The sequence below is a fragment of the Oncorhynchus tshawytscha genome, linkage group LG05, assembly GCF_018296145.1.
Source record: "Oncorhynchus tshawytscha isolate Ot180627B linkage group LG05, Otsh_v2.0, whole genome shotgun sequence".
NCBI lineage: Eukaryota > Metazoa > Chordata > Actinopteri > Salmoniformes > Salmonidae > Oncorhynchus > Oncorhynchus tshawytscha.
Window position 1 is genome coordinate 29,306,441 of NC_056433.1, and position 144,179 is coordinate 29,450,619.

At 42.2% G+C, this 144,179-nt stretch overlaps 5 protein-coding genes across 15 annotated transcripts in view; 3 read left to right on the forward strand and 2 right to left on the reverse strand.

Moving 5' to 3' along the window:
- Positions 1-17,490: 17,490 nt before the first annotated feature.
- sel1l (SEL1L adaptor subunit of ERAD E3 ubiquitin ligase) lies at positions 17,491-41,051 on the reverse strand. Of its 2 annotated transcripts, none has more exons than XM_024420604.2 (21): positions 40,544-41,051; positions 40,249-40,292; positions 39,744-39,939; positions 38,950-39,117; positions 38,089-38,194; positions 35,421-35,583; positions 33,550-33,603; positions 32,967-33,026; positions 32,770-32,851; positions 31,687-31,841; positions 30,767-30,823; positions 30,424-30,492; positions 30,192-30,269; positions 29,727-29,789; positions 27,188-27,275; positions 25,341-25,489; positions 22,883-23,048; positions 22,177-22,251; positions 21,062-21,234; positions 20,853-20,981; positions 17,491-20,594 (listed from the first exon to the last, which is right to left on the reverse strand). In XM_024420604.2, the coding sequence occupies exons 1-21, from the start codon at positions 40,596-40,598 to the stop codon at positions 20,355-20,357; spliced, it is 2,370 nt and encodes a 789-aa protein (XP_024276372.2). In that variant the 5' UTR covers positions 40,599-41,051; the 3' UTR covers positions 17,491-20,354. The 2 variants fall into 2 exon arrangements, with proteins under 2 accessions (XP_024276372.2, XP_024276371.2); XM_024420603.2 differs by having other exon boundaries at positions 22,177-22,254.
- A 7,512-nt stretch (positions 41,052-48,563) lies between these two features.
- Positions 48,564-59,783, reverse strand: ahsa1a (AHA1, activator of heat shock protein ATPase homolog 1a). Of its 2 annotated transcripts, XM_024420608.2 has the most exons (10): positions 58,600-58,724; positions 58,157-58,266; positions 53,728-53,918; positions 52,124-52,206; positions 51,857-51,974; positions 51,658-51,749; positions 51,058-51,183; positions 49,594-49,695; positions 49,451-49,502; positions 48,564-49,067 (listed from the first exon to the last, which is right to left on the reverse strand). In XM_024420608.2, exons 2-10 carry the CDS (start codon positions 58,234-58,236, stop codon positions 48,895-48,897), a joined length of 1,017 nt encoding a protein of 338 aa, XP_024276376.2. In that variant the 5' UTR covers positions 58,237-58,266; positions 58,600-58,724; the 3' UTR covers positions 48,564-48,894. The 2 variants fall into 2 exon arrangements, with proteins under 2 accessions (XP_024276376.2, XP_024276377.2); XM_024420609.2 differs by lacking the exons at positions 58,157-58,266; positions 58,600-58,724 and adding an exon at positions 59,622-59,783.
- On the forward strand, positions 59,142-82,608 carry vipas39 (VPS33B interacting protein, apical-basolateral polarity regulator, spe-39 homolog). 2 transcript variants are annotated; one of them, XM_024420605.2, is made up of 19 exons: positions 59,142-59,418; positions 64,969-65,061; positions 71,391-71,496; positions 72,191-72,331; positions 72,650-72,688; positions 72,792-72,856; positions 72,980-73,036; positions 73,299-73,391; positions 74,597-74,630; positions 74,957-75,059; positions 76,639-76,666; positions 77,029-77,102; positions 77,521-77,596; positions 78,012-78,146; positions 78,668-78,709; positions 79,061-79,237; positions 79,600-79,689; positions 80,162-80,266; positions 82,048-82,608. In XM_024420605.2, the coding sequence occupies exons 2-19, from the start codon at positions 64,969-64,971 to the stop codon at positions 82,066-82,068; spliced, it is 1,479 nt and encodes a 492-aa protein (XP_024276373.1). In that variant the 5' UTR covers positions 59,142-59,418; the 3' UTR covers positions 82,069-82,608. The 2 variants fall into 2 exon arrangements, with proteins under 2 accessions (XP_024276373.1, XP_024276374.1); XM_024420606.2 differs by lacking the exon at positions 59,142-59,418 and adding an exon at positions 59,905-59,990.
- A 10,586-nt stretch (positions 82,609-93,194) lies between these two features.
- On the forward strand, positions 93,195-123,956 carry gpr132b (G protein-coupled receptor 132b). Its single transcript, XM_024420610.2, has 2 exons — positions 93,195-93,339; positions 121,143-123,956. Exons 1-2 carry the CDS (start codon positions 93,297-93,299, stop codon positions 122,210-122,212), a joined length of 1,113 nt encoding a protein of 370 aa, XP_024276378.1. The 5' UTR covers positions 93,195-93,296; the 3' UTR covers positions 122,213-123,956.
- Positions 123,957-139,119: 15,163 nt separating this feature from the next.
- cdca4 (cell division cycle associated 4) overlaps positions 139,120-144,179 on the forward strand; it is a 9,156-nt gene continuing 4,096 nt past the window's right edge. For 4 of the 8 annotated variants that reach the window (XM_042321782.1, XM_024420613.2, XM_024420614.2 and 1 more), the window contains exon 1: positions 139,127-139,254. The gene's annotated coding sequence lies outside the window, so the exon portion shown is untranslated. Of the gene's footprint in view, positions 139,255-143,337 lie in introns of those variants that run through there. The other 4 variants (XM_024420619.2, XM_024420616.2, XM_024420618.2 and 1 more) reach the window with 3 other exon arrangements.

Sequence of the window (144,179 nt, forward strand, 5' to 3'; positions counted from 1 at the left end):
TGTTGATGTGAGCCATGACCAGCCTTTTAAAGCACTTCATGGCTACCAACATGAGTGCTATGGGGCGGTAGTCATTTTGGCAGGTTCTTAGCTTTCTTGGGCACAGGGACTATGGTGGTCTGCTTGAAACATGTTGGTATTACAGACTCGGTCAGGGAGAGGTTGAAAATGTCAGTGAAGACACTTGCCAGTTGGTCTGTGCATACTCTGAGTACACGTCCTGGTAATACGTCTCGTCTGGCCCCGCGGTCTTGTGAATGTTGACCTGTTTGAAGGTCTTGACCTCATATGGAGGATCTACTCCAGGGATCATCAACTAGATTAAGCTGTGGGTATGGATGTTGATTTGATGGATTTTCAAGGGGCCGGAACATGATTACAAATCATTTGTCAACTGCAAATTGACTGCAAGAAGCCCAAAGACATATAATCACATATCTCTCTCTATTATACATGGGAATACTTTGGAACAGATTTCCTCAAATAAAATCAGATTTACTAGTGGGAGGGTTTTTCTGAGAAAACATGGGGGGGGGGCAAATAAAGTCACCCGCTGGCTGAGGAACCCTGATCTACTCGTTGCTACCGAGTTTGTATACTAGCTTGGTAGCTAGCTCAAGTTGGCTAACAATAGCCATACCTCATGAACAAGGTAAAATTACTTTTATATTGGATATTTGGTGGATATTCTGTTTTCAATCTTCAATAGCTCTTACGCAAAGTGTGCCATGACTATGAAGACACTATACTCTGAGTTAGGGGAGGATGAACAAAATTCCACAACCTTCTTTTTTGTTATATATATATTTTGATGTTTTGTTGTTGCTTTAAATCTTCAACAGCTCTTACACAGAGTGCCATCACTATGAAAATTATATATTCAGGGGGGGCACTGGATTTTTGACCATACTTATCTAATCGGCATGTTCCTTTTGCAACAATGGCTGGCAACTGTCACGCTGGTATAAATGATTCGGGAGACAGGCGCAGGAAAACCATAATCGTTTTTTTTATTACGCCCAAAATTACGGCGTGCCGTGTAAAGGGGGACAAAGACCAAACAAACACAAAAACACAGGGTTGAAATCCAAACAAAATAGCGAGGAGAACCTTGAATAAATAACACGAGCACACAATGATTATCACACGGGAGGAGACCCGTAATCATCTGCGCAATCCACAAGGGTACGAAAGCCCAAAACACACAGCACAGGTACTCACACATACTAAAGGACATAGTAACAATAATCGACAGCACCATGGTGAACCAAGGGCACATATATACAAATACAATCATTGTGAATAGGGGCCAGGTGTGCGCAATGAACGTTCCTGAGGGATCCGTGCCAGCAACGTTCATGTCCCTTGCTACAGTCAGAATAACAAGTAGCTGCATTTGCATTTGTTTAAGTTGTTTTCTAGTGACATTTATTTGGATACATCCATAACAATGGTCTAATGAGGCGTGATTTCGCCTGGCATAGAACATGTGCTCACTTGTCAGGACACTGTTGTTCAGAGAAGCTAGTCAACAACACACTAACACAATCACTACAAACTGAAGCTGGAAGACGGCAAACTAGCTGCACTTCCTTTCGTTTGACCTTTTTTCAATGATGCCAGCTGATTCATGATTTCGACTGGCTGAGAAACGCTGCCTGTCTGTCTTGTCCCGACTACTGACACGTTCATTACGTCAGAGAGACACGTTCATTATGTCAGAGAGACAGGCAAGTTTATACAAATCTCCGCTGTTGAAAACTAAATGTTAGTCGAAAATAAATGTGAAATAATGTCTAGATGCTTTTTATAGTGGATATCACATGGAATAGAGTAAATAGGCATTTTAACGTCATGGATTTAGCCGGTGGTAATTTGTGGAAAAGACACCGGCTGGAATGCGGGTTTAACCATATTCTAGATTATCACACAATGTCTTGCAGACAAACTGCTTGCAATTCCGAAAAAAGTATTACATGTTTTCTGTGTTGCTGCAGTCCTATGTAAATACAGTGAAACAACGTAACATACATTACCATCCCCTGGGAAAGTCATTAAATTAGGTCATACAGCACCCAGTCATTTATTCAGTTATTAACAATATACAGTACAACTGAAAGCAAATAACAGTTCAAATACAATAGATTTTAAATATAACTCAAAGTAGTGTCTTTACAAATCCAAGCAGCTGCCAGTCTAAATTCTCGTTAACCCTTATTGTAGTTAGGCAAAACCACTCATGTAGGCAAAACAACTCATGTGGAGTCAGAGCAAAGACTAGTATGGCATTGTCACTCTTTTTTTAAAACATTTTTTTATTAACAACAAATCAATACATAAATCACATGAGGGAACACAAGCATACATAGATTACAAACAATAGACAATCGAGCTAGGGGCGGGGCTGGGGGCGGGGCTAGGGGGTACAATATCACATTACAATTACACAAGGACCTTAAGGGACATGCATATACTTACAATTCTAACAGCTTTTTTGTTAGTAGAGCATTAACCGTCTTAAAATACAGTTCAATTTCTTTTTGTAGGGTATGAAAATGTGGTTTTCAAATTTATATTTGTCTATATGAAATTTGGCCAAAAGAATAATGAAATTAATTACAGAAAAATGTTTCCGCTTATTTCTATTGTATGTAAAGAATCCAAACAGTACATCTCTCCACAATAGTGTAAAATCTTCATAAATGTGTTCAATTATAAACCTACTGATGTCTTGCCACAGTTTTCTTACATGCATACAATGCCAAAAAAGATGCAAAACTGTTTCTGGGTGGTCATTACAAAAGGAGCAATTTGAGTTGATGTTTTCCTTAAACTTCTTCATATAGTGCTTGGCAGGATAATATTTATGAATAATTTTAAAGGAAACTTCCTTAATTTTGTTAACAAGTAGGTATGTGTGTGGCAACATCCAAACTTTTTTCCAACATATATTATCAATAAATCCATTCCAATAAGGCATGACATAAGGTATAGATACAACATCCTGCTGAAAAAAGGATCGTATCGCTCTGTTGTTGAATGGACCAAAAGAGAAACAAATCTTTCCTACTGATGAGTCAACAGGGTCAATAGAAGGTAGGCTCTGAGGGTCAGGTCTTGACACATTCCTGAATAACATAGCAACACCTGAGGGAATGGCATCTAAAACAATTGCAAAATCTTTAGGTGTTGCAGGGACCTTGTAAAGTGATAAGAATTTTTTATAACTGAGTAAAAGATCCTCTGCATTTACCAGTTGGCTCACCAATAGGATATTATTTCAGAACCAATATTCTAAAAACAGAGAGGTATTTTTATACAATATATCCCGATTATTCCATATATAATATCTGTGTGGAGAAAAATTGTGTTTATAAATTAAGGATCATGACAAGAAAACCTGCCGATGAAAAGCAGAAAGTTTCACTGGAACTTTGTCAATATTAAAATTGCAAAACAACATGAAGTTAAGGCCACCAAAAGTAGAGAAGACATGATGAGGAATAAAATTCCAGATAGAAGTGGGTCTTCTTAGGAATTGTTTTATCCAATTGATCTTAAAGGAATTATTTAAAGTAGTAAAGTCCAGAAAATTCAGTCCACCATTCTCATAAGTGTTCATTACAACAGTTTTCCTAATGTAATGGGTACGGTTTCTCCAAAGAAAGTTGAAAAGCATCTGGTCTATCTCCTTGCTTATTTTACTGGCAAGATATAAAGATAGAGCACCATATGTTAGTCTAGAGATACCTTCAGCCTTGGTTATTAGGACTCTACCTTTTAAAGATAAGTCCCTCTGTAGCAATTGATTTAGTTTCTTCTGGGTTTTTTTTAATAAGAGGGTTAAAATTTTGTAAAATTTTGTTGATCCTTTGTAATGGTTATGCCTAAATATGTAAGTTCTTCTTTTACTGGAATACCATAATATGAAGGTGTCACACAATCTTTCACAGCTATGAGTTCACATTTATTAATGTTAAGATATAGACCAGACGCTTTGGAAAAGGATTGTATCACATTGATCGATATGGGAATTTGGTTAGCGTCTTTCAGAAAAAGTGTAGTATCGTCAGTCAGCTGGCTTATAATAATTTCTTTACCAGCTATGGAAATACCTTGTACAGGACTATTATTTAAAGAATTTGCAAGAAGTTGGGTGATTAATAAAAACAGGTACGGAGAGATAGGACAACCTTGCCTATTTCCTCTCTTTAACTCAAATCTAGGTGAGGTGCCATATTTCAATTTGATAGAGGTATGGCATTGTCACTCTTCATCAAGAGTTGAAGCTCACTGACGTCACTGGTACTCCATTTCCGGTCACAACTTGCAGACTTGTTTACGTGTTGCTGTGCGTTTTTTTGCCAACCTACTTTGCTACCTAACAACTTTACTTTTAATTACCGTTTATATTTTTGTTTTTTCCCTCAACTTTTTCACTCCGGACGCTTTATCTGGACATGGTTCGTCAGGACCTCCAACAGCCGAAGCTAAGTAGTAACATTAACATGATGCCTTCTAATTGCAGTCGCTGTACTCATAATACACAGGCGAACGATCGCCCTACGGCGAGGATAGCTGTGCTACAAGCCCAGCTTCAGACGCAATCGTTAGGCAAGGGTATTTCAGTGTAGGAAAGGATGAAACAGCATCTGTGCCACCAGTAAGTACAGATAGTAACGTTAGTATAAATCCCCTCACACTGTCCCCGCAGCCGGACAACTTTCTCACGATTTCTGGAAGGAAATGCTGTAGGAATGCTCAACCGGTGTCGCTCATTCAGCCGACAGAAACTTTCAACCGGTTTTCAGAGTCGGAGTCAGCGAGTCGGAGTCAGAGGCCGAGCCTTCTCTTGTCTCTACTCCTCCCGTTACGGGGTCTGAGACGCCGAAGCTTCCCACCATTAGCTCTGACAAAACTCTAGTCATTGGCGACTCCATTACCCGCAGTATTAGACTTCAAACGAATCATCCAGCGATCATACACTTACATACATTTACCAGGGGGCAGGGCTACCGACGTTAAGGCTAATCTGAAGATGGTGCTGGCTAAAGCTAAAACTGGCGAGTGTAGAGAGTATAGAGATATTGTTATCCACGTTGGCACCAACGATGTTAGGATGAAACAGTCAGAGATCACCAAGCGCAACATAGCTTGATGTGTCGGCATCGAGTAATTGTCTCTGGCCCCCTCCCAGTTAGGGGGAGTGATGAGCTCTACAGCAGTCTCACAACTCAATCGCTGGTTGAAAACTGTTTTCTACACCTCCCAAAAGATAGAATTTGTAGATAATTGGCCCTCATTCTGGGACTCACCCACAAACAGGACCAAGCCTGACCTGCTGAGGAGTGACGGACTCCATCCTAGCTGGAGGGGTGCTCTCATCTTATCTACCAACATAGACAGGGCTCTAACTCCTCTAGCTCCACAATGAAATAGGGTGCAGGCCAGGCAGCAGGCTGGCAAGCTTGCTCTCAAGCAAGCTTCCAGAAAATTGGAACGGAAATGGCGCCACACCTAACTGGAATTCTTCCGACTAGCTTGGAAAGACAGTACCGTGCAGTACCGAAGAGCCCTTACTGCTGCTCGATCATCCTATTTTTCCAACTTAATTGAGGAAAATAAGAACAATCCGAAATTCCTTTTTGATACTGTCGCAAAGCTAACTAAAAGCAGCATTCCCGAAGAGAGGATGGCTTTCACTTCAGCAGTGATAAATTCATGAACTTCTTTGAGGAAAAGATCATGATTATTAGAAAGCAAATTACGGACTCCTCTTTAAATCTGCGTATTCCTTCAAAGCTCAGTTGTCCTGAGTCTGCACAACTCTGCCAGGACCTAGGATCAAGAGAGACGCTCAAATGTTTTAGTACTATATCTCTTGACACAATGATGAAAATAACCATGGCCTCTAAACCGTCAAGCTGCATACTGGACCCTATTCCAATTAAACTACTGAAATAGCTGCTTCCTGTGCTTGGCCCTCCTATGTTGAACATAATAAATGGCTCTCTATCCACCGGATGTGTACCAAGCTCACTAAAAGTGGCAGTAATAAAGCCTCTCTTGAAAAAGCCAAACCTTGACCCAGAAAATATAAAAAACTATCGGCCTATATCGAATCTTCCATTCCTCTCAACATTTTTAGAAAAGGCTGTTGCGCAGCAACTCACTGCCTTCCTGAAGACAAACAATGTATACAAAATGCTTCCGTCTGGTTTTAGACCCCATCATAGCACTGAGACTGCACTTGTGAAGGTGGTAAATGACCTTTTAATGGCATCAGACCGAGGCTCTGCATCTGTCCTCGTGCTCCCAGTTACTCTGGACCCTGATCTCTCTTTTGAAGAACATATCAATGACAGCTTTTTTCCATCTACGTAACATTGCAAAAATCAGAAACTTTCTGCCCAAAAATGATGCAGAAATATTAATCCGTGCTTTTGTCACTTCTAGGTTAGACTACTGCAATGCTCTACTTTCCGGCTACCCGGATAAAGCACTAAATAAACTTCAGTTAGTGCTAAATATTACTGCTAGAATCCTTACCAAAAAATGTGATCATATTACTCCAGTGCTAGCCTCCCTACACTGGCTTCCTGTCAAGGCAAGGGCTGATTTCAATGTTTTACTGCTAACCTACAAAGCATTACATGGGCTTGCTCCTTACCTCTCTCTCTGATTTGGTCCTGCCGTACATACCTACACGTACGCTACGGTCACAAGACGCAGGCCTCCTAATTGTCCCTAGAATAAGCAAACAGCTGGAGGCAGGGCTTTCTCCTATAGAGCTCCATTTTTATGAAATGGTCTGCCTGCCCATGTAAGAGACCCAAACTAGGTCTCAACCTTTACGTCTTTACTGAAGACTCATCTCTTCAGTGGGTCATATGATTGAGTGTAGTCTGGCCCAGGAGTGGGAAGGTGAACGGAAAGGCTCTGGAGCAACAAACCACCCTTGCTGTCTCTGCCTGGCCGGTTCCCCTCTTTCCACTTGGATTCTCTGCCTCTTACCCTATTACAGGTGCTGAGTCACTGGCTTACTTGGGCTCTTTCATACCGTCCCTATCAGGGGTGCGTCACTTGAGTGGGTTGAGTCACTGATGTGATCTTCCTGTCTGGGTTGGCGCCCCCCCCCCTGGGTTGTGCCGTGGCGGAGATCTTTGTGGGCTATACTCGGCCTTGTCTCAGGATGGTAAGTTGGTGGTTGAAGATATCCCTCTAGTGGTGTGGGGGCTGTGCTTTGGCAAAGTGGGTGGGGTTATATCCTTCCTGTTTGGCCCTGTCCGGGGGTATCATCAGATGGGGCGACAGTGTCTCCTGACCCCTCCTGTCTCAGCCTCCAGTATTTATGCTGCAGTAGTTTATGTGTCGGGGGGCTAGGGTCAGTTTGTTATATCTGGAGTACTTCTCCTGTCCTATTCGGTGTCCTGTGTGAATTTAAGTGTGCTCTCTCTAATTCTCTCTTTCTCTCTTTCTTTCTCTCTCTCGGAGGACCTGAGCCCTAGGATCATGCCTCAGGACTACCTGGCATGATGACTCCTTGCTGTCCCCAGTCCACCTGGCCGTGCTGCTGCTCCAGTTTCAACTGTTCTGCCTTATTATTATTGGACCATGCTGGTCATTTATGAAGATTTGAACATCTTGGCCATGTTCTGTTATAATCTCCACCCGGCACAGCCAGAAGAGGACTGGCCACCCCACATAGCCTGGTTCCTCTCTAGGTTTCATCCTAGGTTTTGGCCTTTCTAGGGAGTTTTTCCTAGCCACTGTGCTTCTACACCTGCATTGCTTGCTGTTTGGGGTTTTAGGCTGGGTTTCTGTACAGCACTTTGAGATATCAGCTGATGTACGAAGGGCGATATAAATAAATTTGATTTGGCCATCTGAAAAAGTATTTTTTGCAATGCTCTGACGATAACTCTACTCCCTTCCAAGATTAAGAAAGTTCAGGAATGAGGCCTCCAAAACTGGGCCAACGAGGAGGAGGAGAGCAAGGCCAAGGGCGACTCTCCCACGCACCACAACTTTCTGTATTGGAATCATAGAGTCCAATGTGCAGAAGGGGTCATCAAGAAGAGGTAACTTTCCCTTAAAACAACACAGAACATGCCTACTGTCCTCGTACGACAATATTCTCCCAGGAAAACCTATTTTTTTAATCAATTCATTTCTGCCTCTTACTGGTTAACCATAATAAAGGTCATACCCACTGCACATATTTATATATATTTTTTATACAATTGTCAGATATTCTATTAGTTAATACACTTTTACAACATTTCTGAAAAGTTAGATTTTTGGCATTATGAGGCTACTCATACAATTGACGTCACATTGATATAAAATTTCTAGCGCTTGTAAGGATCTGTCCTTCAAAAGTGGGTAAATATTTTTTTATTGGACTGTTTACCGATCTGTACATACAAACACATTCTGTGATAGCAAATCTAGTCTCAAAATGATCAAATGGCCAGGTTCAGTTGTTTAGATGATTTCAAAACTATGTAGAGTTTCAAACAAAGCAAAGAAACGGAATGAAAATGTGATTAATATGACAACAGAATATTCCAGCTACAGTCCCAGAGGGTGGCTTGTCACTAAATCTGGACTGTCATGTGTGTGCCATGTACAATCACAACCTTTCTTTCACAGATCCCTTTTAATTCATTCCCATGCTTACTTTGCAACTTCTTTACTCCACATGTTTTACCTTATTATATAGTTTCCTTATGTCATTTCCTTATTTGTTGTTATTCATCTGTATTTCTATCATTTCAGATTCCTTTGGAGTACGTGACATGGTTGTTTTACTGTGCAACTTGGGGGAAGAGGATTTTATAAAAAATATAAAGAGAAACATTTCCACAAATACAGGGCAAGCCGTTCGAGCTTTGTCAGGCAGATTGCCATCACAGGGTGTATGCCCTGACATTACCACAGATGTGCCCACAGGCGATCAGAGACAGCCAGCAGCTGAATAGGTCAACGCTCTACGTCAGTGTGATGGTAAATGTAGTAGCATAACTTAACCTAACAAGAGACCATGTTTCTATAGACCCGGGGTTCTCAAATTAGGGTGTGAGGTACTGCAGGGGGTCTGAGGCCAGATCTCAAAATATATAGTATACCTTGTTTTTTGCACGTCATTTTTTTAAAGGAATATTACTGATTACAGATCAAACACATTTTTGCCAAGGGATCCGAGGAATAAGTTTAGAGGGTGTAATACAAAACAATGTAATATTACTAATCTACAATCTAATTGATGTGCTTAACCCTGGCCAACATGGGCCTGGGAGGCTCAAAGGGATATTGGATTCCTCAGTACTCCACTGATTATCAATTATTTCAACTCAACACAATTTAGTAAAAAAATAAAATCACTGTAATTTAAGCTTTAAAACTGCTCTCTCCCTCGTGGAACAATGTGCAGGAAATTAGCTTTAAAAAGCTACCCTTGAAATCTTTCAATGTATGCTCTTTTTATTTCAGTAGAGTTCTGTTCAGATTATGAGGGGGTCTCTCGTAACATACTTCATAAACAACAGGTGCTGACTAACAGCGAAATGCTTACGCGCTGGCCCTTCTCAACAATGCAGAGATAAATCAAATAAAGGAGACAATGGAACATTTAAAAAAGGAATGATTAAAGTAATAATAAATACACAATGGGTAACAATAACTTGGCTGTATACACATTGATGTGCAAATGAGGTAGATACAGTTTAAGTTGGAAGTGTTCATACACTTAGGTTGGAGTCATTAAAACTTGTTTTTCAAACACACCACAAATTCCTTGTTAACAAACTATAGTTTTGGCAAGTTGGTTAGGACATCTACTTTGTGCATGACACAAGTCATTTTTCTACCAATTGTTTACAGACAGATTATTTCACTTATAATTCACTGTATCACAATTCCAGTGGGTCAGAAGTTTACATACACTAAGTTGACTGTGCCTTTAAACAGCTTGGAAAATTCCAGAAAATGATGTCATGGCTTTAGAAGCTTCTGATAGGCTAATTGACATCATTTGAGTCAATTGGAGGTGTACCTGTGGATGTACAGTGCCTTGCGAAAGTATTCGGCCCCCTTGAACTTTGCGACCTTTTGCCACATTTCAGGCTTCAAACATAAAGATATAAAACTGTATTTTTTTTGTGAAGAATCAACAACAAGTGGGACACAATCATGAAGTGGATCGACATTTATTGGATATTTCAAACTTTTTTAACAAATCAAAAACTGAAAAATTGGGCATGCAAAATTATTCAGCCCCCTTAAGTTAATACTTTGTAGCGCCATGATGTTTATACTTGCCTACTATTGTTTATACAGATGAAGGTGGTACCTTCAGGCATTTGGAAATTGCTCCCAAGGATGAACCAGTCTACAATTGTTTTTCTGAGGTCTTGGCTGATTTCGTTTGATTTCCCCATGATGTCCTCCCCATGTCCATGGGGATCCTAGAGATGAACGTACTTTGGTGCAAAAAGTGCAAATCAATCCCAGAACAACAGCAAAGGACCTTGTGAAGATGCTGGAGGAAACAGATACAAAAGTATCTATATCCACAGTAAACCAAGTCCTATATCGACATAAACTGAAAGGCCGCTCAGCAAGGAAGAAGCCACTGCTCCAAAACCACCATAAAAAAGCCAGACTACGGTTTGCAACTGCACATGGGGAGAAAGATCGTACTTTTTGGAGAAATTCCATGCGATAGCAGAGAGAACAGTCTATGACTTGCGTGGCTCAATTCTTTGACAAAATTTACTACCTTCCTCTGACACCACCTTGTATAGAGGTCCTGGATGGCAGGGAGCCGTATGCACTACCCTATGTAGTGCCTTGTGTCAGATGCCAAGCAGTTGCCATACCAAGTGTTGTGTTCGATGGAGCAGCCTTCCGTTTCCTGTAGTCCACAATCAGCTCCTTTGTCTTGCTGATGTTGAGGGTGAGGTCGTTGTCCTGACAGTCTTGACCTCCTCCCTATAGGGCGTTTCATCATCGTCAGTGATCAGGCCTACCACCGTCGTGTCGTCTGCAAACTTAATAATGGTGTTGGAGTCATGCAGGGCCACGCAATTGAGGGGGAACGGGTTGAAAATGAAAACACTTGCCAGCTGGTCAGCACATGCTCTGAGTACACGTCCTGGTAATCTGGCTGGCATTCGGCCTTGTGAAGGTTAACCTGTTTAAAGGTCTTACTCACATCGGCTACGAAGTGAGTGATCACACAGTGTTGCTTGCCTCAAAGTAAGCATAGAGGACATTTAGCTTGTCTGGTAGGCTCGCATCACAGGGCAGCTTGCGGCTGGGTTTCCATTCGTAATCCGTGGTAGTTTGCAAACCCTGCCACATCCGATGAGCATCAGAGCTGGTGTAGTAGGATTTGATTTTAGTCCTGTATTGACACTATGCCTGTCTGATGTTTTGTCGGAGGGCTTAGTGTGATTTCTTATAAGCGTCGGGATTAGTGTCCCACTCATTTTGAGTGCTTTTGCCGGGACTAAGGAAATGGCCAGAAAGATGTTCTCCCTCCAGTGCCAATTTTTAAGCAACCTTGAGGAGCACGAAGGAGGGGAGCATAGCTCGAAATGGACTGACCCAAGCCTGCACTATATATGTGTTGTGGTCAGGGGGGGAAGTAGAGGTGAGTGAATGACACTTTCCATCATGTGTTTTCCATCCAGAGGTCATATACGGTCATGTTATTAACACAAACCTGTACTGTTGTCTTATGTGTTTCATGAAATTAGTGCATCTACTATGTCAGCTCCATCCCACAGACACTCTACAGCCCGCAGCATATCTCACTCAACGTGCAGTCACTCTCCCCCTGCCAGTAGGCCCTCTCCTCCAGCACCCAGTCGCCATCCGCCTGCCTGCAGGCCCTCTCCAGCACGCAGGCCCTCTCTCCCCTTGCCAGCAGGCCCTCTCCAGCACGCAGGCCCTCTCCCCCTGCCAGCAGGCCCTCTCCAGCACGCAGGCCCTCTCCAGCACCAAGGCCCTCTCCAGCACGCAGGCCCTCTCCCCCTACCAGCAGTCCCTCTCCCCTGCCAGCAGTCCCTCTCCAGCACCCAGTCGCCATCCGCCTGCCTGCAGGCCCGCTCTAGCACGCAGGCCCTCTCCCCCTGCCAGCAGGCCCTGCCAGCAGGCCCTCTCCCCTGCACAGCAGGCCCTCTCACGCCCCTCTCCCCTGCCAGCAGGCCCTCTCCAGCACACAGGCCCTCTCCCCTGCCAGCAGGCCCTCTCCAGCACGCAGGCCCTCTCCAGCCCCTCTCCAGCAGGCCCTCTCCAGCACGCAGGCCCTCTCCAGCACGCAGGCCCTCTCCCCCTGAGGAAGAGTATGTTTTGGGGGAATTTTTGTTACATTTAAATACAATACTAGGTTAGTCAGATGATAAATCACACTTATGGTGTAGCATGTATTTTTGTGCCCTCTTTAGCAAGTTGAAAAATAGCATTCAGCAGTCAGTTAGTCCTTGCATCCAGAGCTACGTAAATGGATTTGAGTGATACAATTTCTCAAAACCCAAGTTTTGGTACTATGTATGACGGGACTGGAGTTATTTAACGTTACGATTAAGGATTGTAACTTTATAAATATACAAAACCAGTCATCTTGTTGACAGAACTGTGATGCTTTTGTTTCAAACCAGACCTGAAGGATTTGCTGATGGCCCTGAGGTCAAAAGTAGATTTCAACAAAGAGGCACCTGTCAGCAATGTTGTCAATGTGGTCAGGGCAATGGTGCTGGAAAGTGCTAAACGGACTTTCAACTGGCGCACATTCGACCCCTGCAGGAAGCTAAATGTTATTCTTGTAGACACGTGTGGAAAGGGTGAAGGAGCAATGGAGGCTGGTGGGCCGTCCCGTAAATTCGTCAGGCTTCTTATTAAAGCCATTCTGAATCAATACGTTACAGTCCAGCACCGCCGCAATGAGGAAAGAAGAGGAGTTGGTGGTGGGCTTCTGGAAGGACTGGCTGATCGATGTCGAAGGTGAGTTTACCTAGAAGTAGTAGTAGTAGTAGGTTTAATTGGCAAATTCGCCGTCAGACATCATTCTACGCCAATTTACACTCATAGATAATAGCGAAATAGTAAAATTGTACACTAGCACAAATCTTGTAAAGAGATTCTATGGGAGTTTGGCGACTACCTAAGTATTTTTTTAAACTCCCGCTTTGGGTTGGATGTGCAAATGTGTAGTTCATACATGCATAATCTATGCGCATAATGACTGTTTTACCTCAGTTGGCCACAAAATCCCAAGTTTTAAAAGGAACTACTTTCTGAAAGATGTGCAGCGCAATTTTCAGTACATTTTCCCATTGTGGGCCAGGCCCCTAGCAATTCAAGTTCCTTCCAATGGGCTTCAGCCCCACGCCATTTGAGTGACAGTTAGTAAGTTGCACACACACCAGAGCAATGACGTCCTGCACATATCTGCACAGATATGGCGTAATACGCCATTTTCGGGGACTAATTTAGGCTCTTGGGCGCTACTTTCAGAACTACAGGCAAAAGAAGTATGCAAATCTGACAGAGAATCTCTTAATATAAATGTAGTTTAAAATAAGTAATATATACAAAACAAAGTTTGGAAAATGCAATAGTACTTGGGTAGACATTAACCTTACATTGTCATTTAGCAGACACTCTTATCCAGAGCGATTTACAGGAGTAATTAGGTTTAACTGCTTTGCTCAAGGGCACCAATTTGATTTTCCACCTTGTCGGCTCAGGGAATTGAACCGACAACCTTTCTGTTACTGGCCCAACGCTCGGTTACCTGTAAGGCTTAAGACCCTGTGGTAAATGGTGTGTGCATTGATTAGTTTAGTGATAGCAGCCTGTCCAGATACCTTGGCTGGTTGGAAGAAGCCAGTCTACAAACTGGGAGCTATGCAGGGACTTCGCTCACAAGGGACATGATTGGGTTTCGAGGGCTTCACGATAGCTAGTGTATGACACGCCTACGATTATTATTCTGGTCCCGTTGAGCAGTCAAGGTTTGAGTGAGGCCAGAGTACCAGGTAGGGATTATGTATATTTAATTAAAACACAAATCTGGCTCACATTATGGTTTGGAGTTGTCACAGCCATGAGGCATGTGATTATAATTGAGATACTGACGACAAGCAGAGTGTTTAAAAAAAAAAATACATCTCAGCACTTGGAAGTGTATGTTTTGTACCTCAAAAACACTTTGTACACAGACTGAATGGTGGCTTTAAAACAGTCGTGTTTAAGACATGTATAGGCATTCATCTAGGTTGTTTAGTTGGCGCATTTAAAAAGTAAAAATGGCTTCATTTCTAATGTTTTATTTCGTAGGGAGAGATGCATTCATCGAGCCAGAGGAGGGGGGAGAAACTATCCCTCTAATTCTTGAAGATGTACTGGTTTTTGCCACTGGGACATCAAAGATCCGACCATTTGGTTTTGATGACAAGCCAACCATTGAGTTCCTACACTAAAGTGCTGCAGGAACAAAAAAGGATCTTCCCAGAGGCCAACACATGTGCGTTAAAGTTGTGGCTCCCTGTGCATGCCACTTTTGAGTACTTTATGAAGTGGATAACCTCCAGTATCCAACAGTCACCAACCTTTGGAAAGGCCTGAAAGAGGCACAGACAATCTGGGCAGGAGTTGCTGTGTGTCTTTCAATATCTGGAAATGTTGTTCCAAAAACAGACAGCAGATGGAGTTATTTGCTTGTATCTACATCTGTTGTTTTGTTGATGGGAAAAATAGCAGAATGAATAATATGTGAATGCTTGGTCGAATAGAAACGTGAAGAAAAATGCACTAAGGAACATAATATACACTGTGTACAAAACAAGGACACCTTCCTATTATTGAGTTGCACACCCCTTTGCTCTCAGAACAGCCAAAACAGCATCATCACGGACAGCAGAAGTCTTCGCATCGACCATTCTGGAATCACGCACCGAGAAGACACTTGTTTTTCCTTATGTCTTGAAGATATGTTGTATCCTGTGATTACACTAACAGATGTGCCACTCTCAATGTCATTGTTGTGTCACTAAGATATCCTGGCATTTCCAACCTGTAGTGCGTGATCTTCTTTGAAATCTTAAAAAGAAACAGGATATAAAAAAATGAATTTGTTATTCCACAAAGAAATATGGGGTATGTTCAACCCATTATTTTACAATAATGAAGGAGTTCAGCACTGATTAGGTCAGTGTGGTTATGTTGACCCATATACCCACACTGCAGACAAGAATGTTTTTGCTTGGTCATTTGTCTGCTTGGAGGGGAATAGAGATGTCTGCCAAGTGAATGTTGCTAAAGTAAGAAATATTGATGACGTTTATCTTTAAGGAAGGGAGTCGATCAGTTTATCACCAGCCTCCTGTCCCTACACCCTTTACAGAACTGTTATGTAACGGTCTTAAATTGTTGTGTTTAGTCCTTGTTATTGCTAGAAGGGATACATTAGAAGTTTAATGAGATCAAATGGTACAATGTTTATAATGAATGTAAACCACTAAGGAATTTATGCATGTCCACAGAAGTGATATTTCCTTTTGCCTTAGCTTTTGTTGTTAAGCAGGACCATTTTTAGCTATGTTGTTGTATCTGTAAAGATAGTACAGATACAAGTTCTGTTTGAAGAGTTAAAGTTTGCAAAAGTAAAAAAAGTTTGAACAAACATTGAAGTATTATTACAAAAAGGTAACATGTATGCAATAAGATGTTTCCTTTGGTTTTTGTCAATACCACAAAAAAGGTCACTATTACAGTTGTAATGTTGTGAACATACTGTAATCCAGTCCTTGTATTTGTACAGAAATACTCAAATTGCATGTTTCACTAGGGACATATAAATTGTGCTTGGAAGCCCTGTGAACAACCATTGTAATGCCAGCATACCCAGAGTATTTCAACTAAAGTATGTCCGACCTCAGTTCTTATAAGCATAAGTAATCAAACATAAAGACGGATGTTACAACAGTGAGGAATGATATTCAATGCACAAATGTGAAGAGAGCTACATTTCTAGAACATAGCTGAGGGAAGCCAATTCTTTGTCAGATTGGTGCCAGAGCTGACATGTCCACTAATCCCGAGCAGGATCAATCTAATCCCAGAGAATGAGCTTGACAGAGCACTAGAAAACACACCAACCCTACTGAATTGTCACAGTACTGAACAAGGATGCTGTACTGTTATTTTACCACTGTTTCTGCCCCCCCACCTCTAGTTGTCTTTCTCTTCCCTCAGATTCCCTGTAGAGGGGAGGGAGAGAGGCAGCAGCTGGCAAATGTAAACCATTCCCACTGAGGGTAGCTACGTGTTCTACTGAATGCATCATCCTCCACCCAGGTCACCGCTACATTATCCACTGTATTGTGTTTTGGCACTTTACCTTTTCCACTTTGACAATCTATTTTATCTCTTTCTCTCCAACTGAAGTCTGATGAATTCTCTGGCTCTAAATGGTATTACATATTACCCAGGTGGGCGCTACGCATTGGTGGTGAAAGCGTTTATGAAAGTGTTTATGCTGCATGCGACGTAAAAGCCCTTTGAGCACTGGTGAAAGACCAGTATGTAAATCCAATCCATTATTGACGGAATGTTTAGGAAGTGTAACTCTAAGATGCACTACAACACCACCACTTGGCCTACCGGTATATTGAGCTAAATTACAGAAAAGAATTTATTTGAATAATTCAGTTTTATTTAGTGGCTATTATTAGACCATGCTTCTTGAATTTTTTTTTTAACAGAAAATTATTTCTGAAAGGAAACACTGGCTAAACCTTTTGCTGGTGAGAGAATTTCAAAATTGTTGATGAAGGCCTGTGTGTGACTGTCAGATTATTTATGGCAGGGTTACTCAAGTACTATTTAAGAAGGTCCGGTCACACAAATTTCCTAGGTTGCAAAAAGGTGTCAATTATCGGCATAGTAACAACCCCCCCCCACCTCACAATTCATGCGACCCGAAACTTCACACCCCTCGTTGGCGAATAAAACATTTTGCAGTTGTAAAGCTAATTTCCGGTAATCGACACATCCATGTCGTGTGTTGATTTGATACCAGGGGTCGAAGCTCTACCGAGTTCAATATTGACCCCGTTCTGGGTCCGCGCTCCGTATTGACCCCGTTCTGGGTCCAGACCACGGTCGGCCAGTTGAGTATGGGGGGGATTTATGGTAAATCTTATTTAGTTTATTATTTATTTGGAGGCCGCAAAACACTCCGAGGCCCATTCTTTGCCCTCTTTCACACAACCGAGCAATGCTTGTTTTTTTTTAAAGATCCAATACAAATGGATTTACTCCCTTCACAGCAGAAATAAGTGCCTCATTGAATTGTTTTCCAAACAAGGATACTGATTCCTCATCTCATAGAGCATCATTATTTTCATAGGAGCCTTGCTTGGGAGAGATAGTGGTGGAGTAGTTGTTGTGATGGCCAAATATCAACCGAACACGTGCTATGATTAGTACAAGTTTTAATAACTGGCTAGAATAATTTACCAAACTAAAAATTGTTAGCTGACATGGGTAATTGAGTGACTGACAAAATAAACTGCTGATGCACAACCACATTTTGAACTTGCACCTCGTGTACCATTCTAACTTAATGGTAAATTGAGACTGGTCGGGGCCCCCCATAGCATGACATAAAATAATTCTCATGTCCAATAGCTGACTTTACCATTGTCCTTAATAGGGTTGGGTGGATTGGAAATCAATCTAAAAATCCTTTTTGGAAAAAATAATAATAGATGTATCCCACCAAATCTGGTCATGTTCATTACACTTAAGTTGATGGCGAAGGAATACCAAAAGCAAACACATTTTCCTAAATTGGTTTCTGTAACAGCTGTATAGTCAGTTATCAATTGCCCAATGTGTTTATAACCAGTTGTCATTATTATGACTGAAAAGTAAAGAGTCACTATAACCATAACATACACTGAGTGTACAAACCATTAAGAACACCTTAATATTGAGTTGCACTCCCCCTTTTGCCCTCAGAACAGCCTCAATTCGCTTGGCCTCTAAAAAGGTGTCGAAAGCATGCCACATGGATACTGGCTCATGTTGACAACAACGCTTCAGTTGTGTCAAGTTGGCTGGATGTCCTCTCGGTGGTGGACCATTCTTGATACACACAGGAAACTGTTGAGCGTGAAAAACCCAGCACCGTTACAGTAACCAGTGTCTTGCCCATTGCATAAATACACAATCTGGCCGGTACTGGCAATCCTTCCGAGAATTGAGAAATATGTGTAAAACTTATTTGAAAATATAATAGAATCAGATTTCGCTTAACACTAGCTGACTGTACAGGATATCCATAGAAATGCTGGAAAACTGAAATCATTAAAAGGGTTGTACTTCCACTACTCTTCCCTTACAAATAAATGTGGAGTCTGGCCCTATTACTGATAACATTGATAGAATGAATTTAATCACCATTTTATTTCTGCAGGTTCTCTGTGTCTCCCTCACTGTGACAATGTACTAGATGTTAAATGGGGGAATTTTACAGAATCATTTTGGCAACTGACAGACAATGAAGTCCTTGATGTGCTGTTGACATAAGACATGAAGAAACATACAGGGGCCGACCATTTGGATCCAGGTCTGCTCAAGTGTACAGCGTCCCTCATTGTGGGCTCAATAACCCACATCTTTAATTTAACACTTATCAGGAAATCTTCCTAAAGTGTGGAAATCAGCTTATGTGATGCCACTACATAAGGGAGGCGATTGCTGTGATCTTGACAACTTAAAGCCTGAGCCGAGGGAACCAGAAGCTGGAGAAGCCAAGACCTGCTCCATAGGGGAGGGGGTCGGGCCAATAGTCACACCCCTGAGTGGAACCATGTATAACAAAGTCAAATAGTCAGTGCTTTCTCCTAATGAGTCTTGACAAAAAGGCTGTGCGTGAAATCTCTTCCTGTTGCAGTTCAACTTATCAAACCAAACCGTTTAAAAAGGATTAAAAATTAAACATGGTTCCACAAACTATCAATTACTAATAGATGGAACAAGCGTCAATGCATTCACTCAGGATTTTGGTGTAAGGGAGCATCTACGGTGGGGATCAGCATTCTACAATATTATCTCAAGGATATTCTCTGTATTAGGCTACATGGATAATATATCAAGAATCAAACCTTCTGAGACACAGAATCATGCGCTGCAATGAGGAAGGAAATGGGGTAGCTAGTGAAGGGGTAGCAAAGGATTCTCTATCCTTCATTCTGATCCTTGACCATACCATAGCAGAGCTGAAATGACTGACAACAATATCATTCATTACTTTCATTACTTGATCCACTCAAACAAGTAAGTTGACCAAAGTTCAGCAACGTCCTGAAAGATTTTGTACTGGATGTCAAATAAATGAGCACGTTTATGTTTACTTCATTAGTTCAACATTTGTGCTAACTAAGGATATTCGCTAACAAAATAAGTTGCTGAAGAAAACGTCTGCATTGAAACAACTCATGTTTGCTAAAGAAATATTTGCACACAAAAAGCTTTAACGCTTGCTAATCAAGCAAATGTGCTGACAAAAGCATGCTGGAAAAAAACTAGCTTGATAAAGAATCATTGTTTATGAACAGAACATGCTTACAAAATGTGTTCTTAACAAAACTTATTTGTGAAAAATATTTCACTAAAGACAAGGAGATGAAGATGACTTCACGTGCCCAGTTCTGATTGCTGCCACCTGACAAATATGTTGGTATTGCAAGGTTTATGTAGACATCTGGAATCTTATTTTCCGATAAGTAGAGTTGTAACCTTAAACTCGTACATCAAATCTGAAAAGGAAAAGCGGAAAAAAAATCTGGCCATTGTTTCCGAAGCCCAATCGCTACTAGAGCGCACAAAACAAGACCGTTTCATTCCCAGATCGGACGATAATTAAGAAGATGCCTTGATCGCCCCACCTGGCTAGTTCTGAGAAGTGATTCTGCTGCCGGTACCCTGAGTCACACACTAAGAGGTTTCGAGTCTATATTGTCTTTTCTACAGCCTCTGTTCCATGGCCTTGTCCATCAACCTACTCCACTCTCCCTCTCACCGATTCCTTTCTTCATTCTTCAACTTGGAAGGTCTGAGAGCATTGACAGAGACAGAGAGTTAAGTAGGGCGAGTCTGGCCTGTTCAGTAGCCTACAGTCTGTGGTCAACATGCCGGAGTCAGGAGGGAAAAGGTGGTGCCCAAGATGGGAGCATGTTAGTCTGCCTTTACCCACCCCACCAACCCCCCCAGAGTAGAGGGTATGGGTCAGGATATCACCTTCCCTTTCCCTCTTCCCACTCCATCTCTATCGCTCACTGCTGCGCCTCTTCGGCCTCAGGCTGGGCCTGGGCCTCAGGTTGGGCCTCCGGCTGGGCCTGCTCCTGAGCAGGCCTGGCTTGGGGAGGAGGGGGCTGTGGGGGCATTGCCTGGTGTTGTCTCTGGCGGTAGGCGATGACGGTGCCTAGCAGCAGGGCGATTACCGTCATTAGGTAGAGGTCCCACTCAGGGCCCAGGAGCTGGTCCAGGTCCACCTGACTGACCACCTCACTCATCTGGTGGAGGGGGGAGAGAGATGATACAGGGTGGGAGGGGAGAAAGAGAGAGGGTCGGTCGGAGGGAGCAGAAAGAGAGAGAGAGCACTGACTACACTGAACAAACATAGTACAATCCCATGAATCCTGTACAAATGTAATAAATTAAGTTAGCCTCAAACATTGAGCCTGGCCCCCATGAGTTGAAATGGAAACGACCAGGGAAATGAAATGCCCACAGGCACCGGGTCCAGGAAGTGCTCTGTACTGTACACTCACGTTGAGGTCGTGTAGGTATTGCAGGGTGTAGACCAGGCCCAGTTTACACAGAGCCAGGAAGACAGGCACCTGAGCTTCGGGACTAGCCTCAGCAGCCATGTCATAGAAACGCTTGGCCAGGTGAATATCCTAGAGGGGGGAAAGTAAGGGGTTAAACTTATAGGTTTGCATGTGTGTATGAATGAGTTTGTTTATGTGCGTGTGCCCACCTGTTTGATGCCCAGGCCTTTCTCGTGCATGTAGCCCAAGTTGAACATGGCCTGAGCGCTGTGCTGCTGCTCCGAGGCCAGCCTATAGTGGATGACAGCAGTCTCGTAGTCCACGTCAGTACCATAACCATAGAAGTGGTAGTCCCCCAGCTTTATCCTAGCCACTGTATAACCTGGGTAACAAAGTTGAACATACAGTACACACGTTAGTACCAGTGGTATAAAGTACTACTTAAGTATTTTTACTTATGTAGTTTTTTGTGGTATCTGTACTATTTATATTTTTTGACAACTTTTACTTTACTACATTCCTAAAGAAAATACTGTACTTTGTACTCCATAAATTTCCCCAGACAACCCAAAGTACTCGTTACTATTTGAATGCTTAGCAGAACAGGAAAATTGTGAAATTCACACACTTATCAAGAGAACACATGGTCATCCCTACTGCTTATGTTCTGGCAGACTCACTAAACACAAATGGATATTTTGTGAATCATGTCTGAGTGTGCACATGGCTATCCTTACATTTTTTAAAAGAAGGGCACTGTCTATATTAAACCCTTTGCTTAATATTAGGAATTTGAAAGTATTTGTAATTTTACTTTTGATACCGAAGTATATTTAAAACCAAATACTTAGACTTATCAAGTAGTATTTTACTGGGTGACTGTCACTTGAGTAACTTTCTATTAAAAAAGGTGTCAATAATTTTACTCAAGTATGACAATTGGGTACTTTTCCCACCACCATAACTGTAGAAGTGGTAGTCCCCAAGCTTTATCCTAGCCACTATATAAACCGGGCCCAGTTTTTCAAACCAAATATCATGGGCTCATATACCATGATCTTTGTTTTATCATGGGATCCTTCCATTTGGTCTTAAAACTGCATCTAAAAATGAGGGACCACATCTGAAGGGGAAGCAGAATTTAACAACTCAGGATCATTTTGATTAAATGTTTTGAAAAGCTTGGCCCTGGGCAACACAGTTGAAGATACAGTCTCCCCAAGCTTCATCCAACTGTCCTCCCCTACAATTACTGAAGGGTACAAAGACCAGCTCAGTACAGCAAAAATATGGAAGGGTGATTTATGAAGGAGGCTCAACCAACCCTGTGCTGCTGCTCTGGTCCAATGGAGGAGGGCTCGAGGGTATGTCTCGTTCTCGTTGAAGATCTGCGCCTCCTCTACTTAAAACGAAACACGCACGCACACACAGTTCAAATACAAAATGGCACCAACTGGTTTAACATCATCGTAAGTGCTTATTAAACGCATTCACAAAGGTCATGTCTGTAAATAGATATCAGAAGGGCTGCACAAAGAAATTGATTGTTTTGGCATGGTGTCGCAATTTCTTCATATCTAAACAACCACAGGGGATTCATTGCCTTCCGGTGATTAGCGTTCTGAACACATTACAACAGATGGCGGGCCACAGACAGTCCCCAGGCCATATGCTTGGTCCACATGTTACAGGGTCACAGTGCTCTCTGGAGACAGAGGTAAGTGGAAGCACTGGTGTCTTACCAATGTACATAGAAACAAATTTCCTCCCGGAGCGTGTAGTTGTTCCCCTCTCCTCATTCATTTAAAAAGGAAGGATCATGGCTCCCTTATGCCCATGCTTACCGCAATCCAAATGCTTTTGAAGCCTTGCAGGGGAGTGAACAAGTGCACAGTTCAGGGAGAAGGGGGAGAAATAGAACTGGGCTGAGGTTCTAAGATGGTTGCTGCTAAACAGAACGGAACTCAAAACTGTTCCCCTGTCAGCTATCTAGGGGATTCTTATGACAAACATTGTGTATTTGTTCTTACTCTGGTCCAGGATGAAGGCCACGTTGCTCTGCGCCACTTCGTAGCCCTGCTCGGCCAGCAGCAGGTACTGCACCAGCGCCCCATCCATGTCGCTGTCCTTGAAGTTGCCGTAGGCTGCCATCAGCCTGTCCGACCAGCGCCCACGCTCACACACATTCTTGAAGAGCTGCCCGCAGACAGACATATGAAGACACAGAGACAGATGCAGTTAGAAACACAGAGAGACAAGAACAAAAGGCAATTTGAGGTGGAAATTGCACATAATCACAGATCTAGGATCTGATTACACAACGCCTGATTTGAACTTTTACCATTGGGAGGATAAAAATTAACCCAAACCTGGTTGTGGATCAATGGCTAAAGAATGGGTAAGTAGGTTTTGGATAGACAACAATGACTGACACGGAGTAGCAAATGGCTAAATAATTAACTAATGGATGACGGCTAATGGAGGACAAATAGCTAAACAGGTGGCTAATTGGTTCATGCTTAGCTAGAGGACGGATTAATGCATTGATCTAATGGATAAAGGTTAACAGATGGCTTATTTAAGCAATAAGGCCCAAGGGGGTGTGGTATCTGGCCAATATACCACGGCAAAGGGCTGTTCTTAGGGACGACGCAATGCGGAGCGCCTGGATACAGCCCTTAGCTGTGATATATTGGCAATATACCACAAACCCTGGGATGCCTTATTGCTATTATAAACTGGTTACCAATGTATTTAGAGCAGTAAAAACAAATGTTGTCATACCCATGATATATGGTCTGATATACCATGGCTATCAGCATGCAGGGCTCGAAACACCCAGTTTATAATGACGATTAATACACAGCTAACGAAAAGCTAATTAACTGTGAAAGGCTAGCTAACGGCTAGCTCCAAGGTGGCTAGTGTAGCAGGGTTGCTTGATACTTATTGGCTAATTAACTGAAGCACTGGGAGTGTGAACTAGCTAGCTAATTGCTAATCCTACAGCTTTCCAATTATAGAGCGCTATCTAAATGGCTAGTTAATGTCTAATGCTGTAGCTAGCCAATTACAGTGCATTCTGAAAGTATTCAGACCCCTTGACTTTTTCCACATTTTGTGGTTACAACCTTATTCTAAAATTGATCAAATATTGTTTTCCTCAATATGTACAAATGTATTAAAAATAAAACAAATACCTTATTTACATAATTATTCAGACCCTTTCCTATGACACTCGAAATTGAGCTCAGGTGCATCCTGTTTCCATTGATCATCCTTGAGATGTTAATACAATTTGATTGGAGTCCTCCTGTGGTAAATTCAATTGATTGGACATGATTTGGAAAGGCACTCACTTGTCTAAATAAGGTCCCACAGTTGACAGTGCATGTCAGAGTAAAAACCAAGCCATGAGGACGAAGGAATTGTCCATAGAGCTCCGAGACAGGATTGTGTGGAGGCATAGGGTACCAAACAAACGGCATTGAAGGTCCACAAGAACACAGTGGCCTCCTTCACTCTTACATGGAAGAAGTTTGGAACCAGCTCTTCCTACAGCTGGCCGCCTGGCCAAACTGAGCAATCGGGGGAGAATGGCCTTGGTCAGGGAGGTGACAAAAAACCCGATGGCCACTCTTACAGAGCTCAAGAGTTTCTCTGTGGAGATGGGAGAACCTTCCAGAAAAACAACCATCTCTGCAGCACTCCACCAATCAGGCCTTTATGGTGACGGAAGCCACTCCTCAGTAAAAGGCACATGACAGCACCCTTGGAGTTTGCCAAAAGTCACCTAAAGACTCAGTGAGAAACAAGATTGAATGCCAAGCATCACATCTGGAGGAAATCTGGCACCATCCCTACGGTAAAGCATGGTGGTGGCAGCGTGGGGATGTTTTTCAGCGGCAGGGACTGGGAGACTAGTCAGCATCAAGGAAACGATGACCGGAGAGAGATCCTTGATGAAAAACTGTTCAGGACCTCAGACTGGAGCGAAGAATCACCTTCCAACAGGACAACGACCGTAAGCACACGGCCAAGACAACGCGGGAGTGGCTTCGGGACAAGTCTCAACATCCATGAGTGGCCCAGCCAGAGCCCGGACTTGAAACCGATCTAACATCTCTGGAGAGACCTGAAAATAGCTGTGCAGCAACACTCCCCATCCATCCTGACAGAGCTTGAGAGGATCTGCAGAGAAGAACGGGAAAAACTCCCCAAATACAGTGGTGACAAGCTTGTAGTGTCATACCCAAGAAGAATCAAGTCTGTAATTGGTTCTAAAAGGTGCTTCAACAAAGTACTGAGTAACGGGTCTGAATACTTATGTAAATGACATATTTCTGTTTATCAAATTTGCCAAAATGTTTAAAAAAAACTAATTTTTGCTTTGTCATTATGGGGTATTGTGTGTAGCTTGAAAAGGGGTCTGAATACTTTCTGAATGCACTGTTAGTACAGCAGCTAGCTAATGGCTAGCTAGCTCACCTCCACGGCGGTGTGGCAGGAACGCAACACGCCGGTGCCTGTGGCGTGCATCTGGGCCAGGTTGTAGAATGCCAGAATGTGCCCTGCCTGCGAGGCCAGATTGAAGAACTTGAAGGCCTGCTTGTAGTCACGCTTCACCCCGATGCCATCTGGGGAGGAAGAGGAGGAATGGATAGACAAAAGTGAGTGAGATACCCAACAAAGAAAAATGGTGTGCAAGAGGAGAAAAATAGCATTTCTAGGATTTTGTTTATGGGGTGGCCAAGGGGGGACCAAAACCAGTCATGGGTGGCCATGAGAAATCAGCTAATTGTATCACAAATAGCATTGAAAATTGGCTTAAACTACGATGCATTTTATTTAATAGTCTAGGTGCCTACTTTGTTTCATGTTTAACAAAAGGCTGCCCACCAAATTTAAGCTCACAGATCAACTACAGGGCAAAAGAAAACAATGTCAAATGGGGGTATTTACTGGTTAAAAAAAAGGACTTAGCTGTAATGTTGTTACTGTATGTCTCAACTCTCATTAGAAAAGGGAATAACACCCTGCTGAGACAGGAGCAAAACGGTGAACAGTGGTATTGACGAGAAAGGCATCCGTTTCAGTAGTGCGAGTCGCGGCTCATAATGGAGAACGCATGATTTATTTTAGAAAATGACCTCGCAACTCAAGTAGACAATTGACAATGACTGCATATCATCAGCAATAATTTCTGTAATCAGCTGTTAACGATAATGTGCGGAGCGCTTTATATCCGTAGAAAATCATTTATGCCTGTACTAGACTATGGGGATATTTTATATATGAATGCTTCCACTCAGTGTTTGAGATCAATTGACACCCTTTACCATGGCACTTTGAGATTTATTTTAAACTGCAAAACCCTTACGCACCACTGCAATTTGTATACCAGGGTTGGCTGGCCTTCTAAGTCACTCGTAGGCTCAGGCACTGGTATACTTTTATTTACAAAGCCATTTTGGGTTTACTACCTTTTTATTTGGGCATTTTTATTGTTCAGAAATGTGGTGAGTACTCTCTTCGTTCGCTGGACTTTATCCTGCTAACTGTTCCAAATGTCCGAACTGAATTTGGTAAAAGGGCTTTTATGTACTCTGCGCCATCGTCTTGGAACGCCTCACAAAATACTTTTAAACTGGAAGAACTTGTCCCGATTGGTATTTTTAAATCACTGATGAATGATGTTGAGACTGATTCCCTGACCTGTCAATGTTTTTTAAATTGGCTGTTATTGATTTTGTTATACTCTTGTGAATTCTATGGTTTTTATTAGATTACTTGTAGTTTTTCATGTTGTTTGTCTATAATTTTTGTAATGATTTGTTGCTGCCTATCTTGGCCAGGACACTCTTGAAAAAAAGATTTTAAATCTCAATGAGCCCTTCCTGGTTAAATAAAGATTAAATAAATATATTTGAAAAGGTGTATATCCCTTCTTACTAACTTTACAGCATTGTTGCGTTAGACAGGCGTATTTGTTCAAATGTTTTCCCTTTGATGATCAGGACCTGTTAGTGGTAGTTTTGTGAAGAGAAAAACAAGACATTGTTTTCCAGTGAGGGAATTTTTTCTGAACCAGATTGACAGCACTCTGACCCAATGAGAATGGGGTGGCACTAAGGGTGGCCAATCATATTTCATGAGTAGCCGTTGACACCCCGCTGATAACACCCCTGCTGCAAAGAGTGCAGAGTTGGGAGCAGAACATTGGTGGGCAACTAACATTGCACTTCCAGGAAACCAAAAGGGGTAAGGCTTCTTTAAACAACAACAGAAATAAAGGGGTGGTCTATACGCACACACACACATAGTCCCACACTCACTGTAGTACATGGTGCCCAGCTGAAGCTGTCCATCCACCCAGCCCTGCTCTGCTGCTTTCTGGAAGTACTTCAGTGCCAACTCGTAATTCTGGAGGATGGACACACATACAAGATTGTGTAAATCACACAGGAAATACCGACATACAGTGCATTCTGACCCCTTCACTTTTTCCACATTTTGTTACGTTACAACCTTATTCGAAAATGTATTAAATTGTCCCCCCCCCCTCATCAATCTATATACAAAATACCCCATAATGACAAAGCAAAAACGGGTTCAGAAATTTTAGCAAGTGTATATTAAAAAAAAAAGGAAATATCACATTTACATAAGTATTCAGACCATTTACTCAGGACTTTGTTGAAGCACCTTTGGCACCAATTACAGCCTCAAGTCTTCTTGGGTATGACGCTACAAGCTTGGCACACCTGTATTTGGGGATTTCTCCCATTCTTCTCTGCAGATCCTCTCAAGCTCTGTCAGGTTGGATGTGGAGCGTCGCTGCACAGCGATTTTCAGTTCTCTCCAGAGATGTCCGATCGGTTTCAAGTACGGGCTCTGGCTGGGCCACTCAAGGACATTCAGAGACTTGTCCCGAAGCCACTCCCGCGTTGTCTTGGCTGTGTGCCTACGGTCATTGTCCTGTTGGAAGGTGAACCCTCACCTCAGTCTGAGGTCCTGGAGCAGGTTTTCATCATGAGCTCGCTGTACTTTGCTCATCTTTTCCTCATCCTGACTCGTCTCCCAGTCCCTGAAAAACATTCCCACAGCATGATGCTGCCACCACCACGCTTCACCATAGGGATGGTATTAGCCAGGTGATGAGAGGTGCCAGGTTTCTTCCAGACGTAACGCTTGGCATTTAGCCAAATGAGTTCAATTTTGGTTTCATCAGACCAGAGAATCTTTTTTCTCATGGTCAGAGTCCTTTAGGTGCCTTTTCGCAAACTCCAAGCGGGCTGTCGTGTGCCTCTTACTGAGGAGTGGCTTCCGTCTGGCCAATCTACCATAAAGGCCTGATTGGTGGAGTGCTGTAGAGATGCTTGTCCTTCTGGAAGGTTTTCCCATCTCCACAGAGGAACTCTGGAGCTCTGTCAGTGCCCATTGGGTTCTTGGTCACCTGCCTGACCAAGGCCCTTCACCCCCAATTGCTCAGTTTAGCTGGGCAGCCAGCTCTAGGAAGAGTCTTGGTGGTTCCAAACGCCTTCCATTTAAGAATGATTGAGGCCAGTGTGTTCTTGTGGACCGTCAATGCTGCAGAAATCCCGTCTCGGCGCTCTACAAAAATTCCTTTGACCTCATGGCTTGGTTTTTGCTCTGACATTCACTGTCAACTGTGGGACCTTATATAGACAGGTGTGTTCCTTTCCAAATCATGTCCAATCAATTGAATTTACCACAGGTGGACTCCAATCAAGTTGTAGAAACATCTCAAGGATGATCAATGGAAACAGGATGCACCTGAGCTAAAATTTCAAGTCTCGTAGCAAAGGGTCTGAATACTTTCCAAATGCACTGTAAACCTAAAGTACACGGCTGCTGGATTCTATTGCCTATGCCTACAAAAGCTCAATTTAGGAATGTAACCACAGTGCAAAGCAGGGACAGGCAACTGGCGGATCGATCAATTCCACCCCCCCCAAAAAAATGTAAAATTAAAGTGGGGGTCTCAACTTACTGTTGAGAGTTACAATAGTAAAATCTAAAAAAAAAGTGCAAATTTGGTTGTGCATCAGCAGTTCTCTATGTCAGTCAGTAGGCAGGTTTCCATTGCTTTTGTCAAAATAAACCTGGGTCAATGTCACAAAAATAATAATTGCATCATGGTAACAGCAGACATAGGAGAAAGTTTGTAAAGATCAACATCATTTATATTCATTTGACAGGGGTGTACTTTTCTTTTGTTAAACTTGCGACAAATGGAAACTGTTTATCAAATAAATATTTGCTGAATACTTTAAGGTACGCAGCACGTGATATCATTTAACTGTAAGCTACACTCCACATTTCCTTACAAATGCCTACTGCTTGCAAAATAAAATGTAACTATAAAAATACTTTTTCTTTGCAGGACGAGGACTGTTCGGACTTTCAAGAATGCCTGAATTGCTTTGCTTTTCTGGTTGGCTGAATGAAAGTTTCACCATCCAATTATTACAGATCTACGATACGTTGCCACATGATAATTATTAGAATTTGGCAAATATTGGTCAATTATAGTATTCTATCCATGCTGGCTCTCAAAGGTTACCTGAGACATGAAAGATCGGTGGGAGGGCACACAGGCAGTCGCCAATTTATTAATACGCAATTTGACTAAACAGGTAATGGCAAACACTTCAACTATTCCATTTTTATTTGTTTTTGGGTGTGACGTTATTACATCCAGTTGTTTTTATCAACACAACATAGTTAAAATGGAAACGCACCCTAGCAGACAATTGTCGCCTACATTCTCTATGCCAACGTTCTAAGTGTCTACAAAAACAAATATTATAGCAAAATGTGTAGAATTACAGAGGGAGAGCTGTCACTCACCACTGGCACACCTCTCCCGTACAGGTACGCCATGCCCAGCCCACTCTGCCCAACAGGGTTACCCTGGGGGACAAGAACAGCGACATCAAAGAGACAGAAACCACCCAAGACACAACAATAAGTATTGAAAATAATAGTGCACTCTTGAAAAAAACACACATATATATATACCTGTTAAAATGCACTATTAATATAACAGATAGATTTTCAATGAACATGCTATTTCTGGATCAATGTACAGTATAGGAATGTTTCTGTCCAACAGTTTGACCACGATAAGTAGTGGATTGTTACATTCAGTACAGGCACTGTGAGCTATGTGCAAGATATCCATAGGAGTGAATGGTTTGATATTAGTAAAAAGGAACCAAACAGAGCTAGATAGATATTATTATGGATGCCTAACAATCCATGGTTGGACCACAGATATAGAATGTCAATTCTAGTCAAGGTTTAGTTACTCACCAGGTCAGAGGCCTTCTTGAAGTACTGCAGGGCCGTCTCATTGTTCTGAGACAAGTACTCACTGCCCTCCGAGTACATCTGAAAGATAGTGAGAGAAAAAGAGAGTGAAGAGAACAAATGAAAACAGAGTACGAGAAACCACTGAACGGTAGCACAGCCACAGAGTAAGGTAGAGCTACTTGCTTATTTCACCACAGTGCAACAGGCCTATAAGATCATGTAATAATCTTACCTTCCCAAGGAAGGCCATGGCGTGCGTGTTCCCAGCATTCGCGGCCTGGTTGAAGTAATCGTAGGCCCGCTGTCGACAAAAAAAAAACATCTCCACACATGAACTTCACACTAAATACAGGAGTCAGCATGACAGAGCTACAGATGTAGGAAAATAATTATGTTTTTTTAGGGTTGATACATTTTTTTGCTAGTCTGAAATTTCTAAGTGGATATGACAAACTTCAGAAGCCTTTTTAAACTTCAAATACACAAGTTTAAAATTTCCTGCACAGGGTGATCAAATTAAGATCCTACACCTGTAGTGTTTGAACAAGGTTGAAAATGGGTCAGGGAAAGGTTACCTGGTGGTTCTGCTCCACCCCCCGACCACCGTGCAGATGCAGCTGGCCCAGTCCCACCTGTTGGGAGCAAAGCATGGGGTCATAGCACAAAACACCACGGAGGAGAACCAAATGGCCCCCTAAACCCTACATGGTGTACCACTATTGACCAGGGCCCAGCTTTTCAATCATTACCCGCTAACTCATTATCATGCTACATTCATGCAATCACCAGAGAAACTTTAAAATGAGATAATTAGAATATTTCCATCAACTCCCACGAGGAACGGCATAATGCCTCGCTGCCAAATATACTCCTGAACTCATCATTTACGGAATTTTTCGTTCTCCCTGACTGTATAGCTCACATGTCAGACAAGGCCCACGGGCAATCTGGCTAGTGACATTTATATATCATTGCGCAGGCTGGATTTGGGTTGTCAATTCATTTTGGCCCACTTACATACAGCCACCAACACACTGTACTACAAGTTCCAGCAACACTGCCAACATGCTGCGCACCAAATGGAAGTGCATTGACACATACCCCTCCTCCCAGACCCACCCACCTACGAGCCAGCCAGTACACGTTCATATTGTACGTTTATAAGTGGACATTATGAAGAACCTTTTTTTTTTTTTTAAAGTCCAGTTTTGGTGGCATTTATATGCATGTTTTTTTCCCCACCAATATGGCCCGTGCTGCGATTGAATTCGACACCCCTGTCCTGGCTTTTATTTTATATAGTTAGTTCTTAAATATCACATCATAAGAAAAAAATATATATAGGTCCATTAACTTTTTCTACATACTTTATACTTAGTTTTAGTCATTCAAGTTGACAAGGAATGCCTTTTCCATCGCAAAGAATCCTAAAAAAGTTCCTATGCAGAAAAAGAAAAAAACTCATAAGAGCAGTGTGCCCCATCTGAACCCTAACCTGGGCCTGGACATCTCCCTTCTCAGCCAGGAACTGGTAGTATTGGATCAGGTCTTCCTCCAGCATGCCGCTGGTAGAGCCCGGGTTCTCCACCTCGTCCAGCAGACGCACCCTCTGCACCGCACTGCCCCCAGTCAGGGACACGTCACTGGCCACTGGAGGTTAAGGAGAGAAAGAATGAAAAAAACCTCACTGCTCTTTGCATAACGCCTAAGGAAAGCCTCAGGACTCAAATCTTGCTGCCATAAACTTGCTCTGTGAATCAAAAAGTTACTTTTTTGAATGCAGCCTTTCCTTTCCTTTCGTCAGTTTGCAGCACCTACAATGTAGGGCTTTTCAAATGCAGGTCTTCTCAATACAAAACACTAACCAGGTTTCCATCCAACCTTTTTATGCGAGTCAAATACATGTTGGATAAAACATTTCACGACAGGCCTGATGGAAACAGCAAATTTGTCAGTAAACACTCCAAATGTCGACAAAATGCTTTAGACAAGATGGGATCTTTTTTTGTGTCTGTAAAATGTATTATGCTAAGTAAACTTGGAGTCATGCGATGATATGCTGTGTGGTTCTCCCACGACAACTCTGGAAAGCATGTAGTTTATTAGGCAAACAGAGGAAATAAAATTACGAGAAAGTCACAGGGTGGTAAAAATGCACCGTGATGAGCTTGATGCTCCCAGACAATAAATAGGTTATTATTCTGGTGACATGATGATCAATGCTTGCCTGCAATTTGATAAAAATAATCTTGCTCTTTTTTTCATAATCTCATCATCTGCACTGTATCCATGAGCTGTTGGCTAGAGCACATGTGCCAAGACCATAGTGAGCACATTTGCTAAATTACACAACATTTTTGGTGGCAGAACCATCAGTAGAGTTGAAAATGAGATGGGAATTTAACAGTAAAAAAAATGTATGCACTTTGTTTTATCCGCAACAAGTCAATATGATGAAAATATTTAGAATATTCACATGAAAATCTTTCACCTATTGTATAGAAACCTAGCTACTGAGACAAACTCATCTGAGACAGTGAAAGACGTTCATTGGTTGAGAGGGGATGGGGCCTCCTACCGTGATTGGCCACCAGTCTGTAGTGCGTCAGTGCTGATTCGCAGCTCTGGGGTACGCCCACACCACCCCAGTATCGGTATCCCTAAAGAGAGAACGGTAGCATAGGACAGAAAGGTCAATCATTATATCCAGAAGGAAGAACAAGAGACATTATAAGGCTTCTCTACTCAAAGATACAAAGAGCAAAAGTAGCTCACCAGAATCATATGAGCCACCAGGTTTCCGCCCAAAGCCCCAAAGGTATAGTAAACCAACGCCTGAAACAGAGTTGGAGGGTTATGCTTTACATTCCAGGCTTAGCAGCCAACTTTGACATTATCTAGGAAATAGAGCTGGGACGATAAACCAAAGATAATCAACACCGACCAAACTGACAACTTATTGTGGACTTTCTGCTGATTTCGTTCATTACGATAAATAACCTATCGGGCCCTACTAGAGTAATATGAAGTAAGTTTGCTAATATCAGTAATTGTTAAATGGGACAATTGATAGCTACAACATTTAAAATAGTAGTAATAGTTAAGGGTTATATTGAAGTTATAGTTAAGGGTTATATAAAAAAAAGTACAAGAAATTGTGGTGCACTGTAATGTTATAAACTCATAGTTGTACCTAATTATAATTCAGTCAATTTATCGTAATATGGATGAGTGTCTATGTCGCCCTGCTCTACTACAAAAGCTACCTCTGAACAAACAGAGCTTTTGATCAGTATATAGGCTACGTGGAAAAAGGAGAGTTTTGGGGAGAGAAAGAGGAGAGGCTGGGTGTTGGTACCTTTGCTTGACTGGAGTTCACGCCTAACCCAGCAGCGTACAAGAAGCCAAGTGCCTATAGGAAGTATAGGGTGGAGCGTTAGGTTACCTACAACCACACAGACGCATGAACACGAATGACATCATATATGCATTCATCAATTGTCCGTTTTTGTCCGTCAAAAGTTCAATTCAAGTCTGTCGACTTCTTTTAAGCGAGTTGCATACGTAAAAGACTCATAGCCCATCAAATAATGCACAATCAACTCTGTTGTTCATCAACGAATGACTCCCATTGAAAAACCAAGGTCAAATCAGTAATTTTAACAAAATCTACATGCCGGTAGCCTTCAGCAGCTACAGAGAATGTGTAAATGGCCCAATAGGACTACAGTTGTAGGGATAGTGCGAGATTTCGGCAATTAATTAAAATGGTAGGAAGCATGAGATTTTACTCACCAAAGTAACAGTGTGGTCAAACACTCAGTAACTTAGTCGTAGTCACGATCTGGTTACCTATACCTTTTTATTTTTAAAATGTGTATATTTATTTCCGGACACCTTCTAAACTACCCATAATGCACTATTTCTCAACGTCATATGGAGAATCTACTCTGTATTAGCTAGCCATGCAGACCAATTGTTGGCAGTGGTGAGCTACAAGCGACCAAAATCACGTGGTGGTGGGATGTAAACAACAAATCAGATCCCCCACACGTGAGGGCCGCATGATCTAGCATTACACAATGACTGGAAGTCAATGGGATCAGCTAGCTGATTGCGTCAACGCTATCTTATCCCATAGACTTCCAGTCATTGTGCCAATGCTAGTTAGCAATCGCCACAGAAACTACCTTCAAACTGCATGAGACTAAAAATGTTATATTCAAGTGTTCATCTGACTGTGGATAAGTAGAAAAGAATTGCCCCAGTCTCGTACTATCCCTTAAAAAAAAGGGTCATGTTGACATCTTAGACAATTCCTGGAGACAACCTGAAACTCCATTGTCTCAATGACCACGTTTAAATGCAGACCAATATCCTCTTATTGTGATGATGTTTTCATCTTTGTCAAACAAATCACTAAAGAAAGTAGGCTACTTGCGCAGTTCGGTCCACCATAATTCCATAATATATTTTGCTCATGCTCCATACAGCCTACTTTCACCCCTAATTTAGACAACTTATGATTTCCGACATTTGGTAGGCCATATTATATTTTCTGGTATTTGGTAAGGCCATTTGTTTGTCAACTACAGTTAGATACGTGCAGCTTCTCTTCTGTCGTAACTTGTTGTCCTAGAAGACTAAATAAAGTAGTGCTCACCAGAATGTCTTACATTGATAGAATGAATGCATTAGTAACCTATTTAACACAGCTAAATTTGGCTTTTTCATTTAGGGACCAGGGAGTCCAAAACAATGGAAAGCTGGGTCCTGTGCAAAATGTCCAAATGTCATCAGTTGACGGTTAAGGAAATGAAAAGCTGAGAAAACTTTGAAACACGTTTCTGATAAGACTTCAGTTCATCTTGGGCGCAAATACTGTCTGCTTGCTTAACAGTGTCAAAGAAAACATATTACACAGGCATTTCTCAAGTGACGCTAAATGGGGGGGGGACGACATTTATCTTCTGTAGTATCATTTTACTGCAAGTAATATATAATTCTGCAGGAGTTAATATTATATAACGCAACATTTTTCAGTAACTATTCCATTTAACCCATATGAACATCAATTAGGAATATTCTGTTTATTCATGGATACTTGAACAGCTTATTCCCGAATAAGACATTAAGCGGGATATGAGTTATAACCCGGAATACGATGCACATGTAAAGTGGTCAATGAGACTACCCTGGATCCAAGTTTAAATAGGAATGTTCCATTACCATCTGAGCTTTGGGGGAGCCCTCCAGGGCCAGTTTCTCAAACAGCTCCTTGGCCTTAGGGATGTTCTGGGCCAAGTAGTCCCCAAACAGCATGGCGTAGGCCACCTTCTCCATGGCCTTGTGGTGGCCCTTGCCGGCAACCTTCAATAGCTTCTCATACAACCTGGTGAGGAATGAGATGAAGAATAGGAGGAAGGTTGTATTACAGTCTGAAATTAAAATATATTAAATTGGCATTTTGTGTCACTGGACAGATAGACACAACACCCCATAATGTTAGTGGAATTATGTTTTTAGACATTAAAAATGAAAAGCTGAAATGTCTAGAGTCAGTAAATATTCAACACGTTTATGGCAATCCTAAATATATTGAACAAAGATATAAACTAAACATGTAAAATGTTGGTCCCATGTTTCATGAGCTGAAATAAGAGATCCCAGAAATGTTTCACATGCACAAAGGTACCAATTCGCTTACATCCCTGTTGGTGAGCATTTCTCCTTTTTCAAGATAAATCCATCCACCTGACATGTGTGGGATATCAAGAAGCTGATTAAACAGCATGATCATTACACAGGTGCACCTTGTGCTAGGGACAATAAAAGGACACTAAAATGTGCAGTTGTCACCACACAATGGCCACAGATATCTCAAGCTGGGGGAGCTTGCAATTGGCATGCTGACTGCAGAGATGTCCAACAGAGCCGTTTTCAGAGAATTTAATGTTCATTTCTCTACCATAAGCTGCCTCCATCGTCATTTTGGAGTATTTGGCAGTATGTCCAACCGGCCTCACAACCGCAGACCATGTGTAACCACGCCATTTCAACTGTGCTGGGCAGACTGCGTGTAATGGTGTCGTGAGGGCGCGCGGTTTGCTGATGTCAACGTTGTAAACAGTGTTCCATGGTGGCAGTGGGGTTATGGTATGGGCAGGCATAAGCTATGGACAACGAACACAATTGCATTTTATTGATGGGAATTTGAATGCAAAGAGATACCGGGACGAGATCCTGAGGCCCATTGTCGTGCCATTCATCTGCCGCCATCACCTCATGTTTCAGCATGATAATCCACGGCCCCATCGTTGCTTGGATGGGTACACAATTCCTGGAAGCTGAAAATGTCCCAGTTCTTCCATGGCCTGCATACTCACCAGACATGTCACCCATTGAGCATGTTTGGGATGCTCTGGATCGACGTGTCCGACAGCGTGTTTCAGTTCCCGCCAATATCCAGCAACTTCACATAGTCACTGAAGAGCGGGACAACATTCCCATAGGCCACAACCAAAAGCCTGATCAACTCTTTGCGAAGGAGATGTGTCGCGTTGCATGAGGCAAATGGTGGTCACACCAGATACTTCTGATCCACAGCCCTTACCCTTTATTTTAAAAGGCATCTGTGACCAACAGTTGCATATCTGTATTCGCAGTCACGTGAAATCCATAGATTAGGACCTAATGACACTAACCTGCAAAAAAAAGAAAGTCATAGCTGTATTGAAGTGGGGTGTTTTTAGTGAATCTCTTAAGCAAGAGGAAGAACGATAAGACTCCCGTAATTTCTGGACTATAAGCCGCTACCTTATTCCCACACTTTGAACCTCACAGTTTATACAATGACGCGGCTAATTTATGGATTTTTCCCGCTTTCACAAGATTCATTCATCAAACTTCCCATCATTCTGATTACGGTAGTAATTTTGTCACCCTCATCATGGCAAAGACACAGAGAAATGCATATGATGCAGCTTTCAAGTTGAAGGCGATCGATCTGGCTGTTGGAAAAGGAAATAGAGCAGCTGCATGGGAGCTTGGCCTTAATGAGTTGATTATAAGACTTTGTAAACAGCAGCGTGAGGAACTGACTCAGTGCAAAAAGACAACAAACCTTTCAGAGGGAAGAAAAGCAGATGGCCCAAAGTATTTGCAGCCACTCGACATCAGTGTAAATCGTGCATTTAAGGTGGCGCTCCGTGTTCAGTGGGAGGCTTGGATGACAAGTGGGGAGAAATCCTTCACTAAAACGGGCCGCAGGAGAAGAGCAACTTATGGTCAAGTCTGCCAGTGGGTCCTGACAGCGTGGAGCATTGTCAAAAAAATCCACTATCATCAACTGGTTTCGAAAGGCTGGACTGCTGCGTGTTGAAGGGGCAGCATGAGCTCAGCGGGGTATTTGCCTCCGGATGAAAGTGACGAGAGCGACAATGAAAACGATCCAACACGGATGAAGCAATTCTGAGGCTATTCAACTCCAACACCGAAGGAGATGACTTCAGTGGTTTCAGTGCACAGGAGGAGGAAGATAGTGACCAATGACTTTCTTAGTAGGCTACTGTTTTAATTTTTGTTACAAGCCTTGTTTCGTTAAAGCCTATTTATTTTTGTTACAAGCCGTGTTTCGTTTAAAGGCTGTGTAAAGTTAATTTGTTTCAATATACCGGTAGGCACCCGCGGCTTATAGACATGTGCGGCTTATTTATGTACAAAATACATATTTTTTAATAATTCAGTGGGTGCGGTTTATATTCAGGTGCGCTTAATAGTCCAGCAATTACGGTATATGGGATTTCTAGAGTGTTCTTGCTGTCAGCAAGCACACTCATGAACATTAAAGGTGAACACTGTAGACGAGACAATGAAGAGGAGAAGAGGGAGAGCTCACTCTTTCTTCTGGCTCTTCCGGTTGGTTCCGTTGATCATGCGGAGGGCTGTCTGGTACTCCTTTTCGGTCTCCTCCGCTAGATGCCTCTGCTCCACCTGCTCTTCCGCTACAATATACAACACAACTAGAGTTGCAAAGAGGGTATATTTCTGGTAACTTCCAAAGTTTACCAGTAAATTACCAAATTTTTGTGTAACTTTCAAGGTTTTTGGGGGAATTTTATCAAATGGCATCTAGTGGCCTTTTTTGGTACTTCAAATTATCACAAGTATCTTATTTCCGGCCCTCTATGTGGCCTTATCACATGCAAAATATATAATAAAATGATTCTTAAAAAATAGAATGGCAAATCTGTAACACATCCTAAATATACCATTGGTGTTGAATATGAAGGTTTCATTATGAAATATCCCTTATAATTACACACTTATTTTACTATGTACAAATGTCTTTGTAAATGTTTTGGCGCCAAACTGGTGGCAGTTATGAAAATTTACAATAGCTGGAAGAGTTGCTTCATTGAAAAGTGAATAGAAAATAATTAGGCTATTTACTCTTTTAGAATAAGGTATTTCCACTAGAAACTCAAGACAATATGGACAAATATAAAAAATGAACACACAAATGCATCATTTTAAAATGGTATTCAACTATAAAATCACCAAACGTACAAAGATTCTAGTAACTTTGGTAAATTACAGGTATTTTTGCAACCCTATACACAAATCAACTTTATTCATCCGCCAAGAACAATTTGTTTCAGCCACGTAAGTAGTGTGTCCATGTCTGATTCCCTCTAAGGCAGAGAAACAGGAAAAACATAATTTATTTTTACACATGTATGCTTTAAGGGAGACTTACTCTCACAGAAGCCCCATCTCTTGTCCCTGTCGTAGTCGTAGGTGGTGGCGCACCACAGGCGGTCGTCCCCCCGGCCATCGGTGGTACAGTCCACATACTCCTTCCCCAGGAAGAGGAAGGGGAAGAGACAGGGCTTACCATTGGCTGTGCCGCCATTCACCACAGGAACTGCATCAACCAAAAATCACAGGGGTAGGGTGGTATGTTTAAGCAAAAACACTGACAGGAAGCAGATGGCTGGTGATTCACATGTGGCAAACATCAACAAATTGAAGCTCAAATCTGTTTTAAATTAAGCTAAAGACTGAACCAGTCTGGTTAAATTATGAAAGAAACCCTACAGTACTGTGGCCAAATGGTGCATATACCCTTCACCAGAGTACTTTCAGAGACGTCACAGGTGCAAGCGTGTTTTAATTTCCCATGAGGGCCAACCGTTTCACTGAGTGCAAGTTCAAAAAGACACCGCATTGTTGCCATGCTCAAGGCCAGGTGTCAGCAAAGCTTAGTTTGTCCCAGTTTCTCAAAATGCTTCCTCAATGTTCTCAGCCAAGATGTTGTCACTACAAACATGTTCCCAGTTCTAGAGGTATAAATGTGGGGTAGCTGAAATCTATGGAGTGAAACTGTCAGTGGATTGCAGACAAATATAATTAATTACTACATAGATATGAAACATCTCCATGTAACATTCCACAATTACTTTATTAGTCAAGACAGACATGTTATAGAAATCAAACTGCAATGGCCACTAGTGACACCTGGCCAATAAAGGCTATCTTACGGATCCTTACCCTCTTTAGGCCTTTCCTCAACGGGAGGAGGTTGAGTGGGCAAGTCCTCCTTCTCTTCCCCCTCCAGCCCACCTTCCTGGACCCCACCATCGAGTCTTCTCTCCCCCTCGGCCTCCCTGGGGGCAGTCACCATTCCTGCTACAATCCTGGCACCTACTGGGACCTCATCCTCTTCAGAGTTGGGCTCATGGTAAGACTAGAAGGGGAAAACAAGCAATATGAGAGGATTGAGGGGTTACATGATGTAATTACTTATTATATTGTCATAAGCTTGAAGGTTAGTGGATTTGAGTGAGTTTAAGGCTATACACATGTGTTTTCTTATGGTTGGTTCTTCGCAAAGCAAATCTGCTTTTGCCATTTATAAAGCTAACCTATACTTTTGCTTGCATGATACCAAACAGCTTCTCATATAAAATTTGAAAAACCTAGGTAGGCCTACTTTCACGTCTAAATGCAATAGAAAAGGGCACAGCAGGTTCATTTTTAAGTTACTGCTAGCTACCTTCAATTCAGGAGCATGATCATTATTCCCCTCTGGCTCTTCATCTGCAGAAAGACAACATCAAAGAAAAAATTGATTAGGTATTGTGCATCAGCTGACAAACAATATTCATCTAAAGAACAAGACTACGTAGAATAAAGCACTTTCCTGCTGACAGTAATGATAACTGACGTTAGTGCCTCAGAAAATGACAAGCTTGCTAGCTAATGCAATGCTAGCCAGCACTAGCGTTACACAATCTGTCAAATAGTTAATGTTGACATCTACCTGGCTGACTTTTTTTATTTTTACTTACCAGCTGTTGTTCCGTGTGAGAAAACTATTAGGAGAATCACCATAGGCAAAATCATCCTTGTAGTATTTAATGACCCTTTCGACAACAAGCTAACGATTGCTAGCCAGCTAATTAACCAAATTAGCTCCGTGGCTAATGTTAAACATTAAATTACAGGATTATTCTTCTCGTGCATACGCTTCTAACTAACATTCATTAGGACAAAGCCCACGAAATGAGGACAAAGCCCACAAAATAAATAATAATTGAAAGGAAGGTGCAGCTTAAAAAATATATATATAATGATTTCTAACAGCTAAAGTTAACATGCTAGCTAAACAAAAGCTATAACGTTAACGCCGGTAGGCTTCACTATGCTTTGATATAAATATTTCTTCAGCTAGTTATATGTACGTGTTCCTGGTCTTTGAAGCTTGTTAATAAATACCAACGATCAGCTGTACTTAGCTAATATCGTTCGCAGTTTAAGACAACAGCTAGCAACCCCTGACCTTTGAACACCACTTCCTAATCCCTCCGATAGACCAATCCTAGACCACGATGACTGACATTGACCAATCGTTGATGGTAGAGGACATGTCATCCAATCGGGTGTTCACACACACGTTTCTTGCTTGTACAGTAGACAGATTCGTCCACGACAGTCGAAACACCTTCTGACACATATCGGGATCTTCTCTCATGCAAATGTGTGTGGCAAGCAATACAATGTACTTGGGAGCCCCCAACGAGCAAATACTGAAGAACTACTAGCAAATTTTAGCATAATGGGTATAGTAAGCTACTGTTATCTGCCAAAATTAAGGAAACACTTAAGTAAATGAGGGATACAAAGTATATTTAAATATATTTACTTTGTTGCCTGTTGCAAGGTGCTATTGTCCTCCATCAGCACCGGCCTGTAACCTACCTGCCCTAAGCTCTCTCCTGGCCCCTTACACTAAGTCTGAATTTGTCCTGCTAGGTGACCTAAACTGGGACATGCTTAAGCCACCTGACCAAGTCCTAAAGCAATGGGACTCCCTAAATCTTTCTCAGATTATTACCAATCCCACAAGGTATGGCTCCAAACACCCAGAAAAGGTTACTCTTCTTGATGTTATCCTCACAAATAATCCTGATAGGAATCGGTCTGGTGTTTTCTGTAATGACCTTAGTGATCACTGTTTCACAGCCTGTGTTCGTAATGGCTGTTCAGTGAAACGACCTGTCCTGATTTGTCATAGACGCTTGCTAAAAAAACTTTTATGAGCTAGCCTTCCTTCATGAACTGGCCTCTGTAAAATGTTATAGAATCAGCTTGATCCCCTCTGTCAAAGACGATTGGACCTTTTTTGATACTTTCTGTGGTATGGTAAACAAACATGCCCCCATAAAGAAAATGAGAATTAAAAACAGGTTCAGCCCCTGGTTCTACCATGGTCTTGCAGAGTTACTCCACCTTAATAATTGCATTTGGCGAAAGGCTCGGCACGCGCATACTCAGACTGACTGGCTCTCGTTCAGGTAAATGAGAAATAAGTGCACTTAGGCTATCCGGAAGGCCAAAGTTAGTTACTTTAACTTGTTATGGCTGGGGGCAGTATTGTGTAGCTTGGATGAATAAGGTGCCCAGAGTAAACTACCTGCTACTCAGGCCCAGTTGCTAATATATGCATATTATTAGTATATTTGGATAGAAAACACTCTGAAGTGTCTAAAACTGTTTTAATGATGTCTGTGAGTATAACAGAACTCATGTGGCAGGCAAAAAACTGAGAAAAAATCCAACCAGGAAGTGGGAAATCTGAGTTTTGCAGTTTTTCAACTCTTTGCCTATCGAATATACAGTGTCTATGGGGTCAAATTGCACTTCCTAAGGCTTCCACTAGATGTCAACAGCCTTTAGAACCTTGTTTGATGCTTCTACTGTGAAGGAGTGGGGAATGAGAGGGGATTGAGTCAGAGGTCTGCCAGAGAGGCATGAGCTGACCATGCGCGTTCACGTGAGAGTTAGCTTGAGTTCCATTGCATTTCTGAAGACAAAGGAATTCTCCGGTTGGTACATTATTGAAGATTTATGATAAAAACATCCTAAAGATTGATTCTATACATCGTTTGACATGTTTCTACGAACTGTAATATAACATTTTTGACTTTTCGTCTGAACTAAGCGATCGCGCATTGAGCATTTGGATTACTGGGCTAAACGCGTGAACAAAAAGGAGGTATTTGGACATAAATTATGGACTTTACTGAACAAACCAAACATTTATTGTGGAACTGGGATTCCTGGGAGTGCATTCTGATGAAGATCATCAAAAGTAAGTGAATATTTATAATGTTATTTCTGACTTCTGTTGACTCCACAACATGGCGGATATCTGTATGGCTTGATTTGTTGTCTGAGCGCTGTACTCAGATTATTGCATGGTGTGCTTTTTCGGTAAAGCTTTTTTGAAATCTGACACAGCGTTTGCATTAAGGAGAAGTGTTTCTATAATTCCATGCATAATAGTTGTATCTTTTATAAATTTTTATTATGAGTATTTCTGTAAATTGATGTGGCTCTCTGCAAAATCACCGGATGTTTTGGAACTACCAAACAAAACGCGCCAAAGTAAACTCAGATATTTGTATATAAATATAAACTTTATCAAACATAACATACAGTGGGGAGAACAAGTATTTGATACACTGCCGATTTTGCAGTGGTTTTCCTACTTACAAAGCATGTAGAGGTCTGTAATTTTTATCATAGGTACACTTTAACTGTGAGAGACGAAATCTAAAACAAAAATCCAGAAAATCACATGATATGAATTTTAAGTAATTAATACATTTTTATTGCATGACATAAGTATTTGATCTCCTACCAACCAGTAAGAATTCCAGCTCTCACAGACCTGTTAGTTTTTCTTTAAGAAGCCCTCCTGTTCTCCACTCATTACCTGTATTAACTGCACCTGTTTGAACTCGTTACCTGTATTAAAGACACCTGTCCTCACACTCAATCAAACAGACTCCGACCTCCCCACAATGGCCAAGACCAGAGAGCTGTGTAAGGACATCAGGGATAGAATTGTAGACCTGCACAAGGTTGGAATGGGCTACAGGACAATAGACAAGCAGCTTGGTGAGAAGGCAACAACTGTTGGCGCAATTATTAGAAAATGGAAGAAGTTCAAGATGACGGTCAATCACCCTCGGTCTGGGGCTCCATGCAAGATCTCACCTCATGGGGCATCAATGATCATGAGGAAGGTGAGAGATCAGTGAAGATGGGTCCAGAGGAGGAATGGCTGGGTCTTCCAGCATGACAACCCCAAGAACCTGAAACACACAGCCAGGGCAACTAAGGAGGGGAGGATGGCTCCGTCCTTCCCTCAGTAAGAAAGATGGGTCATCTCAAGGTCCTGGAGTGGCCTAGCCAGTCTCCAGACCTGAACCCAATAGATAATCTTTGGAGGGAGCTGAAAGTCCGTATTGCCCAGCGATAGCCCCGAAACCTGAAGGATCTGGAGAAGGTCTGTATGGAGGAGTGGGCCAAAATCCCTGCTGCAGTGTGTGCAAACCTGGTCAAGAACTACAGGAAACATATGATCTCTGTAATTGCAAACAAAGGTTTCTGTACCAAATATTAAGTTCTGCTTTTCTGATGTATCAAATACTTATGTCATGCAATAAAATGCAAATACATTTCTTAAAAATCATAAAATGTGATTTTCTGGATTTTGTTTTAGATTCCATCTCTCACAGTTGAAGTGTGCCTATGATACAAATTACAGACCTCTACATGCTTTGTAAGTAGGAAAACCTGCAAAATCGGCAGTGTATCAAATACTTGTTCTCCCCACTGTACATGTATTGTGTAACATGAAGTCCTATGAGTGTCATCTGATGAAGATCACCAAAGGTTAGTGATTAATTTTATCTCTATTTCTGCTTTTTGTGACTCCTTACTTTGGCTGGAAAAATGGCAGTTTTTTCTGTGACTAGGTGCAGACCTAACATAATCGTTTGGTGTGCTTTCGTCGTAAAGCCTTTTTGAAATCGGACACTGTGGTGGGATTAACAACAAGTTTATCTTTAAAATGGTGTAAAATACTTCTATGTTTGATGAATTTTAATTATGAGATTTCTGTTTTGAATTTGGCGCCTTGCACTTTCACTGGCTGTTGTCATATCGATCCCGTTAGCGGGGATTCAAGCCATAAGAAGTTTTTAAGGAGCAGTTCTCTCTCTGTGGGTCTAATCCAAGAAGTTTAGGAAAACAGTTAAAGACTTGGAGAATAAACTCTCCTCCTCACAGCTGCCATTGTCCCTTAATGTTGATGATGTGGTTGTTACTGACAAGAAGCACATGGCTGTGCTCTTTAATCACCACTTCATTAAGTCAGGATTCTTATTAGACTCAGCCATGCCTCCTTGCCTGTCCAACATTTCCTCATCTCCCACACCTTCTAATGTGACTATCCCTGATGCTTCTCCCTCTTTTTCCCCTGCCCCGACACAAAGTTTCTCTGAGTCTGAGTCACTGAGGCCGAGGTGATGAAGGAGCCCCTAAAACTTGACCCCAAAAAAACATCTGGGTCAGATGTTTTAGACCCTTTCTTCTTTAGACCCTTTCTTCCAAGCCTATCTCTGTCCTTTTTAACCTGTCTCTCCTCTTTGGGGAGGTTCCCATTGCTTGGAAGGCAGCCACCGTTCATCCTTTAGTTAAAGGGGAGATCAAGCTGATCCTAACTGATATAGGCCTATTTCTATTTTGCCCTGTTTATCAAAAGTGTTGGAAAAACTTGTCAATAATCAACTGACTGGCTTTCTTGATATCTATAGTATTCTCTCTGGTATGCAATCTGGTATCCGCTTAGGTCATGGATGTGTCACTGCAACCTTAAAGGTCCTCAATGATGTCACCATTTCCCTTGATTCTAAGCAATGCTGTGCTGCTATTTTTATTGACTTGGCCAAAGCTTTTGATATGGTAGACCATTCCATTATTTTGGGCCGGCTAAGGACTATTGGTGTCTACGAGGGGTCTTTGGCCTGGTTTGCTATCTACCTCTCTCAAAGAGGGCAGTGTACAGTTGAAGGCGGAAGATTACATACACCTTAGCCAAATACATTTAAACTCCGTTTTTCACAATTCCTGACATTTAATCCTAGTAAGAATTCCCTGTCTTATGTCAGTTAGGATCACCACTTTATTTTATGAATGTGAAATGTCTGAATAGTAGTTGAGAGAATGATTTCTTTCAGCTTTTATTTCTTTCATCACATTCCCAGTGAGTCAGAAGTTTACTTACACTCAAATAGTATTTTGTAGCATTGCCGTTATATTGTTTAACTTGAATCAAACATTTTGGGTTTCCACAAGCTTCCCACAATAAGTTGGGTGAATTTTGGCCCATTCCTCCTGACAGAGCTGGTATAACTGAGTCAGGTTTGTAGGCCTCCTTGCTCGCACACGCTTTTTCAGTTCTGCCCACAAATTTTATATGGGATTGAGGTCAGGGCTTTGTGATGGCCACTCCAATACCTTGACTTTGATGTCCTTAAGCCATTTTGCCACAACTTTGGAAGTATGCTTGGGGTCATTGTTCATTTGGAAGACCCATTTGCGACCAAGCTTTAACTTCCTGACTGATGTCTTGAGATATTGCTTCAATATATCCACATAATGTCCTTCCTCACGCTGCCATCTATTTTGTGAAGTGCACCAGTCCCTCCTCCAGCAAAGCACCCCCACAACATGATGCTGCCACCCCATGCTTCATGGTTGGGATGGTGTTCTTGCAAGCCTCCCCCTTTTTCCTCCAAACATAATGATTGTCATTATGGCCAAACAGTTCTATTTTTGTTTCATCAGACCAGAGGACATTTATCCAAAAAGTACGATCTTTGTCCCCATGTGCAGTTGCAAACTGTAGACTGACTTTTTTATGGTGGTTTTGGAGCAGTGACTTCTTCCTTGCTGAGTGGCCTTTCAGGTTATGTCAATATAGGACTCGTTTTACAGTGGAAATAGATACTTTTGTTCCTGTTTCCTCCAGATTTTTCACAAGGTCCTTTGCTGTTGTTCTGGGATTGATTTGCACTTTTCGTATTAAAGTACGTTTGTCTCTAGGAGACAGAACGCATCTCCTTCATGAGCGGTATGATGGCTGAGTAGCCCCATGATGTTTATACTTGCCTACTATTGTTTGTACAGAGGAACGTGGTACCTTCAGGCATTTGGAAATTGCTCCCAAGGATGAACCAGACTTGTGAAGGTCTACAATTGTTTTTCTGAGGTCTTGGCTGATTACTTTTGATTTTCCCATGATGTCAAGCAAAGAGGCACTGAGTTTGAAGGTAGGCCTTGAAAAACATCCACAGGTACACCTCCAAATGACTCAAATTATGTCAATTAGCCTATCAGAAGCTTCTGAAGCCATGACATAATTTTCTGGAATTTTCCAAGCTGTTTAAAGGCACAGTGTTTGTAAACTTCTCACCCACTGGAATTGTGATACAGTGAAATAATCTGTCTGTAAACAACAGTTGGAAAAATTACTTGTGTCATGCACAAAGTCGATGTCCTAACCGAGTTGCCAAAACTATAGTTTAAGAAATTTGTTGAGGTTGAAAAACAAGTTTTAATGACTCCAACCTATGTAGACTTGCGACTTCAACTGTATAAAATCAGAAAATCTGCTGTCTCAGCTACTGCCTGTCACCAAGGGAGTATCCCAAGGCTCAATCCTAGGCTCCACGCTCTTCTCAATTAACATCAACAACATAGCTCAGGCAGTAGGAAGCTCTCTCATCCATTTATATGCAGATAAGTCTCAAACTCAGCTGGCCCCTCCCTGGATTTTGTGTTAAATGCTCTACAACAAAGCTTTCTTAGTGTTCAACAAGCTTTCTCTGCCCTTAACCTTGTTCTGAACACCTCCAAAACAAAAGTCATGTGGTTTGGTAAGAAGAATTACCCCTCTCCCCACAGGTGTCATTGCTACCTTTGAGGGTTTAGAGCTTGAGGTAATCACCTCATACAAGTACTTGGGAGTATGGCTAGATGGTACACTGTCCTTCTCTCAGCACATTTCAAAGCTGCAGGCAAAAGTTAAATCTAGACTTGGTTTAATCTATCGTAATCGCTCCTTTTTCACACCAGATGCCAATTAACCCCGATTCCGATGACCGTCCTACCCATGCTAGATTACCGAGACATAATTTATAGATCGGCAGGTAATGGTGCTCTTGAGAGGCTAGATGTTCTTTTCCATTCGGCCATCAGATTTGCCACCAATGCTCCTTATAGGATACAACACTGCATTGTGTGATGTATTGTTCTGTGCACTGTTTATCCCATGTTGCTGCCTTGCTATGTTGTCGTCTTATGTAGTGTTGTCTCTAGTCGTGATGTTTTTTGCCCTATATTTATATATTTCTTTAATCACAGCCACAGGAGGCCTTTTGGTAGTCCAGTGTTTTCCACCACCATCGACAAAACATCAATTTTTTAAATTTCTCATAGAAGAACGTTGTCGCATCCCTCCGATAAGAGTTCCAGACACTTGTAGAATCTAGGCATTGAAGCTGTTCTGGCTCGTGGCGGCCCAACACCCTATTAAGACGCTATATGTTGGAGTTTCCTTTATTTTGTCAGTTACTTGTATATCCAGTGGGATAATATATCCCCATCCATCCGTCTCTATCTTGTACGATCGTATCCAAAGGACTGTCTTCTGGATGTGTTAGCTGAACTATATTATTGATGCCAAAACCTTTTGTAATTAAATGTATCCCTTGCTGTCCATTTTTCATGTGTAATGCGAATTGTTTGACGCATATTTGAACAAAATTAAGACATGCTTTTTATTTATTCAGACTAATATCACTAAGATTATCAGGCTTGAGCAACCATGTTTCCATACAATTTTTTCCAGAGAAACATCACCGGACATAGGGTAGCCATCGAGCAACAGTATTAACAAGCATTCTTTTAATCATTTGTCTAGCAGTAAGTCGTCATTAAACTCCCAAAACATAATTCAGTAAAAATGTAATTTATTTCAGCATGACACACTTCAAATGTGCAGAATTAGAGATTGAGAATGCTAATAGTTAATTCCAAATATACTGTCGATCGAGTAATTGTTTCTACATCTCATTTTGCCTATAGACTCAGTAAAGTAAGCACAGACATCAAAGAAAGCCTTGAACCAATGACCCTTACACGGACTGCCAGTCTTCCAAGTGGAAAAGGCACCGTTTGTCTACACACGATGTAGGGCTGGTGCTACAAGAGACTGCACTAAAGAGAGTATTCATCCACATTAAATAATCAGGTTCTTTTTTTTCTCTTTTTTTTTTTACATTATTCAGTAGAGTCGGGCCCCGAATCCAAAAGTCTGTTTGATGGCTTCAAAGTAGTGTCTCTTCCAACCCTCCTTTGTCCGATCCTCCTCTACCGTCGGGACTCCTTTAAATTCTACCTTCAGCTCAGTCTCATTGCCTCGATCCTTCATGTTCAGGGTAATAGTTGCATAGTGCTCTGGAAAAGGGAAATCAGAGCCAGTTTTAGAATCACTTGTTGCTAAAACAATAATATATCCAAGCCAGTTATGTTACTATCCAAGGTTTCTCAAGTCCAGTTGTGGGCACCCAACATGGTATGCACGGTTTTGTTCCTGCCAAGTAGCAACACACTGGATCCAACTAATCATCATGCCTGTAATTAGTTGAGTCAGGTGTGTTCATCGTAGGATGGACCAAATCCTATATACCCTGAGGGTGCCCAGGAGCAGAGTGGAGAAAGCAGTTAAGAATTGTAGAAATTACCCGTATAAAAAAAAAGACCTAAGTAGAGAAATGCTGAAAGTTGCCCAGGAACACACACAAATCAAGGGCCCCACTGGGCAAGGTGGGGAAACCTACCACATGGCCAGGTCTTGAACCTCCATTTCATAACTATCTTTTCATCTGGGACCTAAGAAGTGGAAAACCAGTTAGATTTGGTATTTCTCCACCAATGGGTCATGATCAACAGAACATGAGCTCAAGCAGATGCATGTCCTCACCAGCTCCAGAAACTCTCCGTTGACGCTTCCCTCTAGCAGTTGAAACTTCCCTCCTTTGTCTCCGTCGACCACTGCTGCAGCATGGGTGAACGCCTGGACCATCTGCATTACGAGAAAGGAGACCATAGATTAGTCAAATCAGCACTGATTCTTATGCCCTCAGCCAATTGTAGTCATGATTCAAAAGAGTTATGGGACGACAATTTAAAAAGTAGGTAGGCGTTATATTATAATAGGCAACATTTTTAAAGCGGAAGTAATCCACTGAGTTAAAGTCTAGTCTATTGAGGTTGGTCTTCAATCCCCATTAAAAGCAACAGATGCAGTAAAATCCAACATAAGGGTATTGGAGTGAATAAAAAACATTTGCACTGAAAATTATTTGCACTATAGTGAAGTACAGGAGAAAAACGATAGCAAATCAATTCTATCAAAACCTTGGTAGAATACTTTCCATTGAAGGCAAACAAACACATGCACTCATATATACTTACTGGTTTTCTGTGCAAATTGTATTTATGCAAATTGTGTCAATTCAGCTTTGTTGCTATAGATACTTTAAGGTCAAATTTGTGAATTAAACCATTCTCTACTGACTAGGGAAAGTACTGGGGTGTATTCATTAGTGCACACCGTAGAAAAACTTTTCGCAACGGGAATGTTTTGCAATGAAAACCAAATTAAAAGTTTATTTCCAAAATGCTATTAAACTTGTGTTTTTCATCAGAAATGATTGCCTATGGGTACCTTCATGTGTGTTAAATATTACACATCTCATTTATAGATTTTAGATATTAATTAAACAATTGTTTTTGCAAAACGCTGTATTATGGTTAGCTGGAATGGAATGTTTGTATCCTGTATATTTGACTCTGATATGTGGTTGTCTCATCTAGCGATCGTAAAATGAAAGCACTAAGCTAAGTCGCTCTGGATAAAAGCATCTGCCAAATGACAAATGTGAAATGTAAATGTTTTAAATACAGATCTCATGACAGTATTTCATTATGTTTTATGTCACAAAGCTGTATTTGTTATGTTTGACTGTGTAAAACCTGAGGCAGATATACAGCGGCTTGCTAAAAATCCTGATTTGTCTCTCTGAAATGAAAACATTAAGTGGTAGATTTTAAACAAATAGATGTCTGTCATTACACAACCCAATGCCATGATTAGATTGTGAAAAAAAACTTGTACATTCTTGAAACAATAAATGTTAATTTACCAACATTTCTGAAAATGGATATATAGCTTTTTGAATGTAAACTCTTCCAAGTGTTTATTGGACAAGTTCAGGTTAGTCCCTCCAGTTTCTGCCCTTACGCGTTTGTTTGGTTCCTAGTGAATTCATCCCTGAATTGGTTTCCAAGCATATTACTTCAGCCTGTCATATCTGGCCTAATCAGTGATGTTGGAGGAAAGGACAAGGAAGGGAAGCTAGTATTTGACTACTTTACTACTCACGTCCTGGTTGATGAAGGTTCTGTACAGCTCGTCAGGTGAGGTGAGGAAGGTCTCCTTGAGACTAAACTTGCAGGTGGGGATCTTGACCCCTGTGCTAGGAGAGGGGGCTGATACGGAGGAGCCAATCTGGGGACATAGACAAGCGTGATCATCCTGTTATTCATAAATTCTGATTATGAATACTTGAAATTCAGTAGATGGATTACGTATTGGATTCATTATGTGGCGCTTTACATTAATAAGGGGGATGGGGAAATCACTTAATTCACTACCTATGTTGGAATTCTACTTGAATGGACACTTATCAGTTGAATTCTTGTCAATAAAAAAAGCATTCCAATTTATTTTTTCTTCAACATACAACATGTATGGAACATTTCCTACACAGTTTGTTATTGCTAGTAGGGTTTTAATCATGCTCATTAGCCCCCTGATACAGGGGTTCTTTGATTGTCTCAATTCTTCCCCCTTCTCCTTTTGTGTATGGGATTGAAGTAAATATTAGCTGGAGAGAGTTTCCACCATTGTTAAATCCATGACGGATGTGAAATAGAAAGGTAGATAATGGGGACATAAGGTGAGAAGGCAACTGCCACCCACCTGGGTTTTGTCCACTTTGACCTTTGTCTGCGTTGGCTGTGGCTTGCTCGCCACTCCATTCGCCGTTGGGAGGATCATGCCCTGAGTGAACTCTGCATTCATCGGAAAAGTTCAATTTCAATCAGTATCAAGCTCAACTATTAATATCTGTATAAACAGGCACAAGGGTTAAATTGACTTTAATAAATAAAGGCCTCACCGGATTTGAGGTGGTCCACATAGCTCCCCAGGGCAGCGCGCACTTTCTTCGCTCCCTCCTTCTTCATGAGTTCGGTGAGGGTTGTGTTGGGTTCATCTTTGCAAAGTGACACACTGATCTGTGCCCGGGGGGGGGGGGCAAAGATAATACCCAATGTTAGGTGTGGTCTTGTTCTTTTTACCATTACAAAAGTGACGCAAAGAAATATCATTACAACCAATAGCCATCAGCGGTCGATGTGCAAATTAGCATTCTGTCATAACCTACATCTAGGTCGTCCATGTCATTTTCATCGGAGAGGTTGGGAACTTCGATGTTCCCTTTGTACTTGATTCCGGTTTTTGATGTTCCTGGGACAGAGCGAGAGAGAAAGAGATGTCATGAAACCTACTTTGAAGAGACACTATGACAACCCACCCACTTCTCACTGAACCCCTGGGGCTGTGTGTGCTGGAGAATATAATTACAGTCTCATTGCCATGGAAACAAGGGCTATGCTGCTCTTTAGTAGGCAAAACCCTCTGCTTCAAACAAAATGTAGGATACATTTGGTAGAAAATACACTGGCAGAAAACCTATGTTCAACATGAGTTCCATATAGAGTGATGTGTGTGTGTGTGTGTGTGTCTGCTAGTGGTCACGAGGCCAAGCCTAGCCGTCCCCTTTGCCTTGTCCCCCGGATGCTTGTTCCTGTTTTCTTCATATTCTGAGCATGTGCTACGCAAAAACCTGTCAATTAAATTCACACTTCCACTCAATACAATTCACACTTCTACTTGTATAGAATACGGCATAGATCGTCTGATTTACTCATATTTGCAAAGGCCTACCTTTGTCTGCAGGAATATACGGGCGTGAGCTGCATGTCATTGTGGCAGGCTTCAGTTAACACACCTCCCTCCTTCACACGGTGTCCCCCAAACACACCACTCTCTCTCCCACAAACACTGCTCCCAACTTTCAAAACACTAAGCACCAAACAGAACTTAAGGAGCACCAGAAAGAGATCAGTTTTTGATGTATTTTAGGCTTCCGTTAGGCCTATATGAATCACATCTCATGAGTAGCAGACCCTTTTCCTTTCTTCCTGTGCCAATCAAATTTGCCTAAACCAACTTAAGGTTGTTAGCTAGCTAGGGTACATGACTGAACACTGTTATCAAACCAATAATTAGCGACCCGGGATTAGTTTAAAACGGCCTGCGACATGGTTTGTGAAACGATATAAAATGCATGCGAATACCGATAGAAAGAACAAAAGGCATCTCTGGTAATATGAGTCTTATTTGAACCGTTTAGGCTAGAGACAAGGCGTTTTCTTTGCTGTAAAGCTGCACACATGCTTGTCAATTTCTCCTCTCTGGCACTCATGAGGCTGCGTGATAGCGAACTGGCAGTCTACTCAGACTGGCCTGTGCTTATGGCTTGTAACAGCCGACTAAATGAAACAATGTATCAAATCTTGCGCGCTGCTCCAATTGAACAAATCTACAACCATAACAGAAGACTCATCAGGGCCTGTGCACCCCCACCACGTCTAAATCATATATTTTTTAAACTGATGGAGGAATAGATGTGGACGGAGAGAAGCGGTGAGTGAGGGCTGGAAGAGGATGTGGTTGGCTGATTACAGCTACCACAAGTGATATGCACAAGTGGATATTATTGAACCGGAGCTTACTTGTGGCCGTTGCTTAAATTCCACTGAATTTATTAACAAACTAGGCGCCAGCAGGTTCATTTGATCGGTAAGGCCGAAATATTCAGTAGTATTTTATGAAACGGTACTACGGTATTCTAAAAAGTTGGCATCAGTATCATGACGTTTTAGTGCCATTATACCGTTCAACACTAGCATCTGCTGCACTCACCAGTCCACGTCGCCTTGACGTTCCACTCGTAGAAGTAGATGAGCTTCCCCTTGCGGTTGTTGATGGATGCCTCACCATCCAGATTGGGGATGTCAGTGACCTCGCAGCTCCCCTCTGGGCCCTCCACGCGCAGCCCCAATAGAAGCTCCTTCAGCTTGTCTGTTGACCAGCCGGTCACATCTCGTTCGGTCCTGTAGGGACAAACAATGAACATATTCAACTGGGTCGCGTTCATTGGGAAACAGTCACTGTAACAAAGCATTCTGTAACAGAATCAAGCATTTGTTATTGGAGGATTTCCCCATTTCAAGGGCTTTTTCTAGAGTGACTCAAAAGTCAAGCTCCTTTAATAACATTCATACGCAAGTGAATTGTTTCCTGTAAAAATATAGTTTAGTTGTAGTTAAGGGGATTCATTGACAGCGTTTACTTAGCTCGCACCATGATCACAGTGAGGCAGACCATTATGTAATTTCCCCTGAATAAAAGTAATAATCAGGTAGAGAAAACATTTCACTCACACTCGTAGCTCTTTTCGGTTCAGAGGGTTGTGATCATTGCTACCGTTTGGTGTCAAGTGTTATAAATATCCCCCATCTGCACCACAGTTGTACCCTGTCCACGGTGCTCCAGAAATAGCTTTGCTTAAAACCCTTCAGTCAGTGCCACCAACTAGAACATTCCAGAGGCTTCGACAGACCATAGGGGAAGAAAACCAAAAAACCTGGGAGCCTAACACTCAAAACGTTTTGATAACCGTGTGAATCTCTGTGTGACTTATCAATATAGCGTGCTCTATTTACCCAGATTTGAAAATGATAATTACCATCAAAGTAGCTATCATGCAAGACTGCAAGTCCCTGCACATCATCTCTAGCTGACACCGTCACTGTCAACTTGCTAGCTACTTTAAAAAAGTGTATTTACTGTTCTATATCTTATTGAACTAATATTTGTTTATGCATTTGGTCTTGTATAGAACACTATCCTAGTAGCAGTCTAGTATTTATAACATGCCATGAATACTAAGATTATCTGCAAAAAAGAACTAGCTATCTAGTTGATATTAGCCTAATAACCTTACGTCAGCTAACCAGATCCTCTTCTCCTTCAGCCAGTGTCAGTCTTTCCTTAACTATATGACATCTATTTCAAGTCATGGTGTCAGAATGCACTGCTGTATGAAAGGAAATTCAGAACTAACTTGTTGACATGTTCTGTTGCAGATTCAAACACAGATCAACTCATTGCAGAATGTATCCATTATGGATAAGTGTATTTGACAATGCACCTCGTCACCCATCAAATGACGTCAAACACCTGAAGTCCAACAAGTACATTGTTTAAGAAATCAAAATAGTAAACAATGCATACATATAAACCTCTGAATTTAAGCCAACATTAAAATAATTTAGTCAATGTCACAAACCTGGAACGTCAAAGAGCACCATATGAACTATTATTATCATCATCATCCGAGAGCGCACAGATTCTGCTTTTCCATTTTAGGAATTAGACCGGCACAAATAAGTGTAAAACAGAATATTGTGATTTTGGTAGGCACGTTACAAATTGAAATAGTATTTTTTATCAAAGCTAGCCAACTCCAGGAGAAAGAGAAACACACATACTCAAAACAAGGAAGCAATGCCTAATCGCAGCTATATCAACACACTTCTTGTCAATTTAACAGGTCCATGTTGCTGCTGTCAATTGTGAGCAGATTATTTACCACTGCATTCAGTCTGAACCCCAGAATAAGCAGCAGGAGGACAACATTACACAGGTGAAAAAAAGGTAGCAAAAACAATACACCACAACACTTAAACATGTTACTGAGTCTAGATGTTATCAAATCAGGAGAAGAACAAGTGAAGGAAGCAGCATAGGGAAAATGGGTGAAGGTAGGGTGGGTTTATAGAGAAGATTTAAACTTGAAGTGTTGAAAGACCATAAAAAAGGTATAGTGTGGAGTAATGGTTAACTAGAGAGATGGTTGACCATGGAATAAACATAAAATGGGGTGCTTGTGTGCTTCTGCAGCACTTTTAGGCCCATGCCCAGTCATACTCTGGGTCTCAGTATGTGTCCCTTGATGTCATTCCGTCTCAGTTGCAGCATTCAATTCATGGTCATCATGTGCCTATGAATTACAACATTAAAGACAATGAGTGATCACAGCATTTCCACATATTGAGCCATAGACAATACAACTTCAGCATTGAGGACAGCATTTTGTTGACAACATGGTGGCTTACACTGTCTACTGTGTGTAAATGATGGAAGAATCTTACAATCAAATGGACCTACAGCTGGTGTATGTGCTTCCTTAGGCCTGCACATCAACCAGTACTGGGAACACTGTAGACTTGGAATGCTTGCTCTCAAAGTGCTGCTTGAACGTCTTCGGGTCTGCATCTATAAACATCAAGTACAAAAATGGAGAAAGTTAATCTGTGGCTTAGATTGAAATCAGAAATTGACGAATTATAAACTAAGCAATACGATGCAAAAAACAACTACCCATATGAAAAGACTGTACCACACAGGCCAGTACAATAGTCTACACATGGAGAGAAACCTAAAGGCACGCACGGTACTAACCAATACTACTCAACCGACAGACAGGGCAGGTGTGGACCTGGGCTGCAGTCTTCTGGTTCGCAGCTGCTGCCGTCTTAGCAGCCACCGCCATGGCATCAGTCAACAAGTTCAACTTGAGAGTGGAGCATGCGTTATATATCAATAAACCCATGCAACGTCTTCCTACAATGTCTGAAACAGACCAAAGCAGGAGAATAGTGTTCCAGGTTGAAACAGCTTACCTAGTTGAGAGGTGGCAAGACTCAGGCACACCCACTGGTTCTGGAATAGAGAAGGTGCAAATAAGGTTTGCAATTTGGCATCAATAACATGACAGTAATTGTACCTCAAATAAACATGCAAGTACCAATTACTTTAAAACCCACCATAGTAGGAAGGACTAAATAAGGTTACATAACATTGCATACTAGATATACTAATGATCTGTCCAGACGATAACAGCAAACAATGTTTTCCCACAGTAAATTAAGCACACTGTTGACTCAAGAGGATGCTAATCAGTCCATCTCTGAAACCTCCCAAAAAGCAAGACTAAAATAATACAGCTAGCTAGGGTAGCTATAAGTCAAGTAGGCTACCCAACCCTCACCCACAAACACACAAAGAATGCCTAGCCCTAGCTTCACCATCTAAGTTAAGTAGCAAGCTAGACTTTGGCTTTATAAACTAAGACAACTAAACTTGTTTTAATTAATTTATCATTAATTTAAATGGCTAGAGAAACAAACGGTTAAAATAGCCACCTAGCCAGGCTAATGTTGCTAGATAATAGGCTATTTCAATTTAAAACTTGCCCAAGACAGTTAACAATTGTCAATTTCTGATTGACTAAATGAGGCTAACATTAGATAGCTAATCAGGAGATTCTTACCTTTGCCTCAATTTGGCAGTATCGTCCAGATCTTCAAGGCCCTGGTGAGTGTCGTTAAGCTTGAGACAGGCATTTGTAGTTCTAGATGATATCCGCATTAGCAGCTAATTAGCATAGTTATCAAAAAGTACCGGCAGGTTAAACCTACATGAAAACACAGCCCTTAATTGAAGCGTTTCTAAAATCCACAATGGCTCAAACGAACGGTGGAAAAACGATTGGAACCATTTCTGTGTTTGACCGCTAGGTTTTATATGCATTACGACTAATACTGACGTAGACTATAAGTAAGTGGATCGTCCACCAAAGTCACAGAGTTACAGATCTTTCACTGTCATTGAAAGCAAGTCTAAAAAGCAGTAGATATGTTCTATATGCAGTATTTCTATTGCTTCCATTGCTTAGATTTCGTTTTTGTATCTTTTACTTTTGGTAACGTTATTGTACACCAGCTATATTTTTGGTCATGGGAAATATTTCATAGCGGTTTAGAAAGTACAATTATTCTCTACACTATACTTGCTTGTTTTGTCAGATTAACTGAAATGAGGCTAACGATTACAATTTTAGCAACCAAGAAATGGCGGAGCTGTTTCTGCATAGTGCATCTATAAAACGCAGAAATAGTCTAGGGTAGAGAGCTACGGAACGCTCAACTCCGATCTCATAAAAAAAAACGGAGTTGAACGTTTCGTTCTCATGGTGAGCGTTCCTCGGCTTATGGACAGTACAGCTCAGATGCTGCTGTAGCCTCTCTCAACCCCTCACTTGATAACGACCTGCCGACAAGCACCCTCATAAGAACAGAAATGGAGGTGCAGGTTATGCAATGTATACGACAGCATAATCGAATCCCACAAAACATGCGATATTTGAAAAAGGCCTTTTGCCGAGGTCTTCAACTGGATCTGAGACAGCCCATCTAGCTGAAGAAAGCACACTAACGTTACTCACCAATGCCAGTTATTGACGTTTGTTGCATCGGCTCTCTCCTCCACGATCCAGCGTGGATCCCCTTCTCCCCATTTCGCCATGATGACAGCGGTGTCTAGTTAATGGGTTAGCTACAGTAGCTAATGTTATTTTCTAGCTACTACAAAAAAAACTGTTCAAAATGATTTCCTAAAGCTGGCTAACGTCAGCTAACTAACTAGTTAAATTACAAATGCTTATAACCAAAAAGGATGAAACGTGACGAAAAGCTACGTTAGCTACACAGCTAGCCACAGGCTAACGTTGGTAATATCAACCTAGATGGCAAAGTGTAGCTACTATGTATGTATTTTTAACTGACAAATTCAATTAATCGCTAACCAAAACATTAACTTTAGCTAAACCGACTGTAAATCCTTTGTATTTCATCTATCTAAAACTGCGTTATGGCCGTAGAAATGTACCTGAGCGCCGGTGTGCTTGGTTTTAGGACCCTGGTTTTTCTCGAAAACTCGTTTTGAAATGCAAGGAGCTTGCGCACTCGCCGTAGAAATTACTAGAAGCGGACTAGAAATGACTGGAAGGGGAAAAGAAGCGGATGTAGCTACATGCGGAAGTTCCTGTCAAAAGGAAATGGTCGTCACTAGTCACCACACACCTTGCCTATTTCTACCATTTCTCTTCTTTAACATTATGCCTTACCTTCAATTAAGACAAAAATAATATTTCTTTTTTTTCATGAATTATTACGATATAGCGTCTTTGTGGCAACTAGTGGAAACCAAATAAAAGTCCCGATATTTATTTTTACATATAAAACCAAATAAAGCCTGTGTTACAGTACTAACAGTATTTGATATCAAGACACGTCTTAATACTAAACATATTGCTTTGTTTGGAAAATATGTGACAGGAAAGTGATTCCCCTCAGTCTCTCTACGATCCATTGGTTCCACAATAGGATGTTATTCAGAAATCATAACATTGTCCCTATTTGGACGTTTTAATTCAAATTAGTTATTGTGAATTATTAAAATGACAATATCAGGTTGGCAGTAAAAACAATATTACTCGTGAATAAAAACAACCAATTTAGGGGACACGGAAGTAAAACAATTGAGGATACATGAAGATATTACGTTTGTAGTCTTTTTGTGGTTGTCCTAAATTCTTTGACGCATATGGTAAATCACAAGCGCACTACATTTCCCATCAAAGGGTAAGGCAGATTGACCAAGAGACGTCTACTGCTACCGACCAGCTGTATAGCTACATTTCTGAAGGTAATTATTCGTTTATGATCTTTTAGATCCATCATTTACTAAGTATCCTTCACTCTTCCACAGCCCTGACATATGTCGATATTTCCTGACATGGTGATGTCATGATAGAACATTTTCCTTTCCCTCTCTGCCTCCCTCAAAAATACCTGCCATCAATTACCACAATCATAGCCTAGCTACAGGCTCACAAGAAGAATACTTACCTGTTGTCTAGCAATCGAAAACCCTTACTCTCCATAGGGTTTTTAGCGGTTAGCTTCCACACAGCTGGCCATCAAAAATCAATAATACTCGCTTGTGAAACGGTTTTTAGAAACATGTGGCCCCTGTCTTCCATATTAGCAAGACATAATCTCTCTTTTTTTTTAAACGACACACTTACTATAACTAGCAGATTTGCACAGATCCATACGCTGTGTCTGCCTCCAGTTAACAAACTACATTTCATCCCCAGTTAAGTTTACAGGAAACATACACAGAGGTGTTCGACGCAAGCTAGATAGCTAATTAGAACAGGTCTTCCGTAAACAAGCACTGAGACATGGCTCTGTGGGAACACTAACCCTAAAAAGGTGTGTAGTAATTTAACTTTAGTTTTTTGTTTTTATTATTTCTAGCTGAGATGAAAGATAAGTTCCTTATTTCCAAAACCAAACCGCAAACAACGCGTTTTAACGTTTAGAACAAGCTTCGAGGCTATTAACAAAACTTCCCGGACAGAATATACTATTATCAATAAGCGCTTAAGGTAGTTTGTGTCTGATTGGGCTATCTGTTGTCAGAATTGCTTGCAATATATATATATATATATATATATATATATATATATTATACCATGTTTGTCATGAGTGTGCAAATCTAACAATCGTGTCAGAAGCAAAAGTAGCAGGGGAAAACATATCCCAATATATTAGACCTCCGATTATTTAATGAATTAATAAGACAAGGTCTAAGGGAATTCCATAGCGACTGCGGTCGAAATAACTAATAGTCCAATGACTGTACCTGCTAGCAGCATGTGTCCAAAGCTACATACATAATCTATAGATGGTTCTGATTGTTTTTAGATGTACCCCCACCCACCCAAATCCAAATATACACCGAACAAAAATATTAACGCAACATGTTGCACACAAATATGATTTATTTCAAATTTTGTACACACATTTGTTTACATCTCTGTTAGTGAGCATTTCTCCTTTGTCAAGACAATCCATCCACCTAACAAGTGTGGAATATCAAGAAACTGATGATACAGCACGGTCTTTGCACAGGTGCACCTTGTGCTGTGGAAAGTAAAAGGCCACTCTAAAATGTGCAGATTTGTCACACAACGCAATGCCACAGATGTCTCAAGTTTTGAGGGTGCGTGGAATTGGTAAGCTGACCGCAGGAATGTCCACCAGAGCTGTTGCCAAATAATTGAATGTTAATTTCTCTACCATAAGCTGTCTCAAACATCGTTTTAGAGAATTTGTTTTCGAAAATTTGTCACTACGTCCAACCGGACTCACAACCGCAGACCATATGTATTGTGTCGTGTGGGCGAGCGATTTGCTGATGCCAAAGTTGTAAACCGAGTGCCCCATGGTGACAGTGGGTTTATGGTATGGGCAGGTATAAGCTACGGACAACGAACACAATTGCATTTTATTGATGGCAATTTGAATGCACAGAGATACCGTGACAAGATTCTGAGACCCATTGTCGTGCCATTAATTCATCGCTATCACCTCATGTTTCAGCATGATAATGCATGGCATAATGACACAAGGATCTGAACACAATTCCTGGAAGCTGAAAATGTCCCAGTTCTTCCATGGCCTGCATACTCAGACATGTCACCCATTGAGCATGTTTGGGATGCTTTGGATCAACGTGTACGACAGCGTGTTCCAGTTACCACCAATATCCAGCAACTTCACACAGCCATTGAAGAGGAGTGGAACAACATTCCACAGGCCACAATGAACAGCCTGATCAACTCTATGCAAAGGAGATTTGTCGCGCTGTATGAGGCAAATGGTGGTGACACCAGATACTGACTGGTTTTCTGGTCCACTCCTCTACCTTTTTTAAAGTGACCAACAGATTTATATTTGTATTCCCAGTCATGTGAAATCCATAGATTAGGGCCTAATGAATTTATTTCAATTGACTGATTTCCTTATATTAACTGTAACTCAGTCAAATCTTTCAAAATGTTGCATTTATATTTTTGTTTAGTACAATATGGATGCCAATGTTTTGTTTTTGCTTTGTGCGCACACCTGTCTGGTTCACACCTGTTTCTTGTTAGCTAATGAGTCCCCCAAAGCAGGCAGGTCCTGCCCCAGAAGGGTAGTAAAGGAAACGTGTGCGCATTGGTATTCATATTTGATTTTGATTTGCGGAGGGGGGTATCATCTAAAAACTGGACTTAAGTTTCTTGTTCACTGCTCGGCAACGTAAACATGGTTCTGATTGGAGAATCTATCTACCAATTATGGATGTGGCTTCAGACGCGGGACACAAGCAGCTAGCAAGTAGTCATTGGACCAAGGATAAAATTGAATGGAATTCTATAATGTGAATGGAATTCTACAGTTTTTCATTTAAATGTTTATAGGACAAAGTTACATGTATTTAAGTATGTTTTTGTTGTAATGGGGACAGTAACGTAAAAAAAGTACTTTGAAGTAAATATATTTGTATGTTTAGCTCACATAATATAATTTAAAAGTATGGACTAAGGTGTCTGTCTACATTTGTTTTTGGCAAATGTATTATATTACATTCATAAATGCATTTCTATAGCTTTTTTACAACGGTAGGGGAGTGCCAAGATGGAGGTACGGTGGCTTCAAAACAGTGTCCCCTGGTAGTCATCTAGTGTACATATAAATCATTGCATTAGACCATGAGTTATCTGGAACGCAGTCGCTATGAAATGCCCTTAGACCTTGTCTTATTAATTAATTAAATAATTCGTCAAGAGGTCTAATATATTGGGCTAGGGGAAACAAAGTGTACAGTACATGCTGACACTGACCAAGGGTGTCAGCTACAATCTCAAGAAGCATTTCAGTTAGGCCTCCAGCAGGGGGAGGCAACCCTGTTCCTGGAGTGCCATATATACTGCAGGATTTTGTTCCGACTAGGCACAACACTTGACCAACTGAGCTTTTGATCAGTTCAATGATTGTCTAAATTCAACACACCTGGTCTTCCAGGTTGGTAAAATCAAAAACACGAAGTACCTGTGGCACTCCAGGACCAGGGTTGTCTACCCCTGACCTACAGGCTAGTGAAAATACTATATTTGAATATTATATGACATTTTGTATACAGTAGTGAATTCTGGAGGAAGCCCGGCTGGGACTTGAACCAGCAAGCCTAGCTTCTGTCTGTCCTTATACAACATAGTCATCGACATGGCCACAGTGGAGAAAGTCAAATGCTTCAAGTTCCTTAAATGGTCCCTTCACACCAACATTGTGGCAAATAAGGAGAAGCAGCGCCTCTTCAACCTCAGAAGGCTGAAGGAATTTGTCTTGGCCCCTAAGACCCGCACAAACTTCATCAAAGCTGGAACCGAGAGACTGAAAAACAGCTTTTATGTCCATCACTAGCCGGCCTCCGCCCAGTACCCTGCCCTGCACCTTAGACACTGTCACTAGCCAGCTACCACCCGTTACCCTACCCTGTACCTTAGACTGCTGCCCTATGTACATAGTCATTGACTATTTTAGTGATGTTTTTTGTTCTGAAATCATTTCTGTAGTTAGAAACCGATAAGATTAGCATTCCTGCAGCATTATTTTGTATACATTTTAATTTGATCTCTGAGAAATTAAGCTAAATGTTTACTAATTTTATATATACATACTGTATTCTCGACATACAGTAGCTCATCCTATATAACTACTGCTGGGCATACCTTTTCCTACTTATACAGTGCATTTGGAAAGTATTCAGAACCCTTGACTTTTTCCATGTTTTGTTAAGTTACTACCTTATTCTAAAATATAAAAAATCCTCAGCCATCTACACACTACCACATAATGACAAGTGAAAACAGATTTTTAGAAATGTTTGTACTTATGGAAAAATCAAGCCATGAGGTTGAAGAAATTGTCCGTATAGCTCCGAGACAGGATTGTGTCGAGGCACAGATCTGAGGAAGGGTACCAAAACATTTCTGCAGCGTTGAAGGACCCCAAGAACACAGTAGATGCCATAATTTTTTAAATGGAAGAAGTTTGGAACCACGAAGACTCTTCCTAGAGCTGGCTGCCCGGCCACACTGCCCGGCCACTCAATCGGGGGAGAAGGGCCTTGGTCAGGGAGGTGACCAAGAACACAATGATCACTCTGACAGAGCTCCAGAGTTCCTCTGTGGATATGGGAGAACCGTCCTGAAGGACAACCATCTCTGCAGCACTCCACCAATTAGGCCTTTATGGTAGAGTGGGCAGACGGACACCACTCCTCAGTAAAAGGCACATGACAGCCTGCTTGGAGTTTGCCAAAAGGCACCTAAAGACTCTCAGACCATGAGATACAAGATTCTCTTGTCTGATGAAACCAAGAGTGAACTCTTTGGCCTGAATGCCAAGAGTCACGTCTGGAGGAAACCAGGCACCATCCCTACGGTGAAGCATGGTGGTGGCAGCATCATGCTGTGGAGATGCTTTTCAGTGGCAGGGACTGGGAGACTAGTCAGGATCGAGGGAAAGATGAACGGAGCAAAGTACAGCGAGATCCTTGATGAAAACCTGCTCCTTCCACCTCACCTTCCAATAGGACAACGACCTTAAGCACACAGCCAAGACAACACAGGAGTGGCTTCGGGACAAGTCTCTGAATGTCCTTGAGTGGCCCAGCCAGAGCCTGGTCTTGAACCCTATCGAACATCTCTGGAGAGACTTAAAAATAGCTGTGCAGCGATGCTCCCTATCCAACCTGACAAAGTTTGAGAGGATCTGCAGAGGAGAATGGGAGAAACTCCTCAAATACAGGTGTGCCAAGCTTGTAGCATCATACCCAAGAAGACTCAAGGCTGTAATTGCTGCCAAAGGTGCTTCAATAAAGTACTAAGTAAAGGGTCTGAATACTTATGTTAATGTGATATTTCATTTTTTTTTTAAATTAGACACTTATTGCACTGCTTAAGCTTGAAACATAAGCATTTCGTTGCACCTGCTTTAATGTCTGCTAATCTGTGTAATGCGACAAATGAACTTTGATTTGATAGCCATTAAGCTATGCCAAGAAGTCTCAACTTTCTGATTACATTCCTGGTGTTGTAAAAGCACGCCTCTATGTTTAACTACCTCATGGATCCAAAGGATGTTTCCACTGATCTCACTGTAGCACCATCCCACTTCTGAGACTAATGTAGCAAATTCTGGAGGACTCAAACCTGCAGCCTTATGTCTGAAACCGCTTGATGATGTTGCTGTTGTTGTACAAAGGACGTTGCCGCAATGGTTGTATAAACAATAGAGTTATGATATATCCTTCTGCGGTATAAACCATGTGCAGTAAATTTAACTAACTCTGTTCCAGATGATAAGGGGTAAACCAGATGAGGATGACTACTGGAACAGTTCGAAGTTCAAAGCTTTCACATTTGATGATGAAGATGATGACTTTACCAGGGTAAATAACTTGAAAGTCTTAGGGGTGTCCCAAATGGCACCCTATTCCATATTAAATGCCCTACAAGGTTTTTATAGTAAACTGAAACTAAAACCCATGAAATAAAATAATTCACAAACCGGTTTGAACTTTTAAGGTAGCTGACTTGATTTTTTTTACATTCTAAAGTTAACAATCGACCACAGCAGGGCCAATGTGTACAGCTGCCCCGATGCTCTGTCTAACTCTTAATAATCACTGTGCAATACAGTTATGGAACCTCAGAAATTATACTTTTATATCACCCCAAATAGATTTTACAACTACAAAAGATACATATACTCTGTGGAAATCTCTGGTAAAACCGCTAACAGTAAGTGTATCTTTTGTATTTGTCAAGTCATTTTTGTATGATAATTAAGTTGTGTTCAAGGTTTCCAATGGCAATCAAAGATCAATTGTTTCTAGATAGTGTTTCACACTTTACCAAATCACCTCAGCTAATCAAAAGGGATGTGGAATTAGTCATGAGAAGGGCTTTCCTAACCTATGACCTGGCCCACTGTTAAGGCACCATGAATTGATGAGGAATTGGAAAACTGTATGGTTGAAAGAGATGGGGTAAAAGGAGTGCCTAAAAAGTCTGGCTGCACATCTGACTGGCTGACCTACTTCAAATTGAGAAATGATGTGACTAAACTCAACAAAAATGTAACTATTATGAATCCAAGATCTATGATATAAGGAACTTTGGAGTACTTTAAATGAAATTATGGGCAGAAAGACAAATTCAACTCCCATCTTTCATCGAATAAAATTGTATTTGTCACATGCGCCGAATACTACAGGTGAAATGCTTACTTACAAACCCCTAACCAACAATGCAGTTTAAAATATACAAATAAAATTAACAAGTAATTAAAGAGCAGCAGTAAAATAACAATAGCGAGATTATATACAGGGGGTACCGGTACAGAGTCAATGTGCGGGGGCACCGGTTAGTCGAGGTAATATGTACATGTAGGTAGAGTTATTAAAGTGACTATGCATAGATAATAACAGAGAGTAGCAGAGGCGTAAAAGGAGGGAATTGCAAATAGTCTGGGTAGCCATTTGATTAGATGTTCAGGAGTCTTATGGCTTGGGGGTAGAAGCTGTCTTGGTGTGCTTGGACCATGTTAGTTTGTTGGTGATGTGGACACCAAGGAACTTGAAGCTCTCAACCTGCTCCATTACAGCCCCGTCAATGAGAATTGGGGTGTGCTCGGTCCTCCTTTTCATGTAGTCTACAATCATATCCTTTGTTTTGATCACGTTGAAGGAGAGGTTGTTGTCCTGGCACCACACAGCCAGGTCTTTAACCTCCTTCCTATAGGCTGTCTCGTTGTTGTCGGTGATTAGGCCTACCACTGCTGTGTCATTGGCAAACTTAATGATGGTGTTGAAGTCGTGCCTGGCCGTGCAGTCATGAGTTAACAGGGAGTACAGGAGGGGACTGAGCATGCACCCCTGAGGGGCCCTGTGTTGAGAATCAGGGTCGCGGATGTGTTGTTACCTACTCTTACCTCCTGGGGGCGGCCCGTCAGGAAGTCCAGGATCCAGTCGCAGAGGGAGGTGTTTAGTCCCAGGGTCCTTCGCTTATTGATGAGCTTTGAGGGCACTATGGTGTTGAACACTGAGCTGTAGTCAATGAATAGCATTCTCACATAGGTGTTCCTTTTGTCCAGGTGGGAAAGGGCAGTGGAGTACAATAGAGAGTGCATCATCTGTGGATCTGTTAGGGCGGTATGCAAATTGGAGTGGGTCTAGGGTTTCTGGGATAATGGTGTTGATATGAGCCATGACCAGCCTTTCAAAGCACTTCATGGCTACAGACGTGAGTGCTATGGATTGGTAGTCATTTAGGTGGGTTACCTTTGCGTTCTTGGGCACAGGGACTGCTTGAAACATGTTGGTATTACAGACTCGGACAGGGAGAGGTTGAAATTGTCAGTGAAGACACTTTCCAGTTGGTCAGTGCCTGCTCTGAGTACACTTCCTGGTAATCCGTCTGGCCCTGAATGTTGACCTGTTTAAAGGTCTTACTCACATCGGCTGCAGAGAGCGTGATCACATAGTTGTTCGGAACAGCTGGTGCTCTCATGCATGTTTCAGTGTTATTTGCCTCAAAGCGAGCATAGAAGTAGTTTAGCTAATCTGGTAGGCTTGTGTCACTGAGCAGCTCTCGGCTGTGGTTCCCTTTTGTAGTCTGTAATAGTTTGCAAGCCCTGCCACATCCGATGAGTGTCAGAACCGGTGTAGTACGATTCGATCTTAGTCCTGTATTGATGCTTTGCCTGTTTGATGGTTCGTCGAAGGGCATAGCGGTATTTCTTATAAGCTTCTGGGTTAGACTCCCACTCCTTGAAAACGGCAGCTCCGCCTTTAGCTCAGTGTGGATGTTGCCTGTAATCCATGGCTTCTGGTTGGGGTATGTACGTATGGTCACTGTGGGGACAACATCATTGATGCACTTGTTGATGAAGCCAATGACTTATGTGGTGTACTCTTTAATGCCATCGGAATAACCCCGGGACATATTTCAGTCTGTGATAGCAAAACAGTCCTGTAGCTTAGCATCTGCTTCATCTGACCACTTTTATATTGACTGAGTCACTGGTGCTTCCTGCTTTAATCTTTTGCTTGTAAGCATGAATCAGGAGGATAGAATTATGGTTAGATTTGCCAAATTGAGAGCAAGGGAGAGCTTTGTACGCATCTCTGTGTGTGGAGTAAAGGTGTTCTAGACCCCCCCCCTCCCCCCCCCGGTTGCACATTTAACATGCTTATAGAAATGTGGTAAAACGGATTAAACGCATTAAAGTCCCCGGTCACTAGGAGTGGCGCCTCTGGGTGAGCGTTTTCCTGTTTGCTTATGGCGGAATACAGCTCATTGAGTGCGGTCTTAGTGCCAGCCTCAGTCTGTGGTGTTATGTAGACAGCTACGAAAATACAGATGAGAACTTTCTAGGTAGATGGTGTGGTCTACAGCTTATCATGAGATACTCTACCTCAAGCGAGCAAAACCTAGAGACTTCCTTAGACATCGTGCACCAGCTGTTGTTTGCAAATATAGATAGTCCACCACCCCTTGTCTTACCAGATGCCGCTGTTCTATCCTGCCGATACAGTGTATAACCAGTGTATGTTGATGTCGTCGTTCAGCCACGACTCCGTGAAGCATAAGATATTACTGTTTTTAATGCCCCGTTGGTAGTTTAATCTTCCTCGTAGGTCATCAATTTTATTTTCCAATGATTGCAAGTTAGCTAGTAGATCGGAAGGCAGTGGGGGTTTATTCGATCACTTACATATTCTCAGAAGGCAGCCCAGCCTCCGCCCTATTTATCTCCATCTTTTTTTCACACGAATGACGGGGATTGGGCCTGTTCCCGAGAAAGCATTATGTCCTTCACGTCGGACTCATTAAAGGAAAACAAATCGTGCTGAGTAATCGCTGTTCTGATGTCCAGAAGTTCTTTTTGGTCATAAGAGACGGTAGCAGCAACATTATGTTCAAAATAAGTTACAAACAACGCCAAAAAAAAGCAAAAAAAACAGTTGGTTAGGAGCATCTTCTCGGGCACCATGCTATATCATCACAAAACCATTTGATGTTACCAATTATTTTAATAATTACTTCAAAGTGGGCAAACTTAGGCAGGAAATGCCAACAATGAACAGTAAGCCATCGTACTCTACATGAAAAAACAAATAATAAAAGAAAAGCATTGTCGTAAGTTTGAATTTTGTCAAGTTAGTGTGGGAGAGGTGAAAAAATAATTGTTATAGATCAACAGTATTGACAACTTAGATGGAAAGCTACTGAGGATGGTAGCTGACTATAGCCACTCCTATCTGTCATATCTTTAATCTGAGCCTAGAGGAAAGTATTTGTCCTCAGGCCTGGAGGGAAGCCAAAGTCATTCCGGTACCCAAGATTAGCAAAGCAGCCTTTACTAGTTCTAACAGCAGACCTATCAGCTTGCTGCCAGCTCTTAGCAAACTGTTAGCATTGTATTTGGTCAATACATTTTTTCTATTTCTCTGTAAACAAATGAATAACTGACTTTCAGTATGCTTTGAGAGAAGGGCACTCAACACGTACTGCACTGACACAAATGACTGACTGGTTGAAATAAATTGATAATAATAAGATTGTGGGAGCTGTACTGTTAGATTTCAATGCAGCCTTTGATATTATTGATCATAACCTGTTGTTGAGAACTTATGTGTTATGGCTTTTCAACCTCCACCATATCGTGGATTCAGAGCTATCTATCAAATAGAACTCTGAGGGTTTTCTCTGATGTAAAGTGGGGTGTGTAAAGCTGATATCAGCTGATGTACGAAGGGCTATATAAATAAATTTGATTTGATTTTGATTTTGATTTGATTTGGTGTGCCGCAGGGCAGTTTTCAATTTTTACCAATGACTTGCCACTGGCATTAAACAGCATGTGTGTCCATGTATGCTGATGATTAAACCATATACACATCAGCTAATGTAGTCACTGAAACCCTAACAAAGATTTGCAGTCAGTTTTGGAATGGGTGACCTGTAATAAACTGATTCTGAACATCTCTAAATCGAAGAGTATTGTATTTGGTACAAGTTCTAGACCTCAGCTGAATCTGGTAATGAATGGTGTGGCTGTTGAACAAGTTGAGGAGACTAAATTACTTGGTGTTACCTTAGATTGTAAACTGTCATGGTCAAAACATATAGATTCAATGTTTGTAAAGATGGGGATATATTAATACTATGCATGTCAGTCTCTCTTGGCGAAGAGTTGAGGAAAGACTGACTGCGTCACTAGTTTTTATTATAAACATTGTTGACATTCCAAATTGTTTGCATAGTCAACTTACACACAGCACTGACACACACACACTTACCTCAACAGACATGCCACCAGGGGTCTTTTCACAGTCCCCAGGTCCAGGAAAAATGTATGGAAACGTACAGTATTACACAGACATGATTGCGATGGAACTCCCTTCCATGTTATATAGCGCAAGTGAACAGCAAATCAGGTTTTACAAAATCGAATAAAGCAACACCTCACGGCACAAGGCCTCTTCCCCATGTGACCTACTTCACCATGTGACATTTGTACTGACATGTATGTGTAACTCTCTCACACACACACTACATGTTAATGTTTCTAAATGTATGTCAATTGTGAAGTCTTTTGTCAGTAATGCCTTTTTAGGTTTTGTGTCAGACCCCAGTAAGACTAGCTTTCTCCATTGGCATCGATCGGCTAATGGGGATCCTAATAAATCAAATCCATTACCTTATGTATTACTGGTCCCCAGTTACAAGAACTGTCATCCCTAAAAACCAAACGATATAACCCAAATGGCTCCTTGCCTCCCACGCACGCTTTAATACTATAATAAAATATATAAATAATATAACTACATTAAAAACAAAAATGCAAATCAGGTTTGAAAACTAACTGAATTGCATATTGTTTGTGTGGAAAAACTCATAGAAATAAAACACTAAACCATATAAACCTTGATGCACTACTTTTTACCAGGGCCCATAGGGGTGGTACTATGTAGGGCAGTGTTGCCCATCTCCGGTCCTCGAGTATCTCCAACAGTACATGTTTTTTTTAGTGGCCCCAGGCCGACAACAAAAATATGGGCTGTTGGGAGTACTCCAGGGCCTGATTTGGCAAACACTGATGTAGGGAAGGGCTCTCCAAATCTGTTTCTGGAGAGCTAACCTGTAGGGTTTCGCTCCAACCCTAGTTGTAACTAACCTGATTCAGCTGATCAACCAGCTAATTATTAGAATCGGGTGCGCTAGATTAGGGTTGGAGTGAACCTACAAGAACTTAGCTCTCCAGGAACAGGGTTGGAGGGCCCGATGTTGGGAATACGATGCCATTTGGGACGCAATACTTTTATGCCAGGCGGTTGGCCAATACTCTTCCTGTTAAACTACTGAGTATGCAGGCTTTTGCTCCAGCACACTTGATTCTATTAATCAGCTGCACATCAAACCGGTGTGTTTGACCAGGGCTTGAGCAGAAGCCTACATACCCTAAAGATCTTCAAGAGGAGGGTTGGCCACCTCTTATGTATGTTACATTTGTATACTTTAACTAGCTTACCCTATCACACAAGGGTAGGACACCAAAGAAAGACAATGGTGGAAACGTTTAGCAAATGTCAACAGCGGCTGGGTATGTGGCATCAGAAGTTTGGAAACATACTTGCTCACATTGGACTGTTAAGGTACAGAAATGTGGCGTGAACATAAACATGTTTTTTCTATTTCGAATGTATTTAAGCTAAAGGAATCAAAGCGGGCTGTGAACAGTATCCGCAGCCTGGTAGAGGAAGAGGATGAAGAAGATGATGTGGAGAAGGTCAGCTGGAGTGGAGAGCCTGTTGGAAGTAAGAGAACTGTCCATCATATGATGCAAAACGCATCATCATCAGTTTTTTTCTCTGTACTGAAAGTGCACTATAATGAAAACTTGACTACTGAGTGACATACATTTTGGGGGATTGTATTAACCATAGACTAATGAACAAAATATTAAAAGCTTTTTAAGTTGCGCTGACAATTAATGGGTTTTTGCAAGTGCCAAGATGAGAAGATGAGGTTGGTGCAGTCATTGGTGTAAACCGAACAACGAAAGGTGCTACAATAGAAATATACATTGAGTGTATACAAAACATTATGAACACCTACTCTTTCCATTATATAGTCTGACCTGGTGAATCCAGGTGAACGCTATGATCCATTATTAATGCACTTCAATCAGTATAAATGAATGGGGAGGAGACACGTTAAATAAGGATTTTTAAGCCTTGAGACAATTGAGACATGGATTGTGTCTGCAACTCAATGTTTTGAACTTAATGTATTTTCCTGAATGAAGCCACAGACACTATGTGTGTTTATAATTTAGGTTGATTCTTTGTAATTTGGATCGTTGCCACAAGGGAAACAGAAAACGTATGGTCTGTGCCTTTTTTAAGTTTTGTGATAAGTTCACTTAGGACCAGTACGTTTGCTAGTAACTTGAATGGTTTTGGGCCTAAATGTTGTAAGTTGTGGCCCTAAATGTTGGTGTTCCCTCAGGCATCTCGTGGTCGGTCAAGGAGACAGAATCCAGCATTCGCTCCACAGGAGAGGTGCGGGACCAGAGCTTCCCCAAAATCCACACTGCCCCTTCGTTGCCCAAGAATAGTTCTGGCTACTCCTTAAGCTCCTTATTCAAAGGTACAACTCAGTCCTCTTGACAGGTTTTTAAGGCCATTTTCATTGGGTGTATTTAGATTGGAAGTGTTGTGTTGTGGGTCGATTTTTGAGTTTGGGATAACCGATCTTGTGACCTTTGCATTCGACCCAATCAAAATGGGTTCGCTTCATTCTGTCAAACAGATTTGCCCTCGGTACAGTTTTGAATCTATAAGAAACACCAATGAGCTCTAGCTATACACTAACCATTGTCCGTAGTTTTGCACATTCTCAATGCGAATACTAATGTCAACATAAGTATTTCCTTGTCAATTAACACACACTCTCTCATTTCTTTAGGAAAGGCCAAAACTGGGAGCTTCCAGTCCTTCTCTGAGTGTGGGTAACATTTTAGCTAGAGATGTTACTCCATTTTTGCCATATGTGTGTGAAAATTGCTATTTTGATAAGTGCGGTTCTCAACTTCTCTACTATTTTATAGCTTTCGGAGATCCATCCATCCGAAATTATGCCCCGGAGCTTCGGAAGCCGAAATCTGAATACAAGGTAAGATGTGTTTTATGTTACACATAATCCGTAGAGCACTCTGAAAAGTTATTAACATCACTAATACTTTATTTACTGGACTGCCGTTGGTCTGTTCATGATGACGTCATCTTGTTGTGGCAGGACTACGTCAGTGACTGGACCCCTGAGGAGACTGTGAAGAGGATGCAGCAGGGAAAGGTAGGATCAATGGTGTAAAATCAACATTTATTTGTCTTCAAACTGACTGTAAATTGCAAGCTGACTGTTGTTATGCCTACTGTTAGTCACTTTGGATTAAAGTGTCTGCTAAATGGCATACAGCTTATTAGGTTGTTATTATCATCTGTTTTCTAATGCTCCAGCAATTACTCTGCTTTATGTATTTTACAATTCTATGGACTGTGATGTAATATTAATATTGTATTATTCTAACTCTGTCCATGATTGTATTTTCTCATAGGTCTACTCTTTGGAGAAGTTCCGCTCCTTACAGGACAAACTGCTGCTATTGGACGAGGCTGTGAATGCACATGATGGAAACGTCATCACTGCGGTACAATTTGATTTGACTCTAGTTGAAAGAAAACCATTTTTATTACAATGAACAAAAATATAAACGCAACATGCAACAATTTCAAAGATTTTACCGACTTACAGTTAATTTAAGGAAATCAGTCAATAGAAATACATTCATTAAGCCCTAATCTATGGATTTCACATGACTGGGAACACAGATATGCATCTGTTGGTCACAGATACTTTTTTTTTAAAGTTATGGGCATTGATCAGAAAACCAGTCCGTATCTGGAGTGACCACCTTTTGCCTCATGCAGCGCGACACATCTCCTTTGCATAGAGTTGATCAGGCTGTTGATTGTGGACTGTGAAATGTTGTCCCACTCCTCTTCAATGGCTGTGTGAAGTTGCTGGATGTTGGCGGGAACTGGAACACACTGTTGTACACGTCGATCCAGAGCATCCCAAACATGCTCAATGGGTGACATGTCTGGTGAGTATGTAGGCCATGGAAGAACTGGGACACTTTCAGCTTCAAGGAATTGTGTACAAATCCTTTCGACATGGGGTAGTGCATTATCATGCTAAAACATGAGGTGATGGCGGCAGATGAATTGCACGACAATGGGCCTCAGGATCTTTTCACGTTATCTCCGTGCATTCAAATTGCCATTGATAAAATGGTTTGTTGTCCGTAGCTTATGCCTGCCCATACCATAACCCCACCACCACCATGGGGCACTCTGATCACAACGTTGACATCAGCAAACTGCTCTCCCACGGACAGTTGTGAGGCCAGTTGGACATACTGCCATATTCTCTAAAATGATGTTGGAAATGGCTTATGGTAGAGGAATGAATATTCAATTCTCTGGCAACAGTTCTGATTGACATTCCTGCAGTCAGCATGCCAATTGCAAGCCCCCTCAACTTGAGACATATGTGACATTGTGTTGTGTGATAAAACTGCACATTTTAGAGTAGCCTTTTATTGTACCCAGCGCAAGGTGCACCTGTGTAATGATCATGCTGATTAAACAGCATGATCATTTTCTCGATATGCCACACCTGTCAGGTGGATTGATTATTTTGGCAAAAGAGAAATGCTCACTATCAGGGATGTAAATAAATTGGTGCACCACATTTTAGAGAAAGTTCATGAAACATGGGACCAACACTTTACATGTTGCGCTTAGATTTTTGTTCAGTATACTTATACTGTTCTGTAACCTCTCATTGCAGGTTTTAATATATTTAAAGAAGTCATTAAGTAAAGGTAAGGTTTTTAATCCGTTTTTTGTCCATTAGGTTGAACTTTTTTTTGGACCTTATTCTATTCTGGTTGAGTTACCAGGAATTTACACCAGTGCAAATGTTGCACCTTTTATTTTTCTATTTTCTTTGTCTTCTACATTTAGTTCTACCTTTTTCATTTATTATTCCCAGGTGTTGAAAATGTATGCATGCTGACAAAAGCATCTGCTAAATGGCATATATTATTCCTTTAGAACAATAACAGTTGCAAACTTTGGATGTTGCAAAAGTTAAGTGCACATGGCAAATATTCTGCAAATAATGACAGTTCACTGTGTTTCTGTGCAGAGATTCTCTTCCGGGAGTTGATAACAAGAGAAATAGCTCTTAGGCATTATATCCACTACCTGAAGGAAATAGGAGAACAGAAGCTTTTGGTGGAGCTTTTCAAGTGAGTAACAATTCACTAAAATACAGTACATTCGGGAAGTCTTCAAACCCCTTGACTTTTTCCACATTTTGTTACATTACAGCCTTATTCTAAAATGAATTCATTATTTTTTTCTCATCAATCTACACACAATACCCAACAATGAGAAAGTAATAATAATATACATTTTTGCAAATGTATTAAAAGCAAAAACAGAAATATCGAGACAGGATTGTGTCGAGGCACAGATCTGGGGAATGGTACCAAAAAATGTCTCCAACATTGAAGGTCCCCAAGAACACAGTGGCCACCATCATTCTTAAATGGAAGAAGTTTGGAACCACCAAGACTCTTCCTAGAGCTGGCCAGCCGGCCAAACTGAGCAATTGGGGGAGAAGGGCCTTGGTCAGGGAGGTGACCAAGAACCTGATGGTCAGTCTGACACAGCTCTAGAGTCCTTTCTGGTAGAGTGGTCAGACGGAAGCCACTCCTCAGTAAAAGGCACATGACAGCCCGCTTGGAGTTTGCCAAAAGGCACCTAAAGACTTTCAGACCATGAGAAACAAGATTCTCTGGTCTGATGAAACCAAGATTGATCTCTTTGGCCTGAATGCCAAGCGTCACATCTGGAGGAAACCTGGCACCATACCTACGGTGAAGCATGGGGGTAGCAGCATCATGCTGTGGGGATGTATTTCAGCGGCAGGGACTGGGAGACTAGTCAGGATCAAGGTAAAGATGAACGGAGCAAAGTATAGAGAGATTTTTCAAGAAAACCTGCTCCAGAGCGCCCCAAACGGTGGTGAAGGCCAAGACAACGCAGGAGTGGCTTCGGGACAAGTCTCTGAATGTCCTTGAGTGGCCCATTCAAAGCCCGGATTTGAACCCGATCGAACATCTCTGGAGAGAACTGAAAATAGCTGTGCAGTGACGCTCCTCATCCAACCTGACGGAGCTTGGGAGGATCTGCAGAGAAAAATGGGAGAAACTCCCCAAATACAGTTGTGACAAGTTTGTAGCGTCATACCCACGACTCAAGGCTGTAATCGCTGCCAAAGGTGCTTCAACAAAGTACTGAGTAAAGGGTCTGAATACTTATGTAAATGTGATATTGAAAAAAAAAAATATTATATATACATTTGCAAACATTTCTAAAAACCAAAAGGCAGTTTTTTCTTTGTCATTATGGGGTATTGTGTGTAGATTCATGAGTGGAAAAAAAAACTATTTGAATCCATTTTAGAATAAGGCTGTAATGGTAACAAAATGTGGAAAAAGTCAATGGGTGTGAATACTTTCCGAATGCACTGTATCCTTTAAGCCATAAGATTGTATCAATGGAGTTGTCATGTAACCTTGTTGGACAGGTTTTTACCGCTCCTGTTCAAGTGTAGCATCTGGGTTGTGTTTATAAGGCGCCAAAGGAAATACAACAGACTGAAACAGGGAGGGACTGTCAGGATTGGTCCATTTTAAGAATTATTTTGTAAAAGATTTTAAATATTTTCCATTTGTGTACCAAAATGATGGCACTGTCTGGTCAACTTGCTACTTGTATGCAGGCATCCTGATCAGTCTTCTTTTCTCTCGTGTCATCAAGGTCCATGGACAGAACAGAAGACATGGCGGTATGTACTTCCTATGAACTGCCAAGCCATTCTGGGGGGGACAGTTACCTCAAAAGTCTAATTCAGTTACATTTCAGTCCATCCTAAAATGTGTCAAACAAGTGCAGGGGCAGCACTTTTGAGTTGAAATAACCTAATGCAGCAGGTGTCAAATAAATGCATGAGCAGGGTCTCCACGTCTGGTTTTCAGGGGAAAAGGAAGCTCTGTTGAAGATACTGTATCCCTGAAAACTGTCTGTGACACCGCTGACGGTGGAGTTGAAATGAACATTACAGATTGTGCCTTTAATGCTCTGCACTCATTGGTTGTTGATGGTTTTAAATCTCAATGCACCTTCCTCTGTTTCCATGTCCATATTCAGCTCATGCAGTACAGAGATCACCTCAATGTCAGAGACGAGAACAAGAAGAGGGACTTTCTGAAGAACTGCCTCAGGTAAAGATCCACTCCACATTACCTCACGTCTCAGGGTCGTGTTCATTAGGCACAAAACGGAAGAAATCGTGCAGACACAGGAAGGCACCACATGAACGCGTCCAAAAAGAAGTGCTGATTTCCGTTTTCTGTTGCAAAATGTTTTCCGTTGCGTACCCTAAGGAACAGAACCAAGGTAAAGAATCCTAAGTTTTCTCTCGTGAACAGCATCTTTTTCTTTTCCCATTTTCCTGCCACATTTTTATATTGTTGACTGAGGTGTTTTTAAATCCTACAAGGTCGTACAAACCTTTTCCTGAAGTAAGGTCATTTAACACATTTGAATGTTACCTACTCCTGGAGTCAGAGATACTACATAGCAGTATTAGCTTTGGAGAACAGGACTAAGGACTAACTAGCACCATGGACTTTGTTGCAGTTTCCCCTTCTCACCAGACGATGCCACTCACGTTCAAGACCACTACACACTCCTGGAAAGGCAGATTATCATCGAGGTGAGAAACCGCTGCTATTTTTGAAACATACTCGACTGAAGAACACCAATGTCTGAATCTCGCTCATGGTACAGTAGTAACATTTTATTTTGAGCTTTAAATGAAATCTTGTTTGAAATCTGTTAAAAACCATGGCGCACTAACATGGTCTCCATAAGGTTTCGATGTGAAATTTGGGAGAACAGTTTTGCCACAGATAGCTACGCTATGACATATTTTGTCATAAGCTCGATCATTGCATAATATGTCAAATCCTATGTCATGTTTGACATGTTTATGTAGGCTTTAAAACCAAACATTCCAAACCTTCCCTTCTCTGTTTCTTCAGGCTGACCCTATGTCATATCAAGCCATAAGTCATGCTTATGACAGCCTTATGTAGGTTTAAAACCATAAAATTCCATCCCCCGTTCAGGCGAACGACAAACAGGTGGAGAGTAGCGGCCAGGCGGACATCTTTAAGAAATACCCGCGGAAAGCCTCCATCCTCAACATGCCCATCATCACTACTCTCTACTACTCCTGCTTCTACCATTATGGGGAGTCTGATGTGAGTTCTGGAACTGAAGTGGCCCTCAAACCTGGTCCTAGAGAACCACAGGGTGCGCAGGCTTTTGTTCCAGTATGAGCAAGTGCTCCAGATTTGGCATGATGATAAGTTGATCAGGTGAATGTGGTGTTAGTCCTGTTAGGGCTGGAGCCAGAGCCGGCACACCCTGTAGCTCTCAGGTTTGAGACCACTGTGCTACAGAGTTTTTTTCTAACTGTAATTCACTATTGCCACCACAAGATGGAGACAGAGATTGTCAGTTACCTGGCTGTAGTAGGGAACCTAGTGTTAATCAGTGTGATGTAAAAATGCATTAATCTGTGCATTAATCTATCAATCTTTTATATTATAAATACTGCCATTATATCCAAACATTTAATAATTAGTCTTGTTGTTAATTGAAATAACATTATGGTTGGAGTTGATTAAGGTCTGTTTGTGCGTGTTTGCCTGTATGTGTGTGTGTCTGTATCTGTAACTGTGTGCACAACATCAACTAACTAGCCCAGTCTCTCCCACAGGGCACGTTCAGCAGTCCCGCCAACATACGGAAGACCTTCAGGGTAAGAGAGAGAGAAGCTCGGACTACACATGAGTATTTGTTTGTCCATTTTGTTTTTGAATTAACTGGGCCTTGTCTTTATTACTAGGTAAATGTGTCTGGCTTGATTCACTGTTGTGAATCTTTTCGTTCAACAATATTCTGGCTCCGTTTGCAATGAGACCATATGTATATTTTCGTTATTCATGCCAATCCATCTGTCCAACTATTTTAAAAGCTTGAGCTGAAGTTGTCAGAAAGACATCGATTTGCCTTCAACCCTATTTCCCAACAGAGTTAAGGAAAAATGTGTGTTTCCAGGTTGAACAACATTCAATGATTGTAATAACTCCCAAGTTTTGTCATCATCCAGATTTCAGATAAACAGTTTCTCCTCACATGTTTGGGTGCGAGGGCGAAGCTGAAAGCCTGGTTCGATGTGGATGCTCTGTTCACCACCAAGAACTGGCTGGGCTACACCAAGAAGAGGTCTCCCATAGGCTTCCATAGAATAGTGGACATCCTTCAGAAAAACAACGCACCAGTACAGGTAGGTAGGACAACTCCAGCTGCATTTCCCCAGTCTGAACACCAGGTGGTACTGTGTTTTTAAAATCACCTGAAATAAGTGCTGGTCTCTTCCCATTGTTTTCAGTATTCTGCAGATGTATTGGGTGTGGCACATTACATGCAATGCAGTTGAATTGGACAATTCAAAATTCCATAAGCATAATAGCTCAAATTAAACCATAAAATGGCACTAAATAGAATTTTATTTCATAGTTAGATGCTGTGTGTTTTCATTTTTAGGGATTACACTGACTGTTATGCCACATCATGCAGATGTGTTGCCACATTTATTTTAGTTGCTCATCCCTCTCTTTCTGTCCCTCTTCTCCTTTCTACTCCTAGGTGTTGCAGGATTACGTCAACCTGGTTGAAGACGTGGAGCAGAAGATCAGTTTGGCGCAGAAGTATAAGTGTCACGACGTCATCATCAATGTGAGACATCTGACAGACACACATGTTATAGCTCAATGTAGGAGTCACCCCTAACCACAGATCTTGGATCAGATTATGCAATCCCAAATCCTAACCTTAACCCTTAGAGGCATGGATCAGTGGTTAGAGGTAACTTCTACCAACTTCCATGTTTTAAAGCACTATAATGAGTATTGATTATCTATTTAATTTTTATTTCAACCATTTTTTTAACCAGGCAAGTCAAATTCTTATGTAGAACTACGTCCTATGTCTCTAGCACTACTGTTACAGTATTTTGACATAACTTACATTGGTAACAGTACTGCAGTTTAATACTATGCCTACAATGCCTAGTGCGCAAGAACTCGAACAATTGTGGCAAATGATATCATTGACAGTACCGATAACATTTAATCTCTTATCCTGGCATCACATGCGATTTATCATTATGTGGCATGACGATTGATTGGCGGTTCTTTTGCCCAATCAGACGTACAGGGACCTGAAGGACCGGCAGCAGTTGATTGTGTACCGGGGGAAGGTGGAGAGAGGCTCATCCGAGTACAGGAAGATCGAGGAAATCCTCAGCAACTCGGTAAGGCTCTGGGGTGAAGTTTCCCCGAGGCTTCCCCTCCTCCAATCTTAACCTTAACCACTAGTGTGGGAAATGCACCCTACACTGTAAGATAGTGTCACCACAAGTCGGCTTCAGTGTGTGCAGGCTTTTGCTCCAGCCCATCACTAACACACTTGAGTTTACAAATCGATTACTCAAAAAAACTCAATGAGGTCAATCGGTGGTATAAGTATCCAAGTTTAAAGAAAAAGCCATACATCCTTTAGGTCTCCAGGGGTCAATGACCAATGAGTTAACCTGTACACTGGAGGACAGACGTGTGCCGGCTTTTGTTCCAGCCCTGCACTAACACCCCCGATTCGGCTAATTAAAGTCTTGATTAGCAGTTCGTATCAGGTGGTAGAGGGCGAAGCTGGAAAGTACAGCCTTTACGTATAGTGACCCTCCCAGGTCCAGAAGTGAATAACACTTATATGCGTTTTTACAACACAAATACAACACAATTTGGCCCTAAGGAGACAGACAATTTGATTGTAAAGCGCGAGGACATTAAGCAAAATGACGCTTTTCAACACCCAACAGTACAAGACTCCTTTGCATCAAAGGGTTTCTTGAGAACAATATTGTGCAGTAGATTGCCTAAGTATGTGCAACAGACTGCGTTTCCCATGTGAACTGGGTCATTTTCATTGTGGCGCACAACGGAAATGTTTTTTAAACGTTTTGCAATACAAAAATGTCCAGGTAGCCCCTCCCTGTTTCCGTCTGTTTTTCTTCAATTTGGTGCCTAATGACAACAAACCTGTCTGAAAGTGTCACGTTTCATCTAGCAAGACGGGAAGTCTTGCTTGTGTAAGGAAGTGGTGAGGATCAGATAAGGTGAACATTTAGTCTCTCGCCTGTTCCTCTTGTAATGATAAATATGACAATCATAAGAGGATGGCTCATAATAAGACATTGTGATGATGTCTCTACTTCACCTGAAGTGGCTGGTCATTGTCAGTTTTAAGTGGAAGGCTAAAATTGACAGCCCTATTTTCTTATGGGGCATGCGCTGTTGTGTTAACACAATCTGTTTTCTCAGTCTGGTTGTGTTTTTATGGAAAGACCGTAGTTCCTCTTCAACCTTGGTTCCTTTCTGTGTTGATACTCATGACCAGACAATGTATTTAACCTTCAAAAACACTTCCACTTCTCTTTTTGTACATCTCAACAGAACTACACTTGTGCATTGTAAAATCAGAGTTACGTAATCAGATTAGTCAAGTCGAAGGGACACACACCCATATTCTCCAGCCTATTCTAAACTGCATTATAGTCAAGACCAAACTTTAGACAGGCAGCCCAATTCTGATCTGTTTCCACTAATTGGTATTTTGACCAATCACATCAGATCTTTTCACATCAGATATTTTGCAGAGATGTATGTATGTATGTATTACGTAGTAATAATGTAACGATCTTCAAAGTGTTTTCATTTCTAAATGATAAAACCGATATGTATGAAATTACCCTCAAATGAAAGGTGACATTCTGTGGCAGGCAAACTTCGAAGACAAAAGAAGTTAAGAGTCACAGTATTTAGTCCCAGCTCTAGTCCAGAACAATTCATCCAAGGGTAATCAACTTAGAGGAAATCACATTTTTACTTCCCCATTAAATAATTAGATCTGCCTTTGGATTTATTCAATCAGATTCTGTGGAACAATTAGATAGTTGTTTTATATCAAATCATAATTCAACATGGTTAAAGTCAGAGTTGAATCATCACTAACAGGACTTTGGCTCTTTTCTTGCAGCAACTCCGATGGAAAAACTGACATCCATTTCTAGAAGACTATGACAACACTGCTTCAAATGGACATTTGTTTCAGATGAGACATGATGTGTGGGACAAATTATTTTAAAGTGACGGCTGCTGGAGCGAAGATGCAGTTGACGGTTTGACTGCAAGACGAAGTTCACCTTCCATACTATGTTAGCTCTGGTCCATGGCATTAGTTTGCATTCCTCCACTAACCGTTAGTAGAGGAACACACACTAATGCCCTGGACCAGAGCTAACTTTAAGTGTGACAGCAGAGGAGAGAGCAAGTGGCCATACGAATGAATGAGCCAAAACCTTCAATTTTCATGACTTTTTTTTTTTGGTTTGCAGTCTTGTGTAATGCTTGCTCGAGGTGCGTATCCATCTTTTCACCAACCCTGTTCGCTGTGCTCTTTACACAAGCCGAGGCAGAAGGTGTAACAGCGGTAGGAAAAGTCTGAACAACAGTATATAGACATGTATTCCTCTGACCCCCTGATCTAATTTATGTTTTTATAAACATGAAAATAAAACTTTAATAAGAACGGCTGAAACATGTTCTTGACTTGCATCTGTGGTGGTACCTACAATTTAGAGCTCATTTACCTTTTTGGTGTACCATTTTTTTAAATTAATTTTTTATGTAATTTGTTATTTTTCTTCAAAATTAGATATTTCAACAGATGGTTACCAAATGATTTACAAAATGGTGAGTTGCAGTCAGATTGTTGCAGTCAACATTAAATTCATCATCTCCAGCTCGACTGCTACAGTATGTCAACATATGTGAAAATGACAAGTTTCTAATATTGTAGTAAAAAAGCTAGAAGATAAGGGACAGTTGGAAATGTACTGGGGTGGGGGGGTAGAGAGGGTAGTGTTTTTTTTTACTGCTTTACTTTCAGTCTTTTGCAGGTTTTACTATATCATTTATTCCATCCTAGCCACATTTCCTCAGCTGCTTGCATGTGCACCCCTATATCAAGGTGTTTTGGTACTTCCCTTATGCACTACGCTTTGCCGCACGCTAACATGCTGACCAGACCAGACACGTCACGTGCGCGAGCGTTGCAAAATAAAATTAGAAACACATGTTATTCAATTATTGCACTCACACTGCTCGCGTGCGCCAACGAGCGTCTGCGTTGCCAAAGGCTAAATAGTCATGCCTATTTCTGACGCAGATCGTGCAGCAACTCCTGCCTCTCCCATCTTCTCATTGGTTTATAGAAGCAGGTACCCACGTGCCATCTCCTCATTGGTTAAATCCACGTGGGCGATTGAAAGACAAACTGTTTTGCCGGTCGTCCTGGTACTACTATGAAATTTTAGATGCCGTTCAAAGATGAAAAAGCCTGGAAGTAGGAGAGATGACTAGAAACGATTCGGTTGACCTTTTCATGTGTGGATTAATTGTCAGAGTAGAGGACCTTGTGTATTTCAGGTAAAATAACAACTCAATGTTTATATATATCAGGACAAATTAGCTAGCAACAGCAAGCTAGCTAAATAGGACAAATTAGCTAGCATGTGCAAGCTAGCTAGCTAAATTGTCATACATGTTTAATGCTTTTCGATCTGTCCCCAAATTAATGTAATTGGTTCAGAGTTTTGATATTTTGATATTTTGTTTTGATATTTTAACCTGCGTTGCACGATGGGGCACGCGCGCAGCCGGTTAGGGTTCTGTGTAACTATACCACAGGTCAATATAGTCTACCTGTCTGTCTATCCTGACCTCTATCCACCATTCATAGAGACAATAGTGATAGGTGGATCATTTGTCCACATCTGCAATAGGCTAACTAGCAATCATACCGCACATAAAATTATTCAAAGCTGCACCAATTTTCTACATAAGCGAAGAGGCCAGGTGCATCATTGTGCATGAAAGAACAGTGAAGACATGAGACACACAGCTCAAAAGCTCCCCTATTGATCTTGTTCAGGGACAATACAATTATCCTACCTAGGCCTACAACACCAGCATGCAATCAATAATTAATTGACGACGCGACGGTGATAGGCCTGATCACCGGCGACGATGTCAGTGACCTGGCAGTGTGGTGCCGAGACAGCAACCTCTCCCTCAATGTCAGTGAGACCAAGGAGCTTATTGTGGACTACAGGAAATTGGGGGGGGGGGCGAGGGCGAGTATGCCCCTATCCACATCAACGGGGCTACAGTGGAGCGGGTTGAGAGCTTCCTTGGTGTCCAAATCACTAAGGACTTAAAATGGTCCACTCATGCCCACAGTCATGAAGGCACGAAGGTGGCAACAGCACCGCCCTCGATCACAAGGCGCTACAGAGTGTGGTATGGACAACCCAGTACCATCCAGGACCTCTATATCATCCCGCAAAACACCAGTCTCAACGTCAACAGTGAAGAGGTGACTCCAGGATGCTGGCCTTCTAGGCATTGTTCCTCTGTCCAGTGTCTGTATTCTTTTGCCCATCTTAATCTTTCCTTTTTATTGGCCAGTCTGAGATATGGCTTTTTCTTTGCAACTCTGCCTAGAAGGCCAGCATCCCAGAGTCACCTCTTCACTGTTGCTGTTGAGACTGGTGTTTTGCGGGTACTATTTAATGAAGCTGCTATGTAAGGACTTGTGAGGCGTCTGTTTCTCAAACTAGACAATCTAATGTACTTGTCCTCTTGCTCAGTTGTGCACCACGGCCTCCCACTCCTCTTTCTATTCTGGTTAGGGCCCGTTTGCTCTGTACTGTGAAGGGAGTAGTACACAGCGTTGTACAAGATCTTCAGTTTCTTGGTAACTTCTCGCATGGAAAAACAACCATTTCTCAGAACAAGAATAGAGTGACGAATTTCAGAAGAAAGTAATTCTTTTCTGGCCATTTTGAGCTTGTAATCGAACCCACAAATGCTGATGCTCCAGATACTCAACTAGTCTAAAGAAGGCCCGTTTTATTGCTTCTTTAATCAGGACAACAGGTTGCAGCTGTGCTAAAATAATTGCAAAAGTGTTTTCTAATGATCAATTAGCCTTTTAAAATTATAAACTTAGATTAGCTAACACAACGTGCCATTGAAACACAGGAGTGATTGTTGCTGAAAATGGGCCTCTGTACACCTATGTAGATATTTCATTAAAAAATCTGCTGTTTCCAGCTACGATAGTCATTTACAACATCAACAATGTCTACACTGTATTTCTGATCAATTTAATGTTATTTTAATGGATACATTTATTTATTTATTTTTTCAAAAACAAGGTCATTTCTGACCCCAAACTTTTGAACGGTAGTGTATGTTTTTCCAGCAACAGACAATGGCAATAATGTCAAAAGCCACACTGGAGTCTAACAAAACAGCACCCACAATCTTTTTATCATCAATTTCTCTCAGCCAATCATTAGTCATTTGCATTTGTGTAAGTGCTGTGCTTGTTGAATGTCCTTCCCTATAAGCGTGCTGAAAGTCTGTTGTCAATTAGTTTACTGTAAAAAAGCATTGTATCTGGTCAAACACAATTTTTTCCAAAAGTTAGTAACAGGGTTGGTAACAGGCTGATTGGTCGCCTATTTGAGCCAGTAAAGGGGGCTTTACTGTTCTTAGGTAACGGAATAACTTTTGCTTCCCGCCAGGCCTGGGGGCACACACTTTCTAGCATATATTTTATTGAATTATAAATAATGCATAAAAATTATGAGAATCTGATTTCTACCTAGCTGAGCATTGTCTGCAGCCGGCTCTGATTTGTAATGTAGCCTAATGAAGCAGGCAGGGAGCGTTATCTTGTCTGTGGTGGTCGGCGAACTCTCAACCTTCTGGCCTGTAGCCCTGCTTGGCATCGACTGTGCCACAAAAGCATGCTGAAGTGGCAAAATCGATATCCACGTTTATAAACACAGTGTCGCTACAGTTATTGTTAATTGTGGTTGTAAACACTCATTTTGAGTCAATTCTATGAGTATGGGGGTGGAGCTTCTTTTTTTTTACCCCACCCCCACTGAAGTTGGAAGTTTTCATACACCTTAACCAAATACATTTAAAAATTCCCTGTCTTAGGTCAGTTAGGATCACCACTTTATTTTAAGAATGTGAAATGTCAGAATAATAGTGGAGAGAATGATTCATTACAGCTTTTAGATCTTTCATCACATTCCCAGTGGGTCAGAAGTTTACATACACTCAATTAGTATTTGGTAGCTTTGCCGTTAAATTGTTTAACTTGGGTCAAAAGTTTTGGGTAGCCTTCCACAAGCTTCCCACAATAAGTTGTGTGAATTTTGGCCCATTCCTCCTGACAGAGCTGGTGTATCTGAGTCAGGTTTGTAGGCCTCCGCTCGCACAAGCATTTTCAGTTGTGCCCACAAATGTTCTATAGGATTGCGGTCAGGGCTTTGTGATGGCCATTCCAATAACTTCACTTTGTTGTCCTTAAACCATTTTGCCATAACTTTGGAAGTATGCTTGGGGACATTGTCCATTTGGAAGACCCATTTGCGACCAAAATGTAACTTCTTGACTGATGTCTTGATGTTGCTTCAATAAATCCACATACATTTCCTCCCTCATGATGCCATCTATTTTGTGAAGTGCACCAGTCCCTCCTGCAGCAAAGCACCCCCACAACATGATGCTGCCACCCCCGTGCTTCACGGTTGGGATGGTGTTCTTTGGCTTGCAAGCATCCCCCTTTTTCCTCCAAACATAACAATTGTCATTATGGCCAAACAGTTCTATTTTTGTTTCATCAGCTCAGAGGACATTTCTCCAGAAAGTCTTTGTCCCCATGTACAGTTGCAAACCGTAGTCTGGCTTTTTTATGGTGGTTTTGGAGCAGTGGCTTCTTCCTCGCTGAGCGGCCTTTCAGGTTATGTCGATATAAGACTTGTTTTTACTGTGGATATAGATCCTTTCGATTTTCCCATGATGTCAAGCAAAGAGGCATTGAGTTTGAAGGTAGGCCTTGAAATACATTCACGGGTACACTTCCAGTAGGCTAATTGACATAATTTGAGTCAATCAGAAGCCTCTAAATCCATGACATACATTTTCTGGAATTTCCAAGCTGTTTAAAGGCACAGTCAACTCAGTGTATGTAAACTTCTGACCCACTGGAATTGTGATACAGTGAATTTTAAGTGCAATTATCTGTCTAAACAATTGTTGGAGAAAATTACTTGTGTCATGCACAAAGTAGATGTCCTAACCGACTTGCCAAAACAAAACTTTGTTAGCAATAAATTTGTGGAGTGGTTGAAAAAATATTTTTATTGACTCCAACCTAAGTGTATGTAAACTTCCGACTTCAACTGTACAATTATCTGTAAGATCCCTCAGTCGAGAAGTGAATTTCAAAAACAGATTCAACCACAAAGACCAGGGAGGTTACCCAATGCCTCGCAAAGAAGGGCACCTATTGGTAGATGGGTAAAATTTAATAAAACAGACATTGAATATCCCTTTGAGCATGGTGAAGTTATTAATTACACTTTGGAATGTGTATCAATACACCCAGTCACTATAAAGATAAAGTTGTCTTTCCTAACTCAGTTGCCGGAGAGGAAGGAAACCACTCAGGGATTTCACCATGAGGCCAATGGTGACTTTAAAACAGTTAGAGTTTAATAGCTGTGATAGGTTTGATCAATAACATTGTAGTCACCCCACAATACTAACCTAATTGGCAGAGTGAAAAGAAGGGAGCCTGTACAGTATAAAAATGATTCCAAAACATGCATCCTGTTTGCGATAAGGCACAAAAGTAATACTCCAAAGTAATTCACTTTTTGTCCTGAAAACAAAGTGTTATGTTTGGGGCAAATCCAATACATTACTGAGTACTACTGTCCATATCTTCAAGCATATGGTGGCTGCATCATGTTATGGAAATGCTTGTAATCGTTAAGGACTTTTTTCAGGATAAAAACATAACTGAAGGGAGCTAAGCACAATCAAAATCCTCAAGGAACACTTGGTTCAGTTTGCTTTCTACCAGACACTAGGATCTGAATTCACCTTTCAGCAGCACAATAACCTAAAACCCAAGGCCAAATCTACATTGGAGTTTCCTACCAAGAAGACAGTGAATGGCTGAACTTAAATCTGCTTGAAAATCTATGGCAAGATTTAAATGGTTGTCTAGCAATGATCAACAACCAACTTTGACAGAGCTTGAATCATTTTGAGAAGAATAATGGGCAAATATTGTACAAACCAGATGTGCAAAGCTCTTAGAGGCTTACCCAGAAAGACTCACACCTGTAATATCTACCATAGGTGATTCTAAATGTATTGACTCAGGGGTGTTAATACTTATGTAAATGAAATATCTGCATTTCAAAACTGTCTAAAAACATGTTTTCACTTTTTCATTATAGGTTATTGTGTGTAGATGGGTGAGAGAGAATTTAAACAAAATCCATTTTGAATTTGGGCCGTAGCATAACAAAATGTGGAATAAGTTTAAGGGTATGAATCTGGTGCCCGACAACACTGTCAATGTCATGGCATTGGTTGATGATGCAACGCAGGGGAACACAACCACTGATGACATCTAGTGTGCATCATGTGATTTTAAACAAAAAAGCTCATTTTAAACAAATCACATGATGCACACCAGATGATGTCATCAGAAACTTTTCTTCTTCCCTATAATCCTAGAGACGTGGTTTTGTTTATCTGATACTGTAGCTCAGGGTTTCCCAAACTCGGTCCACAGCTGATTCAAATGTAAATGTTTTAAATATGAACCTTTTATTTAACTAGGCAAGTCAGTTAAATTCTTATTTACAATGACAGCCTACCGGGGAACAGTGGGTTAACTGCCTTGTTCAGGGGCAGAACAAAAGATTTTTACCTTGTCAGCTCGGGGATTCAAACCTTTCAGTTACTGGCCCAATGCTCTAACCATTAGGATACCTGCTGCCTCATAATGAAAGCTTGATGATGAGTTGATTATTTTAATCATCTGTGTAGTGCTAGGGCAAAAAACTAAACGTGCACCCAGGGGGGGCCCCAGCACTGAGTTTGTGACACTGCTGTAGGTCACCAGAAAATTCTGAAGTAGCAACAGGTTTGAAACCACTGATGTACAGCCCTGTCAAGAACCCTTAGGCTCACCGCTTCCCCCTAGGCAATTGTGTTCAACTGAAAGAATTTGATAGGTATAGATAGGCAATTTCAATTTAGTACTAGCTCCATCTTTTCCCCAAATTAGTTAGAATTTTGTCATAGTTCCTCACATCTATCCAGTCATCTCAGATCTCCAAAATTTCCCAGGGAAGTTCCACACCCACAGTTTTGGGTCAACAAGGGCAAAGGGAAGCTGGGTCGTGTTCAGTAGGGCATGCAACAAAAACCTTTTTCAAACTTTTTGAAACGTAAAAAGTAAATTAGTATTTATTAGTGATCACCGTAGCAAACATTTTCCAATGAAAATGAGCTTATTTTTGGACATGTTTAGGCAGTCCCTCTCCATTTTGGTCAGTTATTTTCTATTGAATACAACTCAGGTCTCCCCTGTCCAGAGGGAAGATGAGAGAGAAGAAAGCTATGGTTCTAAAATATGACTACTACACCCCTGAAACTATCACCTCACCTGAAGTCCCCCTTTTTTTAGCGGGATTTGGATTCTGATATCCTCATGATTATATTGATATTTTTATTTATTTAACCTTTATTTAACTAGGCAAGTCAGTTAAGAACAAATTCTTATTTACAATGACTGCCTACCAAAAGGCAAAAGGCCTCCTGTGGGGACGGGGGCCTGGGATTAAAAAATTATAATAAATACAATATAAATATAGGACTTAACACACATCACAACAAGAGAGACAACACTACATAAAGAGAGACCTAAGACAACAACATAGCAAGGCAGCAACACATGACAACACAGCATGGTAGCAACACAACATGACAACAACATGGCAGCAACACAACATGGTAGCAACACAAAACAAACATTATTGGGCACAGACTACAGCACAAAGGGCAAGAAGGTAGGGACAACTATACATCACACAAAGCAGCCATAACTGTCAGTAAAAGTGTCAATGATTGAGTCTTTGAATGAAGAGATTGAGATAAAACTGTCCAGTTTGAGTGTTTGTTGCAGCTCGTTCTTGTCGCTAGCTGCAGCGAACTGAAAAGACGAGGGACACAGGGATGTGTGTGCTTTGGGGACTGACAGATTGTGACTGACAGAACGGGTGTTGTATGTGGAGGATGAGGGCTGCAGTAGATATCTCAGATAGGGGGGAGTAAGGCCTAAGAGGGTTTTATAAATAAGCATCAACCAGTGGGTCTTGTGACAGGTATAAAGAGATGACCAGTGATGTGTTAAGGAGCATTGGTGGCACATCTGATGGCTGAATGGTAAAGAATATCTAGCCGCTCGAGAGCACCCTTACCTGCCAATCTATAAGTTACGTCTCGGTAATCTAGCATGGGTAGGATGGTCATCTGAATCAGGATTAGTTTGCCAGCTGTTGTGAAACAGGAGCGATTACGATAGATAAAACCAAGTCTAGATTTAACTTTAGCTTGCAGCTTTGATATGTGCTGAGAGAAGGACAGTGCACCGTCTAGCCATACTCCCAAGTACTTGTATGAGGTGACTACCTCAAGCTCTAAACCCTCAAAAGGTAGCAATAACACCTGTGGGAAGAAGGGCATTCTTCTTACCAAACCACATTACCTTTGTTTTGGAGGTGTTCCGAACAAGGTTAAGCACAGAGAAAGCTTGTTGAACACTAAGAAAGCTTTGTTGTAGAGCATTTAACACAAATTCTGGGGAGGGGCCAGCTGAGTATAAGACTGTATAATCTGCATATAAAATGGATGAGAGAGCTTCCTACTGGCTGAGGTATGTTGTTGATGTAAATTGAGAAGAGTGACAGGCCTAGGATCGAGCCTTGGGGTGCTCCGTTGGTGACAGGCAGTGACTGAGACATCAGATATTCTGACTTTATACACTGCCTTCTTTGAGAGAGGTAGTTAGGAAACCAGGCCAAAGACCCCTCAGAGACACCAATATCCCTTAGCCGGCCCACAAGAATGGAATGGTCTACCGTATCAAAAGCTTTGGCCAAGTCAATAAAAATAGCAGCACAATAATGCTTAGAATCGAGGGCAATGGAGACATCAGTGAGGACCTTAAAGGTTGCAGTGACACATCCATAACCTGAGCAGAAACCAGATTGCATATCCGAGAGAATAATATAGACATCAAGAAAGCCAGTCAGTTGATTATTGACTAGTTTTTCCAACACTTTTGATAAACAGGATGATAAAGGATGAACTGTGGCTGCCTTCCAAGCAATGGGAACCTCCCCAGAAAGGAGAGACAGGTTAAAAAGGTTGAAGATAGGCTTGGCGATGATAGGGGCAGCAACCTTAAAGAAGAAAGGGTCTAAACCATCTGACCCAGATGTTTTTTGGGGGTCAAGTTTAAGGAGCTCCTTTAGCACCTCGGACTCAGTGACTGGCTGCAGGGAGAAACTTTGTATCGGGGCAGGGGAAAAAGAGGGAGAAGCATCAGGGATAGTCACATTAGAAGGGGTGGGAGATGAGGAAATGTTGGACGGGCAAGGAGGCATGGCTGAGTCAAATAGGAATCCTGACTTAATGAAGTGGTGATTAGAGCAGAGCTCAGCCATGTGCTTCTTGTCAGTAACAACCACATCATCAACATTAAGGGACAATGGCAACTGTGAGGAGGGTTTATTCTCCAGGTCTTTAACTGTTTTCCAGAACTTCTTGGGATTAGACCCACAGAGAGAGAACTGCTCCTTAAAGTAACTAACTTTGGCCTTCCGGATAGCCTGAGTGCACTTATTTCTCATTTGCCTGAACAATAGCCAGTCAGCCTGAGTATGCGTGTGCAGAGCCTTTCCCCAAATGCAATTCTTGAGGTGGAGTAACTCTGCAAGATCACGGTCAAACCAAGGGCTGAACCTGTTTTTAATTCTCATCTTCTTTATGGGGGTGTGTTTACAATACCACTGAAAATATCAAACATTTTACAGAGGCCAGTTCATGAAGGAAGGCTTGCTCATTCAAGTTTTTATCAAGCGTCTATGACAAATCAGGACAGGTTGTTTCACTGAACAGCCATTACAAACACAGGCTGTAAAACAGTGATCATTAAGGTCATTACAGAAAATACCAGACTGATACCTATCAGGATTATTTGTGAGGATAACATCAAGGAGAGTAAATTTTTCTGGGTGTTTGAAGTCATGCCTTGTGGAATTGGTAATAATCTGAGAAAGATTTAGGGAGTCCCATTGCTTTAGGACTTGGTCAGGTGGTTTAAGCATGTCCCAGTTTAGGTCGCCTAGCAGGACAAATTCAGACTTAGTGTAAGGGGCCAGGAGAGTGGTTAGGGCAGGTAGGGTACAGGCCGGTGCTGATGGAGGACGATAGCATCGAGCAACAGTCAACAAAGAGCTATTTGAAAGTTTAACGCTTACCAGAAAATCAAATTGTTTGGGGATAGACTTGGTGGAGACCCCCGAGCACTGAAGGTGATCCTTGGTAAAGATTGCCACCCCCAACTTTGGAAGGTCTGTCTTGCCGAAAAAGGTTATAACCAGGAAGGTTAACGTCAGAATTCAAAACACTCTTCCAGGTTAACCACATCTCAGTAATGACCAACACAGAAGTCTTTCTTTCGCCTTTTATCCTTTCAGTTTCTCTAGAGTTTAGGTTTTGAAAACATGGCTCAGGGTGGTCTTGTTTTTGGCCACGTTTTGTGCAATTCAGAACATCCCTAGCAGCTTTCCCACTAATCATTGCTATAGCATAAAGGCTATGGAATTACTCAATGTCATGGCCTTGGCTAAATGTTAACATTGTTGCCAATTATGACAGTGCTGGCTTACTCAATGTATTCCCTTCTGTTTTTACACAGAAGATTTAGTAAATTAATCATCAACAGATTACATTTTTTAAAAGTATTTTTAAAATGGTTTGTTTTTATATATATCTATATATATATATAATCTCCTGCTCATGTGTTTCTTTTTCAAGAAGTCAGTGCAATATATTTTTTAAGGTGGTAAGAGTACACTGGAGCAATACATCAATGATTTGTCACTTGTGGTATTACTATATTCTAACCACGTGACATTTCAGAGCGGGATCTTCCCCTGCGCACGTACTACTATCGTAGCGGATGTTTAAACAGCACTTTAACAGTATGCTTATGAATGTAGAATGAATGACAAAGGTGGAAGAAGCATGCTCTGTTTCAGGCAGTAATGAATGAAGACTGTTTACGGATTTCGAGAGATGTTACAGCAAAACGGTGAGTTTCTCTGACAAATGTTGAAATGTGTGATTGAGATAATTGTAACTTTTAAGAAATTATTGATTTAGCTAGCATTTAGCTCTGGTCCAGGTCCTTAGTGCGCCTTCCTCCGTAGTGAAAGGATACGCACTAACCGCCCTGATCCAGAGCTATCATGCAGCGTGCACTTCTGGATATTACGTTCTGACTGATATTATTATTTGCAACTTAGTTATCAGTTCAGTTTTATGGTATATCGTGCAGTGATTGGAAGTGTCGTTTTATATTTTGGTGATCGACTAATGAGAAAAACTCTAAAAATGTTATTTTTTATTTTTTTTGTCTTCGAGGATCATGCGGGGAAATGTAGGTACATTTATAGGTCACCTCAGTTACTGGTAGTTTGCTGTTATTGTAGCCTACATTTGCGTAAGGACATGAAATAAAATTGTGAGTTTATTGTTGGTTATTTGTTATTTATATTTTATTATAATAATATTTCAAAGCAACTGTGATTAATCATTCCAGACGGCTATGCATTATTAAGTGTTCAATAAGCAAAGTATAGCTGTTCACCTTGTTCGACTCGGTGGGTAGTTAAATGTTGTATACATTTTTTTTGTATAAACAACGAGATGATCAATATTTAATGAATAGTTTAAATGGTGAAAATTGTAAAATATTTTAAATCAGTCAGGTTGTTGTAGGAACCTTGCAGTGCATGTTGTTCATGTCAATTCATGTGATTAAATCTGTCGCATGAGCGCTCACGCACACTCAGCCGGTTATATCTCAACCTTATTCTCAGAATATTGTGTGTGCCATCAGGTAGGCTACGCTAGCCTAGACATAATAATAAGATAGTGTAGCACAACACGACCCACTTAGGTCTCCCATACAAACTGTCAAGTGAGTTGAAAGAGGCGCCTCCTCAAAAATCCCCTGAGCACCGAGATTAACGGTGGTGAAATGAATGTGCGCTACCGTCACTAATGGCAGGCGACACATAGGGCAAATGTTTCATTTTCTCGTAAAGTCATCGTGTTCATCCTTAACATAAATGTGTGTCAGGAAAGAGGGCATGTGACACAATGAAGACAAAGCCTTTACAGCAGGCGGAGGAGCCAGACCCTCTTCCAATATCGATCAAAAGTGTCTAGTCGGGTGGTAGATTCCCTTTCAGCACACAAACTCAGTTTCAGAGAAAATGGTCCAATATATGTAGTCTATGCACTTACTGAACCAGTGTGCTGGTCCATGGTTCTGTAGAAGCTACAGCTTCTGGGCTATGATTTATACATTCTGAATTGTAAATGCCATGCTAAATGCGTAGGTTACTTGTATTACTATGCATTAATGATTTAAATTTGCATTTGTTTTATATAGCCTATCTCCTAGTCTCGTTTGTCAGGCAGCAGTTCCCTGATGCCTATTTTCCCAACCTGGTTTCATAGTAGACGTAACATGGTAAATGTAAATCTGAGATACTCAAATTAGGGAGTTTCGAGTTCCAATCTAATGACTGACAATTTTAGCATTTTAGCTAATAAGCAACTTTTCCATTGCTTACTGTTTTTGGGCTACTTTGCAACTACTTAGCATGTTAGCTAACCCTTCTCCTAACCCTAATTTGTTACACTATAATACAGCATTTAATTTGTAACATATCATACCAAATGGGTGATGGACATCCAAAAAGTAATACATACCATACGAAACATAACATATCATATTAAATGGAGTGTCTTGGATTTACGTACAGAATAATACGGAATGCTCTGAGACCAGGTTGATTTTCCCAGTGCTCTAGTGATCCATTCATTCACCCCTCTCATCATAAATGTGACCAACCAGCATGATTCAGTCTTATGTAGCAAAATGTGAAATTGTGTTTTTCCATTGGATAAAAGTAGACTAGAAAATTGTATATCATACACTACAGTTAAGGAACAATGGGAAAGTAATTATGCTTTGAAAGTTGATGAACTTGTAACCCCACTTTTGAGAAAATGGCCCTTAAATATTTTGGCGCACCTACTGGAGTGCTCTTCTTTGTCTACTCAAAATCAAATCAAATTGTATTGGTCACATGCACCGAATACAACAGGTGTAGACCTTACAGTGAAATGCTTACTTACGAGCCCCTAACCAACAATGCAGTTTAAAAAAGTATGGATAAGAATAAGAAATAAAAGTGGCAAGTAATTAAAGAGCAGTAGTAAAATAACAATAGTGAGACTATATACATGGGGGGGTACCGGTACGGAGTCGATGTGTGGGGGCACTGGTTAGTTGAGGTAATATGTACATGAAGGTAGAGTTATTAAAGTGACTATGCATAGATAATAACAACAGAGTAGCAGCGGTGTAAAAGAGGGGGAGAGTGTGGGGGCCCAATGCAAATAGTCAGGGTAGCCATTTGATTAGGTGTTCAGGAGTCTTATGGCTTGGGGGTAGAAGCTGTTTACAAGCCTCTTGGACCTAGACTTGCCACTCCGGTACTGCTTGCAGACAGAGAGAACTTTGACAACTTTTAGGGCCTTCCTCTGACACCGCCTGGTATAGAGGTCCTGGATGGCAGGAAGCTTGGCCCCAGTGATGTACTGGGCCGTTCACACTACCCTCTGTAGTGCCTTGCGGTCGGAGGCTGAGCAGTTGCCATACCAGGCAGTGATGTAACCAGTCAGGATGCTCTCGATGGTGCAGCTGTAGAACCTTTTGAGGATCTGAGAACCAATGCGAAATATTTTCAGTCTCCTGAGGGGGAATAGATTTTGTTGTGCCCTCTTCACGACTGTCTTGATGTGCTTGGACCATGTTAGTTTGTTGGTGATGTGGACACCAAGGTACTTGAAGCTCTCAACCTGCTCCACTACAGCCCCGTCGATGAGAATGGGGGCGTGCTCAGTCCTCTTTTTCCTGTAGTCTACAATCATCTCCTTTGTTTTGATCACGTTGAGGGAGAGGTTGTTGTCCTGGCACCACAAGACCAGGTCTCTGACATCCTCCCTATAGGCTGCCTCGTCGTTGTCAATGATCAGGCCTACCACTGTTGTGTCATCGGCAAACTTAATGATGGTGTTGCAGTCATGAGTGAACAGTACAAGAGGGGACTGAGCACGCACCCCTGAGGGGCCCCAGTGTTGAGGATCAGCGCGGCGGATGTGTTGTTACCGACACTTACCACCTGGGGGCGGCCCGTCAGGAATTCCAGGATCCAGTCGCAGAGGGAGGTGTTTAGTCCCAGGGTCCTTAGCTTATTGATGAGCTTTGAGGGCACTATGGTGTTGAACGCTGAGCTGTAGTCAATCAACAGCATTCTCACATAGGTGTTCCTTTTGTCCAGGTGGGAAAGGGCAGTGTGGAGTGCAATTGCATCATCTGTGGATCTGTTGGGGCGGTATGCAAATTGAGGTGGGTCTAGGGTTTCTGGGAGAATGGTGTTGAGGTGAGCCATGACCAGCCTTTGAATACAGACATGAGTGCTACGGGTCGGTAGTCATTTAGGAAGGTTACCTTTGTGTTCTTGGGCACAGGCACTATGGTGGTCTGCTTGAAACATGTTGGTATTACAGACTCGGACAGGGAGAGGTTGAAAATGTCAGTGAAGACACCTGCCAGTTGTTCAGCGCATGCTCGCAGTACTCGTCCTGGTAATCCGTCTGGCCCTGCGGCTTTGTGAATGTTGACCTGTTTAAAGGTCTTACTCACATTGGTTGCGGAGAGCGTGATCACACAGTCTTCCAGAACAGCTGGTGCTCTCATGCATGTTTCAGTGTTATTTGCATCGAAGCGAGCATAGAAGTAGTTTAGCTCGTCTGGTAGGCTCGTGTCACTGGGCAGCTCTCGGCAATGCTTCCCTTTGTAGTCTGTAATGGTTTGCAAGCCCTGCCACATCCGACGAGCGTCAGAGCCGGTGTAGTATGATTCGATAATGCAAGAATGGCGCTGACAGAGATGGTTGCCTCGCTTCACGTTCTTAGGAAACTATGCAGTATTTTGTTTTTTTAATGTATTATTTCTTACATTGCTACCCCAGGAAATCTTAAGTCTTATTACATACAGCCGGGAAGAACTATTGGATATAAGAGCAACGTCAACTTACCAACATTACGACCAGGAATACGACTTTCCCAAAGTGGATCCTGTTTGGACCACCACCCAGGACAATGGATCGGATCCCAGTAGGCGACCCAAAACAACGACGCCGCAGAAGGGGCAGATGGAGCGGTCTTCTGGTCAGGCTCCGTAGACGGGCTCACCGCTCCAGAGTATACTACTTGCCAATATCCTGTCTCTTGACAACAAGGTAGACGAAATTCGAGCAAGGGTTGCCTTCCAGAGAGACATCAGAGATTGTAACATTCTCTGTTTCACAGAAATATGGCTCACTCTGGATATGTTATCAGAGTCGGTACAGCCACCCGGTTTCTTCATGCATTGCACCGACAGAAACAAACATCTCTATGCTAAGAAGAAAGGCGAGGGAGTATGCCGTATGATTAACGAGTCGTGGTGTGATCATGACAACATACAGGAACTCAAGTCCTTTTGTTCACCTGACCTAGAATTATTTACAATCAAATGCTGACTGCATTATCTACCAAGAGAATTATCTTCGATAATAAGTTGCTCGTTAACTTCATTGCACTCGATAATCGTTGCTACTCTAACTTCAGCTCCTAAATTTTACAGCATACACAGCCCTCCCTCACTCTCCTTTCGGCAAATCTGACCACGAATCCAATTTGTTGCTCCCAGCCTATAGACAGAAACTGTTCCAGATAGCCTCAGACAATAACATTGCGGTATATGCTGATTCGATGAGCGAGTTTATTAGCGAGTGCATCGGTGATGTTGTACCCACAGTGACTATTAAAACCTTCCCCAACCAGAAACCGTGGATTGACGGCAGCATTCGAGCAAAACTGAAGCGCGAACCACTGCTTTTAATCATGGCAAGGCAACCGGAAACATGACCAAATACAAACAGTGTAGCTATTCCCTTCGCAAGGCAATCAAACAAGCTAAGCATCAGTATGGAGACAAAGTAGAGTTGCAATTCAATGGCTCAGACATGAGACGTATGTGGCAGGGTCTATAGACAATCACGGATTACAGAAAGAAAACCAGCCCCATCGCAGACACCAACGTCTTGCTCCCAGACAAATTAAACAACTTCTTTGCTCAATTTGAGGACAATACAGTGCCACTGACACAGCCCGCTACCAAAGCCTGCGGGCTCTCCTTCACCGCGGCCAACATGAGTAAAATATTTAAACGTGTTAACCCTCGGAAGGCTGCCGGCCCAGACGGCATCCCTAGCCGCGTCCTCAGAGCATGCACAGACCAGCTGGCTGGTGTGTTTACGGACATATTCAATCAATCCCTATCCCAGTCTGCTGTTCCCACATGCTTCAAGAGGGCCAACAACATCTCCACCCCACTGATCCTCAACACTGGGGCCCCACAAGGGTGCGTTCTCAGCCCTCTCCTGTACTCCCTGTTCACCCATGACTGTGTGGCCATGCACACCTCCAACTCAGTCATCAAGTTTGCAGACGACACTACAGTGGTAGGCTTGATTACCAACAACGGCGAGACGGCCTACAGGGAGGAGGTGAGGGCCCTCGGAGTGTGGTGTCAGGAAAATAACCTCACACTCAATGTCAACAAAACAAATGAAATGATCGTGGACTTCAGGAAACAGCAGAGTGAGCACCCCCATATCCACATTGACGGGACAGTAGTGGAGAAGGTGGAAAGTTTTAAGTTCCTCGGCGTAAACATCACGGACAAACTGAAATGGTCCACCCACACAGACAGCGTGGTGAAGAAGGCGCAACAGTGCCCCTTCAACCTCAGGAGGCTGAGGAAATTTGGCTTGTCACCGAAAACACTCACAAACTTTTATAGATGAACAATTGAGAGCATCCTGTCGGGCTGTATCACCGCCTGATACAGGAACTGCTCCGGCCACAACTGTAAGGCTCTCCAGAGGGTAGTCAGGTCTGCACATCGCATCACCGGGGCAAACTACCTGCCCTCCTGACACCTACACCACCGATGTCACAGAAAGGCCAAAACGATAATCAAGGACAGCAACTACCTGTTCACCCCGCTATCATCCAGAAGGCAAGGTCATTACAGGTGCATCAAAGCTGGAACCGAGACTGAAAAACAGCTTCTATCTCAAGGACATCAGACTGTTAGACAGCCTTCACTAACATTGAGTGGCTGCTCCCAACATACTGACTCAAATCTCTAGCCACTTTAATAATTAAAAATTGGATGTAATAAATGTATCACTAGTCACTTTTAACAATGTCACTTTATATAATGTTTACATACCCTACATTACTCATCTCATATGTATATACTGTACTCTACACCATCTACTGCATCTTGCCTATGCCGCACAGCCATCGCTCATCCATATATTTATATATACATATTCTTTTTCATTCCTTTACACTTGTGTGTGTATAAGGTAGTTATTGTGAAATTGTTAGATTACTTGTTAGATATTACAGCACGGTTGGAACTAGAAGCACAAGCATTTCGCTACACTCGCATTAACATCTGCTAATCATGTGTATATGATCAATAACATTTTATTTTATTTAGTCCTGTATTGACGCTTTGCCTGTTTGATGGTTCGTCAAAGGGCATAGTGGGATTTCTTATAAGCTTCCGGGTTAGAGTTCCGCTCCTTGAAAGCTGCAGCTCTCGCCTTTAGCTAAGTGCGAATGTTTCCTGTAATCCATGGTGTCACGATTTACTAGGAGTGGTGGGTGGAATCAGGCGCAGAGAGCAGGGTTCAGTAGATTGTCAATTTATTCTCCGGCGCACAAAAAAGGTCACGCCAACACACAGGGCGCATACAATAGACCAGCCCAAACACAGGACCAAAATAGTCCGGAGAATAACCACACGAAAAAACCACCATACAACAGAGTAACAAAAACAATCCCGCACAAAACAAGGGCGGGAGAACCTACTATATATAAGGACACTAATTAAACTAAAATACACACAGGTGAAACTAATAAGACAAAACCAACAGTCAAACGAAAAAGGGATCGGTAGTGGCTAGTAGGACGGTGACGACGACCGCCGAGCACCACCCGAACAGGCAGGGGAGCCAACTTCGGCGGAAGTCGTGACAGTACCCCCCCCCCTGACACACGGCCACCGCAGTGCGCTGCCACCGGCCTCGAGGACGACCCGGAGGACGAGGTGCCGGGCAATCCGGGTGGAGGCGGTGGAAATCTCTCAGTAGAGAAGGGTCCAAAATGTCCCCCACCGGAACCCAGCATCTCTCCTCCGGACCGTACCCCTCCCAGTCCACGAGGTACTGTAGGCCCCCCACCCGGCGTCTCGAATCCAGAATGCCCCGAACCGTGTACGCCGGGGACCCCTCGATGTCCAGAGGGGGCGGAGGGACCTCAGGCACCTCACCTTCTTGCAGGGGACCAGCCACCACCGGCCTGAGGAGAGACACATGAAACAAGGGGTTAATACGGTAATACCTAGGAAGTTGTAACCTGTAACACACCTCGTTTATTCTCCTCAGGACTTTGAACGGCCCCACACACTGCGGCCCCAGCTTCCGACAGGGCAGGCGGAGGTGCAGGTTTCGGGTCGAGAGCCAGACCCTGTCCCCCGGTGCAAACACGGGGGCCTCACTGCGGTGCTGGTCAGCGCTCCTCTTCTGCCGTTCTCCCGCTAACCTTAGTGAATCCTGAACGGCTTTCCAGGTTTCCTTGGAGCGCTGTACCCATTCCTCCACCACAGGAGCCTCGGTCTGGCTCTGATGCCATGGGGCCAGGACCGGCTGGTAACCTAACACACACTCAAAAGGGGACAAGTTAGTTGAGGAGTGGCGTAGGGAGTTCTGAGCGAGTTCAGCCCAAGGAACATACCTTGCCCACTCACCAGGCCGGTCCCGGCAATAGGACCGCAGAAACCTGCCCACATCCTGGTTTACGCGCTCCACCTGCCCATTACTCTCGGGGTGAAAACCTGAGGTTAAACTGACAGAGACTCCCAGTCTCTCCATAAACGCCCTCCACACTCTGGACGTGAATTGGGGACCCCGATCAGAAACTATGTCCTCAGGCACCCCATAGTGCCGGAAGACATGGGTAAACAAGGCCTCCGCAGTCTGCAGGGCCGTAGGGAGACCGGGCAACGGGATGAGACGACAGGACTTAGAAAACCGATCCACAACGACCAGGATCGTAGTACTTCCCTGGGACGGGGGAAGGTCGGTAAGAAAGTCCACCGATAAGTGTGTCCATGGCCGTTGTGGAACGGGGAGGGGTTGTAATTTCCCTCTAGGCAGGTGCCGAGGAGCCTTGCTCTGAGCACACACTGAGCAGGAGGAGACATAAAATCTCACGTCTTTAGCCAGCGTGGGCCACCATTATCTCCTTCTAAGACTCCGCACTGTCCTCTCGATGCCAGGATGACCCGAGGAGGGGAGAGTATGAGCCCACCGGATCAGCTTATCCCGGACCCCCTCGGCACGTACTGAGTCCCCACTGGACACTTAGGGGGGGCCGGCTCTAACCGTGAGGCCTCCTCTATCTCAGCGTCCACCTCCCATACCACCGGTGCCACGAGACATGACGGTGGAATGATGGGAGTTGGCTCAACGGACCGCGTCTCGGTATCATAGAGGCGGGACAGCGCGTCGGCTTTGGTGTTTTGGGAGCCTGGCCGGTATGAGATGGTAAAACCTGATACCCGAAACCTGGTAAAAAACATGGCCCATCTAGCCTGACGTGGATTTAGTCTCCTCGCTGCCCGGATATACTCGAGATTACGATGGTCAGTCCAGATGAGAAAAGGGTGCTTAGCCCCCTCAAGCCAATGTCTCCACACCTTCAGAGCCTTGACTACAGCTAACAACTCCCGGTCCCCCACGTCATAGTTTCGCTCCACTGGACTGAGCTTGCTCGAAAAGAAAGCACACGGGCGGAGCTTGGGTGGCACGCCCGAGCGCTGGGACAGCACGGCCCCGACCCCTGCCTCGGACGTATCCACCTCCACTATGAACGCTAAAGAGGGGTCCGGATGCGCCAACACGGGCGCATTGGTGAACAGCTCTTTCAAATGACTGAAAGCTCTGCCCGCCTCTGCTGACCAACGCAAGCGCACCGGTCCTCCCTTCAGCAGTGAGGTGATGGGAGCAGCCACCTGACCAAAACCCTGGATAAACCTCCGGTAGTAATTGGCAAACCCTAAAAACCGCTGCACTTCTTTCACCGTGGTCGGAGTCGGCCAATTACGCACGGCTGTAACGCGGTCATCCTCCATCACCACCCCGGAGGTGGAAATACGATACCCCAGGAAGGAAACGGACTGTTTGAAAAACTCACATTTCTCCGCCTTGCAATACAGGTCATGCTCCAGCAGTCGCCCAAGTACCTTACGCACCAGAGACACATGCGCCGCACGGGTGGCAGAATAGATCAAGATGTCATCGATGTACACTACCACTCCCTGCCCGAGCAGGTCTCGGAGAATCTCATCTACGAAGTATTGGAAGACGGCTGGAACATTCTTCAACCCATATGGCATGACGCGGTACTCATAATGACCAGATGTAGTACTAAATGCGGTTTTCCACTCATCTCCTTCCCGGATACGCACCAGATTATACGCGCTCCTCAGGTGCAGTTTTGTGAAGAAGCGCGCCCCGTGAAATGATTCCACCGCCGTAGCGATGAGAGGTAGTGGGTAACTAAACCCCACTGTGATGGAATTTAGACCTCTATAATCAATGCACGGATGCAGACCTCCATCCTCCTTCTTCACAAAAAAGAAGCTTGAGGAGACGGGTGATGCGGAGGGCCGAATGTAGCCCTGTCCCAGCGATTCAGCAACATATGTTTCCATCGCTACCGTCTCCTCCTGGGACAATGGATACACGTGACTCCTAGGAAGTGCAGCGTTCTCCAGAAGGTTTATCGCGCAGTCCTCTTGACGATGGGGTGGTAATTGGGTCGCCCTCTTTTTACTGAAAGCGATAGCCAAATCGGCATATTCAGAGGGAATGCGCACGGTGGAAACCTGGTCTGGACTCTCCGCCGTAGTCGCACCAACGGCAACTCCTATACACCTACCTGAACACTCCTTTGACCACCCCTTAAGAGCCCCCTGTCGCCAGGAAATCACTGGGTTGGGTTGAGCTAGCCAGGGAATTCCCAAGACCACTGGAAACGCAGGTGAATCTATAAGGAACAGACTAATCTGCTCCATATGATCCCCCTGCGTTACCATGTCCAGCGGCACCGTAGCCTCCCTAACTACTCCTGACCCTAATGGTCGGCTATCTAAGGAGTGCACGGGGAAAGGTAGGTCTAACGACACCAGGGGAATCCCTAGTCTTAACGCGAGCCCACGATCCATGAAATTCCCAGCTGCGCCTGAATCGACTAGCGCCTTATGCTGTAGAGAGGAGGAAAAAAACAGGGAAAGAAGTCAACACATACATATGACCGACAGGAAGCTCTGGGTGAGTCTGGTGCTTACTCACCTGGGGTGATCGAGTAGTGCTCCGCCTGCCCTCCCGACTCCCAGACGAGTTTCTCCAGCACCGGTCGGCCGTGTGCCCTCGGCGACCACAACTGGTGCAGGAGGACACTCCTCCTCTGGTCCCCCTCGAAGCCGCCCCTCCTAATTCCATAGGGATAGGGGCAGGAGGGCTGGGAAGTGGAAACGACAGGACCTGATCCGAACGCACGCGGGCAGCCAGCAGGTTGTCGAGACGGATAGCCAAGTCAATGAGTTCATCCAGGGTGAAGGTGGTGTCCCGACATGCCAGCTCCCTGCAGACGTCCTCCCTGAGACTGCATCGGAAATGATCTATCAAGGCCCTGTCGTTCCACCCTGCTCCTGCGGCCAAGGTCCTGAACTCCAGAGCAAAGTCCTGTACGCTCCTCGTCTCCTGACGCAGGTGGAACAGCCGTTCACCCGCCGCCCGACCCTCTGGTGGATGGTCAAACACAGCTCAGAATCGGCGGGGGAACTCTGGGTAATTATCCCTCGCCGAGTCTGGACCATTCCACATTGCGTTGGCCCACTCGAGGGCTCGCCCAGTCAAGCAGGAGACGAGGGCGCTCACGCTCTCCTCTCCGGAGGGAGCAGGACGCACGGTAGCCAGGTATAGTTCCAGTTGGAGAAGGAAACCCTGGCACCCAGCCGCCGTTCCGTCATACTCCCATGGGAGCGTCAGCAGAAGAGCCCCGGAGCCAGATGTAGTTGCAGGAACAGGAGGTGCTGAAGGGGGGTGCTGGAGATGAGGTGGGAAGGCCACTCCTCTCCCATCGATCCATCCTCTCCATCATTTGGTCCATGGCCGAACCAATCCTGTGAAGCACGCTGGTGTGATGGAGGACCCTCTCCTCCATCGATGGGAGAGGAGACGCGACTGCTCCTGCTGATTCCATTGTTCAGGTGCGGGATTCTGTCACGATTTACAAGGAGTGGTGGGTGGAATCAGGCGCAGAGAGCAGGGTTCAGTAGATTGTCAATTTATTCTCCGGCGCACAAGAACGGTCACGCCAACACACAGGGCGCATACAATAGACCAGCCCAAGCACAGGACCAAAATAGTCCGGAGAATAACCACACGAAAAAAACACCATACAACAGAGTAACAAAAACAATCCTGCACAAAACAAGGGCGGGACAACCTACTATATATAAGGACACTAATTAAACTAAAATACACACAGGTGAAACTAATAAGACAAAACCAACAGACAAACGAAAAAGGGATCGGTAGTGGCTAGTAGGACGGTGACGACGACCACCGAGCACCACCCGAACAGGCAGGGGAGCCAACTTCGGCGGAAGTCGTGACACATGGCCTCTGGTTGGGGTATGTGCGTATGGTCACTGTGGGGACGACGTCATCGATGCACTTATTGATGAAGCCAATGACTGACGTGGTGTACTCCTCAATGCCATCGGAGGAATCCCGGAACATATCCCAGTCTGTGCTAGCAAAACAGTTCTGTAGCTTAGTATCTCTTTCATCTGACCACTTTTTTATTGATCTAGTAACTGGTGCTTCCTGCTTTAATTTTGGCTTGTAAGCAGGAATCAGGAGAATAGAATTATGATCAGATTTGCCAAATGGAGGGCGAGGGAGAGCTTTGTGTGTGTGTCTTTGTGTGTGGAGTAAAGGTGGTCCAGAGGTTTTTTTCCCCTCTGGTTGCACATGTAACATGCTGATAGAAATTTGGTGGAACAGATTTATCTTTCCCTGCATTAAAGTCCCCGGTGCCGCCTCTGGGTGAGTGTTTTCTTGTTTGCTTATGGTGGAATACAGTTCATTCAATGCTGTCTTAGTGCCAGCCTCTGACTGTGGTGGTATTTAAACAGCTACAAAAAAATACAGATGAAAACTCTCTAGGTAGATAGTGTGGTCTACAGCTTATCATGAGATACTCTACCTCAGGCGAGCAAACCCTCAAGACTTCCTTAGATATTGTGCACTAGCTGTTATTTACAAAAAGACATAGTCTGCTACTCCTTGTCTTACCAGACACCGCTGTTCTATCCTGCCGGTGCAGCGTATAACCAGTATGTTGATAGTGTCGTCGTTCAGCCACGGCTCTGTGAAGCATAAAATATTACAGTTTTGAATGTCCCGTTGTTAGTTTAATCTTCCGCGTAGATCGTCTATTTTATTGTCCAAAGATTGCACGTTTGCTAGCAGAATGGAAGGAAGTGGGGGTTTATTTGATCGCCTACGAATTCTCCGAAGGCAGCCCACCCTTTGGCCCCTTTTTTCTCCACCTCCTCTTCACTCAAATCACGGGGATCTGGGCCTTTTCCTAAGAAATCAGCATATTGTTTGCGTGCGTCGGGCTCGTCAAAGGAAAAAAAGGATTCTGACAGTCAGTGGTGAGTAATCGCGGTCCAGATATCCAGAAGTTATTTTCGGTCATTGGAGACGGTAGCGGCAACATTATGTACAAAATAAGTTAAAAAATAAGTTACAAACAAAAAACCAATCAGTTGGGAGCATGTGAAACGTCTGCCTTCTTTTCTGGTGCCATTTTAGTGAAGGTAGCTATGATATGGTCATTCAGCATTGTTCACACCCTCTTACACCTTAGCCCCAGCCATCTCTTTAAGGATTCACATGTGAGGCCATGTGCTAAACAGAGTGAATATGGTACTGTACTAAACAACCAACGATGTCAAGACTAAAGGCTGGTTTATACTACCTATCGACATGTCTGTAGAGGGTTGTCGCAGTGACATCATGAACATTCTATTGTCATCTGACATCAAACTTGTTGTTATGAAAAAGTATTAACACAAAATGACAGGCAGTCTGTTGGTTCAAAACAGCATAATTGGTGTATTTTAACACCAATAAACCTATCGTTTAAAATTGAGTTTAGTATATGTCAATCTAGCAAACCAGGCAACTAAAATAAACTTTCTAAACAAGGTTTTGGTTAGTTTCTAGTTTGTTAGCCAGTTCAAATAATGACCATATCATATCTGACAACGTCTTAACTATAACATATTTTTATTAATTATTACAGTAAAATAAACTCACAATAAGTTAATGGCGAGCTAATTATAGAAAATAACTTACGGCTGTGAGTGTGACGAAATAAAAGCAGGTCATTTTACTGGAGCATTTTAGAACTTGGACACTGTCTAGTTGTCCTAACATTATATCCCAATTTGACTTTGGTACAGATCATGATTTTCTTCACATTACTGTCTCTGGTAAGCACATACTATATCAAATAAAATACATGCTTATTTGTCACATGCACAGGATACAGAAGGTGTAAACGCTACAGTGAAATGGTTACTTGCATAGTGGAGCCTTTTGTTTAGACATGTAGGTAGGTAGCTAGCTAGCTATCCCAACTCATAACGTTACTTCCATGGATGAATCTGCAGGTAGCTAAAGCTAACCAACTATGTTCAATGTTAGCTAGCTGGCTAACATTGGGCTATAAACTAGTAATGCAAATGGCTTTCTGAGATACAAATAATATTACTAACATTAGCTAGTTAGCTAACAGTATTCTTTAACTTGCAATGTAAACATCTTTCTGAGAAAATTAGAAATGTATAATATCTGAAAATGTATGTAGCTAGACTCTCTTACCTGTGTGTATAGACAGTGAACACCTCCTTTTAAAAATGTTTTGTTGCCTTACAACCTGAAATGGAAACACATAAAATCAGACTATTTACACACGGATAACCTACAATGTCCAAGTGAAATTTTTTTCTTCAAAAAATCTCTCTAATAAACAGTAAAATAGCCTATTTGGATAGGTGAACACCCCCCAGAGTTAATACTTGGTGGAACCACCCTTTGCTTGAATTATAGCCACGAGTCTCTTTGAATACGTCTCTACTAACTTTGCAGACGTAGACTGTGCAATATTTGCCCATTCTTCTTTGCAGAATTGTTTAAGCTCAGTCAAATTGCATGGTGACCGCTCATGACTGCACCCTTCAAGTCCTTCCACAGATTCTCAATAGGATTTAGGTCGGGGCTCTGACTAGGTCACTCAAGGACTTTCACCTTATTTTCCTTCAGCCACTGTACAATTGCTTTGGCAGTGTGCTTTGTTTCATTGTCATGTTGAAACGTGAACCATCTTCCCATTTGTAACTTCCTGGCAGAGGGCTGCAGGTTCTCCTCAAGAATCTGTCGGTATTTTGCACTGTCCATTTTCCTTTCTATCCTGACAAGTGGTCCAGTCCCTGCTGAAGAGAACCACCCCCACAACAGGATGCTGCCACCACCGTGCTGTACTGTTGGCATGGTGTTCTTTGAGTGGGAATATTTATTGGGTTTTTGCCAGACATATCATTTTGCTTTCTGACCACAGCACCTTTTGCCACTTAGCCTCGGAATCTACAATGTGCATTTTGGCAAAGCTCAAACCAGACTTCGTGGCTTTTTTTGAGGACTGTTTTTTTTTTCTTGTCACCCTCCCATGGAGGCCAGATTAATGGAGCGCTTGTGATATTGTGGTCACATACACACATTGACCAGTCTTTGCCATAAAGGCCTGAAGCTCCTTCAAAGTCTCTATTGGCTTTTTGGTAGCCTCTGTGATCAGTCTCCTCCTTGCCGGTCATCCAGTTTGGAGGGACGGCCTGAACTATCCAGGGTCTGGGCGTCGCCATATGCCTTCCATTTCTTAATAATGGTCTTAACTGTGCTCCGAGGGATAGACAACGCCTTTTAAATCGTTTTATTTCCATCCCCTGACTTGTGCCTTTCCACAACTTTATCTCGTAGATCTTTTGAAAGTACCTTTCCGCCCGTAGTGGATTCTTTTCTTTGAATTGCACTACTAAGCAGTGGAGTCCTGTATGAACAACTGCTTTTATTCTGAACTAATCAAAGTCACTACAATTGATCACAGATGGAAGTAAATTAGCTTGATTTGTTATCTGGAAGGTTTTTGGTTATACCTCAGAAAATGTGAAATTGCAATTCTAATTCTTATTCAAGTAGGGTATTTTACTGTTTTACTTTTAATACATTTAAATATTTATTTTTCTCCGCTTGGATATTGTGGGTTACTGTGTGTAAATAAAGCCTGAAATGTCAAATGTTGTGTTTTCATTTCAGGCTCTAAGGCAACAAAACATTTTGAAAGGGGGTGGTGACTTTCTATACCCACTGTACATGGATGACCGCTTCTCCCTCTCTTTCACGGATGCCATGGTTGCCCTTCGTTTGAAGATGTATAAAACACCTGTCTCCGGATTACAACAGCCTTCTGTGTGTTCTATTTTCAACTCCTTCCGCATATTTGCAATCAAACGGCAGAATTTTCTCCATCTCTTTAGCTGTCATGCTCTGCTTCCACTGGGCAGAGCTAGCAGGAAGGTTCTTGTCTTTTTCTGTGGTCAAACCAACAAGGCTCATAATTGAACAATTTTATTCGTATTTACAGATGGCAATGAAAGTTCACATGTTCCAGAAGGCATTTCTGCCAAAAAACACATTTTAATAAAAATAAATTTATGTTAAAGTGAAATGCCTGTCCTGTGAAGTAGTGACGTGCAACATACACCTAATTTCCTGAAACGAGTCACAAATGTAACTGGGAAATTAACAATTTTATTATTTAAGCATCCATCTTGAACAGCCATAGGGTAAAAATTCTGCTCTGCCACACAGGAGAGTGTTGCTTTAGTGTTGCTCTTGTAAAAATGTAATTGGTTTAACAAGGCTTCTTGACCCACACTCATTTCAGAAGTATTTTTTGATCAAGTAAAGACTGAGCTGGTCCAATTTGTTAATTTCTCCTCTGCACATCACAGGGACTGAGTCAACTCTGTAGCTGCAGGGTTAAATCTTTTTCAGTTAAAAAGACAAAAGCAAGATGTAACACACTCTTTGGCTGCGTCTTTGCCTTAAAAGTGCAGTTTAACTGCTTAGAGTGCAGTTTAATTATATAACTGCTTTGACACAATCACTCAACAATTCCACTGTATAGAATAACACAAGTCACTCTCTAATATTAAGGAAGTCTCGGGTTCTGCTCACCTGAGTTAGAATACCTCATGATAAGCTGTAGACCACACTATTTACCAAGATCATTTTTATGTATATTTTTGTACTATTTACCACCACAAACTGATGCTGGCACTAAGACCGCACTCAACAGGCTTTATAGGGCCATAAGCAAAAAATAAATAAATGCTCACCAAGAGGCAACGCTCCTAGTGGCCGGTGTCTTTATGTGGTCTGATGAAGCGGATGCTAAACTACACGCCTGTTTCACTAGACCAGACAGGAAAATGTTCTGAGATTCATCCGATGGCATTGAAGAGTTTAGCACATCAGTCACTGGTTTCATTAATAAGTGCATCAACGACGTTGTCCCCACATTGACCAAATATACATATCCCAACCAGAAGCCATGGATTACAGGCAACATCCGCACTGAGCTAAGCTAACGCTGCCGCTTTCAATGAGTGGGACACTAATCTAGACCATTATAAGAAATCCTTCTACACCCTCCAACGAACCGTCAATACAGGACCAAGATCGAATCCTACTACACTGATGCTCGTCGGATGTGGCAGGGTTTGCAAACTATCACAGATTACAAAAGGAAAACCAGCCGCAAGCTATCCAATGGCACGAGCCTACCAGACAAGCAAAATATGTGTACCTTCTAAGCAGGCTTCAAAGGCTAGCAACACTGAACTATGCATGAGAGCACCAACTGTTCCGGAAGACTGTGTGATCACGCTCTCCGTAGCCAGTGTAAATAAGACCTTTAAACAGGTTAACATTCACAAGGCAGCAGGGCCAGACGGATTACCAGGACACATACTCAGAGCATACGCTGACCAGTTGGCAAGTGTCTTCACTGACATTTTCAACCTCTCCCTGACCCAGTCTGTAATACCTATATGTTTTAAGCAGACCACCATAGTCCCTGTGCCCAAGAAAGCCAAGGTAACTTATCTAAATGACTAGCAATAATAGCCATGAAATGTTTGAAAGTCTGGTCATGGCTCACATCAACACCATCATCCAAGACACCCTGGACCCACTCCAACTCGCATATCACCCCAACAGATCCACAGATAACGCAATCTATATTGCACTCCACACTGCCCTTTCCCACCTGGACAATAGGATCACCTATGTGAGAGTGCTGTTAATTGACTACAGCTCAGCGTTCAACACCATTGTGCGCCACAAGCTCATCATTGAGCTAAGGACCCTGGGATTAAACACCTCCCTCTACATTTGCATCTTGGACTTCCTGAAGGGCCGACACCGGGTGGTGAAGGTAGGCATCCACACATCCGCCACGCTGACCCTCAACACGGAGGCCCCTCAGGGGTGCATGCTTTGTCCCCTCCTGTACTCCCTGTTCACCCACGTCTGAATGGCTGCGCATGACTCCAACACATTAAGTTTGCAGACGACAAAACAGTGGTAGGCCTGATCACCAACAACGATGAGACAGCCTATAGGGAGGAGGTCAGAGACCTGGCAGTGTGGTGCCAGGACAACAACCTCTCCCTCAAATTCAGCAAGACAAAGGAGCTGATTGTGGACTACAGGTTTTCGGTTCTGTTCCCTGTACTGGTTTTAACCCCTGATCTAATCCAATATATTTGATGAGATTTTAGGCAACAACACAACAGGCACAATCTTACAGTTCACAGAATATCCTACTTTAACCTACCTCACATGCATGTGTAGCCTAGTTTAAATACAACCAATGAAGACATAGGAATACAACCTAGCAGTCTTACAGCATTTATCTGACACCCTGTGTTCATGGAGGGAGTCCGTACGAGGCCTGGCAGAAAATTATTAAAGTAGTTTGCGACGTCGTCACAGGAATCTTCTCCTAATTATGGCTAATTAAATGTTCATTAACAGTGTCATTTCTTATCCTTGCCATATGTATTGTCAATCAACTAACTAGTCCACGACTTTAGATGTCCTCTTCTTTCAGGACATTAACAGAAAGTCCAATTACTTCCACAGGAAACTTTTGTACGTCACTTCAACTCACAGCTCTCTTTTGATGTTGGCAACAACTGTTTGATCACTCCAGCGTGTAGCTAGCTAGCATCACTCTGGCTGGTAGCCAGCTTGTTCGATTGAACTTCACAGCAATCCAAATGGCGAAATGACAGTCAGTATGTGTGTGAGGTAGAACCTCCAGAATAAGAAAGCCTGTGGTTTTACTGACGCCTATCTCCCATTAGAAAGACAAGGCAACCTCCAGAGTATTCCAAACAGGACTTTATTGCCATATTATAGATGGGAATGGTCTAAAACGGAATGAAGGTATGAGAATACAATAAGTACAGTATAATGTAAGAAGACAATAGCAGTAGGCAGTAACAATAAAGAGGAGAGCAAAGGGACTGAATAAATACACTGCAACAGTGAATGGCAGGCTATTACATAGTAACAGGCAATAACAAAGGACAGTATGAAATGAATAACAAATAGATAATAGGAAATACTGGCTAATTGCTACTGACAATAATATAAGTAATAACACAATAGTAATAAGATGGAGAAACGAAGCAACACCAACTGTACTAGCACACAATGCAACAGTAACCACAATAAAGAACAAATAACAAACGTACATTCTTTCACACACCCCAAAGCCATCAATCCAACCAAGCTCTCTCTCAAGGAATTTACACTTGGAAGGAAAAAGGGATTTACTTATACCCTTGTGAGAGCATGGGCTGGGCTGGCTGTGCAATCACAATCCCAAAGGATGGGTGAGATCTAGACAACTCGGCACCAGCCAAGTGAGGTAAAAAAAAAATAGTAGTAATTTATCCTAACGTCCAACGGAATTCTTTACAATGAGGTATGAAACAATCCTCTTCCAGAACAAGCACGTCCTCTTTCTCCAACGATACTACTGAATTTGGCTCCTCTCCAGTCTTTGCCGCTCTCTCACTTTTTCCTCCTGTTGCATTCACACACACCTGCGCACTCACTCGAGCCCTCTCTCTTTGGTCCTCGCACCAGAGCCGTGGCGTCACTGCTAATAGAGTAAGTGAGTCACATCTCTCAACTCCACCACATTACCCTCTGCAAAACCCTGCCAAGTCTGAGTACCTAGGCAATGTACCCCTAGAGCTCCTCTGAGATCGCCAGGGACCCTCCCAATGCAGTCTCTTTATGCCTGCGGCCTTTCCCCTCTGGGCTAGTTGCCTTTTCCCCCCCCGACCTCAACAGATTTGTCTACTGCAGCTTGCAGCACTCTTGCTGGGCCATCCTGTTGACTGTCCGACTGCAAGACCCACATGGAATCATATTTTTTTGTGTACAGTCTTCTCATTCCACAGAGGGACGGTGACCTTCCTTCTTCCCACAACCTTTGTTGGACCCACATAACTGGTCTGCCTCCCAATGTTCGCCCTGACACGCTTCAGCGGGGCTTCCTCTCCAGTGTCGGTGGCGGTCCCACTTTGTCACAACTTCCTGGTTGGTGAAGAGTAGTCCTTGAAGGTCCTACATGACATTCATTCCCACAATGACGGGCAATTGTTATGTTTCCCTACTCTCTGATGGAGGATGCTTCAAGACGAAGACACATTTCCCATGTAGTTTTCTACCCATGCACTTAATGTCTGTCTCCAGACAGACAAAAACAGGAATATCCAGCCCTTTGGTGGCTGTGAAACGCACCCACCTTGTACATGACAGTTCTAGATCACCAGATAGCTAGATCAACTCCAAAGTGCTTTTTTTTTTCAATTTAAAGTTTTATTAAGTTTTCTTGTTTTTCAATCAACCAACAAAACACATTCCACATTCACAGATGTGACAGGCTTAAAAAAAAGAGAAAAAGGGGTCAAATTAAAAATAAAATAAAATAAATAGCTAATAAGAACCTTGATAGTGTTGCTGCAAGTTTTATGTTTTTACATTTTTAAAATGTATTTTATTCTTTGAGTACGTGTAGGTAGGTATGTAGGATATGTGTGTGTGTATATGTATGTATGTGTGTGTATACATACATACATAAATACATACATACATACATACATACATACATACATACATACATACATACATACAGTGGAGCAAAAAGGTATTTAGTCAGGCACCAATTGTGCAAGTTCTCCCACTTAAAAAGATGAGAGGCCTGTAATTGTCATCATAGGTACACTTCAACTATGACAGACAAAATGAGAAAAAAAATCCAGAAAATCACATTGTAGGATTTATAATGAATTTATTTGCAAATTATGGTGGAAAATAAGTGTTTGGTCAATAACAAAAGTTTCTCAATACTTTGTTATATACCCTTTGTTGGCAATGACAGAGGTCCAAACGTTTTCTGTAGGTCTTCACAAGGTTTTCACACACTGTTGCTGGTATTTTGGCCCATTCCTCCATGCAGATCTCCTCTAGAGCAGTGATGTTTTGGGGCTTCTATGGGGTTGAGATCTGGAGACTGGCTAGGCCACTCCAGGACCTTGAAATGCTTCTTACGAAGCCACTCCTTCGTTGCCCGGGCGGTGTGTTTGGGATCATTGTCATGCTGAAAGACCCAGCCACGTTTCATCTTCAATGCCCTTGCTGATGGAAGGAGGTTCTCACTCAAAATCTCACAATACATGGCCCCATTCACTCTTTCCTTTACACGGATCAGTCATCCTGGTCCCTTTGCATAAAAACAGCCCCAAAGCATGATGTTTCCACCCCCATGCTTCACAGTAGGTATGGTGTTCTTTGGATGCAACTCAGCATTCTTTGTCCTCCAAACACGACGAGTTGTGTTTTTACCAAAAAAGATATATTTTGGTTTCATCTGACCATATGACATTCTCCCAATCTTCTTCTGGATCATCCAAATGCTCTCTAGAAAACTTCAGACGGGCCTGGACATGTACTGGCTTAAGCAGGGGGTCACGTCTGGCACTGCAGGATTTGAGTCCCTGGCGGCGTAGTGTGTTACTGATGGTAGGCTTTGTTACTTTGGTCCCAGCTCTCTGCAGGTCATTCTCTAGGTCCCCCCGTGTGGTGAGATCTTGCGTGGAACCCCAGATCGAGGGAGATTATCAGTGGTCTTGTATGTCTTCCATTTCCTAATAATTGCTCCCACAGTTGATTTCTTCAAACCAAGCTGCTTACCTATTGCAGATTCAGTCTTCCCAGCCTGGTGCAGGTCTACAATTTTGTTTCTGGTGTCCTTTGACAGCTCTTTGGTCTTGGCCATAGTGGAGTTTGGAGTGTGACTGTTTGAGGTTGTGGACAGGTGTCTTTTATACTGATAACAAGTTCAAACATGTGCCATTAATACAGGTAACGAGTGGAGGACAGAGGAGCCTCTTAAAGAAGAAGTTACAGGTCTGTGAGAGCCAGAAATCTTGCTTGTTTGTAGGTGACCAAATACTTATTTTCCACCATAATTTGCAAATAAATTCATTAAAAATGCAACAATGTGATTTTCTGGATTTTTTTTCTCATTTTGTCTGTCATAGTTGAAGTGTACCTATGATGAAAATTACAGGCCTCTTTCATCTTTTTAAGTGGGAGAACTTAAACAATTGGTGGCTGACAAAATACTTTTTTGCCCCACTGTAGGTTCCACTTTCAGAGGTACATCTTTTACAGTTAGAAACCCAATCCTGTGGTTCATTGTCTCCTATCTGAATCCACGTTGACTCTTGTCTGTTTGTGATCCATGTTAGCATGTTGCGGATTTGGGCAGACCAGTAGTACAATTGAAGGGAGGGAAGGGCAAGACCACCCTTAGATTCAGGTTTCGATAGAGTGGAAAACTTGATCCTAGGTTTTTTATTGCTCCATATACATTTGGTGATGCTTTGGTTAGTTGTTTTGAAAAGGGAAACTGGGAGATAGCATGGGAGCATCTGAAATAAATAGTTCAGTCTAGGGAGGACGTTCATACGGATGACATTAATTCTTCCTACTAAGCTAATTGGGAGGGAGATCCAGGTTTGGAGATCGTTCTTGATTCGATCCAGGAGTGGAAGATCATTTTCAGATCTCGTGTTATGAAGATCCCGAGGTATTGAAACCCCTGTGTTTTCCATTGGAAAGGACAAAGTGTCTTCATAGAGCTGGTGAGTGTAATATTGAGAGGGCAGACAGTGGATTTGTTAAAATTGATCTTATAACCTGAAAACTTGCCATACTGAGCAAATGTGTCTAAAATGAGAGGGAGGGATTTCTCAGGGTTGGATATGTAAAGCAAGACATCATCCGCGTAAAGCGAAATCTTGTGCTGCAGGCCGCCTGCAGAAACATCCATAATACTTGGATTGCTCGTTATCAGCTCTGCCAGAGGCTCCGCCCCCAACAAGTAGAGCAGGGGGGACAGCGAGCGCCCTTATCTTGTGCCCCGTTCCAGAGGGAATCTGTCAGAGTTCAGTCCGTTAGTAGTCACCAAGGCATTTGGGTGAGAGTATAGTAATTTGATCCATTTAATAAAATTTGGGCCCATATTGAACTTTTCTAAGACTGAAAACAGAAAGCTCCACTCCATCCTGTCAAACCCCTTCTCAGCACCCATTGAAACCAGCAGGACAGGGGTCTTCTGTGTGTTTACTTGATCAATAATATCAAAAAGATGGCGAATGTTATCAGAAGAGTATCTGTCTCTAATAAATCCAGTTTGGTCCTCTTATTATTTTGGGAAGAAGAGTGTTTAGTCTTTTGGCGAGCAATTTGGGAATTATTTCGTAGTCGAAATCCAACAAGCTTATGGGCCGGAAGGACGAGCAGGATAGGGGGTCCTTGTCCTTTTTGAGCAACACTGTAATGCGAGCTGTGTGCATTGAGTCTGGGAGAACTCAGTTTTTGCAAAAATCCTCCAGCATTGGCATGAAGATAGGGCTGAGCTTTGTAGAACTCTCTGGGGAATCCATCTGGGCCTGAGGACTTATTAGGTGGCATGGAGGTAATTGCCTCCAGTATCTCCTCAGGAGTGAAGGGGGAGTTGAGATCTTCTTGGTCGGTCTCTGATAGTTTAGGTAGCGAGATTCCCTCTAGGAAAGAGTGGAGTTCTGCCTCCGTGTGTTTTCTCTCAGGTATATAGTTTGCAGTAAAAATCATGAAAAGTTAAATGGATTTTTTTTGTCAATTATGGAACATTCTTATGGATAAGTATGGCTGCACCTCTACTGTTTGATTTGAAAGATGAGAAATACACCTGTCCCACCCAAGCTCTGCGGAGTTTGGCATGTTCAGCATCACAGAGGTGTGTCTCTTGTAATAGCGCAATGTCTGCTTTTTCCTTTTTTAGAGCACATAGTATCTTTTTCCGTTTTATTGCATGGCCTAGACCATGGCAGTTCCATGTCAATAGATTTAAGGTACTAGTCAGCCTTAATTCGAACAGTAATCGAACTTTAGTGCAAGTCATCGCTGGGTAAAAGTGGATAGTAATTACAGCTGTGTTCACATAAAAGGAAAATAAATGGTGTACATAAAATAATCATCTCTGAACACCCCAGCCGAGTTTCCAAACAACTCGACACATCCCGTTGGATCTATTACCCCCCCCCCCAGCAGGGCGGGTGGGTCTTTGGATATCGGCCATATGTTGTCTTATCTCCTTTAGTAATAGCATTTAGTCATTGGTCCCTTTCTCATTGACCAGGATTGTCTTTCAAAAAACATTTTGCCTCTTTGGTAGTTTTGAAGTGTCGCAAGGCTCCTTGGTGAAGAATCCTGAGCTCGTTTGGGTATTTGAATCCCCTGAAGATGCCTCGGTCAATGGAGTATTTCTTCACTTCGTCAAACTCTCTGCACTTTCGGCGTATTCCAGCTGACAGGTCCTGGTGTAAAGTGAGTTTGGTGTTTCCCACTGTGATGGTGTTGTTTTTCGCCGCCTGTAGGACTCGTTCCTTATCAGTGAATCTCAGGAAACGTATGGTGACTGGGCGTGGTGGTTGTCTGGCTGCTGGTGGGGGCCTCAGTGCTCGGTGAGCTCTCTCGATTTCTATGGGCCTGTCGGTGGACAGGTGGAGCCACTCGGGAAGTTTGTCTTGCAGGTTTGTCTTGCGGATCAGTGGCATGTTTCCCTCTTCTTTTTCGCCCAGATTTAATAGAACACAATTATTCCTTCGCCCCCTGTTTTCCAGGTCCTCTGTTTTCTCTTCCAGATGATCTATTTTCTTTTTAGCATATGCTATTGTTTCCATGGCATCTGTCAATAAGTTTTCCATGGATAGGATTCGCCCCTCTGCCTCGTCCAGGCGCCCCGCGTTTATTGTTATCTTGTTGTTGATGTCAGGCAAAGCGTTTTCCAGGATTGTCACCTTGCCCCCTATCGCACTGAGCTGATAATTAATGGCATCTAATTTAGTGTTGAGTTCTGGTTTTTTTTTCAAATCATCATTAGTCACATCATGCAGCATGAGAATGAATTAAAAATCAAAACATATGGCCAAACATTTGTATCACAACTAAAGTTACATAAATAAGTCTAAATGATGCATTTAGGAGGACCTGTTTCTTTGTGAACCCCTCAACACAGAATAGAAACACGTGCTCAATCCGTCGGAAATCGTTTAGAGAAAATATCCTTTCTATTTTATTCAGCTATGTTCAATTGTATTTTTAATAATATAAAATAATTTAATATCTTACCTTTATTTAACTAGGCAAGTCAGTTAAGAACACATTCTTATTTACAATGACGGCCTACCCTGGCCCATTGTACACCGCCCTATGGGACTCCCAATCACGGCCAGATGTGATGCAGCCTGGATTCGAACCAGGGACAGCAGTAATGCCTCTTGCACTGAGATGCAATGCCTTAGACCACTGCACCACCTGGGGGCATCATCATGATCATAATAATAATAATAATGCCATGGAATTCTCCGAAAATGTTGTCTGCTAAATTAATTAGCATAGCCCACAGCCATATGGCATAGCCATAACAGGGCCTAACATAAGGACAACTCAGTATGCTATTCTGTTCTGAAATAGACTACATTTTCTTCATATCATGTTTCTTTAGACCTGTCTAAAATAAATAATGGATTCATTGTGATGGTGTAGGCTATATTACAGTGATATATTATCATTTTTAAATGCAGATGTTAGAAAGGTCTACATCAGTGGCTTGTAGGCGATGCGTGGAAGCCAGGAGATGCTAAATGTGTTTATGTTAATTAACGGTCAATTATCATGAGACCAGCAGTTATTTGCTTGACAATCACCGGCTGACAAAATTTCATGACCCCCACACATCCATCTCCATCTTAGACTGGGACCCCTTTTTAGTTTAGTTTATCTAAAATGGGTCACAGAATAGTTCACAAAATAGCATACTGTAACCCACCTCACGTGCACGTGTAGCCTAGTTTAAAGCCAACCAATGAAAACGTACCAATACAACCTAGAAGTCTTAGAGCATTTATATCAGATAGCTCAATATTAAAACAAACAAGTTCTAGGGAAAGCCACATCTCTCAACTCCGCCACAAATATCTATAGACGCCTTTACAGGGTGGTTCCAATGTGTTTTCCCATTGAGAGACTTCGGAGTTGTTGCAGGTACATTATATTCATTACTCACAAATAATTGTCTGGGTTGTCACAGTTCCAGGCTGATAAATGGAAAAACAAAACAATATAGTCCGGGTGTTCTAACAGGTTCCAAAATGGTAATGATGTCAAAAAAAAGGTAAACCCATGAATGTCAGAAAATAATGCAAGATAAATTCAATTGGTTTACACTGTTGAAAGCGGTTTCTCTTTGGCATCTTACATACAGGCCTCCTACACTTCTTCCAATTATACTGAGGCCATCTTTACCCATAATCCTTTTATGCTGTCCAACAGGCCATTAGGTGTCACAATAGTCATAAAGTTGGGTTTCTGTACATACAATAAACAGTTGTCATACAATTCTATATTCAATAACAAATCAACCAAAATATAGTTTATACTGTACATTTTCTTTATGTACCAAAATGGGTCTAACAATGACCAAGGTTGATGACTAGATGAGTCGTCAAGGTTAGTCAACAGAGAGTCGTTTTCAGTTGAGATGCACCAACTAGGAGTTGTGGTATTACTTGTCTATCGTGAGGTTTTTGGTTGCTTGCAAATTGATTCTCAGCAAAGAAGCACTTTAACCTGTAAATGACTGAACATGCTCAGTGTCACGTTCGTTGTATGGATGAGACCAAGGCGCAGCGTGATCTGAATACATCTTCTTTAATGAAGGAAGAACACTGAACGAACTATAAAGAAACAACAAAAACGACCGTGAAGCTATATAGAATAAGTGCAGACACAGGCAACTAATACATAGATAATCAACCACAAATTACCCAAGGAATATGGCTGCCTAAATATGGTTCCCAATTAGAGACGCCGATAAACAGCTGCCTCTAATTGAGAACCAATCTAGGCAACCAAAGACATACAAAACACCTAGACTAGTTAACAACCCCATAAACATACAAAAACCCTAGACAGGACAAAAACACAACAAACCACCCCTTGACACACCCTGACCAAACCAAAATAATAAAGAAAACAAAGATAGATAACTAAGGTCAGGGCTAAGGTCAGGGCGTGACACTAAGGGCCTTGACAAATCAGATGTACATTTCCATAAAGCTGCACATAGCCGCACATAGTCATGTATGTGTGACTCACTATGCACATAACTCAGCATCTGTGTCCTTCCAGCAACTCACTCACTCATTCTTCCTTTAGTGGCCCCTAAGGGTTTTTCTGTGAATTATGTAATTCTGTTTCTGTCTCTGTATGTGTGTGTCAGTAAGGTAAAGTATCACATTAGACTACAGTGGCTGTAGAGTAGACAAACCACGAGAAGGAATGGATGTGGCTTACATATTAGGGGGCTACTGTAGGTCTAGAATTTTGTAAAACAGAAAACTGTGAAACAAGCCAGAAAAACGCCTTTTGCGACATGGGGAGGCAGGGTAGCCTAGTGGTTAGAGTGTTGGACTAGTAACCGGAAGGCTGCAAGTTAAAACCCCCGAGCTGACAAGGTACAAATCTATCATTCTGCCTCTATCATTCTATCATTCTAGGCCGTCATTGAAAATAAGAATTTGTTCTTAACTGACTTGCCTAGTTAAGGTAAAAAAAACATGTAAATGTCTGTGGACAAATGCTCTGCAAATAGAGTCATTTAGAGTTAATCTTGTGATTTCTTCAGTTGTGTTTGCATACATTCAAAGGTTTTATATATCACCACAACCACACAACAAAATAGGAAATGTGACCTCGCTTGTTCTCTCTTTCCCTCTCTCTCTCTACCCTCCAGATACTATGCATGAGACGACCATGACTCAGATCAGCGTGGCGGCCACCAACTGCAACCTGACCTACTTTGATGACCGCGTGCCCCTGGTTGTGCTTTACAGTGTGGTACTGATTATCGGGCTGCCCGCCAATATCATTACTGTCTACCTGACCTTCCTCCAGGTGCGCCGCAAAAACGTCCTGGGCATCTATCTGTTGAGCCTGTCCGTGTGCGACCTCATCTACCTCTGCACCCTGCCCATGTGGGCCGACTACGTGAACATGGGCCACCAGTGGCGCTGGAGCTCCATGGCTTGCAAGGTGACGGGCTACTTCTTCTTCAACAACATGTACATCAGCATCTTCCTGCTGTGCTGTGTCTCCAGCGACCGATATGTGGCCGTGGTCTACGCCGTGGAGTCGCGCGGCCTTCGCCAGCAGAGGCTGGCAGTTGCGGTTACCGTGGTAATCGTCTTGGTGGTGTTCATGGGCCACGTGCCAGTTTTTACCATGATGGAGGGCAACGTGGTAGAGAAGAAATGCTTCGAGCCGGGCCAGAGCACACTCACAGTGACGGGCTTCAACTACGCACGCTTCATCATTGGCTTCTTGGCCCCGCTGGTCGTGCTGGTGGTCACCAACCGTGCCATCCTGGCCAGCGTGCAGGCCAGCACGGGGCTGCAGCCGTGCCAGAAGGAGCGGGTGCGCTACTTGGCGATTGCCGTGGTCATCCTCTTCCTGGTGTGCTTCGCGCCGTACCACATCATCCTGCTGCTGCGCGCAGTCACCTTCCACATCCCCAAGCTGCAGAAGACATGCGACTTCGAGGAAAGAATCTACACCCCTTACACTCTCTCTTTGGGGCTGTCCACCTTAAACAGCGCCATCAACCCCATCCTCTACGTGCTCTCCAGCGACAACATTCGCAAGGAGCTGCGTCGCGGCCTGAAATACCTCCGGGGGCGGGCCACCCTGCAGCCGCGTTCCACCGACAGTAGCCAGCACAAGATGCACAACTCCAAGAACTCGTCAGAAGTGGCGGCCGCCATACTGGATGTGGCGAAGCATGACAGAGGAAGGGTAGGGGTTTGATATGTGAGCCAGAGTGGAATGCAGATATGACTGCTGAAGGAACTCTGGGATTTTGACTTGCAGGTACTCTGGAATATTAAACAAACTCAGCAAGGAGCCAGGTGGAACCCCAAACATAGCAAGAGCAATGGGAGACAATGTATTCCAGCCATCCCAGAAACTGACTGGAATGTATATGATTGAAATGTGTCAAGCAGGACTTCAACCCCGCTTTAAGTTAATTTCTGCCTAATTTTTTGCTGTTAGTCTCCGGTTGAAGAAATTGGGTCATTCCTGCTATGCGGTACCTTCTGGACCTCATAACTTTTGTATTCTATTTTTAGTATTCTATTTTTAGTGTACTATCAGAAAAAGGGAAACATATTGGTCAAGCTCAGGCACTTACATTTTTTTTAGGTGCATAATCATAACAGGGTGGAACATAACAAGGTGGACATGTGGAGCCTATATTAGTCATAGCGCTGGGAGTGAGCAAGATTGAGCTAGCATAATGGTGAACCATTGAACAGGATTTTAAATTCTCTTATCAAACATATTTTAACATTTGTAAATGTTTTGATTTGCTCTAATTTAGCCTAACCGGGTGGAAATGTATGAGTGGGACATGCAGACTATGAATATTTATTTAGCCGTGCACCATTGTTTTCCCACCAAAGAAATGATGACTCTTCCTAAATATGGTGTCATTGTAGGGAGGGGTTGTTTTCTTAAGTGGAGAATTACGACAAACTAACAGGATGGAAAGTGATATCAGGGACACACAGAAATAAATAAAATGATAATAAATAAAGTAATAATGAAAAAAACGTTATTTTATGAGAGAATTTAACCAGGAATAAAATAATTTAAACATTTTTTAAATAGTGTATTTTATGGCTAATATTTCTCACGGAAGTTGATGAATAACAACTGGGGACAAAAAAATACCTACATCTACTGAAGAAAAGTGTTGAAAATGCATAGAATTCCCTTTCAATATCCTTATGTTTGTGTTTTTAAGGTAAAGGACACCTGACTTTATATTTAAAGCCTTTTAGAATCCACATTTTACACTGAATAAGAAGTAATATACTGAATCCTGGGGACAGAAAATGCACCACATACGGATGTAGGAATTACCCAATTGTCAATGTTTGCCAAATTCAGCATTTATTTGTGTCCATGTGAAAAAAGTTTGAAACTTGACTGCTCTGGTGCTAATGTAGAAGTGAGAAACAGATTTTCTATTAATGGAAAAATTGTGTTTTCCTTTGGACAAACAGTAGTTGTTAAAGAAATTGTGCAAAATGTGATACGCTGCAATACATATTATACATATATTGTGTTTGTCTCTAGAAACATAGGTGATTTCACAGTAGATGAGACATAGATCAACAGCATGCTCTTAGTTTATTTTATTTTGAAAACTAAAATGTTTAGTGTTCGTGTTTTTGGTGTTGTGTTTTGCAACATGAAGATATAACCTTTTATATACGTTTAGTGTTTTTCATCCTGTTGCAGACCTTTTTAAAAGTTTGTAAAAAGCAAAGGCTTGTTCTTGTTATTGAAACTTCATCTCGATGAGTATTATTTATACAGTTTTACTGTACATTTTTAAATAAACATTTGAAGTCAAATGTGACATTTCAGTTTCATTATTGAAGTGGAAGTCTGTCCAGATGTATCTTGCTCCTACAGGTGAGATGTGAGTTTCACACTATAACGGGAACAAACAAAGAGTGAGAATGCATAGGCACTTCGAAGTATTGACACAAAAAAAAGCATAATAAAAGCTTTATTTCACTAAATACACTGTCAGCTTTGTTTGTTTGCACGCATAGCCTATATTACGTGTGGTTCCAGCGTTGTGACATAGGAAAAAAAAACAGCATTTGATGTTAAAAGAATCTGAACATGCAGATGAAGGTGTGCTCAGGAACGGTCTCAATAGAAAGAGCATCCGGTAAGCTTGTGGTTTGGAACATTGTTTTTCGCCGCCAAAAACATGCATAAAAGTGTCACGTCTAGCTGTTCTTGGGCATTGGTTGACACGGTCATGGGTGAAAAGTGCATGAGGTGGAGAGATTGCACAGAAACATGAGAGATGTGGGCCATAAAGTTGCAGGAATTCTTACCATTCTTAACCCATTGAATGTTTTCTTTTGTGATGCTCGTGTGTATGAACATGGTTGCTATTTGACATGCGGGGGTAGCGACACCTGCAAAAACATCTGCTAAATATGTGTATGTATGACCAATACAATTTGATTTGATTTAGTTCACCAAAGGCAAATGCACACAAAGTGGTGACTACCATTGAAGAAATCCCAGCATAGATGATTCCACATGTAGTCTAAACCAGAGCAAGTTATTATCAATCAATCACATTTATTTATAAAGCCCTTTTTACATCAGTCGATGTCACAAAGTGCTGTACAGAAACCCAGACTAAAACCCCAAACAGCAAGCTATGCAGATGTAGAAGCACAGTGGCTAGGAAAAACTCCCTAGAAAGGCCGGATCTTAGGAAGAAACCTAGAGAGGAACCAGGCTCTGAGAGGTGGCCAGTCCTCTTCTGGCTGTGCCGGGTGGAGATTATAACAGAACATGGCCAAGATCTTCAAATGTTCATAGATGACCAGCAGGGTCAGATAATAATAATCACAGTGGTTGTAGAGGGTGCAACAGGTCAGCACCTCAGGAGTAAATGTCAGTTGGCTTTTCATAGCCGATCATTCAGAGTTAGAGACAGCAGGTACGGTAGAGAGAGAGTCCAAAAACAGCAGGTCTGGGACATGTAGCACGTTCTGTAGCCACAGGCAGAACAGTTGAAACTGGAGCAGCAGCATGATCAGGTGGACTGGGGACAGCAAGGAGTCATCATGACAGGTAGTCCTAATACAGCGTTGTATATCAATCAATTTCTTTTTTACCTTGATATATGTATAGGGACATGAAAGCTGTTATGAAAACAGACTGCTATATTCAAACAGAGACAGGATGTAGGTGTCTGATGGTGCTGTATACTGTGGCTCTATATAGTCTGTTGCAAATACAAAAAAGTAATTTGCTAATGTTTTTTATACAAAAACAATTTAATAGAGTAATATAATATAGAGTAATATAATAGAACAGCTAACAACAGGGTCTGTTTCCTGTACGTCTACGACATGCCAGGGTAAGATTTTATGTCACACGAGTTCACACTTTGCTGACGTGGAAGAGACAAGCTCGGTGAATACATGGTGTGTGTGTGTGTGTGTGTGTGTGTGTGTGTGTAACTAGAGCTTGTAATCTCAGTTTTTACAAGTAGCTATCTAGTCAGTATGCAGGATGTAAGAAAGTACCTGATTTGCATTGAAGACAACTTCCTGACATCTAAAGTTTTTTTTTCTAAAGTCTTAAAATACATTTGGGAGGAACTTCAAATTAAATAATTTTAGGCTACTTTACATGAAATATCAAGAGAGAAAAAATACATCTACAGAGGAAATAGCAACAACAACAAAAATCTATCTTTTCATTTTGTCAACCAACTGCAACTGCATTTCTCATGGGAAACATGTCTATATTAAATAAGTGTGAAATAAACTTCCATTGTGAAAGAAAACTATGCAGCTCTGTGTACTATCCTCCAAAAAGGATAAGCACACGCATCAAAATGAAATAAATATATCTGTTTAAGAGACATCTTTCTCACTTGCATCCTTGTGCCCTGCTTGTGTTGTTGAGCATACATAACACAAGCGCAGTCACTCTGTGAGATTTCAGACCCTCGCCACGTCAATAAAACATGCCTCACCTCTTTCACTAGCATAACACCCGTTTATACCAGTTATAGCTCAGCCCTGTTGATATAACAGCCAATCCATCCAGGCTAAAAATACATCATTTGTATATGATATGATTTTGACTGACGTTTTTTTTTCAGTTTGCTGATGTTGTTTTATGACCGACAGTTTATTTGTTAGACTGACTGCTATTCTCTGTGGTTTAGTAGATGCACATTAGTGTGAACTTGTGAGCTGTGTTTTTCGGCATTTTCTATTTGTGCCCATTTCCTACCACAGAAACACAAACACTGTCCAAGCAGCATTAACATAACATTTAAAGTTATTTTGCTGCAAGGTTGATGGACTGACTACTCTCACCAAACAGCCTTTCCACCTCGTCAGGCTGATTCCAGTAATAAGCCCTGAATATACTGTACAGTGCTCATGAATAATAGCTTTTAAAATGGAAACCTTGGGGATTCGTTTTTACTGTTCAAACACAATAGGACAAGGAGGCAAAAGGGCAACTTATGTATAGCATCTTGCCAACAGGTAAGATCACACAAATGGCTTCGGGTAATTAGAAAAGCAGTCGGTAATGCCATGACACGTAGTCTGGAGAGAGTATTACATAAAAAGATGGATATGACAATAACGATATTCAGAGGGTTGATATCTTTATTTCATGAAGACACATAGTAATCACTGATAGAGCGTGGTCACATATCAGACGATAGAGAATGGCCAAAGGGATACAAAAGACCATACCCACCATCACATAAGGGCATATTCAACCTCCCTGTCCCAGTCTGTAATCCCCTCATGCTTCAAGATGTCCACCATTGTCCCTGTACCCAAGCAAGCAAAGGTAACCTGCCTAAATGACTATCGCCCTCCATGTCATCAAATCAAATGTAATTTGTCACATGCGCCGAATACAACAGGTGTATCCTTACTGTGAAATGCTTACTTACAAGCCCTTAATTAACCATCAGTTTTAAAAAATAGAGTCAAGAAAATATATACTAAATAAAAAAGTAACAATTAAATAACAATAATGAGGCTATGTTCAGGGGGTACAGGTTAGAGGTAATTTGTACATGTAGGTAGGGGTAAAGTGACTGCATATATAATAACAGAGAGTAGCAGCAGTGTAAAAACAAAGGAGGAGGGGGGGGGTCAATGTAATATAGTCCGGGTGGCCATTTGATACATTTTTCAGTAGTCTTATGGCTTGAGGGTATAAGCTGTTAAGGAGCCTTTTGGACCTAGACTTGGTGCTCCGGTACCGCTTGCCGTACGGTATCAGAGAGAACAGTCTATGACTTAGGTGACTGGAGTCATTGACAATTTTTTGGGCCTTCCTCTGACACCGCCTAGTAAATACGCTACCGTTCAAAAGTTTGGGGTCACTTAGAAATGTCTTGTTTTTGAAAGAAAAACACATTTTTTGTCCATTAAAATAAAATAGTGTAGAAATTGTTAATGTTGTAAATGACTATTGTAGCTGGAAACGGTTGAATTTTAATGGTATATCTACATAGGCGTACAGAGGCCCATTATCAGAAACCATCACTCCTGTGTTCCAATGGCACGTTGTGTTAGCTAATCCAAGTTTATAATTTTAAAAGGCTAATTAATAGAAAACCCTTTTGCAATTATGTTACCACAGCTGCAACCTGTTGTCCTGATTAAAGAAGCAATTAAACTGGCCTTCTTTAGACTAGTTGAGTATCTGGAGCATCAGCATTTGTGTGTTTGATTACAGGCTCAAAATGGCCAGAAACAAAGAACTTTCTTCTAAAACTCATCAGTCCATTATTGTTCTGAGAAATTAAGGCTATTCCATGCGAGAAATTGACAAGAAAGTGAAAATCTCATACAATGCTGTGTACTACTCCCTTCACAGAATAGCGCAAACTGGCCCTAACCAGAATAGAAAGAGGAGTGGGAGGCCCGGGTGCACAACTGAGCAAGAGGACAAGTACATTAGAGTGTCTAGTTTGAGAAACAGACGCCTCACAAGTCCTGAACTGGCAGCTTCATTAAAAAGTACCCGCAAAACACCAGTCTCAACGTCAACAGTGAAGAGGCGACTCCGGGATGCTGGCCTTCTAGGCAGAGTGCCTCTGTCCAGTGTCTGTGTTCTTTTGCCCATCTTAATTGTTTATTTTTATTGGCCAGCGTGAGATATTTCTTTCTTTGCAACTCTGCCTAGAAGGCCAGCATCCCGGAGTCGCCTCTTCACTGTTGACGTTGAGACTGGTGTTTTGTGGGTACTATTTAATGAAGTTGCGTGGCAGATGTGTTGTTGCCTACCCTTACCACCTGGGGGCGGCCCATCAGGAAATCCAGGATTCAGTTGCAGAGGGAGGTGTTTAGTCCGAGGTGTCCTTAGCTTAGTGCTTTGAGAGGCTGATTAAGCTCCACCTTACCTGACATCCTGGACCCATTACAATTTGCATACCAACCCAACAGATCCACAGTCGACACAATCGCCATTGCTCTGCACACTGCTCTATCCCACCTGGACAAGAGATATACCTATATGAGAATGCTGTTCACTGACTACAGATAAGCTTTCAACACCATAGTCCCTTCCAAGCTCATCATTAAGCTTCGAGGCCTGAGTATGAATATTTCCCTCTGCAACTGGATCCTGGACTTCCTGAAGGGCAGACCACAGGCAGTGGGGGTAGGCAACAACATCTCTGCCACGCTGACTGTCAACACGGGATCCCCCCAGGGGTGTGTGTTCAGCCCCCTCCTGTACTCCCTGTACAATCACGAATCTGTGGCCACTCATGACTTCAACACCATTATTAAGTTGGCCAAAGAAACGACGGTGGTGGGCCTTATCGCCGACAGCGACAAGACAGCCTACCGGGAGGAGGTTAGAGCCCTGGCAGAGTGATGCCAGGAAAACACAACGTCAGCAAAAACAAGGAGCTGATCGTGGACTACAGGAAATGGGGGTGAGCATGCCTCCATCTGCATCGACAGGGCTGTAGTGGAGAGGGTCAAAATCTTCATGTTCCTCAGCGTGCACGTACATGTAGGAGGATCTGACATGGACCAATCACACCAACACTGTAGTGAAGAATGAGCAACAGCGCATCTCCAACCACAGGCAACTGAAGAAATTGATCCTCAAGAAATTCTACAGCTGCACAATCGAGAGCATCTTGTCCGGCTATATCAACACCTGGTATGGCAACTGCACGGCCCTCAACTGCAAGACTCTACAGAGGGTGGTGTGGACTGCCTAATACATCACTGGGGTTGAGCTCCCTGCCCTCCAGGACATTTATGCCAGGCGGTGTCTGAGGAAGGCCCGGAAGATTGACAAGGACTCCAGTCACCTGAACTACGGGCCTACAAGCCCCCAAGATGGCTTCTCCCACCAGGCCATCAGACTGCTGAACAGCAAAAGCATTCTACCTGCGCAGACCTGCACCGTAAAAACTATTTGCACCTTAAAGACTATCTGCACCTAGAGACATATCCAAACCTTACATAAAAGCACACACATACATTACACAAACACACATACAAATATGCACACACACACGCATACTCACACAAACACACACAGTCAATGCTGCTGTTCTATTATATACTATTTAGTTAAATGTGCGGCCAAGTCACTATTCGCTTTACATTTGTAAATACAATCATACTTGACATAGCACATTCATAATCTATACTGTATATCCTACTGTGTACATATCTGTTTATTACTTTGCATACTTCCATGGCTTCTTCTAATTACTTCATATTTTTTATTTGACTTTTCATTATTGATATTGATTATTGTACTGCGATGTTGAGGGAGCTACCACGCAAGCATTTCACTGCACCTTTCATACATGCTGTAAACTGTGTACGTTTTATTTAATTTGACCACCACAGCACCCTAATAAATTGCAGCAAGATGGGATCCATTTTGGAATAACGACTGAGGTCATATGGCGTGACAGGGACAGTGAGACGTCATCTGGTGCATCGGCCCTCTCCTTCCACCACACTCTCCTCATTAAAAATGAATCCACTCAATGACCAAGGCAGCCTGCTTAATTGGACCTTGATGAATCATTAAGTACCTAGCACCTGGCAAGAGCCAATAGGGCCCTCCTCTGCCCAAGGGGGAGGGGGCACCACAGCCCCTCCCCTTTGCCACCATTGTCCTTGGCCTGGTTGGTGTTTGTTAATGTACCCGTCTGTCTGAGTCTGAGAGCTGGGTGTCGGCAGCAGTGGCACGGAAAACTATCGGGACAGCCTAACGGCCTACGGGGCTTTGGGGGTCCTGTCTGTCTGTGGGGCTGATAGGTGACCAGGGCCTCAATCTCAGAAGGTGGCCATTTACGCATCATTCCCCTGACTACACCGTTCAGCCCTGCCCCTCTCTGAACCCTTGTCAGCAGGTGAGATAAAGAGAGAGTGAGATAAACAGAGCGGGCTGGAAAAGGTGGTGGCGTGTGGGTGGGTTGGAGAAGAGTGGGGAGGGAGCAGTTGTTGACAAGGTTCGCCTGTCCTGTTTCTAATTTGTTTTAAGGGCTTGTCTGGGTCACGTTCAGTGAGGGTACAACATTATAGAGTTCAGAAGGGTCAGTATGGGCCCTGGTAAAAAGTAGTACACTAAAACTAGTGCACTCTATAGGGAATAGGGTGCCATTTAGGACACAGACAGCATCTCATCAGACAGTATATGATTCCAAGTATCCCAATCTGAAAGTTGGCCCCATGCCATTGTCTGATCACTTACACCCAATCACAAATCAATCCCAAATCCACTACCTGGAGCCAGGTTCATAAACCTTGTCCTAGGGATCCACAGGGGTTCACATTTGAGCCTTTTCCCAGCAATAACTCACCTGATTCAGCTAATCAAATGCTTGAGGAGACTTGTGTAGATCTTAAATGATTTGATAGGTATAGGCAATACTGTCAGAGTGTCAAGGATTTCCTCCTCTTCTTCCGAAGAGGAGAGGCGAGAAGGATCAGAGGACCAATATGCGGCGTGGTAAGTGTCCATGGTTCTTTTAATATGTAAATGTACACATGAACACTACAAAACAATAAACATGTAAAACCCTAAACAGTCCTATCTGGTACAAAGACAGAGACAGGAACAAACACCCACAAACACACAGTGAAACCCAGGCTACCTAAGTATGATTCTCAATCAGAGACAACTAATGACACCTGCCTCTGATTGAGAACCATACTAGGCCGAAACATACAAATACCCAAATTATAGAAAAACAAACATAGACTGCCCACCCAACTCACGCCCTGACCATACTAAATAAATACAAAACAAAGGAAATAAAGGTCAGAACGTGACACAGAGGCCCTCTAGTTATCTATCAAATTTGTTCAGATGTACACAACAGCCCAGGGTGTGGCTAGGGGTTGTTTCTGGAAAGGACCATAGACACATTCCATTCTGTCTGCTACTGATTTGGCATTACAGCTCTATGCTTAATAAAACAGGGAATCTATGTAACTCATTTCTGAGGTCTGTGTTGTGAAATATTCTGGCTGTGCCAGTGAGAAAAATATCAGTGGGAGTTCTAGGTAAAAAAGAAAAGAAAAAAGAATAAATGAATTGAGGCAGAACAAGTTATTTTGATTCATTGTGTGGAATTGTTACCGAATAGACAGAAGCAAACCAATACTTCAGAACTTGGTTCTGGAAATTCAAAGTAAAACAAAACTTGTTAATTAGAGGAAGAAGTCTCAACCTGACCGCATGTGAGATACTTAACACCAGACATGTCTCTTCATTGGTTAACCATAAATATTCAGCCTCACACCCTTGCATGCCAATGTCTTATAACGGGGCCCAGTAATGTCAATCATGACCACATTTCCATTTTAGTGATTCAGCAGACATTATTTTCCAGAGCGATTTACAGTAGTGAGTGAATACATTTTCATCCATACTGGTCCCATGTGGGAATCAAACTCACAACCCTGGTATTGCAAGTGCCATGCTCTACCAACGGATCCACACTGGACCACTTGTGAGTGAATTGTCACCAAACACGTCATTTTGTTGCATTTAGGGTCTCACACATTATGCAAAGGTCCGCACGTCATTCACCATGTCCCGACATGGGGGAAAACACAGAGTTATCATAAACCGCCAATAAAATAAAAAAACATTCATTTACATGTTCAGGCTTGTATGAATGTCTTGCTTAATATAATGTTTTGTGTCGCTGTCACAAATCAACTGCATTATACTTAAAAAAAAAAACACTTACATTTCAACCAGTAACATGGCTCTTTGGCTAGCTTTGCTTCGAGCCTATGTCAATGAGCGTTAGCATTCTACCTATCAACTGCTGCATCCAAAATAGGTATTTTGGAACTATCACAACCAAATAAGCTTAGTGACTTTTGAAGCAATAATCAAAACAACATTGTAAACATATGAGAACCCCTAAATAGTTTTCTGTTTCGAAGTAATAACTATGTAAATCTAAGCTATGTTTACTGGGCAGTTGTTTTCCCCCACGGTGACCGTTGTACTTGTTTATGATGTGAATAGTGACTCAAAATATTGGTACATCCAACCTGAAACAACAGTGGCAGGTTGACTGTTTTGTTGTTGTCTGAACTGCAGATTGCCCATTTAAAGTCAATTCTGGAAGACTCCAAGCCAAACCGGGAGGATTAGCAACCCTAGTTCCCTGTTCAGAAGGAATATCCTATAGATCACATAGGGCCATACATTTCCCATGAAGAACTACAGGTCAAACTGTATAACCTGGCTTCTTATTTTGAGACTTGTAATTCAAAGGGAACAATTTTCTTTCAACTTCTTTTCTTTCAACTTCTCACATAACAGTCCATGATGAAGAGTCCAATCTTGGCTTGATCATATTATAATGCATAAATGGTGGAATTCTTAAAGCTGGGTTTCTCTATAGGGACCCACGGGAATGCACGTCTTCCAATACAGCACTTCGACTGGTCAAGGGCTTGCTTGATGATGGTTCAATAGAATGAAAGTTCATAGACTGATCTGTATGATACAGATGGAAAATGTTCAAAAACTCCAAAAATAACCAGTTTCTAAAATAGCTATGTACAGTATGTGGTGTGTTGGGAGGGGTCTTTTTAAGGACCTACCTTGGCATGAAACTCTCTTTAACTCTTCCTCTTCCCACAGAAGGCATATGCTTGCTTTGCATAGTGGTGACATCTCTCACACAGACCCACTTCTCTGCTGTTTGAGGTCAAGTTTGTTAGTTTACCAAGGTGTTTGTTTTACACACTCTCTCTTCCCTACTCCTACTGATCTCTCTTGTCTCTGAGGCTCTTTTGTTCTTTCTGCTGCTTCTCTCTCTCTTTCACGGCACCCTCCATTATGTCTTCCTTTTTCCTGAAAGGCATGCATTTTTAATGCACAAACAAGCGTGGGCTCCGACTGACTTTAGCCCCGGGAAACACAATCTCACTCTCGGATCCTCTGTTATTCCTTGGAAAAAGCTTCCTCCTTTCACAAAGGATGATTCCCCAAATGCACAGGATCTCAGGCAAGCATGAACAACTGTGAAATGAGCATGCAAATGCTACAGATACTATCTGTATGTAAAGATTATGCTTCAGGTACAGTATATCATAGACTATTCAGTCATTGCATAAGGAAACAAGATATTTCAATAATGTCTTTATACTTCTGCTGTTTAACATAAAATAAATAGCTAAAAAAAGGTCACAAAAACAGGTGTGCTCGATAGAAAGTTTAATATTATAGGTGAAGGAAGGATAGATTGTCAATTGGGGACCGCCGGGACCAACTTGATGTTCTTACTCAGTTTTGCATTTTACGTCCAAGATGTTACAGCAAACATCTGCCAACCCAACCCAAATCCCAGATGTGTGCTTATGGGTAAACCTTTCTGTATTGGCTGCATTGTAATGAGAAACAAAGATCACAATAGTCTTTAGGAAGAGAAAATTGGGTCAAACATATTTCTACATTTTGCTATCTTATGGACCTGTTTCTCCCCCTACTGGCTAACCGAGGTACAAGCAGTACCAGCATGTGTTGACAATGACATGTGGTGGTGATAGTCCATCGTTCTTCAGCCTGAACCTGGGGAACAATAACAAGGTGTGCAGGTTTTTGTTGCAACCAAGTACTAACACACCTGATTAAACAAATGGACTAATCATCAACCCCTTAATTAGCTGGTGTGTTAATACTTCTTGACTGGAACAAAAGCGCGCACAACCTACGGGTGACAGGGATGAGGTTGGAGACAGTTACCTCATGGGTGGGTAGATGGACAGATGGATGAGTGGACTGATGGAAAATGGGTAAATTAATAGGTATATATTGTAATTGTATTTATTATCACAGACCTATCATTAGAAAGTACATAAAATACAAACCAATACCTCTGTCCAGCTAGGGTAACGGTTTGTCCTTCATCTGTTCTGAGATGTTTTGGCTAACAGTATCTGAGTTGAAGAATGTACATGAAGTTGTTATCATGCCAATAGATGGAGACAGAAAACTAATTGGTAACTCATAACTAAGTGGCTTGCCCTCATTTCAGGGCTGGTGTGGTCACTCTTAATTTGTTCTCCTAGTCCAATACAGGTATAGACAGAATATATGAGAACAATGAAGTTGGGCTCCTCAAAACATTATCTATTCAACATTGTCTACCTCAAATAGGCTTAGTTCCTGCTCAAAACTCACATTTTCCCTAATGTTTCAAACCCGATAAGGAGTGAGCAGGCCGTTTGGTGCCATTCAGACATTCCATAGAGTCTAATCATTGGGCTACTAAAGTGGTACTAAAAGAGAGATATAGCACGTCCTGTCTTAAATGCTGTGTAGTGTGAGTAGCGCAAATGCTTCCTCTAGTCTGCAGGTTGGATGATGAGTGAGTCTGAAGTAGACAGGCAACTAGCGCATAATAATCATGCAAAATAACCAAGTCAGGCAAATACAAAGACTTAGAAAACTTGTTCAGCCAGCTCCCAACCTGCATCCATTCAGTTAGACTGATATTTTTCAGAAACGCTGTCGACAACTTGGGGCAGAAGTCTTTTTTTGTCTATTTATTAGACATTTAGCAGGATAAAATCTCTTGAGAAGTCCCCTGTCTTTTTCAAGTCCCCAAATGAAAAAACTCAAAACACACAAACAATACTTAGTAACAAGAATACAGTGTATTCGGAAAGTATTCAGACCCCTTCACTTTTTACACATTTTGTTACGTTACAGCATTTTTCTAAACTGGATTCAATTATCGTCATCGTGGTCTCCCCCTTCCCTCCTCAATCTACACACAATACCCCATAATGACAAATAATGAAAGTGTATTTTAAAAAATAGGGTTAGGGTTAGGGTTATATTTGCATAAGTATTCAGACCCTTTACTCACTACTTTGTTGAAGCACCTTTGGCAGCGATTACAGCCTCAAGTCTTCTTGGGTATGACACTACAAGCTTGCCACACCTGTGTTTGGGAAGTTTCTCCCATTCTTCTCTGCAGATCCTCTCAATCTATGTCAAGTTGGATGGGGAAGTTCCCTGCATAGCTATTTTCAGGTCTCTCCAGAGATGTTCGATCAGGTGCAAGTCTGGGATCTGGATGGGCCACATTCAGAGACTTGTCCCGAAGTCACTCCTGCGTTGTCTTGGCTGTGTGTGCTTAGGGTCATTGTCCTGTTGGAAGGTGAACCTCCGCCCCAGTCTGAGGTCCTGAGTGCTCTGGAGCAGGTTTTCATCAAAGATCTCTCTGTACTTTGCTACATTCATCTAACCCCTGGCCTCCTTGTCGTGCCGCTGAAAAACATCCTCACGGCATGATGCTGCCACCACCACGCATCACCGTAAGGATGGTATTGGCCAGGTGATGAGTGGTGCCTAGTTTCCTCCAGACATGACACTTGGCATTCAGGCCAAAGAGTTCAATTTTGGTTTCATCAGACCAGGAATCTTGTTTATCATGGTCTGAGAATCCTTTAGGTGCCTTTTGGCAAACTCAGAGCAGGCTATCATGTGCCTTTTACTGAGGAGTGGTTTCTGTCTGGCCACTCTACCATAAAGGCCTGATTGGTGGAGGGCTGCAGAGATGGTTGTCCTTCTGTAGGGTTCTCCCATCTCCACAGAAGTACTCTGGAGCTCTGTCAGAGTGACCATCGGATTCATGGTCACCTCCCTGACCAAGGCCCTTCTTCCCAATTGCTCTTTTTAGCCATGCAGCCAGCTCTAGGAAGAGTCTTGGTGGTTCCAAACTTATTCTATTTAAGAATGATGGAGGCCAATGTGTTCTTGCGGACCTTCAATGCTGCAGAAATTTGTTGGTACCCTTCCCAAGATCTGTGCCTCAACATAATCCTGACTCTGAGCTGTTTTTGCTTTGTCGGGTATTGTGTGTAGATGGATTAAATACACATTTTTCTCATCAATTTTAGAATGAGGCTGTAGTGTAACAAAATGTGGAAAAAGTGAAAGGGGTCTGAATACTTTTCGAATACACTATAATATGGGAACTACTGTCTAATAACAATGAATAATAAAAAAATTAAAGACAAGTTGTAAAACTAGGCCTAGGTCTATTGTAACCATTGTTGAGCCACTTCTGAGCTCAAGTTAAGATTGTCTAAATAGGTGCCTTGTGTTTTTTTTTCTGTATTAGCAGTTGCACACAGAGTTTTTTTAAATTTTTATATCTAAGGAATTATCAGACTTTTTCTTTAATGACAATATGTTTTTTTTTTTCATTGAAAAGGTGTCAGAGCGTTTGGTGGGATTGGATTTAAATCAGTGGTTCCCAACCAGGGGTACTAGGACTTGGCCTATCCACGGGTGGGTACTTGAGAAGATTCATGAGACCATAGGCCTACTGGTAAAATGCAAATGGGGGGGTACTTCAGGAGTACTCCAGACAGAGCAAAATTCAATTGGTGGTACAGTAACGGAAAAAGGTTGGGAACCACTGCCTTAGACCAATCGTCATACAGTACACACAACGCTAGACTTTCTACATGGTCCTTGCAATCCGGCATCCTTGGGACGTACAACTGTGACGTCACCCCATAGAAGTAGAAATGTAAACTCATTAAGGTTAGGTAATGGTTATGGCTAGGGTAGGGTAGGGATGTCTCAAGGATTCCGGGTAGCACTAACCCTTTCTTCACGTCTTTCTTTCTCTATGATCCATTTCAAATATTATCCTCATGGCCACTGACAATACTTGTATAACCAATTAGCTTCAGTAATGTTGGGTAGTCGAGGGATTTTAGAAGAATGTCTAAAGACTCATATGAAATAAGTAGACAACAGAATAGCCACAATATTTTGTTTCAGATCAGCATAAAATTAAATTGTATACACAAACTGACGTGTCAATTCTGTCAAATTTCCTGGGCCACTTTTATGGATGTGCACTGTTAAGCTTACTGTATGCTTCCCAGTAGAAGCAGGTTTTTTCCCCGGATTTTCCTGCACCATTTTTTTCTTGAGGCAAGTCGAAGTTCAGTCGCCGAAGTCTACACCCCTTTGCCAGGGATTGGTCAGCAATATGTAGTGTTTGTTGTCATTCCACTAGAGATTACTAGTTTTCAGGCAAATGTTTTCACTTGGAAATACTGCACCAAACATAGTTAGACGCAAAATTGCAAGACTAAAGACCTCTGCAAACACATTAAAATGAATGGCAAATGTCTTGATTTATCTTAGATTCATTCTGACTATTTTAAGGAAGTGTTTCTTTATGTGTTGTTGGAATGCTGTTGCAATTGGGACAAACAGTAATATTGGCACTTTTTTTCCTAGTTTTTCAACCAAAGGTCTTTTTAATGGAGTATGTGAGGCACAGACGTTCGCTTCGCCTAGTTGAGTTCTGCTAGGTGCAATCTTAACCTCGTTTGCGGATGCCTTTATGCTAATAAAAAAAGGTGTTAATAATGTTCTCTATTACTGTCAGGAGCATCCCACACAAGCTCTCTCTTGCTTTACAGACAATATATGCTTGAAACGAAAACGTGGTCGGAGGCGCCGTATGGATAGTGTGACACAATGCGGAGCCTTCCAGCGGCTTGCAGAGGCCAAATTGAGCACCATGCAGCATCGCCTTGCGCCTCTCAAATTTTGTAACAATGCGGAGCCTTCCAGAGGCATGCAGAGGCCAAATTGAGCACCATGCCGCATCGCCTTGCGCCTCTCAAATTTTGTAACAATGCGGAGGGCTCCGTATAGCTCCACATTGACATGATTGGTTGACGGTAGGGCGGGAGGTCCTGTATAAACACAAACTCACTTCCTTGACAACTTCCTTCACAACAACTGGGCTGCTCCGCGAAGCGCAAAAAGTATGCTTGGTCTGACTTCTGCGGAGGCCGCATCGCAGTACATGCTGTATGGCAAATGCAGAAGTCGGATTGACCATGAAGCGCCTTTTAGTGTCGCCTTTGTTGTCGCACCTCAGTCTTGTCCGTGGTTCTGCTGTCATTGCCCTTTCTGTGTGCTGACAGGCAAAGATGTGACATATGTTGGGGGGTGTAATCACTACTCACACAATAAGAATAGCTTAATATGCATTTTTAAGCAAATAGAGTCCTGCACAGAGTAATGGAAACCCCATTTTTGGAGGATTTACAAATTACACAGTGGTCATTTTCTGATATACTATCTGGTCAGACCTGTTTGGTTGGACAGTGACCTAGAATGCAGCCTAGTTTCATCACATTTTTCTTATGTTTTGATATATGTATGTTTATTGAGGTGTTGAAATAATAACAACATTGTTTTATTTTGTTCACTGTTGAATTTCTTGATACTTTTGTAAAGGTCTGATGATGGCTCCATTCCGTCTCCTATATTTAGGCTATGTAGCCTGGCCCTGAGTTAAAATAGTTTATTTACCTATTACTTGGCTGATAAATATTTATACCTTAATGTTCAATCTCTTCCTTCATTTCCATCCAAGCTAGTTGTGTTTAATTTTAGATTCAGTAAGCCTCAAATGTTTCCCAAACAGAGCGGGTATTGTGTCAGATGTCTGTGAACCCGTGGTGCAATCTGTTTATTCAGTGTGGCTTTTGTTCATGTTTTCCCCAGTTCAAGCGACGGCCTGTCGATCAAGATCCATGTGTCCGCCCACTTCACCCTTCGCTCTGCTGCATCTGGCTGCCTGGCAGCAGTGCCTCGAATACAGTCTGTATCCAGGGAAGCTGAGAGAGCTGCGCCTTTAATTCGTTTATTCACGAAGAGCACATGAACCCTCGGCTAAAAAAGCTGATTCTGTAAAGGTAAGACAAGTGAATAGAAATATGAATTAAGTAATGTGTGTTGAGTGTAACCAGTTAATGTTTTTTTTTTTTTTTTACATGTATTTTTATAAATAAAATACCGTTCGAATGTGTTACAAATGCGCGGTCGATTTCGAACGCAAGTGCTCAATGCGGAAGTTCACGAGCGGTATTTCTCGCTCAACGTTCCACAGATATGTGTTACATTGTAACCTCTTGTCGCCAGTAGCCTGGAAATCAGCACTTTGATGTGCTTCATCCAGACGTGGTCTAGCGGGATACATCTTAACTGGTGTTTAACGAACGAAGTTAACAAAAGTAGCTGGTACATTCAAAATGGCTTCCTCTCTGTCGCTTCCCATTCCCTCCTAAGTTCCTATGTTTGCTTCTGAAAAGTAAGTTAAGGGGACAACACACAAACCATTATTAAGTATACTGTCGTGTTGGACCAGGTTTTGTTGTTTCATAATATTGCTCAGTTAAGGCGCCCGCATACTAGCTTAAGTGTGCTTATAGCACAACTCAGCTGTGTCACGAACGTCTGTACCTCGTATACTCTCTTAAAACACCTTTGCTTGAAACATATTACATTGTTTGCCTCTTGAGACGCCGTAGCAACAACATAACCAGCCACTTCCTCAAACTAGTAAAAATGAATTGAAGACAAAAATCAAGAAATCTGTAATTCATTTTAACCTTTTTTCTAAGGGTCTTACGGCTTCTGCATGCTTCGGTTTGGCTGGCGCCTAGTCAAACAGAAACGAGTGTGCTTGCATACTCCCTTAAGACTTTTGCTTGAAAAATGAGAAAAGCAGCAATAGTACTGTTTAGCCATCTTGGAACGCTGTATGTAGCCAGTATTCGCTTCCTCAAAATAGTCAGAATTCATCTAAGATAACCTTAAATATGTATGACCGATTTGTTGAGGTATGCCAAGGAGATCTTAGTTGCTCAATTTTACATCTAACCAGTTGCAGTGCATGGGTAAAATCACTGGAGAAGCCCCCCCAAAAGCCATATAACAACTTACACTGTTTGTTTAATTGCAGTGTTTGCTGTTAATTCATATGCCTTGTGAATGTTATATATATATTAGGCCTAAAGGCCGTGACCATAAGACAGTGGCAGAATAAATTCAACCACACCTTTGTTTAATAACAAAACCGGATAACCTATGTCCGGTGAAGTCGACCACACATATTTCATGTAACAGTCGGTTACATTACCTACAGTATGGTTAAGCGAGTTAATGTTTCCAACATTTTTGGACCACTAAACTACAGATTTAGAACCTCGGTGTTACCACAAGTCGCAAAGGAAACAGGAACTGCTTCCACTATTCCAGCTGCTTTTCAACTTCAACATCATCAAATCACCTCTGCTTAGTCTAATACAGTGACAACTAAAAGATACCAAAAAACTATTTAGTCCAATCAACATCAGCTAAATATGATGTGGCTGTCCATAGTTCTGATTTCTGTTTGCGCACGCGTCTGCACGTGCGTTGTGCAAGTAGAAAAACATGTTGACTCACCCTACTTGTAGAGAAATGCCAATGTCATCCTCTCATGTTGATGAAACGGTATATCACTGTCATACAGTACACACTTGTATTTTTTGTTGTCCTAGGCTAGCCTTCTACATCTAGCTACTGTACATATTGAACTTCCATCCTCTCAGGCCAGGTGCACAACAATATATGAATTAAAGGTTGGATCACAATCGCCATTATAATCATTGGCGAGTACGGAGTATTAAGTAAAACCACAAGTCCAAATCCCTATAAAGGTTAAATGATAATAAAAAAAACATTTAAAAAAATCTCAATCCATGGCTAATTTAGGGAAGGGTCAATTTTATCTAGCTAGCCCCCGGAGGACAACACAATGAGATGCAACAATTCAAGTTGTTTCTGTTAATGACTTATGCTCAAAGGGATTTGATAGGAAAGAAGCCAAATCCAAGCTGGCTTCCCTTGACACTTAATATTTTTCGCCAGTTAATATTTTTTGCCAGGACCATTCACAGTTGAGCTTGCATAGTTTAGCTCAAAGCTGATTGGCTAATCTGTTTCGCTCACTCGGATGCTTTCTCCTGTGTGAATTGAAGGAAAATTATGAAACTCAGAGAGATGAAAGATAAAGAATTTGATGTTATATTTCTGAGGGAGGGTTAAATTTTTAGGGGAAGCCTGGCTTCCCTTGGCGTCAATGAATACATGCCACTGCATCTAACTAAGATGTTTAATGCAGTATTTCTCATCTATCGAAGAAAGACAAACACTTCATTGAAGAATCCCTACTGTTGACCAATGACCGACGAAAGGGTGTAGACTTCAGCTACCGAAGTTCAGCTTGCCTGGAGAATTGTTTTTTGTGCACGAACAGCCAAAAAAAACTTGCTGAAGAACAAAACTAACAAAATGTCATAATCCAGTGCATTCGGAAAGTACGTTACAGCCTTATTCTAAAATGTTACGTTACAGCCTTATTCTAAAATGTTACGTTACAGCCTTATTCTAAAATGTTACGTTACAGCCTTATTCTAAAATGTATTAAATAAAATTTTAAAATCCTCAATCTACACCCTATGACAAAGCAAAAACTGTTTTTTAGAAAAGTTTGCAAATGTATTAAAAATAAAAAACATACCTTATTTATATAAGTATTCACACCCTTTGCTATGAGACTCGAAATTGAGCTCAGATGAATCCTGTTTCCATTGATCTACTAACTTGATTGGAGTCCACCTGTGGTAAGTTCAATTGATTGGACATTATTTGGAAAGGCACAAACCTGTCTATATAAGGTCCCAAGGTTGACCAGTGCATGTCAGAGCAAAAACCAAGCCATGGGGTCGAAGGAATGGTCCGTAGAGCTCCGAGACAGGATTGAGTCGAGGCACAGATCTGGTGAAGGGTACCAAAACATGTCTGCAGCATTGAAGGTCCCCAAGAACACAGTGGCCTTCATCATTCTTAAATGGAAGAAGTTTTGAACCTCCAAGACTCTTCCTAGACATGGCCCCTGGTCAAACTGAGCAATCGGGGGAGAAGGGCCTTGGTCAGGGAGTACCTAAGGACTCTGATGGTCTGATGAAACCAAGATTGAACTCTTTGGCCTGAATGCCAAGCGTCACATATGGAGGAAACCTGGCACCAACCCTACGGTGAAGCATGGTGGTTGCAGCACCATGCTGGGGGAATGTTTTTCAGCGGCAGGAACTGGGAGGCTAGTCAGGATTGAGCGAAAGATGAATTAAGCAAAGTAAAGCGAGATCCTTGATGAAAACCTGCTCCAGACCTCGGACTGGGGCGAAAGTTCAACTTCCAAGTAGAACAACGACCCTAAGCACACATCCAAGACAATGCAGGAGTGGCTTCGGGACAAGTCTCTGAATGACCTTGTGTGACCAAGCCAGTGCCTGGACTTGAACCCAGAGAGACCTGAAAATAGCTGTGCAGCGACATTCCCCATCCAACCTGACAGAGCTTGAGAGGATCTGCAGAGAAGAATGGGAGAAACTCTCCAAATACAGGTGTGCCAAGCTTGTAGTGTGATACCCAAGAAGACTTTAGGCTGTAATTGCTGCTGAATGTGCTTCAACAAAGTACTGAGTAAATGGTCTGAATACTTATGTAAATGTGATATTTCTGGGGTTCTAAAAAATATATACATTTACTAACATTTAAAAAAAGAAGTGTTTTTATGTCATAGGTTATTGTGGGTAGATTGATGGAAAAAATATTCAAGCCATTTTAGAATGAGGCCAGGTCTTAATACTTTCCTAATGCACTCTGATGGGAAGCATGCGGGCAATTAAACATTTTACTAAGATTTGTGCAGTATTACTCAAGTGAAAAAAAATGCATAAACTAAAACTAGTAGTCTCTCGTTGAATGACAAACAATTAAAAAATCCCGTCCTTAGTTCCCACTCCTGCTAGGAGTAGTACTGTTGACCAATAACCGACGAAGGGGCGTAGAATTCGGCTACCAAAGTTCGAACTGCAGCAATAATTTGTGTGCATGAACACCAAAACGAAGAAAACTGTCATATATATATATATATATATATATATATATGCGAACTGTTTAGACAGGGAAGCATGCGACATTTACCCCGCTTCTAGTCTCACGTCGATTCATTTACTGCTATTTTACTATGTTCGCGTTCCCCTGTTCAAACATTGCGTCCATCAACCACGGGTTGTGTGCCACATTATCGATTGACAGATTGCTATAACATATGTGGTTAGCTGATAAGTCAAATACCGATCCAGGCGTTGTACGATCTGGCAGGCGTCAGCAACGCCTGGGCAGAGGAATGCGCTGATTGTAGCCAGAGAGAGCCGTAGGCTTATTCCGATGAATCAGCATTGTGACTGTAAGTAGGGTGGGGGGGAAGGGAGGAGTAACTTTAGCTGGGTGGAACTTACACAGGAGCGAGCCATGTTTATTTGTGCTATCTGGGGTCCTTGGGACATCTCTACCCTAAACCATAACCCAACCCACGATAACCCGTTTACATTTCAATGGGATGATGCCAGAGTTGGACGTCACAAGGATCCCGGATAGCAAGTACCATGTTGATAGAAATATCGGTATTTGTATGCGTCAGACCCTGTATGTTATTCACCACTCTGCCAATGTAACGGGCCTGGAGGATGGCACGCTGGGGGTTTATTTTTTTAACTTTTCAGGACAACTGAAGATACTAGGTTTAATTTGTGTAAGTGTAGGCCGTCATTTGTAAATAAGAATTAGTTCTTTACTGACTTTCCTAGTTAAATAAAACAAAAAGTTGAATTTACATCCACTTGTGTAGATGTCAAATTATCATATGGGGCCAGAAGACTAGTTGCTTATTGTAGACATGTTGTCAAATTTGTTTTTCTATAACTATTACAGTACAAGGTTGATTTCA

Bases quoted from the DNA above. Each gene is read 5' to 3' on its own strand.
- vipas39 (XM_024420605.2), top strand. From the start codon at position 64,969: ATGATAAGGGGTAAACCAGATGAGGATGACTACTGGAACAGTTCGAAG. The intron at 73,037-73,298 runs GTAGGATCAATG...ATTTTCTCATAG, and splicing joins AGAGGATGCAGCAGGGAAAG to GTCTACTCTTTGGAGAAGTT. The intron at 76,667-77,028 runs GTATGTACTTCC...GTCCATATTCAG, and splicing joins ACAGAACAGAAGACATGGCG to CTCATGCAGTACAGAGATCA.
- ahsa1a (XM_024420608.2), bottom strand. From the start codon at position 58,236: ATGGCGAAATGGGGAGAAGGGGATCCACGCTGGATCGTGGAGGAGAGA. The intron at 53,919-58,156 runs GTGAGTAACGTT...TTGTCCCTACAG, and splicing joins AACGTCAATAACTGGCATTG to GACCGAACGAGATGTGACCG. The intron at 51,975-52,123 runs GTAGGTTATGAC...CCCCGGGCACAG, and splicing joins ATGACATGGACGACCTAGAT to ATCAGTGTGTCACTTTGCAA.
- gpr132b (XM_024420610.2), top strand. From the start codon at position 93,297: ATGAAGACTGTTTACGGATTTCGAGAGATGTTACAGCAAAACG. The intron at 93,340-121,142 runs GTGAGTTTCTCT...TCTACCCTCCAG, and splicing joins AGAGATGTTACAGCAAAACG to ATACTATGCATGAGACGACC.
- sel1l (XM_024420603.2), bottom strand. From the start codon at position 40,598: ATGATTTTGCCTATGGTGATTCTCCTAATAGTTTTCTCACACGGAACA. The intron at 31,842-32,769 runs GTAGGAGGCCCC...CTTAACCTCCAG, and splicing joins CAGACTGGTGGCCAATCACG to TGGCCAGTGACGTGTCCCTG. The intron at 23,049-25,340 runs GTGAGCTAGCTA...GTCTGCGGGCAG, and splicing joins CCTGCCACACCGCCGTGGAG to CTCTTCAAGAATGTGTGTGA.